Source organism: Hypanus sabinus, chromosome 26 (assembly GCF_030144855.1).
Source record: "Hypanus sabinus isolate sHypSab1 chromosome 26, sHypSab1.hap1, whole genome shotgun sequence".
Lineage (NCBI taxonomy): Eukaryota > Metazoa > Chordata > Chondrichthyes > Myliobatiformes > Dasyatidae > Hypanus > Hypanus sabinus.
The window spans coordinates 30,484,908-30,629,086 of NC_082731.1; the positions used below are offsets into that span (position 1 = coordinate 30,484,908).

At 49.3% G+C, this 144,179-nt stretch overlaps 4 protein-coding genes across 6 annotated transcripts; 3 read left to right on the top strand and 1 right to left on the bottom strand.

The window, feature by feature from the left end:
- Nucleotides 1-1,800: 1,800 nt before the first annotated feature.
- LOC132381383 (neurofilament heavy polypeptide-like) lies at nt 1,801-9,498 on the top strand. Its single transcript, XM_059950749.1, has 3 exons — nt 1,801-3,098; nt 3,400-3,591; nt 7,449-9,498. The coding sequence occupies exons 1-3, from the start codon at nt 1,856-1,858 to the stop codon at nt 7,850-7,852; spliced, it is 1,839 nt and encodes a 612-aa protein (XP_059806732.1). The 5' UTR covers nt 1,801-1,855; the 3' UTR covers nt 7,853-9,498.
- Nucleotides 9,499-14,463: 4,965 nt separating this feature from the next.
- Nucleotides 14,464-17,492, bottom strand: LOC132381385 (general transcription factor II-I repeat domain-containing protein 2A-like). The gene is made up of 2 exons (XM_059950753.1): nt 16,200-17,492; nt 14,464-16,114 (listed from the first exon to the last, which is right to left on the bottom strand). Exon 1 carries the CDS (start codon nt 17,359-17,361, stop codon nt 16,204-16,206), a length of 1,158 nt encoding a protein of 385 aa, XP_059806736.1. The 5' UTR covers nt 17,362-17,492; the 3' UTR covers nt 14,464-16,114; nt 16,200-16,203.
- A 1,346-nt stretch (nt 17,493-18,838) lies between these two features.
- Nucleotides 18,839-106,742, top strand: pnkp (polynucleotide kinase 3'-phosphatase). 3 transcript variants are annotated; one of them, XM_059950751.1, is made up of 16 exons: nt 18,839-18,884; nt 19,608-19,654; nt 21,091-21,447; nt 52,507-52,586; nt 68,773-68,830; nt 73,954-74,061; nt 74,345-74,416; nt 74,618-74,666; nt 76,908-76,978; nt 77,369-77,461; nt 79,332-79,428; nt 81,812-81,873; nt 82,048-82,157; nt 82,666-82,753; nt 101,521-101,588; nt 101,894-106,742. In XM_059950751.1, the coding sequence occupies exons 1-16, from the start codon at nt 18,854-18,856 to the stop codon at nt 102,012-102,014; spliced, it is 1,512 nt and encodes a 503-aa protein (XP_059806734.1). In that variant the 5' UTR covers nt 18,839-18,853; the 3' UTR covers nt 102,015-106,742. The 3 variants fall into 3 exon arrangements, with proteins under 3 accessions (XP_059806734.1, XP_059806735.1, XP_059806733.1); XM_059950750.1 differs by lacking the exon at nt 18,839-18,884 and adding an exon at nt 18,905-19,198 and having other exon boundaries at nt 101,894-106,740; XM_059950752.1 differs by lacking the exons at nt 18,839-18,884; nt 82,666-82,753; nt 101,521-101,588; nt 101,894-106,742 and adding exons at nt 18,900-19,198; nt 81,459-81,571 and having other exon boundaries at nt 82,048-82,161.
- Nucleotides 106,743-109,151: 2,409 nt separating this feature from the next.
- On the top strand, nt 109,152-112,497 carry LOC132381386 (interleukin-17D-like). The gene is made up of 3 exons (XM_059950754.1): nt 109,152-110,455; nt 110,777-111,003; nt 111,467-112,497. Exons 1-3 carry the CDS (start codon nt 110,441-110,443, stop codon nt 111,672-111,674), a joined length of 450 nt encoding a protein of 149 aa, XP_059806737.1. The 5' UTR covers nt 109,152-110,440; the 3' UTR covers nt 111,675-112,497.
- Nucleotides 112,498-144,179: the final 31,682 nt, after the last annotated feature.

A 144,179-nucleotide genomic window follows, 5' to 3' on the forward strand; every position in this document is an offset into this window, starting at 1 on the left:
TCTGTCTCCCCGTCTCTGTCCTCTCCCACACTCTCCCCGTCTCTGTCCTCTCCCACACTCTCCCCGTCTCTGTCCTCTCCCACACTCTCCCCATCTCTGTCTCCCCCTGCCCTCTCCCACACTCTCCCCGTCTCTGTCCTCTCCCACACTCTCCCCGTCTCTGTCCTCTCCCACACTCTCTCCGTCTCTGTCCTCTCCCCATCTCTGTCTCCCCATCTCTGTCCTCTCCCACACTCTCCCCGTCTCTGTCCTCTCCCACACTCTCCCCATCTCTGTCTCCCCCTGCCCTCTCCCACACTCTCCCCGTCTCTGTCCTCTCCCACACTCTCCCTGTCTCTGTCCTCTCCCACACTCTCTCCGTCTCTGTCCTCTCCCCATCTCTGTCTCCCTGTCTCTGTCCTCTCCCACACTCTCCCTGTCTCTGTCCTCTCCCACACTCTCCCCGTCTCTGTCCTCTCCCACACTCTCTCCGTCTCTGTCCTCTCCCCATCTCTGTCTCCCCATCTCTGTCCTCTCCTACACTCTACCCGTCTCTGTCCTCTCCCACACTCTCCCCGTCTCTGTCCTCTCCCACACTCTCCCCATCTGTCTCCCCCTCACTCCATCTCTTGCCCCTCTCAGCCCCCTCCTCCCCTTGCTTCACCACCTTCATGCCCTCCCTCCTTGCTTGCAACCCCTCCATCTCTGTCCTCGTCTCTCTTCCCCTTCCCCTCCTCTCTCTGACCCCCATCTCTTTCTCCCCCCTCTCATGGCCTCATTCCTGCAGAGCCGTCCCCATTCCCTCCCGGGACGTGGGTGTCACTGCGCTTGCCTATCCTCCACTCGAGAGGGTAGCGGGGTTTGTGGTGGGATTGCGGGGATCCCCTCAAACTCCTCACCATGTAAGGGTGGAGGATCCCACACCGCTGCTGAGGGGTGAAGAGGTTCTGGGGCTGACACTTGGGACTGGTGAAGGAAGGGATGCGGGCAACCTGTGGGCGGTGGTGTTGTTCCCTGACAGTGGGAGGGATGAGGGAAACGAGTGAGGAGTGAGAGAGTGGGGGTAGGAGAGAGAGCGAGGGAGAGGGGTAGAGTGATGGAGAAAGAGAGGGATGGAAAGTATGTGTGTGAGTGAGAAGGAGTGAGAAAGAGTAAGAGTGGATTACAGACAGTGTGGGGGAGAGAGAAAGTGGATTAAACACAGAAGGGTAGGAGTGAGAGAGGGAGAGAGTGGATTAAAGAGTGAGGGAAGAAAAGAGGGGGGCAAGTGGATTAAAGAGAGGAAAGATGAGAGAGATAAAGACAGTGAGAGAAGGGGAGAGAGAGAGAGAGAGAGAGAGAGAGAGGGACTGAGTTACTGTGACAGAGAGAGGGACAGACTAACAAGACTGAAAAAGGCAGCAACACAGCGAGAGGTGAATGAACTGGTAAAAACGTAGAGAGAGACAACAGGAAGGAAGCTAGGGGTGGGGGAAAAGAGGGGAAAGACAGAGAGGACTGAAAGAGAGAGCAGAGATGGGAAGGAGAGCCTGAGACCTCCCACCCCCCGAATCAAGGTCAGCAGCCTGGGTGGGCCGAACTGTCTACCCTGTATTCTGTCCACCCAGTGGTGGTAGGGGGGATGTAGATATCCCAGGACCCAAATATTTTTCCTCCGGATCTGAGTCAGGGCTGGGGGGTGGGGGTGGGGGGAAGGAGGAAGGCAATGTTATTGCCTGGAATGTTTGCCCGCCTGTGTGCATGTTTGTGTGTGTTTGCTCTTTCCTCGCTCCCTCCCTCCTTGGCCTGATTATTTTCTTTGGAAGGGTTGGGGTCGGGGGGCGGGGACAGCAGATATATCAGAGTGGCACAGACAGAGCCGGCAGCAGTCACAGGGATGAAGATCGACAAGCGGCTGCTGCTCTTGGCCCTGTTGGTGTCGGCCGCCCTCTCCGGGCCCGTCCGACGCCAGGACTCCGACGAGGAAGAGGAGTCCGAGGAGTCCGAGGAGGAGGAGGAGGAGGAGGAGGAGGAGGAGGAGGAGGGGGGCGAAGGCGGCGAGCAGGCGGGCGAGGGGGCAGAAGAGGGCGAGGCTGGCGAGCAGGAGGCCGAGGGGGCACAAGAGGCCGAGGGGGGACAGGAGGAGAAGGGCAACAGTACCCAGCCTTCCCCCGGTGAAAGTGAGCCTGCCGAGACCCCGGCTGCTCAACCGGAGGAGCCATCGCCACCTGTCGGCCAATCAGAAGCCTCCGCACCTGCTGCCAGCCAACCGGGGCCGTCCACCTTTGCCGTTAACCCACCAGAGATCTCAGTAGCCGTCGCCGTCCAACCAGACATCGCCGTACCTGCTGCTGCCCAATCAGGGGTCTCCGCTCCCACCGGCGTCCAACCAGAGGTCTCCGCTCCTGCTGCAGTCCATTCAGAGGTCTCCATTCCCAATGGCGTCCAATCAGAAGTCGCCGCTCCTGCCGCTGTCCGATCAGGGATCTCGAGTCCCGCTGTGCCTGCGATCAGCCAACCAGTGGTCTCTACGCCCAGAGTCAGCAAATCAGAGGTTGGGGCACCAGCGGCCAGAGAACCAGAGGTCAGTGCAGCTGCCTTTAGCCACCCAATGGCCTCCATGCCTGCAGCCAGCAAATCAGAGGATGCTGCCCCGCCAGCTGTCCAATCAAGGATCACTGCAGCAGCACCCAGCAAACCAGAGATTTCGGCACCTACAGTTGACCAATCAGAGGTTCCTGCACCTGGCACTGGCGAATCAAAAACTGCCCCACTGGCTGGCCAGTTGGCGGTCTCCATGCCAGCAACCAGCGAATCAAGAGCCGCACCATCCCCAGCCGGCCAAGCAGAGATCTCCGCTCTCACAGACGGTGAATCGAAAGCCCCAGCAGCGACGGCTGGACATCTGTCGCGACTCCTGCCGGCGGCGAGACAGCCAGACGCTGCCGGGCTCCTCGCCAGACAGCCGCTGGCCTCCGTCTCGCTAGCCAAACACGTGGATGCCGCTCCACCGCTAGCCAAGCGGTCCGACGCCCTGGAAAGCCCGGCTGGACTGCCAGCCGTCCCAGTCGCCCTGACCAGACAACCAGATGAGCCGGCCAGGCTGAGGCAGCAGGTGGAGACGGCACTGAATGAGATAGGTGTGTGGGAAGGAGAGGAAGGGAGGGTGGGAGGGCGAGGCAGGGGAGTGTGGAGGGGGAAAGAGAAGGGGAGGGGTGAGGGGAGGGAGAGGAGGGGAAGAGCAGAGAGAAGAGAGGGGTTGAGGAGAGAGGTGGAGGAGAGGCGGTGGGGGAAGAGAGGGGTTTGGGTGCAAGGGGGAGGAGAGGGGGCAGAGAGAAGGGGAGGAAGAGGGGGGTGTAGGGAGGTAACTTCCCCAGGTCCCTCGTTGCGTTGGTGACCCCCATCTCATACAGCGGTTAATGCTTCCTTCCCCCTGTGCAGAGCTGCAGGTGACCCAGGAACTGGCTATAGTCCAGCGTCTGGCCCTCCGTCTAGACACCGTGGAGGCCACCCTGTCTAGCCACACCAGTCGGTTTCAGCGTCTGGATGCCACGCTGGCTGAGTTTCAGGATGCCATCAGTAACATCTCAGACTCGACGTACACCAACCGCAAGGGCATCGGGGAGCTGAAGGGTGAGTGAACAGGAGGCCAGAGAGACGGTCCAGGGCCATCCGACCATCTCCTGTTTCAACCATAGACGTCTCTCCCCACCCCCTATCTGACACATCTCCCTTTCTCCATCTGACCCGTCTCCCACTGACCCTCATCTCCCTTTCTCCATCTGACCCATCTCCCACTGACCCTCATCTCCCTTTCTCCATCTGACCCATCTCCCACTGACCCTCATCTCCCTTTCTCCATCTGACCCATCTCCCACTGACCCTCATCTCCCTTTCTCCATCTGACCCGTCTCCCACTGACCCTCATCTCCCTTTCTCCATCTGACCCGTCTCCCACTGACCCTCATCTCCCTTTCTCCATCTGACCCATCTCCCACTGACCCTCATCTCCCTTTCTCCATCTGACCCGTCTCCCACTGACCCTCATCTCCCTTTCTCCATCTGACCCGTCTCCCTCTCCCTCCATCTGACCCATCTCCCACTGACCCTCATCTCCCTTTCTCCATCTGACCAATCTCCCACTGACCCTCATCTCCCTTTCTCCATCTGACCCATCTCCCTCTCCCTCCATCTGACCCATCTCCCACTGACCCTCATCTCCCTTTCTCCATCTGACCCATCTCCCACTGACCCTCATCTCCCTTTCTCCATCTGACCCGTCTCCCTCTCCCTCCATCTGACCCATCTCCCACTGACCCTCATCTCCCTTTCTCCATCTGACCCGTCTCCCTCTCCTGACCCATCTCCCACTGACCCTCATCTCCCTTTCTCCATCTGACCCATCTCCCACTGACCCTCATCTCCCTTTCTCCATCTGACCCATCTCCCACTGACCCTCATCTCCCTTTCTCCATCTGACCCATCTCCCACTGACCCTCATCTCCCTTTCTCCATCTGACCCATCTCCCACTGACCCTCATCTCCCTTTCTCCATCTGACCCATCTCCCACTGACCCTCATCTCCCTTTCTCCATCTGACCCATCTCCCACTGACCCTCATCTCCCTTTCTCCATCTGACCCATCTCCCAGTGACCCTCATCTCCCTTTCTCCATCTGACCCATCTCCCACTGACCCTCATCTCCCTTTCTCCATCTGACCCGTCTCCCTCTCCCTCCATCTGACCCATCTCCCACTGACCCTCATCTCCCTTTCTCCATCTGACCCGTCTCCCTCTCCCTCCATCTGACCCATCTCCCACTGACCCTCATCTCCCTTTCTCCATCTGACCCATCTCCCACTGACCCTCATCTCCCTTTCTCCATCTGACCCATCTCCCACTGACCCTCATCTCCCTTTCTCCATCTGACCCGTCTCCCACTCCCTCCATCTGACCTCATCTCCCTCTATCTCAGTTTGCCTGATCCCCTCTTCTTCTCTCCCATCTGACCTTGTCTTACTCTCTCTCTCCATATGACCCACATCTCCCTCTACCTCTGTCCATCTGACCCCTCTCCTCTTCCCTTTCCTATCTGACCCCGTCTCCTGTCTTACCCCGTCTCTCTCCATCTGAGCTGCTTCTCCCTCTATCTCTCCCCATCTGACCCTCATCTCCTTTTCCCTCTCTCCCATCTGACCTCCCTCTCTCACCCTCTGTATGAACTTTCTCACTCCCTCCATCTAATCCGATCCTTTTCTCCACCTGACCCCCATGTCCCCCTTGCTCTGATCGTCTCACCCCGTCACTATTTCCCTCTCTCCATCTGACACTCTCTCTCTGCTCCACTCATCTCACTCCCTATTTAATTCCCTCTCACTCAGACCCTCATCTCCATCTCTGTCTGCCTGGCCCCTCTCCTGTTCCTTTCTCCCTCTGATCTCATCCCTCTCTCTCACCATCTGATTCTGCCTCCCTCTCTCATCTGACCTCATCTCTCTCTAATTCTGTCTCTGACTCACCTCACTCCCTCATCTAATCCTCTCTCTCCATCTGATTCCCTCTCTCTGCTTGTGTGTGTCTCTCTCTGACCCATTCCACTCCTTCAGTCTAATCCTCTTTCTCTCTCCATCTGATTCCCTCTCTGCTTGTGTCTCTCTCTGACCCATTCCACTCCTTCATCTAATCCAGTCTCTCTCTCCGATTCCCTCTCTCTGCTTGTGTCTCTCTCTCTGACCCATTCCACTCCTTCAGTCTAATCCTCTTTCTCTCTCCATCTGATTCCCTCTCTGCTTGTGTCTCTCTCTGACCCATTCCACTCCTTCATCTAATCCAGTCTCTCTCTCCATCTGATTCCCTCTCTCTGCTCATGTCTCTCTCTGACCCATTCCACTCCCTCAGTCTAATCCTCTTTCTCCATCTGATTCCCTCTCTCTGTTTGTCTCTCTCTCTGACCCATTCCACTCCTTCAGTCTAATCCTCTTTCTCTCTCCATCTGATTCCTTCTCTCTGCTTGTGTCTCTCTCTGACCCATTCCACTCCCTCAGTCTAATCCTCTTTCTCTCCATGATTCCCTCTCTCTGCTTGTGTCTCTCTCTCTGACCCATTCCACTCCTTCATCTAATTCAGTCTCTCTCTCCATCTGATTCCCTCTCTCTGCTCATCTCTCTCTCTGACCCATTCCACTCCTCTCTCTCTCTCTCTCTCCATGATTCCCTCTCTCTGTTCATGTCTCTCTCGCTCCCTGACCCATTCCACTCCCTCAGTCTAATCTTTCTCTCTCCATCTGATTCCCTCTCTCTGTTCGTCTCTCTCTCTGACCCATTCCACTCCCTCAGTCTAATCCTCTTTCTCTCTCTCTCCATCTGAATCCCTCTCTCTGTTCATGTCTCTCTCTGACCCATTCCACTCCCTCAGTCTAATCCAGTCTCTCTCTCTGTCTGATCCCATCTTCCTCTCTCTCCACTGACCTCATCTCCCCCAATCTTCACTGACCTCAACATCTCCCCCTCTCTCTCCACTGACCTCAACATCTCCCCCTCTCTCCACTGACCTCAACATCTCCCCCTCTCTCCACTGACCTCAACATCTCCCCCTCTCTCCACTGACCTCATCTCCCCCAATCTCCACTGACCTCAACATCTCCCCCTCTCTCTCCACTGACCTCAACATCTCCCCCTCTCTCTCCACTGACCTCAACAACTGTTTCAGTCTATTCTTCATCTGATCCGGTCTCTATTTTATTCTGATCCCACCTCCCTCTCACTCTGTCTGACCCACTTCTCTCTCCCTCTCACTGCTGGCCCCACCTGTCTATCTGATCAGATTCACTTGCTCCATCCTACCCATTTCTTGCTCATTCTTTCTCCGTCTGATCTTCTCTCTCTTTCTTTCACTCTCTCTATCTGACTCTCCATCTGATCTTCTCCCTCTCTATCTGACTCTCCATTGCAATGAGCCCCCCTCTCTCTCTCTGTCCAATTTCATCTCTCTCTCTCCTGACCTATTTCTCTCCAACTGCCCTCCATTTCAGTCTGACTCGAGCACTGCCGCAGAAAAGCATTATTCACTCGTGCTCTCTTCTCACTGCTGCCATCAAGTAGAAAGTACAGGAGCCTCAGAGGTCGCTCGACCAGATTCAGGGACAGTTATTACCCCTCAACCACCAGGCTCTCTAACCACAGGGGATAACTTCACTTGTCCCATCACTGAAATGCTCCCGCAACCTATGGATTCATTTCCATGTTCTCAATATTTATTGCTTATTATTAGTAAATTTCTCAACAAAATATTTGCAGAGTTCATTGGCCTTTGCATGTCAGTTCTTCATTCACTGTTGGGTGTAATCTTTCTTGGATTTATTGAGTAAGCCCGGAGGAAATGAGCCTCGGGGTTGTATAAGGTGACATATATGTACTTTGAGAATAAACTTACTTTGAAATTTGGACCTTGATGCCTCCATCTGTCTCTCTCTCCCCGCCCTGCCCCCACAGGATGTTCCCGGGGTGTCCGCCACAACGCCAAGTGCTTCCTGGGCTTCAGATCCTTCCAGACATTCGAGGAGAGCTTGGCCCGGTGTGGTTCCAGCGGGGGACGCCTGGCCTCGCCGCACGACCGGGCCGAGAACGAGGCCCTGGCCGCCTACACCCGCCTGTTCTTCGCCCCCGGCAACTGGCCGGCCTGGATTGGGGCCACCGATGAGCGGAGCGAGGGGGTCTTTCAATACCGGGACGGGCAGCCGGCCGGGCTGTGGGACCCCTGGTATCGGGACCACCGGCTGGGTCAGCCCAATGGTGGGCGGCGGGAGAACTGCGTGGCTCTCTCCACTGACGACGGCAAGTGGTGGGACAAGGACTGTCAGAGGAGAATGTACTACATTTGCGAGTACGACTACTGAGGGGCTTCCAAACCCTGCCCCCTCATCCACGGGATGGGGCCAATAGGGAGGGGGGGAGCTGGCACGCCCAGGGAAAACGGATGGGTGTGGGGGGCTCAGAGGGAACCTACATCACCATGGGAATTCTGGGCTTTCCAATTGGCTCCTTGGCCCAACACCAACCCTCCAACTGGGCCCCTGACTCTCCTCTGGGTCTTTAACCTTGCAAATGGTTCCTCAACCTTCTGGTTGGGACTTTAACCATTCAGAGGGTCCTTCATATTCCAACTGAACCCACAAATTGGATCACAACGCTCCAACTGGACACCCCAACCCTCCAATTTGACCCCTCACCCTCCAGTTAGACACCCTAACCCTCCAATTGAATACTTTGAATTTCCAATTGGACTCCAGCCCTCCAAATGGAATTTTAACCTACCAATTGAACCCCCCCCAACCATCCAATTGGACATCCAACTCTCCAATTGGTTCTTAACCTCCCGGTTTGGTCCTCAACTCTCCAACTGGGCTCTTAACCTTCCAGCTGGGGGACTTCAACTTTCTAAGAGGATCCAAGACCTCCCAAATGGATCACACAGCAGCTCCCTGAGAGCCCCATAGGGCGAGAGCCTAGTCTGGTCCCCGAGAATCCGTTTCCCCTTCCCCCCCTTCAAGGATGGGATGTCACCTCACTGCCCCTGCCCAACTTTCCCATGTTTCCCTCAGGGTGGCCAAGATGCAACAGAGGGGTGGGGCTGTGTCAGTGTAAGGGAAGGAGAAGAGGGCCAATCACAAGTCATGATATGGAGAGGCAGGATGGGGGAATGGGGTAGAGGAAACGGGCCAATTGCAAACATGTTACTAAGGCGCTTAATGACCAGCCAACTGCCAGACCTTTTACTATGGTGCATTAGAAGTAGCAAGCCAATCAGTGACAATCATACTGAGGCACATTAGAGCTTGGTCAAGGGCCACTGTATTACCACGATCTGTTCTGGGACAGGGACCAATCAATAAAAGCGATGCTGAATCCCACGCAAGGAAGTGCCAGCTGATCACTCAGCCAGTGTCCCGATGCCAAATACATTTAGGCCAATGGGTGGCCAGGATACTGAGGCGGCCGGACAGCTGGGCCAATTGGTGGACTGCGCACTGAGATGAACTGGGTGGAAGGATCGATCAGCAATCAGGAAACTGAGGGGTCTCAGGAGGAGGCCACCGCCCTTGGACTATCTTCCATTCTATATTACCTCTTCACTGGGCTCCATTTGCCTGTACTGATCCCAGGACACCCAGAAATCCACCGGCCTTGGACTCAGGGACAGTCCATGCAGGTGTTGAGGACTGCACAGTGCGAGGGCAGCTCCCCTTGATTCCACCCCATCGCTGGGAGGCCAGGGATGCGGCAAAGTGCCCCACAGCTCGAAGAGATAAACGACCTCACAGCAAGGGGGCGCCGGGGAGGAGGGAGTGAGGGGAGGGACGCAGGGGAGGGAAAGGCTCCTGGCTGTGCTGGGTGGGGGAGTGTGAGTCGGTAACGGGACAATTACAGGAGTCCATCCTTGACTTCGGTCTCTCTCCCTCAGGATCTGCTGCCTCCGACTGATTCTGTATCTGTGGTTTCAATAAACTCAGAGCTTGCCACCCATTCCTGGTGTGAATGGTCCATTTGTCTCTCTGGTTGCGAGGGGTGGGGGTGGGAGGAAGTTTTCGAACCTCCGCCGTGGAATTCACCCCGGATTCTGCTCTCTGCTAGTGAGCCGGGGTCCAGATCCTTCTGTGAGGGAGGGAGGGAGGATGGAGCCAGGAAGAGGATGAGCCCAGGATCTGATCACAAGGATCTCGGGAAGAGCTGGGGCAAGCTGCGTCCAAGAAGGAGAGCGGGATCTCGATGCACAGAGGCTGGGCTGGGGAGGGAGCTGGAGGGGGTGTTAGTGAGAGAGTGGGGGCAAAGTGGAATGGGGATGAGGCAATGAGTGACCATAAGATATTGGAGTAGAATTAGGCCATTTGGCCCATTGAGTCTGCTCCACCAAACAAGCATCAGTGAGAGGGATGGAGGAGGGAAAGAGTGAGAAATTTTGGAGGGGAAGTGGGGAAGAATGGGTCAGGGGAATGGGAGGGGTTGAAGGGATTAATAAATGATGGGATGGAGCGGGGGAAATGGGACTAAGAATGGAAGAAGGGGGGATGGAGTAGCGGATGAGGAAACGAGAAGAGATAGAGGAGCGAGAGAATCAGAGGATGGAGAGTGTGGAGTGGAAGGAATCCTTACCCTTCATGAAGAAACCATCAAAGCTCATCACCAAGATGGTGCACCGATCCCTTACAGTTCTCTCTCTCTCTCTCTCTCTGTCTTGTTTTACGGTGGTTGGCACCCAGTTTAATGGTGCATTACTGCCTCCTTCTGCTCCGGAGTATGTGATGAACCCACATTCTAAATCCCTTCACCCAATCGCACACATACACATACCCTCACCTACACTTTATCCTCCCATCTTTGGCCATCCTAGTATCCTATTCCTGTTTATCCATCATATCCTATAAAAAACCCCTGTACCCCTTAAGAAAGCTAAAAATACCCTGACCTGTGTTCTCTCACTCATGCCCAGCAACCCTTTTAATGTGAATTCCTGCACCCCCAATTCCCTTAGATTAATTCTCATCATCTCACTCTGTATCCCATACTTTCTGCAACTCAGAACTACATGTTCTACTGACTCCTCTTCCTGACATTCCGCACACAATCCTGTCTGGTGTTTCCCTATCAATTTCAATGTTTGGTTTAGTGCACAATGCCCCAGCTTTAACCTAGTCCGCACAATTTCCTCTCTTCTGTATCTACTTCCTACCCTAGTACCTGCAACACATTTTTGTATTTGATATAAATGCCTCCCTTTCCCCTCCCTGTCCCATCTTTCTTGCCACATTTGGTTAATTTTTTCCCAGATTACACACTTAACCTCTGCTTTACTGATACTAATGTGCATTTCTATATTTTCTTTCTTTAACACCCTCTTTGCCAACTCATCCACCCTTTCATTGCCCTTCACCTCTACATGAGCTGGAACCCATAGAAATTTATCCTGACCTCCCTGATTTGCAACTCTTGTGACTGACTGAAGGACTTCACGAAGTACATCTTGCTGGCTGTTTGAGTGAGAAGACCTTAAACTTGCTAGAACTGAGGATGAATCTGAGCATATCAACACTTTGACTAGTCTAGTTTTCTCCACCCAACGCAACGCAACCAACACTGCCAGCATCTCCACTGTATACACCGCTAACTTATCAGTCGTTCTTCTGCTGATTGCAATTGCCTTTGCTGGTATAGCAAATGAGCTGTCACTCCTGTCTCAGGTTCCTTAGCACCATCTGTATAGACCTGAGCATAATCACTATACTTTTCCATCACATGACAGTTAAATGCACTTACCAAATCAGTTTTATACTTTCCTTTCCTTTTTACCTCTAACAAATGCCAGTCTATGTCAGGCCATACCAGCTTCCATGGAGCTACGACCGGATAAACTACTGAAGGACTTATCCTTAGATCAAACACTCCACATGATCTAGCAATATCATGCCCTACCCGACTAAAGTTTTCCCTCTGAAACCTCCCATTTTCCCAGGACTCCTGCAACACTCCTTTAGCAGGGTGAGAATCATTGTGTCCCTGCAAATTAGCCCAGTAGTTTGTCATCAATTGCATCTTTCTTAATTCCAAAGGCATTATTCCCATTTCTGCCAGCAGGGCTGAAACTGGTGATGTTTTAAAAGCCCCACAGCACACTCTCAAAACCTGAGCCTGAATCACATCCAGTTTCCTTATAAGAGACCTAGCTGCTGATCCATATGCTACACTTCCATGGTCCAACACAGATCTTACTAAAGCCACATACATTCTCTTTAATGCTGAACAACTTGCTCCCCATTCCCTACCAGTCAAACATCTCATCACGTTTATTACTTTTTTACATTTCTCCTCAACTTTCTTGATATGGTCTGCCCATGTTAATCGTGAATCAAATCTAACTCTCAGAAATTTAAATGATCCAACCCTTTCTAATTCAACCCCTTACATCCTTAAATTCTTCCCTACCTCAATTCTTTTCCTAGTGAAATGAGTTTTTTCTACTGAAAATCTACATCCCCAATCATAACCCCACTCCACCACTTCATCAATTGCTCCTTGTAGTTTCCTGAATATATGCTCCGTGTTCCTGCCTCTTTTCCACAAGGCCCCATCATCCGCAAACAGTGACCTACCTATATCCACTGGTACCTTTGTGAAGACATCATTGATCATGATGATGAAAAGTAACGGGCTAATCACACCACCCTGAGGTGTGCCATTTCCCACTATGTACTGTTTTGATCATTCTGATCCAATCCCAACTTGAATTTTTCTACCAAACAAAAAATCTTTAATCCAATTAAAAACTCTCCCCCCCAACCCCCATCTTGTGCAGTTTAATTAATAATCCTTCCTTCCACATCATATCATAGGCTTTTCCAATGTCAAAAAACACTGCAGCTACTGATTCTTTATTTGCCTGGGCCTTTCTTATTTCTGTCTCTAACCTTATCACTGAGTCCATGGAATTCCTTCCCTTCCTAAAACCACTCTGCTAACTTGCCAGCATTCCTCTCTTCTCAAGATCGTACGATAACCTGTCTGTTATCATCCTTTCCATTACCCTACATATATTTGATGTTAGTGCTATTGGCCTGTAGCTAGTGGGTTTTGACGGATCCTTGCCAGGTTTCCTTATTGGAATTACTACTGCTTCTTTCCATGTACTTGGTAATCTTTGCTCCTCCCACACTCTGTTATAAAGATGCAGTAACTTCAAAAGCGCTCCTTCTCCTGGATTTTTTAGCATAACATAGCATATCAGATCTTTTCCTGGGAAGGTTGGTCTCGATCTCTTTATTGCTCTCACCATTTCTGCCAAAGTAAATGGATCATCAATTATATCAACATGAGTGAATCTGCAGATGCTGGAAATGAATAAAAAACACAAAATGCTGGCAGAACTCAGCAGGCCAGACAGCATCTATGGGAGGAGGCAGTGACAACATTTCTGGCTGAAACCCTTCACCAGGAGTGAAGTTACATGGGATGGTCGAGGGGGCCGAAACGTCGTCACTACTTCCTCCCACAGATGCCGTCTGGCCTGCTGAGTTCTGCCAGCATTTTGTGTTTTTTTGTTTTTCATCAATTATATCATCTGTTTCTTCCCTCCTGTTTAACACACTTGGGTATTGACTCATTGTTCTTTCTCTTCTCCTCCCTTCTTCAAACAAATTTTCTGAGCTATGTATCTTTACAAATGACTTGGTCATGATCTCAGCCTTATCCCTGCTGGAGACTGCTGTTTCCTCCTCACATATCATTACTGCATATTCCCAATCCCTTCTATCTCCTCCCATCCTCTTAATCATTCCCCATATCTCTCCCACAGGCTTTGTTCTTCCTATTTTGTTGCAAAAACTCCTCCAACTTGCCCTTTTAGCTTGACGTATAGTTCTTCTCACCACTGCCTGTGCCTTCTTATATTGAATCAAATGCTGCATATTATGGGTTCTTTTAACTAGCCTGAATGCTCTATTTCTGTTTTTTACAGCCTGACAACATTCCTCTGTCCACCATGGCACTAGTTTTCTATTCATCCTATTTTTACTCCTGGGTATAGATCCTTCTGCTGCTATAATAATTGCTTAAGTCACCTGACTGTTCAATTCATCTATATCTCCAGAAATGTCAATCTTTGTCAATGCTTCTTCACTTAACTTCTGGAACTTATCCCAATCTGCTTTTCCAAACACCCACTTTGGGATTCCACCACCTGGTCTTACTTCAACTCTTTCACCCACTGAACATAAAACTGGGTAGTGATCACTGCCTACTGTTGAAGCAGTCCAAACTCCCCAGTTACTGATGCCAGCCAAGACATTAGACACTAACGTAATATCTAATACTGACTCAGTTCCTGTTGTTATGTTTATCCTTATTCCTCTACCATCATTCATACACACCAAATCCCTTTCTCCCATCAAATCTTCAATCACCATTCCATTTGGATCTGTAATCAGATCCCCCCATATTGTGCTGTGAGCATTGAAATCTGCACACCACACTACTTTATGTCTGTTTTGTCCTTGTATCCTTAGTAGGCTGTCCAAATCCAACCTTTTACATGGATTGTAGTAGTTAATTATAACCACTTCCTCCCCCCACTCCACATTTCCACCACTATGTATTCCTGATCGTCTCCTTTTTCCAGTACCCTATATGGTATACCATGCTTGATTAACATAGCACAACCCCTTCCTCCCCCTAGATTTCTATATTTCCTTATTATATACCCATATACCACAAAGTCTAAAGCTGGTTTCAACCAAGTTTGCTGAATACACACTACATCCAGTTTTACAACCATTTCCTTAATAAAGTCCTTAAATTCCTGGCCATTGGCCAGTAAACTCCTTGCATTCCATTGCAAAAGAATCACTATAATGAGTATTAACCAACCCATGACACTTTCTGGCTTGACTGATTAGTGAGGTTCTCCCTCACTTCTTTCCACATCAGTCCTACTAACCCTAAATGGTTTACTGCTGCTTTGACCACCAGCTGAATTTTGTCACTTTTTGTCTTTACCTCAGCTGTGCTATTAATGACTCCTGCAATGAATGTTACTAGAGCTTTTTTTTTCTACATAAATCCTGTCATTTGTTTTTTGCTGCATCTCTTGCATCCCTATTGCTCTCTGGTCATTAGGAGCATTATTCTGTTCTCTTGACATTCTTACAGCTTCTGCATAAGTGATCTTTCTTTTCACTTTATTTCTTGAATTTTATTCTCCCATCTCATAACCTCACACCCACTATACGCCACATTATGAGCTCCTCCACAATTACAGCATTTTGGTTGCACCCCTGTTCCGCACTTTCCATATTCATGATCACCCCCACATCTAGCACATCTCCTCTGCCTTTTACAGTTTTTAGCTATGTGTCCAAACCTTTGACTATTATAGCACTTCAATGGCTTTGGCACATATACCCTTACTGGGTAACTCATGAAACCCAGGAACACTTTCCTTGGCACTCTTTCTTCTTCAAATTCAATTAATACTGATTCACTTTTCTTTTTCATTCCCTTCTTTATTGTTTTCAGTCTTAGAACCTTAATTACATTTCCCCCTTTGATATTCCTCTTCAACTCCTCCATGTTTATACTCATTGGTACACCCGCAATCACTCCTTTACAACCACCATTTCGTGCTCCCACCCTCCCTGTATATTCCACCTTGCATTTTCCTATCTCTTTTAGCTTGAGTTCTTTCTCAAGTTGTTCCTCATTCGCACATCTTATCAATAGATTGCCATCATTAGGGACTTTTGCAAATACTATTTCCCCTATCTTATTTGCCAGAGTCGTTGTTCGCACAAACGGGTTAATTTTCTTCATGTGTCCTTGCGCCTTCTCATTAAACCTAATTATGACAACACCTCCTCTCTGAACTTGTTCATCTTCCTCACTTTCAGAACTCTCTCCACTGTCATTCCCTTTGTCTCAGTTTTCATTCATCCACCCCCTCACTATCTCCTCATTCCAATTATTTCTCCCTTCACAATAATCCATTTCTCCCCAGCTGCCTACCTCTGATCCCAAAACCCTATCCCGCTCCTTCTCCACTCGTTCCCTCAGCCCCTCCTCTCGCCTTGTCTGCCATTACAAGACCTGGGCAACCCCCTCCCAGCAATTCCCAATCTTTCCCCACTCTCTTTCCTTCAACAAGTTCCAAACCGCATACACCAACTCCAGCCCCGCCTCATCCGAAACCGCAGCCCACCCAAAACCCCCCAAAGACGGCAGTTGTGCCCTTAAACCAGGGGTCAGCAACCTTTACCACTGAAAGAGCCACTTGGACCCGTTTCCCACAGAAAAGAAAACACTGGGAGCCGCAAAACCCGTTTGACATTTAAAATGAAATAACACTGCATACAACGTTTTTTTTGCCTTTATGCTATGTATAAACAAACTATAATGTGTTGCATTTATGAAATTGATGAACTCCTGCAGAGAAAACGAAATTACATTTCTGCATGCAACAAAAACATTTTGAACTCCGAAAAAAAGACGTTGGGTTGAAAGTTACTTTTAAGTAAAATACTCAATGTCTATTTGAGTCCTTCTTGTATTTATGAAAAACGCCGAACTTAAATTTTCCGCCAGCAGCAAACCAAAAATATCATCAGCCAGCTGTCAGCCTGAAAAATAAAAGGACTATTTCACTGAACAATGAAAAAATATGAATATACATAAAATAATAGGCAATTAAAATATTTATCATACTTGGTTAATGGGATTTCTGGTCCTGGACCTCAGCGCACAGCGTCTGCACATCAGGGCTGTATGACGTCACCTTCATCTTTACACAGGATCGCAAGCTGTCATCTGTGAGGCGTGCGCGATGTTTGTTTTTAATAAAGTTCATGTTGGAGAACACCTGCTCACATACATATGTGGATCCAAAGATCGACAGGACTCCAAGCGCATACTTTTTCATGTTTACATAAATGTCGGGCATAGCATTCCATGTTTCGAACACAAGTTTGTCCGGTTTTGGAAGGTTTTCAATATCACTCCATTTGTGATTCTGAGCAAGAACGGCCTTCTGACGGGCAACATCTTCAAGGTCTGCTGTCAAGCGTCTAAACTTGGACACCCATATGTCTTTGTCGGCTATGTCGGCCAGTTCCATCTCAAGATCAGGTTGACTCACACCTGCCAATGCAGTCGTATTCAGTAGGGAAGGATCGATGCTTAAGGGAGTGACCGGGAAGGATAATGTGTTTTTTTCCTCTCTGAACTCACAGAAGCGTTTCCCAAACGATGTTTGCATTGCGATGATTGCAGAATGTAAATACTCCGAAATTATCATGTCGTGACCTTGTTTGAACTCTCTCAAATTGGGGAAGTGAGACAAAGTGCCTTTCTGTAAATCTCTGGCAAGCACTGTCAACTTGCGCTCGAATGCCAAAACATCCTCCAACATCTGTAGGGCTGTACGTCCTTTCCCCTGAAGAGCTGTGTTCAGCGTGTTCAGGTGCGCTGTCATGTCTACCATGAAGTGTAGCTTTTCCAGCCACTCTGGCTGTTCCAGCTCAGGAAAGGTGAGCCCTTTGCTGCCCAGGAAAGTTTTCACTTCTTCCAGACACGCGACAAAGCGTTTCAGCACCTCCCCTTTGGACAGCCACCGGACTTTGTTGTGCAGCAGGAGATCAGAATATGCGCTTTCCAGCTCGTCCAGTAACAAACGGAATTGACGGTGATTTAAACTTTTTGCCATTATTTTATTGACAATCTGAATGACAACATCCATTACTTCTGTGCATTCCGGAGGAAATGTTTGAGCGCACAGTGCCTCTTGGTGCAAGATGCAGTGAAAAGTCAGCAGCTTTCTGTCCAGCGACTTCTGCAGTAAAGCCACAAATCCCTTGTGCGTTCCCGTCATATTCGGTGCCCCATCAGTAGCTACTGACACCAGATGGGTGGTCTTTATTCCTTTGGCTCTTAAACAATTCAAGACAGCCTCACAGATGTCCTCCCCCCGTGTTTGGTCTTTTAGAGGTATCAACTCAATCAGTTCTTCCTGTGGCCCGGCAGAGTTTACATACCGGCAGAACAACGCTATTTGTTCAATATCACCTTTGTCTTTAGACTCGTCACAGGCAATCGAGTAGGCCACAGCTGAATTGATGTCTTTAATTTGCTGTCTTGTGATGTCTTCTGCCATTTTTATGGTTCTGTCTTTGACAGTCTTTGCAGAGAGGGGCATATCCCTGATTTTCTGCACAATTTCACTCTTGTTTTTAAAGTCCGTGAATAGATGTTCTGAAATCTTAATGAAAGATTCTTTTATATATTCACCATCTGTAAACTGCTTCCCGTGCCTGACTATTTCCTGAGCGGCAATATAACTGGCGTATGTCGTTGATTTTCCAGACTTCATCCATTTCTGGAAATGATTTTTGCTCAGATCAACCTTCCGCATCAGTTCCGAAACGGCTTTTTTTCTCTCATCTCCATCCGGATATTTTTGAACAAAGGCTGCGTGTTTATTCTGGAAATGCTTTGCGACATTTGACTTTTTGTTGTTTGCTAGTTTCTCATTGCATATTAAGCATACCGGTAAACCAGTCTCGTCAGCAGTGAAAGCAAATGAATCTGTCCACGTATCATTAAACGTTCTGTTTTCTTCAGTCACTTTTCTTTTTTTAGAATTCTCCATAGTTGGCTTACCTTGGATCGAAAAATTAAAGAAATCGTGCACTGGCGGGTGTCAGGTATTGGCAGTGGTGACGTATATTAATAGCGATAAAAACACGTTGTAGCGGTGTGCTCACGCAGTCAGTAAACTGCAGTCGAATAACTTTATTCGAACTAAACAGCCTTGCTTTTAAGCCTCCCTCAACCCAGCCCCCATGGGCGCGGATGCTGCAAAAGACGCGTACTCACAAACCCCCGTAGGCTATCTCCCTTAGCCGGAACGGTGGCTAATTGTGAGCCCTTTCGGATGTGCCAGGAAATGTGTCGCCACACTTAGATTGTACAAGATCACCATAATCTTCAAATTTAGAATTACATTTCAAAAGCTAACAAACTAACATAAAATACATTTTAATTAAATACTGACCAATTATTTCCCAAAGCCACAGGGAGCCGCAGCACAGAGGTGAAAGAGTCACAAATGGCTCGGGAGCCGCAGGTTGCCGACCCCCGCCTTAAACCGAAGATAAACTGCTCCCTTCTCAACATGGCGTCCCGTGCCCTCTCTAAGATGGCGGATTCCTGGGCTCAGCGAACTCCTAAAACAAGAGGCAACCTGGTTTCCTCAACAAGATGGCGGAACTCTTCCTCACCAAGATGGCGCATGGTTGACTCGAAGAACAAAACGGCGTGACCTTAACAATATGGCGCGACCCCCCCCCCCCCCCCTTACTAAGATGGCGGTGCAACAGACCCGGCGTCTGCTCAGTGAGTTCCGGTTGGACGTGCACCGGATACCGAGTGCCCGCCTGAGGGGAGGAGAGAGCGCGCTCCCGTCCCTTCAGCTCATGCCCTCTGACCCTTCGCTCCCGCCCGTCCGCGACCTGACCTTTCCGTTCGAGCACGCGCCCCCGGCTGACGCTCGGCCCGTCCTCCCGCTGCTACCGCCCCGGACATGGAGTGTCTGCTGGTGAGCGAGGCCGGAGCTCACTCTCCCCTTCCCCTACCACCGGGCACGGCGCGCACCCTGGGGCGCGGCCCCGACACCCGCATCACCGACAGGCGTTGCAGCCGCCGGCAAGGTGGGCGAGGGAGGTTTCTGCTGCAAAACGGGTGGAGGGATGAGGAGGTCGAAGGACTTGAGGGTTGGGGAAGGGAGAGAGGTGAGGGTGAGTAAAGGGAAGGCTGGGAGGGGAGTGTGAGGATCGGAGGAAGGGTGGGAAGTGAGGGTGAGTAAGGGGTGGGATGGGGTGAGGTGAAGAAGGGTGGGAGGAGGTGAGGGGTGGAGAAGGGGTGAGAGTGTGAGGTGGAGAAGGCGTGAGGGTGTGTGAGGGGTGGAGAAGGGGTTAGGGTGTGAGGAGGTAAGGGTGAGTGGGGAATGGAGAAGGGGTGAGGGGGTTGGAGATGTCTGGGCACAGAAGGGAGCGAGGTTTGATTTACTTGGGTAGATTTGGGGTTTCCCTGTGTGATCTTGCTGTGCTTTTCCCACAGTGCAACTGGTAGCCGATTACAAATCCAAGAGTGTCCTTGTCAAGCAGGTGGGCTTCAGTCATCTCCCACCTCACCCCTCCTACCATCAAACCCTTTACCCCATCACCTCACCCCTCCTACCATCAAATCCTTTACCCCATCACCTGCTCCCCTCATACCAAACCCTCTACCCATCACCTGCTCCCCTCCTACCATCAAACCCTTTACCCCATCACCTCACCCCTCCTACCATCAAACCCTTTATCCACCCATCACCTGCTCCCCTCCTACCATCAAACCCTTTACCCCATCACCTCACCCCTCCTACCATCAAACCCTTTACCCCATCACCTGCTCCCCTCCTACCATCAAACCCTTTACCCCATCACCTCACCCCTCCTACCATCAAACCCTTTATCCACCCATCACCTGCTCCCCTCCTACCATCAAACCCTTTACCCCATCACCTGCTCCCCTCATACCAAACCCTCTACCCATCACCTGCTCCCCTCCTACCATCAAACCCTTTACCCCATCACCTCATCCCTCCTACCATCAAATCCTTTACCCCATCACCTGCTCCCCTCATACCAAACCCTCTACCCATCACCTGCTCCCCTCCTACCATCAAACCCTTTACCCCATCACCTCACCCCTCCTACCATCAAACCCTTTACCTCATCACCTGCTCCCCTCCTACCATCAAACCCTTTATCCACCCATCACCTGCTCCCCTCCTACCATCAAACCCTTTACCCCATCACCTCACCCCTCCTACCACCAACCCCATTACCCCATCACCTGCTCCCCTCCTACCATCAAACCCTTTACCCCATCACCTCACCCCTCCTACCATCAAACCCTTTATCCACCCATCACCTGCTCCCCTCCTACCATCAAACCCTTTACCCCATCACCTGCTCCCCTCCTATCATCAAACCCTTTACCCCATCACCTGATCCCCTCCTACCATCAAACCCTTTACCCCATCACCTCACCCCTCCTACCATCAAACCCTTTACCCCATCACCTGCTCCCCTCCTACCATCAAACCCTTTACCCCATCACCTGCTCCCCTCCTACCATCAAACCCTTTACCCCATCACCTGCTCCCCTCCTACTGTCAAAACCTTTTGCCCATCACCTGCTCCCTTCTCGCCATCTCACACCTACTCCCCACATCTCTTCCCTATCTCCCCCGCAACTAAATGGCCTCTTTCTCTCTCCCCTTAAACACCAACTTCTACCCAGCACCTCCCTCTCTATACTCCCTACCCTCCCTCCTATCTTACTCAGTCCCCTCACTGAACTCCTTTCCCTCCCTCACCCCTCTCTCTTGCTCCACTCCCCTCTTTCCCCATTCATCAAATTCACCCATCCGTGACCTGTTCCTCTCTTCTGACCCTTCCCCTTCCACCCACCTCTCTTTCCTCCCCCCTCTCAACGACCCGCTCCCTACTCTCACCACACCCCCCCCTGACTCCTGCCTCTCTCTGTCCCACAGCTGGGTACAAACCCGACTTCGGTGAATGGCCAGGTGCTTTCCCCTGGGTCAGAGGCCGTGTGGGAGGAGGGGGCCACACTGCACCTGGTGAACGGGCAGTACCCCTACAGCTTCTGCTTCCGTCCCTCGGAGCCCGCAGTCCATCAGCCTCCCTCCCAGTCCGACTGTAAGCGAGCCCGGGGGGGAGCCGCCGAGGAACCCACAGTTCCCAGTAAGAAGGCATGCATGGAGGAGAGCCGACAGGAGGAGGTGGTGAGGGGAGGGGTCAGCAAAGCTCCCGCTTGGCCTCAGGACACCTGGATCGAGGACGAGAGCCTGCTTGTGTTTACCAAGGCGGGAGTGTGCGCAAGATCGAAGGTAAGAGGTCACAGGTCAGAGATAGGTACCCGAGAGAGGGTTACCGGCTGGGATCTGATCCAGGGGTTCAGGGGGTTTATATATAGATTAACAGATCCCCGGGAGTGGGTTACTGGCTGGGATCTGATCCCTGGGTTCAGGGGTTTTATATATAGAATAACAGATCCCCGGGAGTGGGTTACTGGCTGGGATCTGATCCCTGGGTTCAGGGTGTTTATATATAGAATAACAGATCCCCGGGAGTGGGCTACAAGCCGGGATCTGATTCAGGGGTACACAGGTTTTTTATTTGGATAACACCCCTGGGAGTGGGTTGCGGTCTGGGATTTGATTCTGGGATTCAGGCGTTTTATATATAGAATAACAGATCCCTGGGAGTGGGTCACAGGCTGGGATCTGATCCCGGGGTTCAGGGGTTTATATATAGAATAACAGATCACCGGGAGTGGATTACAAGCTGGGATCTGATCCAGGGGTTCAGGGTGTTTATATATAGAATAACAGGTCCCTGGGAGTGGGTTACTGGCTGGGATCTGATCCCTGGGTTCAGGGGTTTTATATATAGAATAACAGATCCCCGGGAGTGGGTTACTGGCTGGGATCTGATCCCTGGGTTCAGGGTGTTTATATATAGAATAACAGATCACCGGGAGTGGGTTACAGGCTGGGATCTGATCCAGGGGTTCAAATATAAAATAACGGATCCCCCGGAGTGGGTTACAGGCCGGGATCTGATCCAGGGGTTCAGGGGGTTTATATATAGAATAACAGATCCCAGGGAGTGGGTTACAGATTGGGATCTGATCCAGGGGTGAAGGGCGCTTATATATAGAATAACAGATCCTTGGGAGTGGGTTACAGATTGGGATCTGATCCAGGGGTGAAGGGCGCTTATATATAGAATAACAGATCCTTGGGAGTGGGTTACAGATTGGGATCTGATCCAGGGTTTCAGGGGGTTTATATATAGAATAACAGATCCCCGGGAGTGGATTACAGATTGGGATCTGATCCAGGGGTGAAGGGCGCTTATATATAGAATAACAGATCCCTAGGAGTGGGTTATATGCTGGGATCTGATCCTGGGGTTCAGGGTGTTTATATATAGAATAACAGATCCCTGGAGTGTGTTATAGGCCGGGATCTGATCCCGGGGTTCAGTAGTGTATATATAGAATAACAGATCCCCGGGAGTGGGTTACAGGCTGGGATCTGATCCAGGGGTTCAGGGGGTTTATATACAGAATAACAGATCCCCGGGAGTGGGTTACAGGCTGGGATCTGATCCCGGGGTTCAGGGTGTTTATATATAGAATAACAGATCCCCGGGAGTGTGTTACAGGCCGGGATCTGATCCAGGGGTTCAGGGGGTTTATATACAGAATAACAGATCCCCGGGAGTGTGTTACAGGCTGGGATCTGATCCCTGGGTTCAGGGGGTTTATATATATAATAACACATCCCCGAGAGTGGGTTAGAGGCTGGGATCTGATCCAGGGGTTCAGGGGGTTTATATACAGAATAACAGATCCCCGGGAGTGGGTTACAGGCTGGGATCTGATCCCGGGGTTCAGGGTGTTTATATATAGAATAACAGATCCCCGGGAGTGTGTTACAGGCCGGGATCTGATCCAGGGGTTCAGGGGGTTTATATACAGAATAACAGATCCCCGGGAGTGTGTTACAGGCTGGGATCTGATCCCTGGGTTCAGGGGGTTTATATATATAATAACACATCCCCGAGAGTGGGTTACAGGCTGGGATCTGATCCAGGGGTTCAGGGGGTTTATATATAGAATAACAGATCCCCGGGAGTGGGTTACAGGCTGGGATCTGATCCAGTGGTTCAGGGGGTTTATATATAGAATAACAGATCCCCGGGTGTGGGTTACAGGCTTGGATCTGATCCCGGGGATCAGGGGGTTTATAAATGGGTTAACAGATCCCTGGGAATGCGTTACCGGCTGGCATCTGTTCCCTGGTTTCAGGGGGTTTATATATATAACAGATCCCCAGGAGTGGGTTACAAGCTGGGATCTGATCCAGGGGTACACTTTTTTTAATATATGGAATAACACCCCTGGGAGTGGGATACAGTCTGGGATCTGGGGTTTATATAGAGAATAACAGATCCCCAGGACTGAGTTACAGGCTGGGATCTGATCCAGGGGCTTAGGGGATTTATATATAGAATATCAGATCCCTGGGAGTGGGTTACAGGCTGGGATCTGATCCAGGGGTTCTGGGGTTTATATACAGAATAACAGATACCCGGGAGTGGGTTATAGGCTGGGATGTGATCCTGGGATTCACGGGTTTTATATATAGAATAACAAATCCCGGGAGTGGGTTACAGGTTGGGATCTGATCCAGGGGTTCAAAGGGTTTATATATACCCGGGAGTGGGTTATAGGCTGGGATTTGATCCAGGGGTACACAGATTTTTATATGGTATAACACCCCTGGGAGTGGGTTACAGGCTGGGATCTGATCCCAGGGTTCGGGGATTTATATATAGAATAACAGATCCCCAGGAGTGGGTTACAGGCTGGGATCTGATCCAGGCGTTCAGGGGTTTATATATAGAATAACAGATCCCCGGGTGTAGGTTACAATCTGGGAATTGACCCAGGGGTTCAGGCGGTTTATATATAGGATAACACATCCCCGGGAGTGCGATACAGGTTTGGATCTAATCCAGTGGTTCAGGGGTTTATATATAGAATAACAGATCCCCGGGTGTTAGTTTCAGGCTGTGATCTGATCCAGGGGTTTGTTTATATGGAATATCAGCCCTGGGAGTGGGTTACAGGCTGGGATCTGATCCTGGGGTTCAGGGGGTTTATATATAGAATAACAGATCCCCGGGAGTGGGTTACAGGCTGGGATCTGATCCTGGGTTTCAGACGGATTATATTTAGGATAACAGATCCCCTGGCATGGGTTACAGGCTGGGATCTGATCCAGGGGTTCGGGGGGTTTATATATAGAATAACAGATCCCCGGGTGTGGGTTACAAGCTGGGATCTGATCCAGGTGTACACTTTTTTTTATATATGGAATAACACCCCTGGGAGTAGGTTACAGTCTGGGATCTGGGGTTTATATAGAGAATAACAGATCCCCAGGACTGAGTTACAGGCTGCGATCTGATCCAGGGTTTATATGTAGAAACAGGCTGTGATCTGGTCCAGCGGTTCGGGGGGGTTTATAAATAGGTTAACAGATCCCCGGGAGTGCGTAACAGGCTGGGATCTGATCCCTGGGTTCAGGGGGTTTATATATATAATAACAGATCCCCGAGAGTGGGTTACAGGCTGGGATCTGATCCAGGGGTTCAGGGGGTTTATATATAGAATAACAGATCCACGGGAGTGGGTTACATGCTGGGATCTGATCCAGGTGTTTTCGGGGGGGTTATATATAGAATAACAGATCCCTGGGAGTGGGTTACAGGCTGGGATCTGATCCTGGGGTTCAGGCGGTTTATATATAGAATAACAGATCCCTGGGAGTGGGTTACAGGCTGGGATCTGATCCCGGGGTTCAGGGGTTTATATATAGAATAACAGATCACAGGGAGTGCGTTTCAGTCTGGGGTCTGATCCAGGGGTTCAGGAGGATTATATATAGAATAACAGATCCTCGGGAGTGGGTTACAGGCTGGGTTCTGATCCCGGGGTTCAGGGTTCATATATAGAATAACAGATCCTTGGGAGTGGGTTACAGATTGGGATCTGATCCAGGGGTGAAGGGCGCTTATATATAGAATAACAGATCCCTGGGAGTGGGTTATATGCTGGGATCTGTCCCTGGGGTTCAGGGTGTTTATATATAGAATAACAGATCCCTGGGAGTGTGTTACAGGCTGGGATCTGATCCAGGGGTTCAGGGGGTTTATATATAGAATAACAGATCCCCGCGAGTGGGTTACTGGCTGGGTTCTGATCCCTGGGTTCAGGGTGTTTATATATAGAATAACAGATCCCCGGGAGTGGGTTACAGGCTGGGATCTGATCCAGGGGTTCAGGGGGTTTATATACAGAATAACAGATCCCTGAGAGTGTGTTACAGGCCGGGATCTGATCCAGGGGTTCAGGGGGTTCAGATATAAAATAACAGATCCCCGGGAGTGGGTTACATGCTGGGATCTGATCCAGGTGTATTCGGGGGGTTTATATAGAGAATAACAGATCCCTAGGAGTGGGTTACAGGCTGGGATCTGATCCAGGTGTTTTCGGGGGGTTTATATAGAGAATAACAGATCCCTGGGAGTGGGTTACAGGCTGGGATCTGATCCAGGGGTTCAGGGGGTTTGTATATAGAATAACAGATCCCTGGGAGTGTGTTCCTGGTGGGTTCTGATCCCGGGGTTCAGGGTTTATATATAGAATAACAGATCCTTGGGAGTGGGTTACAGATTGGGATCTGATCCAGGGGTGAAGGGCGCTTATATATAGAATAACAGATCCCTGGGAGTGGGTTATATGCTGGGATCTGATCCAGGGGTTCAGGCAGTTTATATATAGGATAACAGATCCCCGGGAGTGGGTTACAGGCTGGGATCTGATCCAGGGGTTCAGGGGGTTTATATATAGTATAACAGATCCCCGGGAGTGGGTTACAGGCTGGGATCTGATCCCAGGGTTCGGGGATTTATATATAGAATAACAGATTCCCAGGAGTGGGTTACAGGCTGGGATCTGATCCAGGCGTTCAGGGGTTTATATATAGAATAACAGATCCCTGGGTGTAGGTTACAATCTGGGATTTGATCCAGGGGTTCAGGCGGTTTATATATAGGATAACACATCCCCAGGAGTGCGATACAGGTTTGGATCTAATCCAGGGGTTCAGGGGTTTATATATAGAATAACAGACCCCCGGGAGTTAGTTTCAGGCTGTGATCTGATCCAGGGGTTCAGGGGGTTTATATATAGAATAACAGATCCCCGGGAGTGGGTTACAGGCTGGGATCTGATCCTGGGTTTCAGACGGATTATATTTAGGATAACAGATCCCCTGGCATGGGTTACAGGCTGGGATCTGATCCAGGGGTTCGGGGGGTTTATATATAGAATAACAGATCCCCGGGTGTGGGTTACAAGCTGGGATCTGATCCAGGGGTACACTTTTTTTTATATATGGAATAACACCCCTGGGAGTGGGTTACAGTCTGCGATCTGGGGTTTATATAGAGAATAACAGATCCCCAGGACTGAGTTACAGGCTGCGATCTGATCCAGGGTTTATATGTAGAAACAGGCTGTGATCTGGTCCAGCGGTTCGGGGGGGTTTATAAATAGGTTAACAGATCCCCGGGAGTGCGTAACAGGCTGGGATCTGATCCCTGGGTTCAGGGGGTTTATATATAGAATAACAGATCCCTGGGAGTGGGTTACAGGCTGGGATCTGATCCCGGGGTTCAGGGGTTTATATATAGAATAACAGATCACAGGGAGTGCGTTTCAGACTGGGGTCTGATCCAGGGGTTCAGGAGGATTATATATAGAATAACAGATCCTCGGGAGTGGGTTACAGGCTGGGTTCTGATCCCGGGGTTCAGGGTTTATATATAGAATAACAGATCCTTGGGAGTGGGTTACAGATTGGGATCTGATCCAGGGGTGAAGGGCGCTTATATATAGAATAACAGATCCCTGGGAGTGGGTTATATGCTGGGATCTGTCCCTGGGGTTCAGGGTGTTTATATATAGAATAACAGATCCCTGGGAGTGTGTTACAGGCTGGGATCTGATCCAGGGGTTCAGGGGGTTTATATATAGAATAACAGATCCCCGCGAGTGGGTTACTGGCTGGGTTCTGATCCCTGGGTTCAGGGTGTTTATATATAGAATAACAGATCCCCGGGAGTGGGTTACAGGCTGGGATCTGATCCAGGGGTTCAGGGGGTTTATATACAGAATAACAGATCCCCGGGAGTGGGTTACAGGCTGGGATCTGATCCCGGGGTTCAGGGTGTTTATATATGGAATAACAGATCCCTGAGAGTGTGTTACAGGCCGGGATCTGATCCAGGGGTTCAGGGGGTTCAGATATAAAATAACAGATCCCCGGGAGTGGGTTACAGGCTGGGATCTGATCCCGGGGTTCAGGGGTTTTTTATATAGAATAACAGATCCCCGGGAGTGGGTTACATGCTGGGATCTGATCTAGGTGTTTTCGGGGGGTTTATATAGAGAATAACAGATCCCTAGGAGTGGGTTACAGGCTGGGATCTGATCCAGGTGTTTTCGGGGGGTTTATATAGAGAATAACAGATCCCTGGGAGTGGGTTACAGGCTGGGATCTGATCCAGGGGTTCAGGGGGTTTGTATATAAAATAACAGATCCCTGGGAGTGTGTTCCTGGTGGGTTCTGATCCCGGGGTTCAGGGTTTATATATAGAATAACAGATCCTTGGGAGTGTGTTACAGATTGGGATCTGATCCAGGGGTGAAGGGCGCTTATATATAGAATAACAGATCCCTGGGAGTGGGTTATATGCTGGGATCTGATCCAGGGGTTCAGGCAGTTTATATATAGGATAACAGATCCCCGGGAGTGGGTTACAGGCTGGGATCTGATCCAGGGGTTCAGGGGGTTTATATATAGTATAACAGATCCCCGGGAGTGGGTTACAGGCTGGGATCTGATCCCAGGGTTCGGGGATTTATATATAGAATAACAGATTCCCAGGAGTGGGTTACAGGCTGGGATCTGATGCAGGGGTTCCGGGTTTATATATAGAATAACAGATCTCCGGGTGTGGGTTACAGGCTGGGATCTGATACCGGGTTTCAGGGGGTTTATATATAGAATAACAGATCCCGGTGAGTGCGTTACAGGCTGGCATCTGATCCCGGGGATCAGGGGGTTTATAAATAAGTTAACATCCCTGGGAGTGGGTTACAAGCTGGGATTTGATCCAGGGGTTCAGGGGGTACATATAGTATAATTGATCCCTGGATGTGGGTTACAGTCTGGGATCTGATCCAGAGTGTATGGGTTTATATATAGAATAACAGATCCCCGGGAGTGGGTTACAGGCTGGGATCTGATCCAGGGGTTCAGGGTGTTTATATATAGAATAACAGATCCCCGGGAGTGGGTTACAGGCTGGGATCTGATCCAGGGGTTCAGGGTGTTTATATATAGAATAACAGATCCCCGGGAGTGGGTTACAGGCTGGGATCTGATCCAGGGGTTCAGGGTTTTTTTTATATGGAATATCAGCCCTGGGAGTGGGTTACAGGCTGGGATCTGATCCTGGGTTTCAGACGGATTATATTTAGGATAACAGATCCCCGGGAGTGGGTTACAGGCTGGGATCTGATCCCGGGGATCAGGGGGTTTATATATAGAATAACAGATCCCCGGGAGTGGGTTACAGGCTGGGATCTGATCCTGGGGATCAGGGGGTTTATATATAGAATAACAGATCCCCGGGAGTGGGTTACAGGCTGGGATCTGATCCAGGGTTTCAGGGGGTTTATATATAGACTAACAGATCCCCGGGAGTGGGAAACAGGCTGGGATCTGATGCAGGGGTTCCGGGTTTATATATAGAATAACAGATCTCCGGGTGTGGGTTACAGGCTGGGATCTGATACCGGGTTTCAGGGGGTTTATATATAGAATAACAGATCCCGGTGAGTGCGTTACAGGCTGGCATCTGATCCCGGGGATCAGGGGGTTTATAAATAAGTTAACAGATCCCTGGGAGTGGGTTACAAGCTGGGATTTGATCCAGGGGTTTCAGGGGGTATATATAGTATAATTGATCCCTGGAAGTGGGTTACAGGCTGGGATCTAATCCAGGAGTTCTGGGGTTTATATATAGAATATCAGATCCCTGGGAGTGGGTTACAGGCTGGGATCTGATCCAAGGGTTCAGGGTGTTTATATATAGAATAACAGATCCCCGGGAGTGGGTTACAGGCTGGGATCTGATCCAGGGGTTCAGGGTTTTTTTTATATGGAATATCAGCCCTGGGAGTGGGTTACAGGCTGGGATCTGATCCTGGGTTTCAGACGGATTATATTTAGGATAACAGATCCCCGGGAGTGGGTTACAGGCTGGGATCTGATCCCGGGGATCAGGGGGTTTATATATAGAATAACAGATCCCCGGGAGTGGGTTACAGGCTGGGATCTGATCCTGGGGATCAGGGGGTTTATATATAGAATAACAGATCCCCGGGAGTGGGTTACAGGCTGGGATCTGATCCCGGGGATCAGGGGGTTTATATATAGAATAACAGATCCCCGGGAGTGGGTTACAGGCTGGGATCTGATCCTGGGGATCAGGGGGTTTATAAATGGGTTAACAGATCCCTGGGAATGCGTTACCGGCTGGCATCTGTTCCCTGGTTTCAGGGGGTTTATATATATAACAGATCCCCAGGAGTGGGTTACATGCTGGGATCTGATCCAGGGGTACACTTTTTTTTATATATGGAATAACACCCCAGGGAGTGGGTTACAGTCTGGGATCTGGGGTTTATATAGAGAATAACAGATCCCCAGGACTGAGTTACAGGCTGGGATCTGATCCAGGGGTTCGGGGGGTTTATATATAGAATAACAGATCCCCGGGAGTGGGTTACAAGCTGGGATCTGATCCAGGGGTACACTTTTTTTTATATATGGAATAACACCCCTGGGAGTGGGTTACAGTCTGCGATCTGGGGTTTATATAGAGAATAACTGATCCCCAGGACTGAGTTACAGGCTGGGATCTGATCCAGGGTTTATATGTAGAAACAGGCTGTGATCTGGTCCAGCGGTTCGGGGGGGTTTATAAATAGGTTAACAGATCCCCGGGAGTGTGTAACAGGCTGGGATCTGATCCCTGGGATCAGGGGGTTTATAAATGGGTTATCAGATCCCTGGGAATGCGTTACCGGCTGGCATCTGTTCCCTGGTTTCCGGGGGTTTATATATATAACAGATCCCCAGGAGTGGGTTACAGGCTGGGATCTGATCCCTGGGTTCAGGGGGTTTATATACAGAATAACAGATCCCTGGGAGTGGGTTACAGGCTGGGATCTGATCCAGGGGTTCAGGGGGTTTATATATAGAATAACAGAACCCCGGGAGTGGATTACAAGCTGGGATCTGATCCAGGGGTTCAGGGTGTTTATATATAGAATAACAGATCCCCGGGAGTGGGTTACAGGCTGGGATCTGATCCAGGGGTTCAGGGGGTTTATATACAGAATAACAGATCCCCGGGAGTGGGTTACAGGCTGGGATCTGATCCCGGGGTTCAGGGTGTTTATATATGGAATAACAGATTCCTGAGAGTGTGTTACAGGCCGGGATCTGATCCAGGGGTTCAGGGGGTTCAGATATAAAATAACAGATCCCCGGGAGTGGGTTACAGGCTGGGATCTGATCCCGGGGTTCAGGGGTTTTTTATATAGAATAACAGATCCCCGGGAGTGGGTTACATGCTGGGATCTGATCCAGGTGTTTTCGGGGGGTTTATATAGAGAATAACAGATCCCTAGGAGTGGGTTACAGGCTGGGATCTGATCCAGGTGTTTTCGGGGGGTTTATATAGAGAATAACAGATCCCTGGGAGTGGGTTACAGGCTGGGATCTGATCCAGGGGTTCAGGGGGTTTGTATATAAAATAACAGATCCCTGGGAGTGTGTTCCTGGTGGGTTCTGATCCCGGGGTTCAGGGTTTATATATAGAATAACAGATCCTTGGGAGTGTGTTACAGATTGGGATCTGATCCAGGGGTGAAGGGCGCTTATATATAGAATAACAGATCCCTGGGAGTGGGTTATATGCTGGGATCTGATCCAGGGGTTCAGGCAGTTTATATATAGGATAACAGATCCCCGGGAGTGGGTTACAGGCTGGGATCTGATCCAGGGGTTCAGGGGGTTTATATATAGTATAACAGATCCCCGGGAGTGGGTTACAGGCTGGGATCTGATCCCAGGGTTCGGGGATTTATATATAGAATAACAGATTCCCAGGAGTGGGTTACAGGCTGGGATCTGATGCAGGGGTTCCGGGTTTATATATAGAATAACAGATCTCCGGGTGTGGGTTACAGGCTGGGATCTGATACCGGGTTTCAGGGGGTTTATATATAGAATAACAGATCCCGGTGAGTGCGTTACAGGCTGGCATCTGATCCCGGGGATCAGGGGGTTTATAAATAAGTTAACATCCCTGGGAGTGGGTTACAAGCTGGGATTTGATCCAGGGGTTCAGGGGGTACATATAGTATAATTGATCCCTGGATGTGGGTTACAGTCTGGGATCTGATCCAGAGTGTATGGGTTTATATATAGAATAACAGATCCCCGGGAGTGGGTTACAGGCTGGGATCTGATCCAGGGGTTCAGGGTGTTTATATATAGAATAACAGATCCCCGGGAGTGGGTTACAGGCTGGGATCTGATCCAGGGGTTCAGGGTGTTTATATATAGAATAACAGATCCCCGGGAGTGGGTTACAGGCTGGGATCTGATCCAGGGGTTCAGGGTTTTTTTTATATGGAATATCAGCCCTGGGAGTGGGTTACAGGCTGGGATCTGATCCTGGGTTTCAGACGGATTATATTTAGGATAACAGATCCCCGGGAGTGGGTTACAGGCTGGGATCTGATCCCGGGGATCAGGGGGTTTATATATAGAATAACAGATCCCCGGGAGTGGGTTACAGGCTGGGATCTGATCCTGGGGATCAGGGGGTTTATATATAGAATAACAGATCCCCGGGAGTGGGTTACAGGCTGGGATCTGATCCAGGGTTTCAGGGGGTTTATATATAGACTAACAGATCCCCGGGAGTGGGAAACAGGCTGGGATCTGATGCAGGGGTTCCGGGTTTATATATAGAATAACAGATCTCCGGGTGTGGGTTACAGGCTGGGATCTGATACCGGGTTTCAGGGGGTTTATATATAGAATAACAGATCCCGGTGAGTGCGTTACAGGCTGGCATCTGATCCCGGGGATCAGGGGGTTTATAAATAAGTTAACAGATCCCTGGGAGTGGGTTACAAGCTGGGATTTGATCCAGGGGTTTCAGGGGGTATATATAGTATAATTGATCCCTGGAAGTGGGTTACAGGCTGGGATCTAATCCAGGAGTTCTGGGGTTTATATATAGAATATCAGATCCCTGGGAGTGGGTTACAGGCTGGGATCTGATCCAAGGGTTCAGGGTGTTTATATATAGAATAACAGATCCCCGGGAGTGGGTTACAGGCTGGGATCTGATCCAGGGGTTCAGGGTTTTTTTTATATGGAATATCAGCCCTGGGAGTGGGTTACAGGCTGGGATCTGATCCTGGGTTTCAGACGGATTATATTTAGGATAACAGATCCCCGGGAGTGGGTTACAGGCTGGGATCTGATCCCGGGGATCAGGGGGTTTATATATAGAATAACAGATCCCCGGGAGTGGGTTACAGGCTGGGATCTGATCCTGGGGATCAGGGGGTTTATATATAGAATAACAGATCCCCGGGAGTGGGTTACAGGCTGGGATCTGATCCCGGGGATCAGGGGGTTTATATATAGAATAACAGATCCCCGGGAGTGGGTTACAGGCTGGGATCTGATCCTGGGGATCAGGGGGTTTATAAATGGGTTAACAGATCCCTGGGAATGCGTTACCGGCTGGCATCTGTTCCCTGGTTTCAGGGGGTTTATATATATAACAGATCCCCAGGAGTGGGTTACATGCTGGGATCTGATCCAGGGGTACACTTTTTTTTATATATGGAATAACACCCCAGGGAGTGGGTTACAGTCTGGGATCTGGGGTTTATATAGAGAATAACAGATCCCCAGGACTGAGTTACAGGCTGGGATCTGATCCAGGGGTTCGGGGGGTTTATATATAGAATAACAGATCCCCGGGAGTGGGTTACAAGCTGGGATCTGATCCAGGGGTACACTTTTTTTTATATATGGAATAACACCCCTGGGAGTGGGTTACAGTCTGCGATCTGGGGTTTATATAGAGAATAACTGATCCCCAGGACTGAGTTACAGGCTGGGATCTGATCCAGGGTTTATATGTAGAAACAGGCTGTGATCTGGTCCAGCGGTTCGGGGGGGTTTATAAATAGGTTAACAGATCCCCGGGAGTGTGTAACAGGCTGGGATCTGATCCCTGGGATCAGGGGGTTTATAAATGGGTTATCAGATCCCTGGGAATGCGTTACCGGCTGGCATCTGTTCCCTGGTTTCCGGGGGTTTATATATATAACAGATCCCCAGGAGTGGGTTACAGGCTGGGATCTGATCCCTGGGTTCAGGGGGTTTATATACAGAATAACAGATCCCTGGGAGTGGGTTACAGGCTGGGATCTGATCCAGGGGTTCAGGGGGTTTATATATAGAATAACAGAACCCCGGGAGTGGATTACAAGCTGGGATCTGATCCAGGGGTTCAGGCGGTTTATATATAGGATAACACATCCCCGGGAGTGCGATACAGGTTTGGATCTAATCCAGTGGTTCAGGGGTTTATATATAGAATAACAGATCCCCGGGAGTTAGTTTCAGGCTGTGATCTGATCCAGGGGTTCAGGGGTTTGTTTATATGGAATATCAGCCCTGTGAGTGGGTTACAGGCTGGGATCTGATCCAGGGGTTCAGGGGGTTTATATATAGGATAACAGATCCCCTGGGAGTGGGTTACAGGCTGGGATCTGACCATGGGGATCAGGGTGTTTATAAATGGGTTAACAGATCCCTGGGAATGCGTTACCGGCTGGCATCTGTTCCTTGGTTTCCGGGGGTTTATATATATAACAGATCCCCAGGAGTGGGTTACAAGCTGGGATCTGATCCAGGGGTACACTTTTTTTTATATATGGAATAACACCCCTGGGAGTGGGATACAGTCTGGGATCTGGGGTTTATATAGAGAATAACAGATCCCCAGGACTGAGTTACAGGCTGGGATCTGATCCAGGGGTTTAGAGGGTTTATATAAAGAATATCAGATCCCTGGGAGTGGGTTACAGGCTGGGATCTGATCCAGGGGTTCAGGGGGTTTGTATATAGAATAACAGATCCTTGGGAGTGGGTTATATGCTGGGATCTGATCCTGGGGTTCAGGCGGTTTATATATAGAATAACAGATCCCTGGGAGTGGGATACAGGCTGGGATCTGATCCCCGGGTTCAGGGGTTTATATATAGAATAACAGATCACAGGGAGTGCTTTTCAGACTGGGGTCTGATCCAGGGGTTCAGGGGGTTTATATATAGAATAACAGATCCCCGGGAGTGGGTTACAGGCTGGGTTCTGATCCCGGGGTTCAGGGTTTATATATAGAATAACAGATCCTTGGGAGTGGGTTACAGGCTGGGATCTGATCCAGGGGTTCAGGGGGTTTATATATAGAATAACAGAACCCCGGGAGTGGATTACAAGCTGGGATCTGATCCAGGGGTTCAGGCGGTTTATATATAGGATAACACATCCCCGGGAGTGCGATACAGGTTTGGATCTAATCCAGTGGTTCAGGGGTTTATATATAGAATAACAGATCCCCGGGAGTTAGTTTCAGGCTGTGATCTGATCCAGGGGTTCAGGGGTTTGTTTATATGGAATATCAGCCCTGTGAGTGGGTTACAGGCTGGGATCTGATCCAGGGATTCAGGGGGTTTATATATAGGATAACAGATCCCCTGGGAGTGGGTTACAGGCTGGGATCTGACCATGGGGATCAGGGTGTTTATAAATGGGTTAACAGATCCCTGGGAATGCGTTACCGGCTGGCATCTGTTCCTTGGTTTCCGGGGGTTTATATATATAACAGATCCCCAGGAGTGGGTTACAAGCTGGGATCTGATCCAGGGGTTCGGGGGGTTTATATATAGAATAACAGATCCCCGGGAGTGGGTTACATGCTGGGATCTGATCCAGGGGTACACTTTTTTTTATATATGGAATAACACCCCTGGGAGTGGGTTACAGTCTGGGATCTGGGGTTTATATAGAGAATAACAGATCCCCAGGACTGAGTTACAGGCTGCGATCTGATCCAGGGTTTATATGTAGAAACAGGCTGTGATCTGGTCCAGCGGTTCGGGGGGGTTTATAAATATAATATCAGATCCCCGAGAGTGGGTTACAGGCTGGGATCTGATCCAGGGGTTCAGGGGGTTTATATATAGAATAACAGATACCCGGGAGTGGGTTATAGGCTGGGATGTGATCCTGGGATTCACGGGTTTTATATATAGAATAACAAATCCCGGGAGTGGGTTACAGGTTGGGATCTGATCCAGGGGTTCAAAGGGTTTATATATAGAGTAACAGATCCTTGGGAGTGAGTTACAAGCTGGGATTTGATCCAGGGGTACACAGATTTTTATATGGTATAACACCCCTGGGAGTGGGTTACAGGCTGGGATCTGATCCCAGGGTTCGGGGATTTATATATAGAATAACAGATCCCCAGGAGTGGGTTACAGGCTGGGATCTGATCCAGGCGTTCAGGGGTTTATATATAGAATAACAGATCCCCGGGTGTAGGTTACAATCTGGGATTTGACCCAGGGGTTCAGGCGGTTTATATATAGGATAACACATCCCCGGGAGTGCGATACAGGTTTGGATCTAATCCAGTGGTTCAGGGGTTTATATATAGAATAACAGATCCCCGGGTGTTAGTTTCAGGCTGTGATCTGATCCAGGGGTTTGTTTATATGGAATATCAGCCCTGGGAGTGGGTTACAGGCTGGGATCTGATCCTGGGGTTCAGGGGGTTTATATATAGAATAACAGATCCCCGGGAGTGGGTTACAGGCTGGGATCTGATCCAGGGGATCAGGGGGTTTATAAATGGGTTAACAGATTCCTGGGAATGCGATACCGGCAGACATCTGTTCCCTGGTTTCCGGGGGTTTATATATATAACAGATCCCCAGGAGTGGGTTACAAGCTGGGATCTGATCCAGGGGTACACTTTTTTTTATATATGGAATAACACCCCTGGGAGTGGGTTACAGTCTGGGATCTGGGGTTCATATAGAGAATAACAGATCCCCAGGACTGAGTTACAGGCTGCGATCTGATCCAGGGTTTTTATGCAGAAACAGGCTGTGATCTGGTCCAGCGGTTCGGGGGGGTTCATAAATAGGTTAACAGATCCCCGGGAGTGCGTAACAGGCTGGGATCTGATCCCTGGGTTCAGGGGGTTTATATATATAATAACAGATCCCCGAGAGTGGGTTAGAGGCTGGGATCTGATCCAGGGGTTCAGGGGGTTTATATATAGAATAACAGATCCACGGGAGTGGGTTACATGCTGGGATCTGATCCAGGTGTTTTCGGGGGGTTTATATAGAGAATAACAGATCCCTGGGAGTGGGTTACAGGCTGGGATCTGATCCAGGTGTTTTCGGGGGGTTTATATAGAGAATAACAGATCCCTGGGAGTGGGTTACAGGCTGGGATCTGATCCAGGGGTTCAGGGGGTTTGTATATAGAATAACAGATCCTTGGGAGTGGGTTACAGGCTGGGTTCTGATCCCGGGGTTCAGGGTTTATATATAGAATAACAGATCCTTGGGAGTGGGTTACAGATTGGGATCTGATCCAGGGGTGAAGGGCGCTTTTATATAGAATAACAGATCCCTGGGAGTGGGTTACAGGCTGTGATCTGATCCTGGGGTTCAGGGTGTTTATAAATAGAATAACAGATCCCCGGGAGTGGGTTACAGGCTGGGATCTGATCCCGGGGTTCAGGGTGTTTATATATGGAATAACAGATCCCTGAGAGTGTGTTACAGGCCGGGATGTGGTCCAGGGGTTCAGGGGGTTTATATATAGAATAACAGATCCCCGGGAGTGGGTTACAGGCCGGGTTCTGATCCTGGGGTTCAGGGAGTTTATATATAGAATAACAGATCCCCGGGAGTGGGTTACAGGCTGGGATCTGATCCAGGGGTTCAGGGGTTTATATATAGAATAACAGATCCCTGGGAGTGGGTTATATGCTGGGATCTGATCCAGGGGTTCAGGCAGTTTATATATAGGATAACTGATCCCCGGGAGTGGGTTACAGGCTGGGATCTGATCCAGGGGTTCAGGGGGTTTATATATAGTATAACAGATCCCCGGGAGTGGATTACAGGCTGGGATCTGATCCCAGGGTTCGGGGATTTATATATAGAATAACAGATTCCCAGGAGTGGGTTACAGGCTGGGATCTGATCCAGGCGTTCAGGGGTTTATATATAGAATAACAGATCCCCGGGTGTAGGTTACAATCTGGGATTTGATCCAGGGGTTCAGGCGGTTTATATGTAGGATAACACATCCCCGGGAGTGCGATACAGGTTTGGATCTAATCCAGGGGTTCAGGGGTTTATATATAGAATAACAGACCCCCGGGAGTTAGTTTCAGGCTGTGATCTGATCCAGGGGTTCAGGGGGTTTATATATAGAATAACAGATCCCCGGGAGTGGGTTACAGGCTGGGATCTGATCCTGGGTTTCAGACGGATTATATTTAGGATAACAGATCCCCTGGCATGGGTTACAGGCTGGGATCTGATCCAGGGGTTCGGGGGGTTTATATATAGAATAACAGATCCCCGGGTGTGGGTTACAAGCTGGGAACTGATCCAGGGGTTCAGGGGGTTTATATATAGAATAACAGAACCCCGGGAGTGGATTACAAGCTGGGATCTGATCCAGGGGTACACAGGATTTTTTTATATAGAATATCAACCCTGGGAGTGGGTTACAGGCTGGGATCTGATCCCGGGGATCAGGGGGTTTATATATAGAATAACAGATCCCTGGGAATGCGTTACCGGCTGGCATCTGTTCCCTGGTTTCAGGGGGTTTATATATATAACAGATCCCCAGGAGTGGGTTACAGGCTGGGATCTGATCCAGGGGTTCTGGGGTTTATATACAGAATAACAGATACCCGGGAGTGGGTTATAGGCTGGGATGTGATCCTGGGATTCACGGGTTTTATATATAGAATAACAAATCCCGGGAGTGGGTTACAGGTTGGGATCTGATCCAGGGGTTCAAAGGGTTTATATATAGAGTAACAGATCCTCGGGAGTGGGTTACAAGCTGGGATTTGATCCAGGGGTACACAGATTTTTATATGGTATAACACCCCTGGGAGTGGGTTACAGGCTGGGATCTGATCCCAGGGTTCGGGGATTTATATATAGAATAACAGATCCCCAGGAGTGGGTTACAGGCTGGGATCTGATCCAGGCGTTCAGGGGTTTATATATAGAATAACAGATCCCCGGGTGTAGGTTACAATCTGGGATTTGACCCAGGGGTTCAGGCGGTTTATATATAGGATAACACATCCCCGGGAGTGCGATACAGGTTTGGATCTAATCCAGTGGTTCAGGGGTTTATATATAGAATAACAGATCCCCGGGTGTTAGTTTCAGGCTGTGATCTGATCCAGGGGTTTGTTTATATGGAATATCAGCCCTGGGAGTGGGTTACAGGCTGGGATCTGATCCTGGGTTTCAGACGGATTATATTTAGGATAACAGATCCCCGGGAGTGGGTTACAGGCTGGGATCTGATCCCGGGGATCAGGGGGTTTATAAATGGGTTAACAGATCCCTGGGAATGCGTTAGCGGCTGACATCTGTTCCCTGGTTTCCGGGGGTTTATATATATAACAGATCCCCAGGAGTGGGTTACAGGCTGGGATCTGATCCAGGGGTTCGGGGGGTTTATATATAGAATAACAGATCCCCGGGAGTGGGTTACATGCTGGGATCTGATCCAGGGGTACACTTTTTTTTATATATGGAATAACACCCCTGGGAGTGGGTTACAGTCTGGGATCTGGGGTTTATATAGAGAATAACAGATCCCCAGGACTGAGTTACAGGCTGCGATCTGATCCAGGGTTTATATGTAGAAACAGGCTGTGATCTGGTCCAGCGGTTCGGGGGGGTTTATAAATAGGTTAACAGATCCCCGGGAGTGCGTAACAGGCTGGGATCTGATCCCTGGGTTCAGGGGGTTTATATTTAGAATAACAGATCCACGGGAGTGGGTTACATGCTGGGATCTGATCCAGGTGTTTTCGGGGGGTTTATATAGAGAATAACAGATCCCTGGGAGTGGGTTACAGGCTGGGATCTGATCCAGGGGTTCGGGGGGTTTATATATAGAATAACAGATCCCCGGGTGTGGGTTACAGGCTGGGATCTGATCCAGGGGTTCAGGGGGTTTGTATATAGAATAACAGATCCCTGGGAGTGTGTTCCTGGTGGGTTCTGATCCCGGGGTTCAGGGTTTATATATAGAATAACAGATCCCTGGGAGTGGGTTATATGCTGGGATCTGATCCTGGGGTTCAGGAGGTTTATATATAGAATAACAGATCCCTGGGAGTGGGTTACAGGCTGGGATCTGATCCCGGGGTTCAGGGGTTTATATATAGAATAACAGATCACAGGGAGTGCGTTTCAGACTGGGGTCTGATCCAGGGGTTCAGGGGGATTATATATAGAATAACAGATCCCCGGGAGTGGGTTACAGGCTGGGTTCTGATCCCGGGGTTCAGGGTTTATATATAGAATAACAGATCCTTGGGAGTGGGTTACAGATTGGGATCTGTTCCAGGGGTTCAGGGGGTTTATATATAGAATAACAGATCCCCGGGAGTGGGTTACAGGCCGGGTTCTGATCCTGGGGTTCAGGGAGTTTATATATAGAATAACAGATCCCCGGGAGTGGGTTACATGCTGGGATCTGATCCAGGTTTTTTTCGGGGGGTTTATATAGAGAATAACAGATCCCTGGGAGTGGGTTACAGGCTGGGATCTGATCCAGGTGTTTTCGGGGGGTTTATATAGAGAATAACAGATCCCTGGGAGTGGGTTACAGGCTGGGATCTGATCCAGGGGTTCAGGGGGTTTGTATATAGAATAACAGATCCTTGGGAGTGGGTTACAGGCTGGGTTCTGATCCCGGGGTTCAGGGTTTATATATAGAATAACAGATCCTTGGGAGTGGGTTACAGATTGGGATCTGATCCAGGGGTGAAGGGCGCTTTTATATAGAATAACAGATCCCTGGGAGTGGGTTACAGGCTGTGATCTGATCCTGGGGTTCAGGGTGTTTATAAATAGAATAACAGATCCCCGGGAGTGGGTTACAGGCTGGGATCTGATCCCGGGGTTCAGGGTGTTTATATATGGAATAACAGATCCCTGAGAGTGTGTTACAGGCCGGGATCTGGTCCAGGGGTTCAGGGGGTTTATATATAGAATAACAGATCCCCGGGAGTGGGTTACAGGCCGGGTTCTGATCCAGGGGTTCAGGGGTTTATATATAGAATAACAGATCCCTGGGAGTGTGTAACAGGCTGGGATCTGATCCAGGGGTTCAGGCAGTTTATATATAGGATAACTGATCCCCGGGAGTGGGTTACAGGCTGGGATCTGATCCAGGGGTTCAGGGGGTTTATATATAGTATAACAGATCCCCGGGAGTGGATTACAGGCTGGGATCTGATCCCAGGGTTCGGGGATTTATATATAGAATAACAGATTCCCAGGAGTGGGTTACAGGCTGGGATCTGATCCAGGCGTTCAGGGGTTTATATATAGAATAACAGATCCCCGGGTGTAGGTTACAATCTGGGATTTGATCCAGGGGTTCAGGCGGTTTATATGTAGGATAACACATCCCCGGGAGTGCGATACAGGTTTGGATCTAATCCAGGGGTTCAGGGGTTTATATATAGAATAACAGACCCCCGGGAGTTAGTTTCAGGCTGTGATCTGATCCAGGGGTTCAGGGGGTTTATATATAGAATAACAGATCCCCGGGAGTGGGTTACATGCTGGGATCTGATCCTGGGTTTCAGACGGATTATATTTAGGATAACAGATCCCTTGGCATGGGTTACAGGCTGGGATCTGATCCAGGGGTTCGGGGGGTTTATATATAGAATATCAGATCCCCGGGAGTGGGTTACAGGCTGGGATCTGATCCTGGGTTTCAGACGGATTATATTTAGGATAACAGATCCCCTGGCATGGGTTACAGGCTGGGATCTGATCCAGGGGTTCGGGGGGTTTATATATAGAATAACAGATCCCCGGGTGTGGGTTACAAGCTGGGAACTGATCCAGGGGTTCAGGGGGTTTATATATAGAATAACAGAACCCCGGGAGTGGATTACAAGCTGGGATCTGATCCAGGGGTTCAGGGGGTTTATATATAGAATAACAGAACCCCGGGAGTGGATTACAAGCTGGGATCTGATCCAGGGGTACACAGGATTTTTTTATATAGAATATCAACCCTGGGAGTGGGTTACAGGCTGGGATCTGATCCCGGGGATCAGGGGGTTTATATATAGAATAACAGATCCCCGGGAGTGGGTTACAGGCTGGGATCTGATCCCGGGGATCAGGGGGTTTATATATAGAATAACAGATCCCCGGGAGTGGGTTACAGGCTGGGATCTGATCCTGGGTTTCAGACGGATTATATTTAGGATAACAGATCCCCTGGCATGGGTTACAGGCTGGGATCTGATCCAGGGGTTCGGGGGGTTTATATATAGAATAACAGATCCCCGGGTGTGGGTCACAAGCTGGGAACTGATCCAGGGGTTCAGGGGGTTTATATATAGAATAACAGAACCCCGGGAGTGGATTACAAGCTGGGATCTGATCCAGGGGTTCAGGGGGTTTATATATAGAATAACAGAACCCCGGGAGTGGATTACAAGCTGGGATCTGATCCAGGGGTACACAGGATTTTTTTATATAGAATATCAACCCTGGGAGTGGGTTACAGGCTGGGATCTGATCCCGGGGATCAGGGGGTTTATATATAGAATAACAGATCCCCGGGAGTGGGTTACAGGCTGGGATCTGATCCCGGGGATCAGGGGGTTTATAAATAGGTTAACAGATCCCTGGGAATGCGTTACCGGCTGGCATCTGTTCCCTGGTTTCAGGGGGTTTATATATATAACAGATCCCCAGGAGTGGGTTACAGGCTGGGATCTGATCCAGGGGTTCTGGGGTTTATATACAGAATAACAGATACCCGGGAGTGGGTTATAGGCTGGGATGTGATCCTGGGATTCACGGGTTTTATATATAGAATAACAAATCCCGGGAGTGGGTTACAGGTTGGGATCTGATCCAGGGGTTCAAAGGGTTTATATATAGAGTAACAGATCCTCGGGAGTGGGTTACAAGCTGGGATTTGATCCAGGGGTACACAGATTTTTATATGGTATAACACCCCTGGGAGTGGGTTACAGGCTGGGATCTGATCCCAGGGTTCGGGGATTTATATATAGAATAACAGATCCCCAGGAGTGGGTTACAGGCTGGGATCTGATCCAGGCGTTCAGGGGTTTATATATAGAATAACAGATCCCCGGGTGTAGGTTACAATCTGGGATCTGACCCAGGGGTTCAGGCGGTTTATATATAGGATAACACATCCCCGGGAGTGCGATACAGGTTTGGATCTAATCCAGTGGTTCAGGGGTTTATATATAGAATAACAGATCCCCGGGTGTTAGTTTCAGGCTGTGATTTGATCCAGGGGTTTGTTTATATGGAATATCAGCCCTGGGAGTGGGTTACAGGCTGGGATCTGATCCTGGGTTTCAGACGGATTATATTTAGGATAACAGATCCCCGGGAGTGGGTTACAGGCTGGGATCTGATCCCGGGGATCAGGGGGTTTATAAATGGGTTAACAGATCCCTGGGAATGCGTTAGCGGCTGACATCTGTTCCCTGGTTTCCGGGGGTTTATATATATAACAGATCCCCAGGAGTGGGTTACAGGCTGGGATCTGATCCAGGGGTTCGGGGGGTTTATATATAGAATAACAGATCCCCGGGAGTGGGTTACATGCTGGGATCTGATCCAGGGGTACACTTTTTTTTATATATGGAATAACACCCCTGGGAGTGGGTTACAGTCTGGGATCTGGGGTTTATATAGAGAATAACAGATCCCCAGGACTGAGTTACAGGCTGCGATCTGATCCAGGGTTTATATGTAGAAACAGGCTGTGATCTGGTCCAGCGGTTCGGGGGGGTTTATAAATAGGTTAACAGATCCCCGGGAGTGCGTAACAGGCTGGGATCTGATCCCTGGGTTCAGGGGGTTTATATTTAGAATAACAGATCCACGGGAGTGGGTTACAGGCTGGGATCTGATCCTGGGTTTCAGACGGATTATATTTAGGATAACAGATCCCCTGGCATGGGTTACAGGCTGGGATCTGATCCAGGGGTTCGGGGGGTTTATATATAGAATAACAGATCCCCGGGTGTGGGTCACAAGCTGGGAACTGATCCAGGGGTTCAGGGGGTTTATATATAGAATAACAGAACCCCGGGAGTGGATTACAAGCTGGGATCTGATCCAGGGGTTCAGGGGGTTTATATATAGAATAACAGAACCCCGGGAGTGGATTACAAGCTGGGATCTGATCCAGGGGTACACAGGATTTTTTTATATAGAATATCAACCCTGGGAGTGGGTTACAGGCTGGGATCTGATCCCGGGGATCAGGGGGTTTATATATAGAATAACAGATCCCCGGGAGTGGGTTACAGGCTGGGATCTGATCCCGGGGATCAGGGGGTTTATAAATAGGTTAACAGATCCCTGGGAATGCGTTACCGGCTGGCATCTGTTCCCTGGTTTCAGGGGGTTTATATATATAACAGATCCCCAGGAGTGGGTTACAGGCTGGGATCTGATCCAGGGGTTCTGGGGTTTATATACAGAATAACAGATACCCGGGAGTGGGTTATAGGCTGGGATGTGATCCTGGGATTCACGGGTTTTATATATAGAATAACAAATCCCGGGAGTGGGTTACAGGTTGGGATCTGATCCAGGGGTTCAAAGGGTTTATATATAGAGTAACAGATCCTCGGGAGTGGGTTACAAGCTGGGATTTGATCCAGGGGTACACAGATTTTTATATGGTATAACACCCCTGGGAGTGGGTTACAGGCTGGGATCTGATCCCAGGGTTCGGGGATTTATATATAGAATAACAGATCCCCAGGAGTGGGTTACAGGCTGGGATCTGATCCAGGCGTTCAGGGGTTTATATATAGAATAACAGATCCCCGGGTGTAGGTTACAATCTGGGATCTGACCCAGGGGTTCAGGCGGTTTATATATAGGATAACACATCCCCGGGAGTGCGATACAGGTTTGGATCTAATCCAGTGGTTCAGGGGTTTATATATAGAATAACAGATCCCCGGGTGTTAGTTTCAGGCTGTGATTTGATCCAGGGGTTTGTTTATATGGAATATCAGCCCTGGGAGTGGGTTACAGGCTGGGATCTGATCCTGGGTTTCAGACGGATTATATTTAGGATAACAGATCCCCGGGAGTGGGTTACAGGCTGGGATCTGATCCCGGGGATCAGGGGGTTTATAAATGGGTTAACAGATCCCTGGGAATGCGTTAGCGGCTGACATCTGTTCCCTGGTTTCCGGGGGTTTATATATATAACAGATCCCCAGGAGTGGGTTACAGGCTGGGATCTGATCCAGGGGTTCGGGGGGTTTATATATAGAATAACAGATCCCCGGGAGTGGGTTACATGCTGGGATCTGATCCAGGGGTACACTTTTTTTTATATATGGAATAACACCCCTGGGAGTGGGTTACAGTCTGGGATCTGGGGTTTATATAGAGAATAACAGATCCCCAGGACTGAGTTACAGGCTGCGATCTGATCCAGGGTTTATATGTAGAAACAGGCTGTGATCTGGTCCAGCGGTTCGGGGGGGTTTATAAATAGGTTAACAGATCCCCGGGAGTGCGTAACAGGCTGGGATCTGATCCCTGGGTTCAGGGGGTTTATATATAGAATAACAGATCCACGGGAGTGGGTTACATGCTGGGATCTGATCCAGGTGTTTTCGGGGGGTTTATATAGAGAATAACAAATCCCTGGGAGTGGGTTACAGGCTGGGATCTGATCCAGGGGTTCGGGGGGTTTATATATAGAATAACAGATCCCCGGGTGTGGGTTACAGGCTGGGATCTGATCCAGGGGTTCAGGGGGTTTGTATATAGAATAACAGATCCCTGGGAGTGGGTTCCTGGTGGGTTCTGATCCCGGGGTTCAGTGTTTATATATAGAATAACAGATCCCTGGGAGTGGGTTATATGCTGGGATCTGATCCTGGGGTTCAGGAGGTTTATATATAGAATAACAGATCCCTGGGAGTGGGTTACAGGCTGGGATCTGATCCCGGGGTTCAGGGGTTTATATATAGAATAACAGATCACAGGGAGTGCGTTTCAGACTGGGGTCTGATCCAGGGGTTCAGGGGGATTATATATAGAATAACAGATCCCCGGGAGTGGGTTACAGGCTGGGTTCTGATCCCGGGGTTCAGGGTTTATATATAGAATAACAGATCCTTGGGAGTGGGTTACAGATTGGGATCTGATCCAGGGGTGAAGGGCGCTTATATATAGAATAACAGATCCCTGGGAGTGGGTTATATGCTGGGATCTGATCCTGGGGTTCATGGTGTTTATATATAGAATAACAGATCCCCGGGAGTGTGTTACAGGCTGGGATCTGATCCAGGGGTTCAGGGGGTTTATATATAGAATAACAGATCCCCGGGAGTGGGTTACTGGCTGGGTTCTGATCCCTGGGTTCAGGGTGTTTATATATAGAATAACAGATCCCCGGGAGTGGGTTACAGGCCGGGTTCTGATCCAGGGGTTCAGGGGTTTATATATAGAATAACAGATCCCCGGGAGTGGGTTACAGGCCGGGTTCTGATCTGGTGTTCAGGGAGTTTATATATAGAATAACAGATCCACGGGAGTGGGTTACATGCTGGGATCTGATCCAGGTGTTTTCGGGGGGTTTATATAGAGAATAACAGATCCCTGGGAGTGGGTTACAGTCTGGGATCTGGGGTTTATATAGAGAATAACAGATCCCCAGGACTGAGTTACAGGCTGCGATCTGATCCAGGGTTTATATGTAGAAACAGGCTGTGATCTGGTCCAGCGGTTCAGGGGGGTTTATAAATAGGTTAACAGATCCCCGGGAGTGCTTAACAGGCTGGGATCTGATCCCGGGGATCAGGGGGTTTATAAATGGGTTAAAAGATCCCTGGGAATGCGTTACCGGCTGGCATCTGTTCCCTGGTTTCCGGGGGTTTATATATATAACAGATCCCCAGGAGTGGGTTACAGGCTGTGATCTGATCCCTGGGTTCAGGGGGTTTATATATATAATAACACATCCCCGAGAGTGGGTTACAGGCTGGGATCTGATCCAGGGGTTCAGGGGGTTTATATATAGAATAACAGAACCCCGGGAGTGGATTACAAGCTGGGATCTGATCCATGGGTTCAGGGGGTATATATAGTATAATTGATCCCTGGAAGTGGGTTACAGTCTGGGATCTGATCCAGAGTGTATGGGTTTATATATAGAATAACAGATCCCCGCGAGTGGGTTACAGGCTGGGATCTGATCCTGGGTTTCAGATGGATTATATTTAGGATAACAGATCCCCGGGAGTGGGTTACAGGCTGGGATCTGATCCCGGGGATCAGGGGGTTCATATATAGAATGACAGATCCCCAGGAGTGGGTTACAGGCTGGGATCTGATCCTGGGGATCAGGGGGTTTATATATAGAATAACAGATCCCCGGGAGTGGGTTACAGGCTGGGATCTGATCCTGGGGATCAGGGGGTTTATATATAGAATAACAGATCCCCGGGAGTGGGTTACAGGCTGGGATCTGATCCTGGGGATCAGGGGGTTTATAAATGGGTTAACAGATCCCTGGGAATGCGTTACCGGCTGGCATCTGTTCCCTGGTTTCCGGGGGTTTATATATATAACAGATCCCCAGGAGTGGGTTACAGGCTGGGATCTGATCCAGGGGTACACTTTTTTTTATATATGGAATAACACCCCTGGGAGTGGGATACAGTCTGGGATCTGGGGTTTATATAGAGAATAACAGATCCCCAGGACTGAGTTACAGGCTGGGATCTGATCCAGGGGTTCGGGGGGTTTATATATAGAATAACAGATCCCCGGGAGTGGGTTACAAGCTGGGATCTGATCCAGGGGTACACTTTTTTTTATATATGGAATAACACCCCTGGGAGTGGGATACAGTCTGGGATCTGGGGTTTATATAGAGAATAACAGATCCCCAGGACTGAGTTACAGGCTGCGATCTGATCCAGGGTTTATATGTAGAAACAGGCTGTGATCTGGTCCAGCAGTTCAGGGGGGTTGATAAATAGGTTAACAGATCCCCCGGGAGTGTGTAACAGGCTGGGATCTGATCCCGGGGATCAGGGGGTTTATAAATGGGTTAAAAGATCCCTGGGAATGCGTTACCGGCTGGCATCTGTTCCCTGGTTTCCGGGGGTTTATATATATAACAGATCCCCAGGAGTGGGTTACAAGCTGGGATCTGATCCAGGGGTTCAGGGGGTTTATATACAGAATAACTGATCCCCAGGAGTGGGTTACAGGCTGGGATCTGATCCAGGCGTTCAGGGGTTTATATATAGGATAACACATCCTCGGGAGTGCGATACAGGTTTGGATCTAATCCAGTGGTTCAGGGGTTTATATATAGAATAACAGATCCCCGGGAGTGGGTTACAGGCTTGGATCTGATCCTGGGGATCAGGGGGTTTATAAATGGGTTAACAGATCTCTGGGAATGCGTTACCGGCTGGCATCTGTTCCCTGGTTTCCGGGGGTTTATATATATAACAGATCCCCGGGTGTGGGTTACAGGCTGGGATCTGATCCAGGGGTACACTTTTTTTTATATATGGAATAACACCCCTGGGAGTGGGATACAGTCTGGGATCTGGGGTTTATATAGAGAATAACAGATCCCTGGGAGTGGGTTACAGGCTGGGATCTGATCCAGGGGTTCAGGGGGTTTATATATAGAATAACAGATCCCCGGGAGTGGGTTACAGGCTGGGATCTGATCCTGGGTTTCAGACGGATTGTATTTAGGATAACAGATCCCCGGGAGTGGGTTACAGGCTGGGATCTGATCCCTGGTTTCAGGGGGTTTATATATATAACAGATCCCCAGGAGTGGGTTACAAGCTGGGATCTGATCCAGGGGTTCAGGGGGTTTATATATAGAATAACAGATCCCTGGGAGTGGGTTATATGCTGGGATCTGTCCCTGGGGTTCAGGGGGTTTATATATAGAATAACAGATCCCCAGGAGTGGGTTACAGGCTGGGATTTGATCCCGGGGATCAGGGGGTTTATATATAGAATAACAGATCCCCAGGAGTGGGTTACAGGCTGGGATCTGATCCAGGGGTTCGGGGATTTATATATAGAATAACAGATCCCCGGGTGTAGGTTACCATCTGGGATTTGATCCAGGGGTTCAGGCGGTTTATATATAGGATAACACATCCCCGGGAGTGTGATACAGGTTTGGATCTAATCCAGTGTTTCAGGGGTTTATATATAGAATAACAGATCCCCGGGAGTTAGTTTCAGGCTGTGATCTGATCCAGGGGTTCAGGGGGGTTTATATATAGAATAACAGTTCCCCGGGAGTGGGTTACAGGCTGGGATCTGATCCTGGGTTTCAGACGGATTATATTTAGGATAACAGATCCCCTGGCATGGGTTACAGGCTGGGATCTGATCCAGGGGTTCGGGGGGTTTATATATAGAATAACAGATCCCCAGGACTGAGTTACAGGCTGCGATCTGATCCATGATTTATATGTAGAAACAGGCTGTGATCTGGTCCAGCGGTTCGGGGGGGTTTATAAATAGGTTAACAGATCCCCGGGAGTGTGTAACAGGCTGGGATCTGATCCAGGAGTTCAAAGGGTTTATATATAGAATATCAGATCCCTGGGAGTGGGTTACAGGCTGGGATCTGATCCAGGAGTTCTGGGGTTTATATATAGAATATCAGATCCCTGGGAGTGGGTTACAGGCTGGGATCTGATCCAGGAGTTCTGGGGTTTATATATAGAATATCAGATCCCTGGGAGTGGGTTACAGGCTGGGATCTGATCCAGGAGTTCTGTGGTTTATATATAGAATATCAGATCCCTGGGAGTGGGTTACAGGCTGGGATGTGATCCTGGGATTCACGGGTTTTATATATAGAATAACAAATCCCGGGAGTGGGTTGCAGGTTGGGATCTGATCCAGGGGTTCAGGGGGTTTATATACAGAATAACTGATCCCCAGGAGTGGGTTACAGGCTGGGATCTGATCCAGGCGTTCAGGGGTTTATATATAGAATAACAGATCCCCGGGTGTACGTTACAATCTGGGATTTGATCCAGGGGTTCAGGCGGTTTATATATAGGATAACACATCCCCGGGAGTGCGATACAGGTTTGGATCTAATCCAGTGGTTCTGGGGTTTATATATAGAATAACAGATCCCCCGGGAGTTAGTTTCAGGCTGGGATCTGATCCAGGGGTTCAGGGGTTTGTTTATATGGAATATCAGCCCTGGGAGTGGGTTACAGGCTGGGATCTGATCCTGGGTTTCAGACGGATTATATTTAGGATAACAGATCCCCTGGCATGGGTTACAGGCTGGGATCTGATCCAGGGGTTCGGGGGATTTATATATAGAATAACAGATCCCCGGGTGTGGGTTACAGGCTTGGATCTGATCCTAGGGATCAGGGGGTTTATAAATGGGTTAACAGATCCCTGGGAATGCGTTACCGGCTGGCATCTGTTCCCTGGTTTCCGGGGGTTTATATATATAACAGATCCCCAGGAGTGGGTTACATGCTGGGATCTGATCCAGGGGTACACTTTTTTTTATATATGGAATAACACCCCAGGGAGTGGGTTACAGGCTGGGATCTGATCCAGGATTTAGGGGATTTATATATAGAATATCAGATCCCTGGGAGTGGGTTACAGGCTGGGATCTGATCCAGGGGTTCAAAGAGTTTGTATATAGAATATCAGATCCCTGGGAGTGGGTTACAGGCTGGGATCTGATCCAGGAGTTCTGGGGTTTATATATAGAATATCAGATCCCTGGGAGTGGGTTACAGGCTGGGATGTGATCCTGGGATTCACGGGTTTTATATATAGAATAACAAATCCCGGGAGTGGGTTACAGGTTGGGATCTGATCCAGGGGTTCAGGGGGTTTATATACAGAATAACTGATCCCCAGGAGTGGGTTACAGGCTGGGATCTGATCCAGGCGTTCAGGGGTTTATATATAGAATAACAGATCCCCGGGTGTAGGTTACAATCTGGGATTTGATCCAGAGGTTCAGGCGGTTTATATATAGAATAACACATCCCCGGGTGTAGGTTACAATCTGGGATTTGATCCAGTGGTTCAGGCGGTTTATATATAGGATAACACATCCCCGGGAGTGCGATACAGGTTTGGATCTAATCCAGTGGTTCAGGGGTTTATATATAGAATAACAGATCCCCGGGAGTTAGTTTCAGGCTGTGATCTGATCCAGGGGTTCAGGGGTTTTATATATAGAATAACAGATCTCCGGGAGTGGGTTACAGGCTGGGATCTGATCCAGGGTTTCAGGGGGTTTATATATAGACTAACAGATCCCCGGGAGTGGGTAACAGGCTGGGATCTGATGCAGGGGTTCCGGGTTTATATATAGAATAACAGATCCCGGTAAGTGGGTTACAGGCTGGCATCTGATCCAGGGGTTCGGGGGGTATATATAGTATAATTGATCCCTGGAAGTGGGTTACAGTCTGGGATCTGATCCAGAGTGTATGGGTTTATATATAGAATAACAGATCCCCGGAAGTGGGTTACAGGCTGGGATCTGATCCAGGGGTTCAGGGTGTTTATATATAGAATAACAGATCCCCAGGAATGGGTTACCGGTTGGGATCTGATACAGGGGTTCAGGGGATTTATATATAGAATAACAGTTCCCCGGGAGCGGGTTATAGGTTGGGACCTGATCCAGGGGTTCTCGGGGGTTTAAATTTAGAATAACAGATCCCCAGGAGTGGGTTACAGGCTGGGATCTGATCCAGGGTTTATGAGTTTATATATAGAATAACAGATTCCCGGGAGTGGTTTACAGGGTGGGATCTGATCCCGTGTTTCAGGGGGTTTATATATTGAATAACAGATCTCTGGGTGTGGTTTACAGTCTGGGATCTGATCCAGTGGTTGGTGGGGTTTATACATAGAATAACAGATCCCCGGAGTGGGTTACAGGCTGGGATCTGATCCCGGGGTTCATTGGGTTTATATATAGAATAACAGATCCTAGGGAGTGGGTTGCAGGCTGGGATCTGATCCAGGGGTTCTCGGGGGTTTATATATAGAATAACAGATCCCCGGGAGTGGGTTACAGGCTGGGATCTGATCCAGGGGTTCTCGGGGGTTTATATTTAGAATAACAGATCCCCGGGAGTGGGTTACTGGCTGGGATCTGATCCAGGGGGTTTATATATAGAATAACAGGTCCGTGGGAGTGTGTTACAGGCTGGGATCTGATCCAGGGGTTCAGGGGGTTTATATATAGAATAACAGATCCCCGGGTGTGGTTGACAGGCTGGGATCTGATCCAGTGGTTCAGGGGGTCTATATATTGAATAACAGATCCCTGGGAGTGGGTCACAGACTGGGTCCTGATACAGGGGTTCAGGGGATTTATATATAGAATAACAGATCCCCGGGAGTGGGTTACAGGCTGGGATCTGATCCCGGGGTTCAGGGGTTTATATATAGAATGACAGATCCCCGGGAGTGGGATACAGGCTGGGATCTGATCCAGGGGTTCAGGGGTTGATATATAGGATAACAGATCCCTGGGAGTGGGTTACAGGCTGGGATCTGATCCAGGGGTTCAGGGGTTGATATATAGGATAACAGATCCCTGGGAGTGGGTTACAGGCTGGGATATAACAAAGGCATTTGGGTGGGGAGGGAATTTATCCGTAGAATAGCTATTAACTATTACACACTGGGGTCTAATGAAAATAATCGCATCCCATTTCTGTCTGTCTAGTTTGCAGGGTTTGATATTGATGGGACAATAATCACAACAAAATCAGGAAAAGTTTTTCCCACTGGAGTGGATGACTGGAGGTACACGGCGCTGGGGAGCGGGGTCACTGCTGGAGGGGGAGGGGTCGCTGAGGGAGGGGGAGGGATCACTGAGGGAGGGGAGCGGGGTCACTGAGGGAGTGGAGTGGGGTCACTGAGGGAGGGGAGCATGGTCACAGGGTGGGGGAGGGGTCACTGAGGGAGCGGAGCTGGATCACTGAGGGAGGGGAGCAGTATCACTGAGGGAGGGGAGCGTGGTCACAGGGTGGGGGAGGGGTCACTGAGGGAGCGGAGCGGGATCACTGAGGGAGGGGAGCAGGATCACTGAAGGAGGGGAGCGTGGTCACAGGGTGGGGGAGGGGTCACTGAGGGAGCGGAGCGGCATCACTGAGGGAGGGGAGCAGGATCACTGAGGGAGGGGAGCGTGGTCACTGAGGGAGGGGAGCGTGGTCACTGAGGGAGGGGAGCAGGATCACTGAGGGAGGGGAGCAGGATCACTGAGGGAGGGGAGCATGGTCACAGGGTGGGGGAGGGGTCACTGAGGGAGCGGAGCTGGATCACTGAGGGAGGGGAGCAGTATCACTGAGGGAGGGGAGCGTGGTCACAGGGTGGGGGAGGGGTCACTGAGGGAGCGGAGCGGGATCACTGAGGGAGGGGAGCAGGATCACTGAAGGAGGGGAGCGTGGTCACAGGGTGGGGGAGGGGTCACTGAGGGAGCGGAGTGGGATCACTGAGGGAGGGGAGCAGGATCACTGAGGGAGGGGAGCGTGGTCACTGAGGGAGGGGAGCGTGGTCACTGAGGGAGGGGAGCAGGATCACTGAGGGAGGGGAGCAGGATCACTGAGGGAGGGGAGCGTGGTCACTGAGGGAGGGGAGCAGGATCACTGAGGGAGGGGAGCGTGGTCACTGAGGGAGGGGAGCAGGATCACTGAGGGAGGGGAGCGTGGTCACTGAGGGAGGTGGAGCGTAGTCACTGAGGGAGGGGAGCAGGATCACTGAGGGAGGGGAGCAGGATCACTGAGGGAGGGGAGCGGGATCACTGAGGGAGGGGAGCAGGATCACTGAGGGAGGGGGAGCGGGGATCACTGAGGGAGGGGAGCAGGATCACTGAGGGAGGGGAGCGGGATCACTGAGGGAGGGGAGCAGGATCACTGAGGGAGGGGAGCGTGATCACTGAGGGAGGGGAGCGTGGTCACTGAGGGAGGTGGAGCGTGATCACTGAGGGAGGGGGAGCGTGATCACTGAGGGAGGGGAGCAGGATCACTGAGGGAGGGGAGCGTGATCACTGAGGGAGGTGGAGCGTGATCACTGAGGGAGGGGGAGCGGGATCACTGAGGGAGGGGAGCGTGGTCACTGAGGGAAGGGGAGCGGGATCACTGAGGGAGGGGAGCGGGATCACTGAGGGAGGGTAGCGTGGTCTCTGAGGGAGTGGAGCGTGGTCACTGAGGGAGGGGGAGCGGGATCACTGAGGGAGGGGGAGCGGGTTCACTGAGGGAGGGGAGCGTGGTCACTGGGGGTGGGGTCACTGAGGGAGGGGAGCGTGGTCACTGAGGGAGGTGGAGCGGGATCACTGAGGGAGGGGAGCGTGGTCACTGAGGGAGTGGGAGTGGGATCACTGAGGGAGGGGAGCGGGATCACTGAGGGAGGGGAGCGTGGTCACTGAGGGTGGGGGAGGGGTCACTGAGGGAGGGGAGTGTGGTCACTGAGGGAGTGGGAGTGGGATCACTGAGGGAGGGGAGCGGGATCACTGAGGGAGGGGAGCGTGGTCACTGAGGGTGGGGGAGGGGTCACTGAGGGAGGGGAGTGTGGTCACTGAGGGTGGGGGAGGGGTCACTGGGAGGGGAGCGGGGTCACTGAGGGTGGGGGAGTGGTCTGAGGGAGGGGAGTGTGGTCACTGTGGGTGGGGGAGGGGTCACTGAGGGAGGGGGAGGGCTCCTTCGGGAGGGGAGAGGGGTCACTGCAGGAGGGGAGTGTGGTCTCTGAGGGAGGGGAGAGGGGTCAGTGAGGGAGGGGAGCGTGGTCTGAGAGGGGGAGGGGTCTGAGTGAGGGCAGAGGGATCACTGAGGGAGGGGAGCGTGGTCTGAGGGAGGGGGAGGGGTCTCTGAGGGAGGGGGAGAGGGGTCACTAAGGGAGGGGGAGGGGTGAGCGGTCACTGAGGGAGGGGGAGCATGGTCACTGATGGAGGGGGAGAGGGGTCACTGAGGGAGGGGGAGCGGGGTCTGAGGGAGTGGAGCGTGGTCACTGAGGGAGGGGAGTGGGGTCACTGAGGGAGGGGGAGCGTGGTCACTGAGAGAGGGGGAAGGGTCTCTGAAGGAGGGGAGCGTAGTCTGAGGGAGGGGGAGGGGTCTCTGAGGGAAGGGAGTGGGGTCACTGAGGGAGGGGAGCGTGGTCACTGAGAGAGGGGGAGGGGTCTCTGAGGGAGGGGAGCGTGGTCACTGAGAGAGGGGGGAGGGGTCTGAGGGAGGGGAGCGTGGTCTGAGGGAGGGGGAGAGGTCTGAGTGAGGGCAGAGGGATCACTGAGGGAGGGGAGCGTGGTCTGAGGGAGGGGGGAGGGGTCTCAGAGAGGGGGAGGGGTCTCTGAGGGAGTGGAGCGTGATCACTGAGGGAGTGGAGCGGGGTCACTGATGGAGGGGGAGAGGGGTCTGAGGGAGGGGGAGCGTGGTCTGAGGGAGTGGAGCGTGGTCACTGAGGGAGGGGAGTGGGGTCACTGAGAGAGGGGAGAGGGGTCACTGAGGGAGGGGGAGCGTGGTCACTGAGAGAGGGGGAAGGGTCTCTGAAGGAGGGGAGTGGGGTCACTGAGGGAGGGGAGCGTGGTCACTGAGAGAGGGGGAGGGGTCTCTGAGGGAGGGGAGCGTGGTCACTGAGAGAGGGGGAGGGGTCTCTGAGGGAGGGGAGCGTGGTCACTGAGGGAGGGGGAGGGGTCTCTGAGAGAGGGGGAGGTGTCTCTGAGGGAGGGGGAGGGGTCTCAGAGAGGGGAGGTGTCTCTGAGGGAGGGGGGAGGGGTCTCTGAGGGAAGGGAGTGGGGTCACTGAGGGAGGGAGCTGGATTAATGTCAGTGGGGATGCAGTCAGTGGCACTGGGGGAGAGGGGTCGCTGAGAGAGGGGAGAGGGGTTACTGAGGGAGTGAGCTGGATTAATGTCAGTGGGGATGCCGTCAGTGACACTGGGGGAGAGGGGCCACTAAGGGAGTGAGCTGGATTAATGTTAGTGGGGATACAGTCAATGACACAGGACACTGGGGGAGAGGGGCCACTAAGGGAGTGAGCTGGATTAATGTTAGTGGGGATACAGTCAATGACACAGGACACTGGGGGAGAGGGGTCGCTGAGAGAGGGGAGAAGGGTTACTGAGGGAGTGAGCTGGATTAATGTCAGTGGGGATGCCGTCAGTGACACTGGGGGAGAGGGGTCACTAAGGGAGTGAGCTGGATTAATGTTAGTGGGGATACAGTCAATGACACAGGACACTGGGGGAGAGGGGTCTCTGAAGGATGGGGAGAGGAGTCACTGAGGGACAAGGAGAGTGGTCACTGAGGGACTGGGGGAGAGGAGTCGCTGAGGGACTGGGGGAGAGGAGTCGCTGAGGGACTGGGGGAGAGGAGTCACTGAGGGACTGGGGGAGTGGGGTCACTGATGGTCTGGGGATTGGGGTCACTGAGGGACGTGGAGAGGAGTCGCTGAGGGACTGGGGGAGAGGAGTCACTGAGGGACTGAGGAGTGGGGTCACTGAGGGATGGGGGAGTGGGGTCATAGGAACTGGGGAGTGGGGTCACTGATGTACAAGGAGAGGGGTCACTGAGGGACGGGGAGAGGAGTTGCTGAGGGACTGGGGGAGAGGAGTTGTTGAGGGACTGGGGGAGAGGAGTCACTGAGGGACTGGGGGAGTGGGGTCACTGATGGTCTGGGGATTGGGGTCACTGAGGGACGTGGAGAGGAGTCGCTGAGGGACTGGGGGAGAGGAGTCACTGAGGGACTGAGGAGTGGGGTCACTGAGGGATGGGGGAGCGGGGTCACAGGAACTGGGGAGGGGGGTCACTGATGTACAAGGAGAGGGGTCACTGAGGGACAGGGAGAGGAGTCGCTGAGGGACTGGGGGAGAGGAGTCATTGAGGGACTGGGGAGAGGGGTCACTGAGGGTCAGGGAGAGGGATCACTGGGAGGGGAGAGGGGTCACTGAGGGAGGGAGCTGGATTAATGTCAGTGGGGATACATTCAGTGATTCAGGCACTGGGGGAGAGGGGTAACAGCGACTGGGGAGAGGGGTAACTGAGGGACAGGGGAGGGGTCAATGAGGGACGAGGGGAGGGGTCAGTGAGGGACAGTGGGAGTGAGAGGGATTAATAATGTAAGTGGGGGTTCAGTCAGTGACACTGTGGGAGAGGGGTCACTGAGGGAGGGAGCTGGATTGATGTCAGTGGGGATACAGTCAGTGTCCTGGGGGAGGTCACTGAGGGAGGGGGAGAGAGGTAACTAAGGGATTGGGGAGGGGATCAATGAGGGATGAGGAGAGGGGTCAGTGAGGGACAGTGGGAATGAGAGGGATTAATAATGTAAGTGGGGATGCATTCAGTGGCAATGGGGGAGAGGAGTCACTGAGATAGGGAGCTGGGTTATCGTCATTAGGGATACAGTCAGTGACACAGTGTTGGGGAAGAGGGATCACTGAGGGACGGTGTGAGGGAGCTGGAGTAACATCAGTGGGGATACAATCAGTGACAGAGAGCCCTGGGGGAGAGGGGTCACTGAGGGAGGGAGCTGGATTAATGTTAGTGGGGATACAGTCAGTGACACTGGGGGAGAGGGGTCACTGAGAGAGGGAGCTGGATTAATGTTAAGTGGGGATACAGTTAGTGGCACAGTGTCCTGGGGGAGAGGGATCACTGAGGGAGGGAGCTGGGTTATCGTCATTAGGGATACAGTCAGTGACACAGCGTTGGGGAAGATGAGTCACTTCTGGACGGTGTGAGGAAGCTAGATTAACGTCAGTGGAGATACAGTCAGTGAAACATTGTCCTGGGGTAGAGGGGTTACTGAGGGAGGGAGCTGGATTAATGTCAGTGGGGATACAGTCAGTGACACAGGGGGAGAGGGGGGAGGTGACTGAGGGAGGGGAGAGGGTTGACTGAGGGAGGGAGCTGGATTAACATCAGTAGCGAAACAGTCAGTGACACAGGACACTGGGGGAGAAGGGTCACTGAGGGAGGGAGCTGGATTAATGTCAGTGGGGATATAGTCAGTGACAGTGCCCTGGGGGAGTGGGGTCACTGTGGGAGGGAGCTGGATTAATGTCAGTGGGGATACAGTCAGTGACTCAGGCACTGGGCGAGAGGGGTCACTGAGGGATAGTTGGAGGGCGCTGGATTCATGTGAGTGGGGATACAGTCAGTGTCCTGGGGGAGAAGGGTCACTGAGGGAGGGAGCTGGATTAACGTCAGTGGGGATATAGTCAGTGACAGTGCCCTGGGGGAGTGGGGTCACTGAGGGAGGGAGCTGGATTAACGTCAGCGGGGATATAGTCAGTGACACTGGGGGAGAGGGGTCACTGAGGGACGGTGTGAGAGAGCTGGATTAACGTCAGTGGGGATACAGTCAGTGACGCAGTGTCCTGGGGGAGAGGGGTCACTGAGGGACAGTGAGAGGGGTCACTGAGGGACTGGGGGAGTGGAGTCATTGAGGGATGAGGGGAGGGGTCAGTGAGGGACAGTGGGAGTGAGAGGGATTAATAATGTAAGTGGGGATTCAGTCAGTGACACTGCGGGAGAGGGGTCACTGAGGGACGGGAGTGGGGTCACTGAGGGAGGGAGCTGGGTTATCGTCAGTGGGGATATAGTCAGTGACACAGTGTCCTGGGGTAGAGGGTTCACTGAGGGAGGGGGCTGGATTAATGTCTGTGGGGATACGGTCAGTGACACTGGGGGAGAGGGGTCACTGAAGGAGGGAGCTGGGTTATCGTCATTAGGGATACAGTCAGTGATAGGACGCTGGAGAGAGTGGTCTCTGAGGGACGGTGTCAGGGAGCTGGAGTAACATCAGTGGGGATACTGTCAGTGACACAGTGTCCTGGGGGAGAGGGGTCACTGAGGGAGGGAGCTGGATTAATGTCTGTGGGGATAGAGTCAGTGACACTGGGGGAGAGGGGTCACTGAGGGAGGGAGCTGGATTATCGTCAGTGGCGATACAGTCAGTGACACTGGGGAGAGGGGTCACTGAGGGAGGGAGCTGGATTAATGTCAGAGGGAATACTGTCAGTGACACAGTTTCCTGGGGGAGAGGGGTCACTGAGGGAGGGAGCTGGATTAATGTTAGAGGGAATACAGTCAGTGACACAGTTTCCTGGGGGAGAGGGGTCACTGAGGGAAGGATCTGGATTAATATCAGTGGGGATACAGTCAGTGACACTGGACACTGGGGGAGAGGGGTCACTGAGGGACGGTGGGAGGGAGCTGGATTAATGTCATTGGGGATACGGTCAGTGACACAGTACACTGGGGGAGAGGGGTCACTGAGGGACGGTGGGAGGGAGCTGGATTAAAATTCATTCACGAAACAGTCAGTGACACAGGACACTGGGGGAGAGGGGTCACCGAGGGAGGGAGCTGGATTAACATCAGTAGCGAAACAGTCAGTGACACAGGACACTGGGGGAGAGGGGTCACCGAGGGAGGGAGCTGGTTTAACATCAGTAGGGAAACAGTCAGTGACACAGGACACTGGGGGAGAAGGGTCACTGAGGGAGGGAGCTGGATTAATGTCAGTGGGGATATAGTCAGTGACAGTGCCCTGGGGGAGTGGGGTCACTGTGGGAGGGAGCTGGATTAATGTCAGTGGGGATACAGTCACTGACTCAAGCACTGGGGGAGAGGGGTCACTGAGGGATAGTTGGAGGGCGCTGGATTCATGTGAGTGGGGATACAGTCAGTGTCCTGGGGGAGAGGGGTCACTGAGGGAGGGAGCTGGATTAACGTCAGTAGGGAAACAGTCAGTGACACAGGACACTGGGGGAGAAGGGTCACTGAGGGAGAGAGCTGGATTAATGTCAGAGGGAATACTGTCAGTGACACAGTTTCCTGGGGGAGAGGGGTCACTGAGGGAGAGAGCTGGATTAATGTCAGAGGGAATACTGTCAGTGACACAGTTTCCTGGGGGAGAGGGGTCACTGAGGGAGGAAGCTGGATTAATGTTAGAGGGAATTCAGTCAGTGACACAGTTTCCTGGGGGAGAGGGGTCACTGAGGGAGGGAGCTGGATTAATGTTAGAGGGAATACAGTCAGTGACACAGTTTCCTGGGGGAGAGGGGTCACTGAGGGAGGGAGCTGGATTAATGTTAGAGGGAATACAGTCAGTGACACAGGACACTGGGGGAGAGGGGTCACTGAGGGACGGTGGGAGGGAGCTGGATTAATGTCAGTGGGGATACATTCAGTGATTCAGGCACTGGGGGAGAGGTGTAACAGCGACTGGGGAGAGGGGTAACTGAGGGACTGGGGAGAGGTCAATGAGGGACAAGGGGAGGGGTCAGTGAGGGACAGTGGGAGTGAGGGATTAATAATGTAAGTGGGGGTTCAGTCAGTGACACTGCGGGAGAGGGGTCACTGAGGGATGGAGAGGGGTCACTGAGGGAGTGAGCTGGGTTATCGTCAGTGGCGATACAGTCAGTGACACTGCGGGAGAGGGGTCACTGAGGGAGGGAGCTGGATTAATGTCAGAGGGAATACTGTCAGTGACACAGTTTCCTGGGGGAGAGGGGTCACTGAGGGAGGGAGCTGGATTAATGTTAGAGGGAATACAGTCAGTGACATAGTTTCCTGGGGGAGAGGGGTCACTGAGGGAAGGATCTGGATTAATATCAGTGGGGATACAGTCAGTGACACTGGGGGAGAGGGGCCTGTGAGGGAGGGGGCTGGATCAATGTCACTGTGGATTCAGTCAGTGACACAGGACACTGGGGGAGAGGGGTCACTGAGGGACGGTGGGAGGGAGCTGGATTAATGTCATTGGGGATACGGTCAGTGACACAATTTCTTGGGGGAGTGGGGTCACTGAGGGAGGAAGCTGGATTAATGTCAGAGGGAATACTGTCAGTGACACAGTTTCCTGGGGGAGAGTGGTCACTGAGGGAGGGAGCTGGATTAATGTTAGAGGGAATACAGTCAGTGACACAGTTTCCTGGGGGAGAGGGGTCACTGAGGGAGGAAGCTGGATTAATGTCAGAGGGAATACTGTCAGTGACACAGTTTCCTGGGGGAGAGGGGTCACTGAGGGAGGGAGCTGGATTAATGTTAGAGGGAATACAGTCAGTGACACAGTTTCCTGGGGGAGAGGGGTCACTGAGGGAAGGATCTGGATTAATATCAGTGGGGATACAGCCAGTGACACTGGGGGAGAGGGGCCTGTGAGGGAGGGGGCTGGATCAATGTCACTGTGGATTCAGTCAGTGACACAGGACACTGGGGGAGAGGGGTCACTGAGGGACGGTGGGAGGGAGCTGGATTAATGTCAGTGGGGATACATTCAGTGATTCAGGCACTGGGGGAGAGGTGTAACAGCGACTGGGGAGAGGGGTAACTGAGGGACTGGGGAGGGGTCAATGAGGGACAAGGGGAGGGGTCAGTGAGGGACAGTGGGAGTGAGGGATTAATAATGTAAGTGGGGGTTCAGTCAGTGACACTGCGGGAGAGGGGTCACTGAGGGATGGAGAGGGGTCACTGAGGGAGTGAGCTGGGTTATCGTCAGTGGCGATACAGTCAGTGACACTGCGGGAGAGGGGTCACTGAGGGAGGGAGCTGGATTAATGTCAGAGGGAATACTGTCAGTGACACAGTTTCCTGGGGGAGAGGGGTCACTGAGGGAGGGAGCTGGATTAATGTTAGAGGGAATACAGTCAGTGACACAGTTTCCTGGGGGAGAGGGGTCACTGAGGGAAGGATCTGGATTAATATCAGTGGGGATACAGTCAGTGACACAGTTTCCTGGGGGAGAGGGGCCTGTGAGGGAGGGGGCTGGATCAATGTCACTGTGGATTCAGTCAGTGACACAGGACACTGGGGGAGAGGGGTCACTGAGGGACGGTGGGAGGGAGCTGGATTAATGTCTGTGGGGATACAGTCAGTGACACTGGGGGAGAGGGGTCACTGAGGGAGGGAGCTGGGTTATCGTCATTAGGGATACAGTCAGTGATAGGACGCTGGAGAGAGTGGTCTCTGAGGGACGGTGTCAGGGAGCTGGAGTAACATCAGTGGGGATACTGTCAGTGACAGTGTCCTGGGGGAGAGGGGTCACTGAGGGAGGGAGCTGGATTAATGTCTGTGGGGATACAGTCAGTGACACTGGGGCAGAGGGGTCACTGAGGGAGGGAGCTGGATTGATGTCAGTGGGGATACAGTCAGTGTCCTGGGGGAGAAGGGTCACTGAGGGACGGGAGAGGGGTCACTGTGGGAGGGAGCTGGATTAATGTCTGTGGGGATACGGTCAGTGACACTGGGGGAGAGGGGTCACTGAAGGAGGGAGCTGGGTTATCGTCATTAGGGATACAGTCAGTGATAGGACGCTGGAGAGCGTGGTCTCTGAGGGATAGTGTCAGGGAGCTGGAGTAACATCAGTGGGGATACTGTCAGTGACACAGTGTCCTGGGGGAGAGGGGTCACTGAGGGAGGGAGCTGGATTAATGTCAGTGGGGATACAGTCAGTGACACAGGGGGAGAGGGGGGAGGTGACTGAGGGAGGGGAGAGGGTTGACTGAGGGAGGGAGCTGGATTAATGTCTGTGGGGATACAGTCAGTGACACTGGGGGAGAGGAGTCACTGAGGGAGGGAGCTGGGTTATCGTCATTAGGGATACAGTCAGTGACACAGCGTTGGGGAAGACGAGTCACTTCGGGACGGTGTGAGGGAGCTAGATTAACGTCAATGGAGATACAGTCAGTGAAACATTGTCCTGGGGTAGAGGGGTTACTAAGGGAGGGAGCTGGATTAATGTCTGTGGGTACACAGACAGTGACAGTGGGGGAGAGGAGTCACTGAGGGATGGGGAGAGGGGTAACTGAGCGACTGAGGAGAGGGGTAACTAAGGGATTGGGGAGGGGATCAATGAGGGATGAGGAGAGGGGTCAGTGAGGGACAGTGGGAGTGAGAGGGATTAATAATGTAAGTGGGGATACATTCAGTGACACTGGGGGAGAGGGGTCACTGAGGGAGGGAGCTGGATTAATGTCATTGGGGATACAGTCAGTGTCCTGGGGGAGAGGGGTCACTGAGGGTGGGAGCTGGGTTATCGTCAGTAGCGATACAGTCAGTGAGACAGTGTCCTGGGGTAGATGGGTCACTGAGGGAGGGAGCTGGATTAATGTGAGTGGTGATACAGTCAGTGACATAGTTTCCTGGGGGAGAGGGGTCACTGAGGGAAGGATCTGGATTAATATCAGTGGGGATACAGTCAGTGACACTGGGGGAGAGGGGCCTGTGAGGGAGGGGGCTGGATCAATGTCACTGTGGATTCAGTCAGTGACACAGGACACTGGGGGAGAGGGGTCACTGAGGGACGGTGGGAGGGAGCTGGATTAATGTCATTGGGGATACGGTCAGTGATACAATTTCCTGGGGGAGTGGGGTCACTGAGGGAGGAAGCTGGATTAATGTCAGAGGGAATACTGTCAGTGACACAGTTTCCTGGGGGAGAGGGGTCACTGAGGGAGGGAGCTGGATTAATGTTAGAGGGAATACAGTCAGTGACACAGTTTCCTGGGGGAGAGGGGTCACTGAGGGAGGGATCTGGATTAATGTTAGAGGGAATACAGTCAGTGACACAGGACACTGGGGGAGAGGGGTCACTGAGGGACGGTGGGAGGGAGCTGGATTATTGTCATTGGGGATACGGTCAGTGACACAATTTCCTGGGGGAGTGGGGTCACTGAGGGAGGAAGCTGGATTAATGTCAGAGGGAATACAGTCAGTGACACAGTTTCCTGGGGGAGAGGGGTCACTGAGGGAAGGATCTGGATTAATATCAGTGGGGATACAGTCAGTGACACTGGGGGAGAGGGGCCTGTGTGGGAGGGGGCTGGATCAATGTCACTGTGGATTCAGTCAGTGACACAGGACACTGGGGGAGAGGGGTCACTGAGGGACGGTGGGAGGGAGCTGGATTAATGTCAGTGGGGATACATTCAGTGATTCAGGCACTGGGGGAGAGGTGTAACAGCGACTGGGGAGAGGGGTAACTGAGGGACTGGGGAGGGGTCAATGAGGGACAAGGGGAGGGGTCAGTGAGGGACAGTGGGAGTGAGGGATTAATAATGTAAGTGGGGGTTCAGTCAGTGACACTGCGGGAGAGGGGTCACTGAGGGATGGAGAGGGGTCACTGAGGGAGTGAGCTGGGTTATCGTCAGTGGCGATACAGTCAGTGACACTGCGGGAGAGGGGTCACTGAGGGAGGGAGCTGGATTGATGTCAGTGGGGATACAGTCAGTGTCCTGGGGGAGAAGGGTCACTGTGGGAGGGAGCTGGATTAATGTCTGTGGGGATACGGTCAGTGACACTGGGGGAGAGGGGTCACTGAGGGAGGGAGCTGGGTTATCGTCATTAGGGATGCCATCAGTGACACAGGGGGAGAGGGGGGAGGTGACTGAGGGAGGGGAGAGGGTTGACTGAGGGAGGGAGCTGGATTAATGTCTGTGGGGATACAGTCAGTGACACTGGGGGAGAGGGGTCACTGAGGGAGGGAGCTGGGTTATCATCATTAGGGATACAGTCAGTGATAGGACGCTGGAGAGAGTGGTCTCTGAGGGACGGTGTCAGGGAGCTGGAGTAACATCAGTGGGGATACTGTCAGTGACACAGTGTCCTGGGGGAGAGGGGTCACTGAGGGAGGGAGCTGGATTAATTTCTGTGGGGATACAGTCAGTGACACTGGGGGAGAGGGGTCACTGAAGGAGGGAGCTGGGTTATCGTCATTAGGGATACAGTCAGTGATAGGACGCTGGAGAGCGTGGTCTCTGAGGGATAGTGTCAGGGAGCTGGAGTAACATCAGTGGGGATACTGTCAGTGACACAGTGTCCTGGGGGAGAGGGGTCACTGAGGGAGGGAGCTGGATTGATGTCAGTGGGGATACAGTCAGTGTCCTGGGGGAGAAGGGTCACTGAGGGACGGGAGAGGGGTCACTGTGGGAGGGAGCTGGATTAATGTCTGTGGGGATACGGTCAGTGACACTGGGGGAGAGGGGTCACTGAAGGAGGGAGCTGGGTTATCGTCATTAGGGATACAGTCAGTGATAGGACGCTGGAGAGCGTGGTCTCTGAGGGATAGTGTCAGGGAGCTGGAGTAACATCAGTGGGGATACTGTCAGTGACACAGTGTCCTGGGGGAGAGGGGTCACTGAGGGAGGGAGCTGGATTAATGTCAGTGGGGATACAGTCAGTGACACAGGGGGAGAGGGGGGAGGTGACTGAGGGAGGGGAGAGGGTTGACTGAGGGAGGGAGCTGGATTAATGTCTGTGGGGATACAGTCAGTGACACTGGGGGAGAGGAGTCACTGAGGGAGGGAGCTGTGTTATCGTCATTAGGGATACAGTCAGTGACACAGCGTTGGGGAAGACGAGTCACTTCGGGACGGTGTGAGGGAGCTAGATTAACGTCAGTGGAGATACAGTCAGTGAAACATTGTCCTGGGGTAGAGGGGTTACTAAGGGAGGGAGCTGGATTTATGTCTGTGGGTACACAGACAGTGACAGTGGGGGAGAGGAGTCACTGAGGGATGGGGAGAGGGGTAACTGAGCGACTGAGGAGAGGGGTAACTAAGGGATTGGGGAGGGGATCAATGAGGGATGAGGAGAGGGGTCAGTGAGGGACAGTGGGAGTGAGAGGGATTAATAATGTAAGTGGGGATACATTCAGTGACACTGGGGGAGAGGGGTCACTGAGGGAGGGAGCTGGATTGATGTCAGTGGGGATACAGTCAGTGTCCTGGGGGAGAAGGGTCACTGAGGGAGGGAGCTGGATTAATGTCTGTGGGGATACGGTCAGTGTCCTGGGGGAGAAGGGTCACTGAGGGAGGGAGCTGGATTAATGTCTGTGGGGATACGGTCAGTGACACTGGGGGAGAGGGGTCACTGAGGGAGGGAGCTGGGTTATCGTCATTAGGGATGCCATCAGTGACACAGGGGGAGAGGGGGGAGGTGACTGAGCGAGGGGAGAGGGTTGACTGAGGGAGGGAGCTGGATTAATGTCTGTGGGGATACAGTCAGTGACACTGGGGGAGAGGGGTCACTGAGGGAGGGAGCTGGGTTATCGTCATTAGGGATACAGTCAGTGATAGGACGCTGGAGAGAGTGGTCTCTGAGGGACGGTGTCAGGGAGCTGGAGTAACATCAGTGGGGATACTGTCAGTGACACAGTGTCCTGGGGGAGAGGGGTCACTGAGGGAGGGAGCTGGATTAATTTCTGTGGGGATACAGTCAGTGACACTGGGGGAGAGGGGTCACTGAGGGAGGGAGCTGGATTGATGTCAGTGGGGATACAGTCAGTGTCCTGGGGGAGAAGGGTCACTGAGGGACGGGAGAGGGGTCACTGTGGGAGGGAGCTGGATTAATGTCTGTGGGGATACGGTCAGTGACACTGGGGGAGAGGGGTCACTGAAGGAGGGAGCTGGGTTATCGTCATTAGGGATACAGTCAGTGATAGGACGCTGGAGAGCGTGGTCTCTGAGGGATAGTGTCAGGGAGCTGGAGTAACATCAGTGGGGATACTGTCAGTGACACAGTGTCCTGGGGGAGAGGGGTCACTGAGGGAGGGAGCTGGATTAATGTCAGTGGGGATACAGTCAGTGACACAGGGGGAGAGGGGGGAGGTGACTGAGGGAGGGGAGAGGGTTGACTGAGGGAGGGAGCTGGATTAATGTCTGTGGGGATACAGTCAGTGACACTGGGGGAGAGGAGTCACTGAGGGAGGGAGCTGGGTTATCGTCATTAGGGATACAGTCAGTGACACAGCGTTGGGGAAGACGAGTCACTTCGGGACGGTGTGAGGGAGCTAGATTAACGTCAGTGGAGATACAGTCAGTGAAACATTGTCCTGGGGTAGAGGGGTTACTAAGGGAGGGAGCTGGATTTATGTCTGTGGGTACACAGACAGTGACAGTGGGGGAGAGGAGTCACTGAGGGATGGGGAGAGGGGTAACTGAGCGACTGAGGAGAGGGGTAACTAAGGGATTGGGGAGGGGATCAATGAGGGATGAGGAGAGGGGTCAGTGAGGGACAGTGGGAGTGAGAGGGATTAATAATGTAAGTGGGGATACATTCAGTGACACTGGGGGAGAGGGGTCACTGAGGGAGGGAGCTGGATTGATGTCAGTGGGGATACAGTCAGTGTCCTGGGGGAGAAGGGTCACTGAGGGAGAGAGCTGGATTAATGTCTGTGGGGATACGGTCAGTGTCCTGGGGGAGAAGGGTCACTGAGGGAGGGAGCTGGATTAATGTCTGTGGGGATACGGTCAGTGACACTGGGGGAGAGGGGTCACTGAGGGATAGTTGGAGGGCGCTGGATTCATGTGAGTGGGGATACAGTCAGTGTCCTGGGGGAGAGGGGTCACTGAGGGAGGGGGCTGGATTAATGTCATTGGGGATACAGTCAGTGTCCTGGGGGAGAGGGGTCACTGAGGGAGGGGGCTGGATTAATGTCAGTGGGGATAGAGTTAGTGACACAGTGTCCTGGGGGAGAGGGGTCACTGAGGGAGGGGGCTGGATTAATGTCAGTGGGGATAGAGTTAGTGACACAGTGTCCTGGGGTAGAGGGTTCACTGAGGGAGGGGGCTGGTTTAACGTCAGTGGGGATACAGTCAGTGACACTGAGGGAGAGTGGTCACTGAGGGAGGGAGCTGGATTAATGTCAGTGGGGATACAGTCAGTGACACAGTGTCCTGGGGGAGAGGGGTCACTGAGGGACTGGGGAGAAGGGTCACTGTGGGACGGGGAGAGAGGAGTCACTGAGGGACTGGGGAGAGGGGTCACTGAGGGACGGGGGAGGAAGCTGGAATAATGTCAGTGGGGATACAGTCAGTGACAGTGTCCTGGGGGAGAGGGGTCACTGAGGGACGGTGTGAGGGAGCTGGATTAATGTCAATGGGGATACAGTCAGTGACATGGCACTGCGGGAGAGGAGTCAGTGAGGGACGGGGAGAGGAGTCACTGAGGGACGGGGAGGAAGCTGGAATAATGTCAGTGGGGATACAGTCAGTGACAGTGTCCTGGAGGAGAGGGGTCACTGAGGGACGGTGTGAGGAAGCTGGATTAATGTCAGTGGGGATACAGTCAGTGACACATTGTCCTGGGGGTGGGAGCTGGATTAATGTCAGTGGGGATCCAGTCAGTGACACAGTGTCCTGGGGGAGAGGGGTCACTGTGGGACGGTGTCAGGCAGCTGGATTTCCATCAGTGGGGATATAGTCAGTGACACAGTGTCCTGGGGGAGAGGGGTCACTGAGGGACGGTGTGAGGGAGCTGGATTAATGTCAATGGGGATACAGTCAGTGACATGGCACTGCGGGAGAGGAGTCAGTGAGGGACGGGGAGAGGAGTCACTGAGGGACGGGGAGGAAGCTGGAATAATGTCAGTGGGGATTTAGTCAGTGACACTGGGGGAGAGGGGTCACTGAGGGACGAGGAGAGGGGTCACAGAGGGACGGTGTAAGGGAGCTGGATTAATGTCAGTGGGGATACAGTGAGTGACACAGTGTCTTGGGGGAGAGGGGTCACTGAGGGACGGTGTGGGGGAGCTGGATTAATGTCAGTGGGGATACAGTCAGTGACACAGTGTCCTGAGGAAGCGGGATCACTGTGGGACGGGGAGAGAGGAGTCACTGAGGTACAGGCAGAACAGAGTCACTGAGGGGTGGGGAGAGGGAGCTGGATTAATGTCAATGGGAATACAGTCAGTTTCATGGCACTGGGGGAGAGGGGTCACTGAGGCACTGTGGGAGAGGAGTCACTGAGGGATTGGGGAGAGGGGTCACTGAGGGACTGGGGGAGAGGGGCCTGAGGGATTGGGGAGAGGGTTCACTGAGGGACTGGGGAGAAGGGTCATTGAGGGACTGGGGGAGAGGGGTCACTGAGGGATTGGGGAGAGGGGTCACTGTGGGAGGGAGCTGGATTAATGTCAATGGGGATACAATCAGTGACATGGCACTGCGGGAGAGGAATCACTGAGGGAGTTGGACTAATCTGTAAATTGTATGGTTTCAGAATTCTTTATCCGGAAATTCCCAAGAGACTCAAGCAGTTATTCCAGGATGGATATAAGGTGAGGCGTGTGGGAGAGGGCACGTCTGGTCACAGTACACTGAACACCCCCGATGCCCAGTTAAACTTAATCCCTTCTGCGTGCACACGGTCCCTCTCACACCTTTCACGGTCTTGTGAAATTCTCCCAAAAGGCACTGTTATACTCTGCCCCCGCCACCATTCCTGGCACCACCAATCTGTAGTATTGGAGCCCTGCGCATCTCAACCCAATTCAAGTTGAATTGTCATTGAACCGTCCATGAATACCCAGGAATACTGTCAAACGAAACATCGTTACTGTGGAGACACCGAATCGACAGTCGCACACAAGATCAGAGCAGGACTGGCCTCACAGCCGCACGATAAGAGTCCAAACTCCAGCAATCGATCTACAGGTGACCACTAAAATGCAACAGCACAAAATATATTTTATTGCACATCCTCCAGTCGATGGGCAGCAGTGGAGCTTGCCTTCTGCTGAGTGAACAACGGGGGGCAGCACTGATCCAGGCTGAGCCACGCCGCCCCGCTGGAGTGTGCTGGTTTCGAAGCCTCTCTCCTGGTGGCTGTATGTAGGCGACACTGCGGCTCGAGGCCTAGTCATTGCTATGACAGAGACCTCCCAACTCCCTCCCGCCAGCCACCCCCGATCTCAAAGATCAAATTAAATTTATTATCTGAGTTCATGCATGGCACCGCATTCAACCCTGAGATTCTTTTTCAGCAGGCGCACTCAGCAAATCCATAGAACAGTAACTGTAAACAGGATCTGTCAACAAGCTGCAAATGCAGGTATAAATAAATAGTAATAAACAACGAGCGTGAAATAATGTAAAGGAGTCTTTAAATGAGTGTAGCTGTCCCCTTTTGTTCAAGAGCCTGATGGTTGAGAGGTAATGACTGTTCCTGAACCGGTGGTACGAGTCCTGAGGCTCCTGTACCTTCTGCCTGATGGTAGCAGTGAGAAAAGAGCACGGCCTGAGTGGTGGGGATCTTTGAATACGGTTGCTGCTTTTCTACAGTATTGTTTCATGTAGATGTGCTCAGTGGTTGCATTTTGGAAGGGAAAACCAGGGTAGAACATACAAGGTAAATGGTAGGACACTGAGGAGTGCAGTAGAACAGAGGGATCTGGGAATACAGATACAAAATTCCCTAAAAGAGGCATCACAGGTAGGTAGGGTAGTAAGGAGAGCTTTTGTCACATTAGCCTTTATAAATCAAAGTATTGAGTATAAGAGTTGGAATGTTATGGTGAGATTGTATAAGGCATTGGTGAGACCAAATTTGAAGTATTGTCTGTAGTTTTGGTCACCGAATTACAGGAAGGATATTAATCAGGTTGAAAGAGTGCAGAGAAGGTTTACAAGGATGTTGCCAGGACTTGAGAAACTGAGTTACAGAGAAAGGTTGAACAGGTTAGGACTTTATTTGGAGCGTAGGAGAATGAGGGGAGATTTTATAGAAGTATATAAAATTATGATGGGTATAGATAGAGTGAACGCAAGCAGGCTTTTTCCACTGAGGCCAGGGGAGAAAAAAACCTGAGGATGTGGGTTAAGGGTGAAGGGGGAAAAGTTTAATGGGAACATTAGGGGGAACAGAGATTGGTTGGAGTGTGGAATGAGCTGCCAGATGAAGTGGTAAATGCGGGCTCACCTTTAATATTTAAGAAAAACTTGGACAGGTTCATGGATGAGAGGTGTATGGAGGGATCAGGGCCGGGTGCAGGTCAGTGGGACTGGGCAGAAAAATGGATCGGCACAGCCAAGGAGGGCCAAAAGGCCTGTTTCTGTGCTGTTAATGTTCTATGGTTTGGGAGGGTTTTACCTGTGATGTACTGGGCAGAATCCACAACTTTTTGTAGGCTCTTCTGCTCAAAAGCATTGGTGTTCCCATACCAGTCTGCAATGGAGCCAGTCAGCACACTTTCCACCACACAGCTATAAAAGTTTGCCAAGGCTTTTGATGGCATGCCGAGCCTCTGCAGAATCCTCCAAGTAGAGACGCTGTTGTGCTTTCTTTGCACTGATGGGTGCAGGACAGGCCCTTTGAGATAGGGATTTAAAATTACCAACCCTCTGACCCTCCAAAGATTGCTGGCTGATGGACTCCTGGAGTCTACAATCAGTTCCTTGGTCTTATCGAGAGTGAGTGAGGGGTTGTTGCTATGACACCACTCAGCCAAATCTCCCTCCTGTAGGCTGATTAATTGCCGCCTTTGATACAGTCATCAGCAAACTTGTATGTAGGCTTGGAGCTGTGCTTTGTCATGGGCATAAAGCGAGTAGAGCAGGGGGCTAAGTACACGTCCCCTGGTGTTTGTGACCACAGCAAAGCTGTCTGGGATCTTGGTGAGAGGGCATGTTTGGACCAGGTGGAGGGCATCCTGGGTTGAGGCACCACAGGGGCAAACTGGGTTTATCGGGCACCCCGTCAATGTGTTTGCACATGTCGACTGCTGAGTCTGTTTGTAGCTATCGGAAAGCCTAGGAGGAGTGAGGTGGGGTCATCGATCATATCTCCGCCGGAGGTCATGTTGGTGTGCCAGTACTGACATCGTGCAGTGTGTTCATCGTAGGAGACAAGGTTTCTCAAGCTGTAGAAACGTTTTCGGGATTTGAGTCGGGAAGCTGGAGGAGCATTTTTGATGAGTTTGCGAACTGGAGTGTTGTAGGGCATATTTTGGATATGCAGGTAGTATTTTGCGGAAGCCGTTGTCTTACGGTACTCCAGGAGTGCTTCTCCACTCATTGACGGGAGCCATTGGTCAGATGTCAATTTTCGGGCTCCTGAGATAATTCTCAGAGAAGCTTGGAGCTGTGGATTGATGTTTGTGTGAGTATTCCTCTCCCACGTGGGTGACTTGAGAAACAACGCTAAGTTAGCTGTTCATAAGACTGACTGTTTAGCACCCCATTTGGTTTTCTATCTTCCCGATCACAGCTGTTCTGGATTTTGGTTTCTTTGCTACATTTAGAAGATGGATCCTGTATGGGAGTTAGATTTTGTGTGACCGACTCCTCAGTGCTTTGGGTGTGGATTGTTGGGTACCTGTTTGTCATGTCGTTTGATATTAAGCTTAGGTTTGGTGGTCGATTGTCTAGGTGAAATATGGACGTTACCGGCACCACTTTGAGAAGTAGTTGGGTACGGAGTAGATATCTTGGGTGAGGATTTTTTAAATGGATTTGGCGTCGTTGGATCTGAAGACTATGTCCATCAGTGTATCCAAATTTAGCAGATGTGCTTTCAACAACGTGCGGAGGTTTGTGTGCTTTGAGGACTCCATCAGGCGACGTCAACTCGGGGCTACCTGTCCAATGTTGGAGTGGTTGTGGACGAGATGTCAGATGAAGATCGATCCTACCCCAGCCTTGCATCTGCCCCTCCTGGGCCGCACTTCACCATCAACACCTTTCCTGTATTGGGCAACCAGAAGTCCACACAATAGTTCAGATACTGCTGAAGCAGAACCTAATATCAACTTAGAATTCTTATACTCAACGCCCTGACTCATGGATAGGCTACCTTTTCCACCCTGCCGCCACTGAGCACGTCTACTTGAAATGCTGTCGTGGGAAAGCAGCACCCATCATCAGGGCCCCCACCTGGTCAGGCTCCCTTCTCACTGCTGCCATCAGGAAGAAGATTCAGGAGCCCCAGAACTCGCACCACCAGGTTCAGGAACAGTTACTACCCCTCAACCATCAGGCTCTTGAACCAAAGGGGGTCATTTCAACCTCACATGCCCCATCATTGAATGTCCCCACAACCTCCGGACTCACTTTCCAGGACTCTCGACTGTGTTCTGGACATTTATTATTTATTTATTATTATTAAGTTTCTCTCTCTCTGTATTTGCACTATTTCTTGTCTTTTGCACACTGGTTGAATGCCCAAGTTGGTGCGGTCTTTCATTGATTCTGTTGTGGTTATTCCATAGATTTATTGAGTCTGCCCATAAGGAAACGAATCTCAGGGTTGTATTTGGTGACATAGATGTACTTTGATAATGAATTTACATTGAATTTTGAGTCATCAATGTTTGCAGCCACTTTCAGGGAGCCGTGTGGACTTGGACTCCAAGACTCCTCTGTACATCAGCACTGTCATTAACTGTGTACTGTCACTTTACATTTCATTTCCCAAAGAGAAACTCCTCACATTAATCACCGTCTTCCACTTCTCCGTCCATACCCGCAGCTGACCTATACCCCACAGTATTCCTTGGCAATATTCCGCATTATTTAAAGCATCTCCAACTTATGTGTCGTCTGCTAACCCACCCATGTACATTTTAATCTAAGTCTCACAAACAGCAGAAGGGACTTATTCTGGCTGGAGATCCACGAGCTGTGATCCACGATCAGTGCTGGGATCTCTGTTTGTGAGATCGATTGATGATGAAAATGTACCGTTGATGGGTGAGCTTGCTGACGACAGAAGGATTGGTGGAATTGTGGACAGCGTAGAAGACTGTGGGATATGGGTCAGTTCAGTTATGGGCAGGGAAATGGCGGGTGGAACTGAATTGGGGCTCTTTGGGGGATTGGGTGTCCTCTGTGGGTCTAAGCTACCAATTCACAGTGGATGCATCTCAAGTCTTCCAGATCAGCCTACCTTGAGGGGCCTTGTCAAGTGCCTCGCAAAAGTCTGAGCACTTACCCCATCTTCGCCACCTCCTCCAAAAACTCGTGAGTTAGTAAGTCACAACTCCCCCACCACCCCACCAAAGGTGTGCTGACTGTCCCTAATCAGCTTTTCTTCCTGTAGATGATCAAAAATCCTTTCCCGAAGAATCCCCTCTAGGAGCTTTCCTCGAGACATGCAGTTTCCAGGTTACCTCCTTTGGAACAATGGGAAGAGTGTTAGCTGCTGTCCAGTCCTCCAGGATGTGGAGATCCCAGGAATCTCATCTCTCACCCCCCACCCCACCTTGATAACCTGATATATATCTCATCTGGTCCTGGGCACCCAGCCACCTTAATGGTTGTCGTCAAGTAAAGATCATCACCATAGCCATAGGTCCATGGTGGTTATTGTGGGCCCATCCCTCTGGCTGGGAAGGATGCTTCCCTGGTGGGACCCCCCCCCCCCCCAACCCCACCTCGAGCTGACTTCCTCCTCTCACTCCTCCAGCTCGTCTTCTTCACCAATCAGAGGGGCATCAGCCGAGGGAAACTCCATCCTCAGGACTTCCAGAGGAAGGTGGAGGCAGTGATCAGCAAACTGGGAGTCCCAGTCCAGGTGAGGGAGTGCAGGAGGGAGGAGGGACAGTGTGAGGGCAAGGAGGAGGGAGGGTGTGAGAAGTGAGGGGCAAGGAAGAGGGAGGGTGTGAGAAGGGAGGGATGAGGCAGGGAGGAGGGAAGGAGTGAGGTGAGAGGAGGGGTGGGGGGCAAGGAGGAGGGAGGGGGTGGGAACAAACTCTCATGGAACAGGATTTCTGTCACACAGTGTTGGGTCTGCGTGGTTGATGCAGAATTTATCAGATTAGTTATTTCTCATTCTGACCCCCCCCCCCCCCCCGCAGGTTTATGTGTCGACTGGGCTGGGGTTCTACCGGAAGCCATTATTGGGAATGCTGGATCACCTTCGGAAACAGGTACCCAATCACTCCCACATGCTCCACCGTGCAGGGTGGAGCAGGGGATGTGGCTGATTCGCCCGCAGAAGCTCCCCGAGGTGGCGGGAGGGAGGGGGGCCACTGGTCTTCTCACGGTCCTGGGACCCGAGCGCTGCGGGGGGTCGGAATTGCCCCCCCCCCGTCCGTGTCTGATCCCGTCTGTGTTCCTCTTTCCCCCAGGGGAACGACAGAGTGGAGATCGACCTGGACAAGTGCCTCTATGTTGGAGGTGGGTGTGTCTGAGGGGCAGAGGGATGTCCTGGTACGTAGATGTCAAAGCATACTGTACTGTGCAAAGTCTCAGCCACATACATTCAGCCAGGGAGCCAAACGTTTGCACAGTACCGTAGTCATTTTATGTATCGCACTGTACTGTACCACAAAAAAAACTAATTTCATGTCACACGTGAGTGATGATAAACCTGATTCTGATCTGGGTCTCTGTTGTGGACTGAGAGTGGGAAGGGGGCAGGGATGGGGGTATCATGGTTGGGGAAAAGGGGAGGGAGTGGGAAGCACCAGAGAGACATTCTGTAATGATCAATAAACCATTTAGAACATAGAACATATTGTACAGCAAATTACAGGCCCTTCGGCCCACAATGTTGTGCCGACCCTTAAACCCGGCCTCCCATACAACCCCCCACCTTAAATTCCTCCATATACCTGTCTAGTAGTCTCTTAAACTTCACTAGTGTATCTGCCTCCACCACTGACTCAGGCAGTGCATTCCACGCACCAACCACTCTCTGAGTGAAAACCTTCCCCGAATATCCCCCTTGAACTTCCCTCCCCTCACCTTAAAGCCATGTCCTCTTGTACTGAGCAGTGGTGCCCTGGGGAAGAAGTGCTGGCTGTCCACTCTGTCTATTCCTCTTACTATCTTGTACACCTCTATCATGTCTCCTCTTATCCTCCTTCTCTTCAAAGAGTAAGTCCTTAGCTCCCTTAATCTCTGATCATAATCCATACTCTCTAAACCAGGCAGCATCTGGTAAATCTCCTCTGTATCCTTTCCAATGCTTCCACATCCTTCCTATAAGTGAGGCGACCAGAACTGGACACAGTACTCCAAGGGTGGCTTAACTAGAGTTTTATAGAGCTGTATCATTACATTGCATCTCTTAAACTCTATCCCTCGACTTATGAAAGCTAACACCCCATAAGCTTTCTTAACTACCCTATCTACCTGTGAGGTAACTTTCAAGGATCTGTGGACATGTACCCCCAGATCCCTCTGCTCCTCCACACTACCATGTATCCTGCCATTTACTTTGTACTCTGCCTTGGAACACAATTGTTTGGAATCAAGTGACCGAGCCTAGAGTTTCAGGATTGGGTGTGTCTACACGCGTCAACCATCACCCCACCACAGCTCCTGCCCCACACCCCTCCTGCAGTGCTCCACCCTCGCCATTCCCAACATGCTTTGCTCCTCACACCAAATGCTGGTGGAACACAGCAGGCCAGGCAGCATCTATAGGGAGAAGCACTGTCGATGTTTCGGGCCGAGACCCTTCGTCAGGATTAACTGAAAGGAAAGATAGTTTTTCTTTCTATCTTTCCTTTCAGTTAGTCCTGACAAAGGGTCTCGGCCTTGAATTTCCAGCATCTGCAGGTTTCCTCGTGTCTGCTTTGCTCCTGCCAGGTTAACAAACTCACTCTCCGCTTTATGTTGTCAAATACAGAGCTGTGCAAAAGTCTAGGGAACCCAAGCTATGTATCTGCCTAAGACGTGCACGGTTCCGTCGAGCTTACACTTCGAACAGACACAGGAACAGGATCTTTACTCTGTCACGTTCATGATTAATTAAACTACTAACTAATTACTCTGTTAATTTCATGGCCTCTGGATAGCTGTCGCATCTACCACCACCAGCCTTGCAGCTCATTCCAGACACCTACTGCACTCTGTGTGGAAAAAAAACCTTGCTCCCGTTGTTCCCTCTCACTTTAAATGCATTCCCTCTGATACTAAACATTTCCTCTGGGGGGGGGGGGGAGATATCGACTGTCTATCTGTGCCTCTCATCATCTTATAAACCTCGATCAGGTCTTCCCTCAGGCTCTGCCACTACAGAGAAAACAACCCATGTTTGTTCAGCCTCACCTTGTAGTTCCTGCCCTCCAATCCAGGCAGATCCCGGTGAGCCTCTTCCCCACCCTCTCCAAAGCCCCCACACCCTTCCTGTAATGGGGCGACTGGAACTGTCACAATACTCTGCGTACGGTGTCGCCAAAGTTTCATACAGCTGCCACGTAGCTTCCCGATTCAGTGTCTCGGCTGAAACCCTCCGATGATTTCTGCTTCATAACACAATACTTGCATCAAATCTCTTGTAATGTCTTTGTTGCCCTTCATCCATCCTTACCTCACCATTCCCCTCCCTCCATTCCTCCTCACCCCCCTTCCCCCTCACTCCCCTGCCTCAGTGGCTTGGATTGATGCCTCTCTCCCCCTCGCCCACAGATGCTGCAGGGAGACCTCCGGACTGGGCTCCGGGCCGGAAGAAGAAGGATTTCTCCTGCAGTGATCGCCTGGTAACCGATGTATTGTCCTCAGGACCTTCTCCTGACCCCTGGACCTCAGGATCCATTCTGGACCCTCCCTATCCTCTCTCCCAACCTCAGACATCACTGTCTCCTGGAATCTCCTCCATGCCCCTTGCTCAGGGTCCATCCCTGGGACCCTTCCTTCCCTCTTGTCCATCCTGGGATCCTTGCTCCTGATCCCTCACCTCAGGGTCTGTCTATCCCTTTGCCCCAGATCAGAGGGGCTGTTTGTCCCCAAACCTCCTTCCCTAGTCCGTCACAAAGTCCTTCCCCCCTTGCCACACGGACAGTGCGTCACTAAGATTCTTCCCCTCCTCTGCAGGCGGTTCGTCATTCAGAAGTTTCCCCCCCACTTACCCTCCTGCTCTGTTCTCGCAGTTTGCTCTGAATGCCGGGATCCCATTCAACACTCCCGAAGAGTTTTTCCTGGGCTGGAAGCCGGCCACCTTCCGTCTCCCAGAGTTCGACCCGGTGAGTGTGCATGTGTTTTTCCTCGGGCTCCCTGCCTGTGTGCTGGATTGCAGAGCATACCAAGATGGGCAGAGGGACAGGGAGTCTACATGAAGGACTTGGATAGGTTGGGAGGGTGGCCAAAGGGGTGGCAGATAGAGTACGGTGTAGGGGAGCGCATGGTCATGCATTTTGGTAGAAGGAATAAAGTTAGGAAACTGTTTTCTAAATGGGGAAGGAAATTGGAAAGGCATAGGGACTTGGAAGTCCTAGTGCAGGATTCCCTGAAGGTTAACTTGCGGGTTGAAGTTCAAAGTTGAGTCAGTGAAGAGAAAAGATTATTTGTCACATGTACGATACAGCAAAATGTGTTAGTGACTGTCGAAGTCCAAGGTTGTGCTTTTTGGCAGCCCACAAGTGTCCACAGCTCACCAATCCTAACTCACTTGGCTTTGGAGTGCGGGAGGAAAGCAGGGCACCCAGTGAAAGCCCACACGTCCATGGGGAGACCGTGTCGGGAATTGAACCCCGATTGCTGGTTCGGAAATTGCTGGTTGCACTAACCAGCGGTGAGGAAGGCAAATGCAATATCTGCATTCATTTTGTGAGGCCTAGAGTAGAAGAGCGGGGATGTAGTGCTGAGGCACTGGTCAGAACACATTTGGAGTAACATGAGCAGCTTTGGGCTCCATACCTGGCATTCTCAAAGACTGTGCTGGGAATTAAGGGGTTAACATCTGAGGAGCATTTGATATCTCTTGGCATGCACTAGATGGAATGCAGGCAGATGATTGAAACCTACTCGATACTGTAAGGCCAGGATAGAGTGGCTGTGGAGAGGATGATTCCAGGAGCAGCCCTCGGAGGTTTTGATAATAAACGGACGTCCCTTTAGAACAGAGATGAGGAGGAATTTCTTCAGCCAGGGGACAGTGAATATAGTGGAGACCAGGTCATTCGGCATGTTCGATGCAGAGATTGGTGAGGTGGTTAAGGGTTACCGGAAGAAGGTGGGAGGAAGGGGTAGGAAAAAAAAATCAGCATGAATGACGAGTGGGGCAGACTTTATGGGCCGAACGGCCTCATTCTGCTGCCTTGTGGTACGGTCTGATACGACAGTGGTCAGGATAACAATCAGTTACAGAGAGGGGCAGAGCAATGACATGAAGGTTAATCCAGGCACGTGTGAGGGAAATGAAGACCAAATGTAAGGGGACGGGACACGACCCTGAGCGGAGTTGATGCACGGAGGGACCTTGAGGTCCCTGAAAGTGACCACATGGGCTGATGGAGCGGTAAGGGAAGGCCGAAAGAATTCTTGTCTTTGTCAGAGTGTGTGTTCGGTATCAGAGTCAGGGAGCCATATAGCAGCCGTATAAAACTTCGGTGAGTATTGGGTGCAGTTGTGGCCGCCCCATTACAGGGAAGGTGTGGGGGCTTTGGAGAGGGCAGGAGGTATGAGGAGGGGTTGTTTTCTCTGCAGCAGTGGAGACCTGATCAAGGAGAGGCACGGACAGAGCAGGCAGCTGGTGTGGTGTTTCCAAGGGGAATGCATCTAAGGTGAGGGGGGTAAATTCAAGAGATGGGAGAGTGCTGTGGCTGCCAGGGTTGGTGCTGGAGATAGATGTGGTGTGTTGGAGAGGCTGTTGGACAGATAGACACTTGGTGTGCAGGAAATGAGCAAAAAACCATTCAAGCCATCCAGTCCACTCCGGCATCTAACCATGGCTGACTGACTATCCCGGGACGTATGGAGGGATATGGACGTTGTGAAGGCGGAAGGGATTCGTCTGGATAGGATTTAATTACTAGTTTAATTAATGCTGTGGCTGAAAGGCCTGTTCCTGCTTCCCTCTCCCCCCACTGACCACCTCTCTGTGCACCCTGACAGAGGAAGATGCAGACAGGTCTTCCACAGTACGAGCCACCCTCTGCCCCCCTGACCGTTCCTGGATCGGAGCTGATTGTGGCTGTCGGATTCCCCGGCTGTGAGTGTTCTTCATCCCCCTTTCCTCTTCTCTCCCCTCCCCTACCTTTCCCCCCAATCATCTCCTCCCCCTCCCTACCTGAGCACTCCCTCCCTTCTCCCACCTTCCCATTTCCCCGTTCCCTCCACCTAATCTCCCTCTCCGGCTACTCAACCTCTCGAAAAGCTCGGTCCCTCAAGTCCCCGCAACATCCTCATTAATCCCCTCTGCACTCCTCGTAGCTTAATGGCATCTTTCCTGTAGCAGGGCGACCAAAACTGAATACAATACTCCCAAGTGTGGCTGCACCGATGTTCTGTACAACTGCAACATATCGTCCCAACTTCTGTACCCAGTGCCAGCTCACATTCTGTAACCCCCCCCCACCTACCTGTGACCCCTGTATATAGGGAGCCATGTACCTGTACCCCGGGGTGCCTCTGCTCTACATTGTCCCCGGGTCCCTGCCGTTCACTGTGAAAGTCCTGCCCCCATTTGTCTGCCTAAAGTGCATCACCTCATACTTTTGAATTAAACTCCATTTGCCTTTCCCCAGCCACTGACGCAGCTGATCAACATCCCTCTGTAAATCCTGATAACCATCTTCACTGTCAATGACACCACCTATTGTAGTGTCGTCTGCAGGCTTACTAACCCTGCCTTGTAGCTGCTCATTCAAATTGTTGATACAGAAGACAAGCATAATAATTTGGTTTGTGATGGTATTGGGTTCTCTGACGGCAAAGCCCTGTCCGATTATAGATAATTACGGGAACCCTCACTATAGGAAAATTATGAGGATTGACAAGGATTAGCTTCCCTGTCTGGTCTCTGCTGCAAAGATTGAGTGATGGCCCCACTCCCTACCGAGGAGATAGTCCAGCTGACAAAGTAGTGTAAACACTATAAATTTTTAATCACCTACATTTAAATGCAGATAAATAGTTAACACACATCTAACACTTGCAGGGGATTTTTATTTTATAAATGGTTTCCCAATTATAATAGTTTTAACAACTACTAAGTAGTTCCAAAAACAGTTATGGTTCTTACAAACGAAAATAATGCACCAAGTTGTAGATAAATGAGTCGTCAGTCACAGAAATCAAAGGTTGAGGAATAAACTCTTGTTCTTCCTTCTGTCAGTCTCCTTGTCATTCCTAACAATCCCCAATGCTTCTGATATTTATAGCATGGCAGACAGCATCTGCCTGTGTTATTTTCCAGATACTTTTCCTAGGACAAAGTAACTCGTGCAGATGGTCAAAAGCTCCTGGCAACAGAGATCCCAGACGTCCACAATTAATGCTGTCAAGGCTGACCCTCTGAGTAAACAAACATCCCAACTTGTAACTATGTTTGATGTGCTAAGTGGCATAACATGCCTTGTGTTTCGCTAGTGGAGACCAGTCTTCTCCTGGTTACTTCACTTTGCAAAGGTGCGCTTCCAGTTGCAAGCTGATTACTGTTTGCAGTGTCTATTAAGAACTGAAGACTGGTTCCGGTGCGCAACAAAAAGCTGAGCCAGGAGCCAGCACTATCTGTTAAAAGTTTAACTTCATCACCGACAGCTCTGACCCCTTGGAAAGGTCATACTGCTGTGTTAGAAAGCTGAGGCTGGCAATAAGCCCCTGGTGCCCAGGAAGGTTAAACCCGAGCCCTGGGGAGCACCACTATTCTCAGAAGCCATGTTCCGCCCTCTCTGTCTGCTGCCTACCGCCAAGTCAGTTGTGTGTACAGCACAATCAAAGACCCCACACACCCTAGAAATTCTTTCTTTTCCCCTCTCCTGTCAAGCAGAAGATACAAAAGCCTGAAAGCACAAACTACCAGGCTCAAGGACAGCTACTATCCCACTGATATCAGAACTTGAATGGACCTCTTGTACGATAAGACGCTCTCTTGACATGACAGTCCATCTTGTTATGAACGTGCACTCAATTGCTTACCTGCACCGCACTTCTGTAGCTGTGGCACTTTATTCTGCATTGTCACTGTTTTTCCTTCTTCTTCCTTAATGCACGGTGCAAATATTTGATCGGTATGGACAGCATGCAAGACGCTGCATCTTGGTACATGTGACAACAATGAAATCCCTGGATCCCATGCAATTGAACCTTCCAGGAGCAGCCTACCGCGTGGAACTTCTCGAAGTCCTTACCGCGTAGGTGACATCTACCACCCTGCCCTTCTCGAGCTTCTTGGCCATTTTAACAAACCTTTTAGACGTTGTCTCCCACACATACAAAACCACGTTGGTCATCCCCATCCCTCCGAGTGCACATTATCCCTCAGAACTCCGGAAACCCCTCCACCACAGGCATTAGGTACTTCGGCCGATAGTTCCCGGGGTTCTCTTTGCCGCCCTTCGATCTTATTTTAATTTCTCTCCTCCCATTCCCAGCGGGAAAATCCACCTTCATCCGGGATTTCCTGGTGACTGAAGGATATGTGTACGCGAACAGGGTGAGTGGGTCTATTGTGGGTGAGGTTGGAGGGAGCCGGGTACGGGGTTAGGGAAGGTGAGGGAGGGGCTGGTGGAGTGACCCCTAACCTGACATGGACCCCAGTGGCTGATTGATGCGGGGGAGGATACTCACCCTGCTCTCTAACCGCAGAGCTGTTCCCTTCCTGCTGTAGGACACGCTGGGCTCGTGGCAGAAGTGTGTGTCAGTGTGTGAGGCAGCGCTGGGCAAGGGCAAGAGGGCCGTTGTGGACAACACCAACTTGGACCTGGAGTCCCGCAGCAGGTAGGGGTAGTGGGCAGAGGAGACGGGGTTGGACCAGGCGAATTACAGGTGAGGGAGAGGGGGCAGGGCAGGGGTGAGAAGGAGGGGGAGGGAGAGGGTGCAGCAGACGGAGAAAGTAAGGGAGCAGGAAGGAGAGTGAGGGGAGGAGGTGAGAGGAAAGCAGGAAAGGAGAATGGGGTAGAAAGGGAAAGGGGAGGGGGAGGACAGTAGGGGCCAGAACCAACCTTAAACCTGAGTCTTGCAGCACTGCAGTCTGGGGTGAGAAAGACAGGGGAGGGGGTCAGGGGGCAATAATGGGCAATCCAAGTTGAGGCAGTTTAGGGGAATGAGGATGGGATGGGGCAAGGGGAGACAAAGCTTCCCAGGGGAGGGGGATTCTATATGAGAGAGAAGGGGAGGGGTGGAAAGAGGATCTGGGGGAGTGGTGATCTGTTGTCAGGTAATCTCAATCTGGCTTGATTGACCCTAAACCCCTGTTGCTACCTCTACCAACCCTCCCCACTCACAGGTACACTGAATGTGCTCGGAAAGCCGGGGTCCCCTGTCGCTGCTTCCTCTTCACAACAAGTTTCGAACACTCGAAGCACAACATTCGGGTGAGTGAGTAGACCCGGGACACACGGCGAAGCCACCCCCTCCCTACCGTCCCGTCACGTACTCCACAGGTCAGACACAGAGTGAAACTCCCTCCCCACCGTCCCATCACACACTCCCGGGGTCAGACACAGAGTGAAACTCCCTCCCCACCGTCCCATCACGTACTCCACAGGTTAGACACAGAGTGAAACTCCCTCCACACCGTCCCATCACACACTCCCGGGGTCAGACACAGAGTGAAACCCCCTCCCCTCCGTCCCGTCACGTGCTCCACAGGTCAGACACAGAGTGAAACTCCCTCCCCACCGTCCCGTCACGTACTCCACGTACTCTATTCTTTTTTTAACATTAGGAGATTATTGAATATTGTTTATACTCCCTCACATGACACTTCAGAATGCGTGATTTCATTAGATGCAGAGAAAGCATTTGATAGAGTTGAATGGCCTTACTTATTTAATGTGTTGGAGAAGTTTAATTTTAGTCCGATATTCATATCATGGATTAAATTGATTTATCATACTCCAGTAGCCTCAGTGTTTACCAATAATCAAAGATCTCCCTTTTTTCGCCTATTTCGGGGCACTAGACAGGGATGTCCTCTTAGTCCATTACTATTTAACATTGCCTTAGAACCTTTGGCAATTGCCATCAGACAATCACAGGATATTTTGGGTATTAATCATGGGACAGATATTCATAAGTTATCTTTGTATGCAGATGATTTATTACTATTCATTTCTAACCCGGAGAAATCTATCCCAGCAGTTTTATCATTATTGGCTCAATTTAGTGAGTTTTCTGGGTATGTTAAATCTTAATAAAAGTGAATTGTTTCCTTTGAATAGACAGGTCCTAATTTATGGAAATTTACCTTTTAAATTAGTTAATGATTCTTTTATTTATTTAGGGATCAAAATCTCAAAAAACCATAAAGATTTATTTAGATTTAATTTTTTACCCTTAATTGATCAGATTAAAGGTTTGTTTACTAAGTGGTCACCATTATCTTTATCCCTAATAGGTAGGATGAATGCTATTAAGATGGTTATTTTACCTAAGTTTTTATATATTTTTCAAGCGATACCAATTTTCATTCCGAAATCTTTTTTTACTAATGTTGATTCAAAAATTTCTTCATATATATGGCAGAATAAAAATCCCAGGTTAGGTAAAATATATTTACAGAAGACAAAAAAGGAAGGCAGGTTAGCATTACCTAATTTCAGATTTTATTATTGGGCAGTTAATATTAGATACTTGTTATGCTGTTTGAAAGATTGGGGTGGATCTTTCGGCCCTCGTTGGGTGAGTTTAGAAATTAAATCTGTATCAGCTTATGCTCTGGGTTCTATTTTAGGGACTTCTCTCCCTTTTGCTCTTTCTAAATTGCCGAAACGAATTGACAACCCGATAGTTAAACATACTTTACGTATATGGTTTCAATTTCGGAGATTTTTTGGGTTGACTCAATTCGTTTTAAATAGTCCTATTGTAACTAATTGTTTTTTCCACCCTTCCATTATAGATCAAGCTTATTCGGCTTGGAAAACTAAGGGATTACTAAGATTTTCTGATTTATTTTTGGACAATTGTTTTATGTCTTTTGAGCAATTATCCAACAAATATAACTTGCCTAGATTTCAGTTTTTTAGATATTTACAGATTAGACATTTTTTAAGTTCTGTACTCCCTACGTTTCCAAATTTTGTGCCTTCAGATATTTTGGAGAGTTTATTTGAATTAGACCCTTTTCAAAAAGGGCTTATTTCAAAACTTTATAATATAATTATGAAGATACGTTCAGAGCCCCTTTATAAGACCAAAAAGGATTGGGAAAGAGAGCTTAACCTTATTATTTCTAGTGAGAATTGGGACAGAATTCTTCAATTAGTTAATACATCATCGATATGTGCCAAACATTCATTAATACAATTTAAGGTCGTACGTAGGGCCCATATGTCCAAGGATAAATTAGCTAATTTTTACTCTTATATTAATCCTATCTGATAGATGTCATTCTGAAATTGTGTCTTTAACTCGTATGTTTTGGTCTTGTTCATTTTTGGAAAAATATTGGAAAGATATTTTGATATTATTTCTGCGGTTTTGAATATTGATTTACAACCTCATCCTATTACCTCAATTTTTGGTTTACCAATGTCAGACTCACTGCATTTATCTTCTTCTGCCCGTCGAATGATTGTATTTCTAACCCTGATGGCTAGAAGATCTATATTGTTGAATTGGAAGGAAATTAATCCTCCCACTGTATTTAATTGGTTCTTTCAAACTATGTTATGTTTAAATTTAGATAAAATTAGAAGTGGTGTTTTTGAGACTTCTATTAAATTTGAAAAGTTATGGAGACCATTTATTCAACATTTTCATATGATGTAATATGACCCTGTTCCAAGTTCATTTGATTTCCCAGCTTTTAGCTTATGTATGTTGAGAGGACCTGAAGTGACGGAATTGATAAATATTTATTCTTGTGAGATATTATAAACAGCCCGCTTTTTTTCTCTCTTTTTTTTTTGCTTCTTTTTTTCTTCTATATTAGTTATTAGTTAGTAGATTAGTAGATTAGCTAATTTTGCATTATATATTTTTTTTCTTTCTTTTTTCTGTTTTTTTATATATATTATGAAATATTTAGACTTACCATGTTCATACATATGATGTATGGTTTATATCTTGATAAACTCATTTATATTGTAACTATTGTTTATTTTTTTCATCTGTAATGGAATTTGTATGTTTGTAATTTCTTTATTGATAAATCATTTGTATTCTGTCCATATTACTAATAATAATAAAAAGATTTAGAAAGAAAGAAAGAAAGAAAGAAAAGAAAAGAAAGAAACTCCCTCCCCACTGTCCCGTCACGTACTCCACAGGTCAGACACAGAGTGAATCTCCCCCCACACCGTCCCATCACACACTCCCGGGGTCAGACACAGAGTGAAACTCCCTCCACACCTTCCCATCACACACTCCCGGGGTCAGACACAGAGTGAATCTCCCCCCACACCGTCCCATCACACACTCCCGGGGTCAGACACACAGTGAATCTCCCTCCACACCGTCCCATCACACACTCCCGGGGTCAGACACAGAGTGAAACTCCCTCCACACCGTCCCATCACACACTCCCGGGGTCAGAAACAGAGTGAATCTCCCCCCACACTGTCCCATCACACACCCCCGGGTCAAACACAGAATGAATCTCCCTCCACACCGTCCCATCACACACTCCTGGGGTCAGACACAGAGTGAATCTCCCTACACACCGTCCCCTCACACACTCCCGGGGTCAGACACAGAGTGAAACTCCCTCCACACCGTCCCATCACACACTCCCAGGGTCAGACACAGAGTGAATCTCCCTCCACACCGTCCCATCACACACTCCCGGGGTCAGACACACAGTGAATCTCCCTCCGCACCGTCACATCACACACTCCCGGGGTCAGACACAGAGTGAAACTCCCTCCACACCGTCCCATCGCACACTCTCAGGGTCAGACACAGAGAATCTCCCTCCACACCGTCCCATCACACACTCCCGGGGTCAGACACAGAGTGAAACTCCCTCCACACCGTCCCATCACACACTCCCGGGGTCAGGCACAGAGTGAAACTCCCTCCACACCGTCCCATCACACACTCCCGGGGTCAGGCACAGAGTGAATCTCCCTCCACACCGTCCCATCACACACTCCCGGGGTCAGACACAGAGTGAAATTCCCTCCACACCGTCCCATCACACACTCCCGGGGTCAGGCACAGAGTGAAACTCCCTCCACACCGTCCCATCACACACCCCCGGGGTCAGACACAGAGTTAATCTCCCTCCACACCGTCCCATCACACACTCCCGGGGTCAGACACAGAGTGAATCTCCCTCCACACCGTCCCATCACACACTCCCGGGGTCAGACACAGAGTGAAACTCCCTCCACACCGTCCCATCACACACTCCCGGGGTCAGACACAGAGTGAATCTCCCTCCACACCGTCGCATCACACACTCCTGGGGTCAGACACAGAGTGAAACTCCCTCCTCACCGTTCTGTCACACACTTCCGGGGTCAGACACAGAGTGAAACTCCATCCACACCGTCCCATCTCACACTCCCGGGGTCAGAAACAGAGTGAATCTCCCTCCACACCGTCCCATCACACACTCCCGGGGTCAGACACAGAGTGAAACTCCCTCCACACCGTCCCATCACACACTCCCGGGGTCAGAAACAGAGTGAATCCCCCCACACTGTCCCATCACACACCCCCGGGTCAAACACAGAATGAATCTCCCTCCACACCGTCCCATCACACACTCCTGGGGTCAGACACAGAGTGAATCTCCCTACACACCGTCCCCTCACACACTCCCGGGGTCAGACACAGAGTGAAACTCCCTCCACACCGTCCCATCACACACTCCCAGGGTCAGACACAGAGTGAATCTCCCTCCACACCGTCCCATCACACACTCCCGGGGTCAGACACACAGTGAATCTCCCTCCGCACCGTCACATCACACACTCCCGGGGTCAGACACAGAGTGAAACTCCCTCCACACCGTCCCATCGCACACTCTCAGGGTCAGACACAGAGAATCTCCCTCCACACCGTCCCATCACACACTCCCGGGGTCAGACACAGAGTGAAACTCCCTCCACACCGTCCCATCACACACTCCCGGGGTCAGACACAGAGTGAAACTCCCTCCACACCGTCCCATCACACACTCCCGGGGTCAGGCACAGAGTGAAACTCCCTCCACACCGTCCCATCACACACTCCCGGGGTCAGGCACAGAGTGAATCTCCCTCCACACCGTCCCATCACACACTCCCGGGGTCAGACACAGAGTGAAATTCCCTCCACACCGTCCCATCACACACTCCCGGGGTCAGGCACAGAGTGAAACTCCCTCCACACCGTCCCATCACACACCCCCGGGGTCAGACACAGAGTTAATCTCCCTCCACACCGTCCCATCACACACTCCCGGGGTCAGACACAGAGTGAATCTCCCTCCACACCGTCCCATCACACACTCCCGGGGTCAGACACAGAGTGAAACTCCCTCCACACCGTCCCATCACACACTCCCGGGGTCAGACACAGAGTGAATCTCCCTCCACACCGTCGCATCACACACTCCTGGGGTCAGACACAGAGTGAAACTCCCTCCTCACCGTCCCATCACACACTCCCGGGGTCAGACACAGAGTGAAACTCCCTCCTCACCGTTCTGTCACACACTTCCGGGGTCAGACACAGAGGGAAACTCAGAGTCAGAATCAGGTTTGTTATCAACGGCATGTGACATGAAATTTGATAACTTAACTTAGCAGCAGCAGTTCAATATTGTACATAATCTTACAGAGAGAGAAAAGATAAATAAAATAAAACATAATAAACAAGTAAATTAATAATATGTATTGAATAGATTATTAAAAATGTGAAAAAACAGAAAAACTGTACATTAAAAAAGTGAGGTAGTGTCCAAAACTTCAAAGTCCATCTAGGAGTCAGATGGCAGAGGGAAGAAGCTGTTCCTGAATCTCTGAGTGTGTGTCTTAAGGCTTCTGTATCTCCTGTCTGATGGAAACAGTGCGAAAAGGGCCTGCCCTGGGTGCTGGGGGTCCTTAATAATGGACGTTGCCTTTCTGAGACACCGCTCCCTAAAGATGTCCTGGGTACTTTGTAGGCTAGTACCCAAGATGGAGCTGACTAGATTTACAACCTTCTGCAGCTTCTCTCGGTCCTGTGCAGTAACCCCTCTATACCAGATAGTAATGCTGCCTGTCAGAATGTTCTCCACGATACAACTATAGAGCTTTTTCAGTGTATTTATTGACATGCCAAATCACTTCAAACTCCTAATAAAGCGTAGCTGCTGTCTTGCCTTCTTTATGACTACATCGATATGTTGGGACCAGGTTAGATCCTCAGCAACCTTAAGACCCAGGAACTTGAAGCTGCTCACTCTCTCCACTTCTGATTCCTCTGTGATATGTGTTTCTTTGTCTTACCCTTCCTGAAGTACACAATCAGCTCTTTCGCCTTCTTGATGTTGAGTGCCAGTTTGTTACTGTGGCATCACTCCACTAGTTGACATATTTCGCTCCCATACGCCCTCTTGTCACAACCTCAGATTCTACCAACAACGGTTGTATCATCTGCAAATTCGTAGTTGATATTTGAGCTATGCCTAGCCACACGGTTGTGTATACAGAGAGTAGAGTAGTGGGCTAAGCACACCCCCCCGAGGTACGCCAGTGTTGATCGTCAGCGAAGAGGATATGTTCTCACCAATCCACACCGGTTAGGAAGCTGAGGATCCAATTGCAGAGGGATGTACAGAGGCCCATGTTCTACAACTTCTCAGTCAGGATTGTGGGAATGATGGTATTTAAAGCTGAGCTATAGTTGATGAACAGCATCCTGACGTAGATGTTTGTGTTGTCCAGGTGGTCTAAAGCCATGTGAAGAGCCAGGGAGATTGCATCTGCCGTTGACCTATTATTGATGATATTATGATCTGTTGATGGTAGTTGCTTAGTGATTTTTCTCAGACTGGCCTTGTTAAAATCTCCCAAAACCATAGTGAAGGCGTTACGGTGGCTGTTTTGTGCATGTTGATCCCATTGCTCAGATCATCTGAAGCCTGCTTGACGTTGGCCTGAAGTGGAATGTAAACTGCTACCAGAATGACCCCGGAGAACTCCCGTGGTAGGTAAAAAGGACGGAACTTTACCGCTGGATATTCCAGGTCTGGTGAGCAGAACTGGGACCGAACTGATACATTTGTGCACCAAGAAGAGTTGATCATAAGGCATACTCCTCCACCTCTGCTTTTGAGAGACTCCATAGATCTATCCTAACAGTGTACAGTGAACCCGTCGATATGGATTGCCTCATCTGGTACTGAAGGAGTTAACCAGGATTCTGTGAAACAAAGGACTCTCACGGTCCTAATGAGCCTCTGCTTCTGAGATCATCTATTTTATTCATCACAGTCTGCATGTTCGGCAGCAAGATAGTTGGTACAGGGAGTATAAAGCCCCATTTCCTTAAATGCACATAATGCTGATCTTCGCCCACACTTCTTCTGAGGTTTACTCCGTGGGCCCTCCCGACCACAGACTGTGTTGTTTCCGTCAGTTTTAAGCAGCAGTAGTTCGTTTCAACGCCTTAAGACATCCTTATTGACTATTGGCCTTGGTAGTAGTTGTGCTTTTTAGCGCTAAAAAGGCTGAAACAGGAATATTTAATCATACCCATTGAGAGTACTGCTGCTACACGAGATGCACCTAGGAGTCCCGGAAGTAGGCAGTAACTACCTGCACACCGTCCCATCACACACTCCCGGGGTCAGACACAGAGTGAAACTCCCTCCACACCATCCCATCACAAATTCCCGGGGTCAGACACTGAGTGAAACTCCCTCCACACCGTCCCATCACACCGTCCCATCACACACTCCCGGGGTCAGGCACAGAGTGAAACTCCCTCCACACCGTCCCATCACACACTCCCGGGGTCAGGCACAGAGTGAAACTCCCTCCACACCGTCCCATCACACACTCCCGGGGTCAGACACAGAGTGAAACTCCCTCCACATCGTCCCATCACACACTCCCGGGGTCAGACACAGAGTGAAACTCCCTCCCCACCGTCCCATCACGTACTCCACAGGTTAGACACAGAGTGAAACTCCCTCCACACCGTCCCATCACACACTCCCGGGGTCAGACACAGAGTGAAACTCCCTCCACACCGTCCCATCACACCCTCCCGGGGTCAGACACAGAGTGAAACTCCCTCCACACCGTCCCATCACACACTCCCGGGGTCAGGCACAGAGTGAAACTCCCTCCACACCGTCCCATCACACACTCCCGGGGTCAGGCACAGAGTGAAACTCCCTCCACACCGTCCCATCACACACTCCCGGGGTCAGACACAGAGTGAAACTCCCTCCACATCGTCCCATCACACACTCCCGGGGTCAGACACAGAGTGAAACTCCCTGCACACCGTCCCATCACACACTCCCGGGGTCAGACACAGAGTGAACTTCCCTCCAGACCGTCCCATCACACACACCCGCGGTCAGACACAGAGTGAAACTCCCTCCACACCTTCCCATCACACACACCCAGGGTCAGACAGAGTGAAACTCCCTCCCCACTGTCCCATCACACACTCCCAGGGTCAGACAGAGTGAAACTCCCTCCCCACTGTCCCATCACACACTCCCGGGGTCAGACACAGAGTGAAACTCCCTCCACACTGTCCCATCACACACTCCCGGGGTCAGGCACAGAGTGAATCTCCCTCCACACCGTCCCATCACACACTCCCGGGGTCAGGCACAGAGTGAAACTCCCTCCACAACGTCCCATCACACACTCCCGGGGTCAGACACAGAGTGAATCTCCCTCCGCACCGTCCCGTCACACACTCCCGGGGTCAGACACAGAGTGAAACTCCCTCCACACCGTCCCGTCACACACTCCCGGGGTCAGACACAGAGAATCTCCCTCCTCACCGTCCCGTCACACACTTCCGGGGTCAGACACAGAGGGAAACTCAGAGTCAGAATCAGGTTTGTTATCACCGGCATGTGACATGAAATTTGATAACTTAACTTAGCAGCAGCAGTTCAATATTGTACATAATCTTACAGAGAGAGAAAAGATAAATAAAATAAAACATAATAAACAAGTAAATTAATAATATGTATTGAATAGATTATTAAAAATGTGAAAAAACAGAAAAACTGTATATTAAAAAAGTGAGGTAGTGTCCAAAACTTCAAAGTCCATCTAGGAGTCAGATGGCAGAGGGAAGAAGCTGTTCCTGAATCTCTGAGTGTGTGTCTTAAGGCTTCTGTATCTCCTGTCTGATGGAAACAGTGCGAAAAGGGCCTGCCCTGGGTGCTGGGGGTCCTTAATAATGGACGTTGCCTTTCTGAGACACCGCTCCCTAAAGATGTCCTGGGTACTTTGTAGGCTAGTACCCAAGATGGAGCTGACTAGATTTACAACCTTCTGCAGCTTCTCTCGGTCCTGTGCAGTAACCCCTCTATACCAGATAGTAATGCTGCCTGTCAGAATGTTCTCCACGATACAACTATAGAGCTTTTTCAGTGTATTTATTGACATGCCAAATCACTTCAAACTCCTAATAAAGCGTAGCTGCTGTCTTGCCTTCTTTATGACTACATCGATATGTTGGGACCAGGTTAGATCCTCAGCAACCTTAAGACCCAGGAACTTGAAGCTGCTCACTCTCTCCACTTCTGATCCCTCTGTGATATGTGTTTCTTTGTCTTACCCTTCCTGAAGTACACAATCAGCTCTTTTGTCTTCTTGATGTTGAGTGCCAGTTTGTTACTGTGGCATCACTCCACTAGTTGACATATTTCGCTCCCATACGCCCTCTTGTCACAACCTCAGATTCTACCAACAACGGTTGTATCATCTGCAAATTCGTAGTTGATATTTGAGCTATGCCTAGCCACACAGTTGTGTATACAGAGAGTAGAGTAGTGGGCTAAGCACACCCCCCCGAGGTACGCCAGTGTTGATCGTCAGCGAAGAGGATATGTTCTCACCAATCCACACCGGTTAGGAAGCTGAGGATCCAATTGCAGAGGGATGTACAGAGGCCCATGTTCTACAACTTCTCAGTCAGGATTGTGGGAATGATGGTATTTAAAGCTGAGCTATAGTTGATGAACAGCATCCTGACGTAGATGTTTGTGTTGTCCAGGTGGTCTAAAGCCATGTGAAGAGCCAGGGAGATTGCATCTGCCGTTGACCTATTATTGATGATATTATGATCTGTTGATGGTAGTTGCTTAGTGATTTTTCTCAGACTGGCCTTGTTAAAATCTCCCAAAACCATAGTGAAGGCGTTACGGTGGCTGTTTTGTGCATGTTGATCCCATTGCTCAGATCATCTGAAGCCTGCTTGACGTTGGCCTGAAGTGGAATGTAAACTGCTACCAGAATGACCCCGGAGAACTCCCGTGGTAGGTAAAAAGGACGGAACTTTACCGCTGGATATTCCAGGTCTGGTGAGCAGAACTGGGACCGAACTGATACATTTGTGCACCAAGAAGAGTTGATCATAAGGCATACTCCTCCACCTCTGCTTTTGAGAGACTCCATAGATCTATCCTAACAGTGTACAGTGAACCCGTCGATATGGATTGCCTCATCTGGTACTGAAGGAGTTAACCAGGATTCTGTGAAACAAAGGACTCTCACGGTCCTAATGAGCCTCTGCTTCTGAGATCATCTATTTTATTCATCACAGTCTGCATGTTCGGCAGCAAGATAGTTGGTACAGGGAGTATAAAGCCCCATTTCCTTAAATGCACATAATGCTGATCTTCGCCCACACTTCTTCTGAGGTTTACTCCGTGGGCCCTCCCGACCACAGACTGTGTTGTTTCCGTCAGTTTTAAGCAGCAGTAGTTCGTTTCAACGCCTTAAGACATCCTTATTGACTATTGGCCTTGGTAGTAGTTGTGCTTTTTAGCGCTAAAAAGGCTGAAACAGGAATATTTAATCATATCCATTGAGAGTACTGCTGCTACACGAGATGCACCTAGGAGTCCCGGAAGTAGGCAGTAACTACCTGCACACCGTCCCATCACACACTCCCGGGGTCAGACACAGAGTGAAACTCCCTCCACACCGTCCCATCTCACACTCCCGGGGTCAGACACAGAGTGAATCTCCCTCCATACCGTCCCATCACACACTCCCGGGGGTCAGTCACAGAGTGAAACTCCCTCCACACCGTCCCATCACACACTCCCGGGGTCAGTCACAGAGTGAAACTCCCTCCACACCGTCCCATCACACACTCCCGGGGTCCCACACAGAGTGAAACTCCCTCCACACCGTCCCATCACACACTCCCGGGGTCAGACACAGAGTGAAACTCCCTCCACACCGTCCCATCACACACTCCCGGGGTCAGACACAGAGTGAAACTCCCTCCACACCGTCCCATCACACCCTCCCGGGGTCAGACACAGAGTGAAACTCCCTCCACACCGTCCCATCACACACTCCCGGGGTCAGGCACAGAGTGAATCTCCCTCCACACCGTCCCATCACACACTCCTGGGGTCAGGCACAGAGTGAATCTCCCTCCACACCGTCCCATCACACACTCCCGGGGTCAGGCACAGAGTGAATCTCCCTCCACACCGTCCCATCACACACTCCCGGGGTCAGGCACAGAGTGAATCTCCCTCCACACCGTCCCATCACACACTCCTGGGGTCAGACACAGAGTGAAACTCCCTCCACACCGTCCCATCACACACTCCCAGGGTCAGACACAGAGTGAATCTCCCTCCACACCGTCCCATCACACACTCCCGGGGACAGACACAGAGTGAATCTCCCTCCACACCGTCCCATCACACACTCCCGGGGTCAGACACAGAGTGAAACTCCCTCCACACCGTCCCATCACACACTCCCGGGGTCAGACACAGAGTGAATCTCCCTCCACACCGTCCCATCACACACTCCCGGGGTCAGACACAGAGTGAATATCCCTCCACACCGTCCATCACACACTCCTGGGGTCAGACACAGAGTGAATCTCCCTCCACACCGTCCCATCACACACTCCCGGGGTCAGAGATAGAGTGAAACTCCCTGCACACTGTCCCAGGGATCTCCCAGCTGCCTGTTCCTTCTGTGAGCTAGAAGAGATGGTGGACCTGGTTTGTGTGAGCATGCAGTCCCTACTCACACCTGCCTGAACTGCTCGTCATATCTGGTTGCTCTCTAGACCCATCTGCTTTATATTTGGCCATCCATTACAGAGGAGTGGGAGGACGTCCGAGTAAACCTGCTCCTAAAGCTGGCCAACTATCTTTCCGCGAGTCATCATAGGGCTCTGCCTAGAGAGACCGTTTGGCAATTTTCCAAGGTTATATCTGTGCCTGGGTAACCATGGGGATAGAACAGAGAGTGTCCCTGGGCACCATGGAGGTGTTGTGGGATGGTTGGGGGTAAAAGGCAATTCCCCTCAGTAACAAATATACCACTCTGGGTATCTGCTACTGCTGAAGAGAGGATGCCTGGGAAATTTAATAGTTCGGGGTGTAAACAAAGGATTCTCTGGTCATGAAGGTAGCTCCTGGAGTGTATGTTGCTTCCCAGGTTCCCGGGACAGGGACTTCTCAGACTGGGCTCTCAGCAGTTAGTAGGGGAAGGTGCATATTGTGGGGAGGCGGGTGAGGTCCTGGTAGGCAGCTGAAAAGATCCTCTGGATTCGTGTCTGTCCCATGTGCCAGAGAGGGCAAGAATAGGATGGTTTGGCAGATGAATGCGTGGCTGGAGAATTGGTGCATAGGGAAGAGTTTCACATTTTCGAGTCTTTGGGATCTCTTCTGGGGAAGTTATGACCTGTACTAAAGGGACGGGTTACACCTGAACTCCAGGAGGCCTCATGCCCCTCTGGGGAAGGTATGACCTGTACTAAAGGGACGGGTTACACCTGAACTCGAGGAGGCCTCATGCCCCTCTGGGGAAGGTATGACCTGTACTAAAGGGACGGGTTACACCTGAACTCGAGGAGGCCTCATGCCCCTCTGGGGAAGGTATGACCTGTACTAAAGGGACGGGTTACACCTGAACTCGAGGAGGCCTCATGCCCCTCTGGGGAAGGTATGACCTGTACTAAAGGGACGGGTTACACCTGAACTCGAGGAGGCCTCATGCCCCTCTGGGCAGGTTTGCTAGAGCTTTTTGGAAGGATTTAGAACAAGGTTGGCAAGGACTTAGGAACCAGGGCGGAGGGTCACACAGAGACCGTGAGGAAGGATAGGCAGTCGATAGGGTATAACTGCAGTGAGCTGGATGGGTCGAGATGTAAATATTTCAATGCAAGAAGTCTCCGGAACAAGAGTGGTTGGCTTTGAGCACGGATCAGTACGTGGAGCAATGATGTGGTCAGTGTCGAGACTCAGCTCTTACAGGGGCAGGAATGGCTGCCGAATATTGTGGGGTTTTGATGTTTCAGAACGGGTGGGATGGGGGTTAAGAGAGGCCAGGGTGTGGCATTGCTAATCGGGCAGTATCACAGCCACAGAAAGGAGTGACATCATGGAGGGCTTGTCTTCCGAGTCACTGCGAGTGGAAATCAGAAATGGGAAGGAACCAATCGCTGTGTTTAGAAATACTCTCCAGATAATCCAACAGTAATGGAGAGTATGAAGAGCAAATTGGGAAAAGTGATGATGTCATGGGCGACTTCAACTTCCCTGATGCTAATTAGCACTTCCTTAGTGCAGAAGTTGTAGGTGGGGCAGAACTCGTTACATGTGTGACCAGGAGGATTCCTGGCACCGTACTTAGACTGGCCGAGTCGAGGACAGGGCAGACTGGGTCAGGAATGAGGCAATGAGTCTAACCATAACATTCTCCATAGCCTTGGAGGTGGAGTGGAGCAGACTATGGAGAAGTGTTTAGTTGGGGGCGGGGATGAGCGAATTGTGATGCCATTGTAGTAAATTGGAAATGGTTTTACTCAGGGCAAAGCACACTGGAAATGTGGAAGTTGCTAATGGACCAACCAATTGCGTGAGATCATTGGTAGCTTTGACCTACTGAGGCAGGGAAAGAATGGGAGGGCAAGTTGACAGGCATTGTGGAACATCTCATCGAGAGGAAGAGCAAAACTTACTTAAGGTTCTGAGTTGAATGAGGAAGTGGGAGGCTGGGTTAGTAAGTTTGCTGATGACCACACTTGGTGTTGGTCGGCTACGGCAGGATGTGAATATGAGGCAGAGTTGAGCGAAGAAGTGACAGATGGAAACGTGTGACGTGGAAGATCAAACTCCAAGGCAGATTAATGCCAGGAGCTGGGGGGTTGTGGCGGTGCAGACGTGTGCAAGCTGATGGGGTGATTGGCCTTCATTAGTTGGGGGTGGGGTGGTTTGAGTTGAGGAACCACAAGGTAATGTTGCAACCCTATAAGCCTCCAGTTAGACCGGGCTTGGAAAATCGTGGCCTGTTCTGGTCACCTCATTGTAAGAAGGATGTGTGGAGATTAACAGGGTGCTGCCTGGATTAGAGAATGTGCCTTAGAAAGGTTGAGTGAGGTGGGGCTTTTTTCTGAGGAGCAGAGGAGGGTGAAAGATAACTTGATAGGGGTGTATAGAGTTGATAGCCAGCATCTTTCTCCCAGGGTGGAAGTAATACAAGAGGGGTGTAATTTTAAGGCGATTGGAGGAAAGTATCAGAGTGATGTCAGAGGTGGTATTAGACGCAGAATGCTGGAGGAACTCAGTGGGCCAGGCAGCCCGAAACATCGGCTGGTTATTCTTTGCCATAGAGGCTGCCTGACCTGCTCCGTTCCTCCAGCATTTTGTGTGTGTTACTTTGACTTCCAGCAACTGCATATTTTCTCTTGTTTACACAGAATAGTGGGTGCGTAGAGCAAAAGGTCAGCACAACATTGTGGGCTGAATGGCCTCTACTGCTCCGTGTAATTATTGGTGTATGCTACAGCAATGTGGACAAAATGCTGGAAGAACTCTGCAGGTCAGTCAGCATCTGTGGAAATGAACAAAGAGTCAAAGTTCCGTTCAGAGAGGATGCCGGTGGGCGGAGGGGAAGGCGGGTGGATGGGAAAGGTCAAGGGCTGGAGAAGAAGGAATCTGATAGGAGAGGAGAGGACCCAGAGGGAGGTGATAGGCAGGTGAGAGGGGGTAAAAGGCCAGAGTGGGGAATAGAAGAGGAGGGGGGAGGGAGAATTTTTTACCAGAAGTTTTGGAACACTATTTATTCCATCAGGTTGGTAGGCTAGCTGGAGGGAATATAAGGTGTTACTCCTCCACCCTGAGGGTGACCTCACCTTGGCACAAGAGGGGGCCTGTATTCCATACACTGAATAGGATTGGATAGTCTTGAGTTCAGTTTGTGAACAGTTTCACTGTTTCCGTCTCTTTGCTTCCATTGTAGAATTGTAAAATTGCAATAAACAAATCTTTGTAAAAAGGGGTCAGACACAGCAAAGCTCTTTGCGACCTGCTTTATTTGTTACGTGAACATCGAAAAACACGGTCAATTGTGTCGTTTGCTTCAAATGGAATCGGCGAGGCTTCCTACGCCAACGTGGCACGCCCACAGGTCACTCACCGTAACTCTATGGCAGTCACACGGTCACGGGGAAAACTAACTCCTTACTGGCAGCGGCAGGAGGGGGAATTGAACCGTGACTTACTGCTAGCGCTGTAAAATCGTACGCGACTGTGCCACCTCAACACTACACACTGTCTGACAGGGAATCGCTCTGCTCTTTCTATCGCAACACCACACTGTCAGGTTGTAATGGTAAAAATCTAAAGTTTCACCCTGGGGCATGAGTGTGGACGCGCCTGTAGCTTTGCTGGAGAAGGAGTTTATCCCTCTGGTTTTCTGGGCCCTCTGTGCCCATCGAATCGCTGCGGACACCTTGAATCTGAAAGAAAAGCAGAGAAGGAACTGATCAGTGTTTTGGCTCCAATCCTGGGAGTAGCGAGAGATATTAAACTGATTTGGCAGGGGGGTGGGAACCAGAGTAAGAGGGCTGAGGATGGGGTAGTTAGTTCACAATCAGAGGCAGTGAGACTCCTAGCAAGGAGAGGCTGACGATGGGGCAAAATTGCAGTCGACAGGATGAGCTGCAGTGCCAAAGGTGGACAAAATCGAAAAGGGTGAATACAGGACTGAAGGTTTGTATTTGAATGCGTGCAGTGTATGGAATAAGGTCAATGAACTTGCAGCTCAGTTACAGGTTGGTAGGTGTGATGTTGTTGGCATCATGGAATCGTGGCTGGAAGATGATTATATCCAACGATACACACCGCATCGAAAGGTGAGGCAGGAAGACAGAGGGGGCAGCGTTCTCTGTTGGTAAAAATTGAAGCAAATTATTAGAGGTGACATAGGGTCGGAAGGCGTTGAATTGTGGATAGAGCTAAGGAATTGCAAGGGTCAAAAGACCCTGACGGGAGTTGTTTACAGACCCCCAAACAGTAGTAAGGATGTGGCCCACAGATTACAATAGGAGATAGTAAATACATGCCAAAAGGGGAACTTCAATGCGCAGGTAGATTGGGAAAATCAGGATGGTGCTGGATCCCAGGCGGGGAGATTTGTAGAATGCCTATGAATTGATTTTTTCAAGTTGGCCATGGTTGAGCTCATTAGGGGATCAGCTATTCTGGATTGGGTGTTGTGCAATGAAACAGAATTGATTAGAGAGTTCAAGTGGGGACAAGTGACCGTAATGTGATAGAATTCACCCTGAGCTTTGAGATGCTGAAGTCAGATGTATCAGTGTTACAGTGGGGTAAAGGGAATTACAGGATCATGAGAGAGGAGTTAGTCAGAAATGACTGGAAAAGAACACCGGCAGGGATGATGGCAGAGCGGCAATGCCTGGAGTTTCTGGGAGTAATTCGGAAGGCACAGGGTATATACACCCAAAAGGAAGAAGTATTCTAAAGGCAAGATGACACAACTGTGGCTAATGAGAAGTCAAAGCCAACACTGAAGCCTGTAATAGAGCAAAAACTAGTGGGAAGTTAGAGGATTGGGAAGCTTTTAAAAACCAACAGAAGGTACTAAAAAGGTCATTAAGAAGGAAAAGATGAAATACAAAAGTAAGCTGCCAAATAATATTAAAGAGGATAGAAAAAGTTTCTTCAGATACATGAAATGTAAAAGAGGGGTGAGAGTGGGTATCAGACTCCTGGAAAACGATGCTGGAGAGATAGTAATAGGTGACAAGGAACTGGCAGATGAACTGAGGAAGTGTTTTACATCAGTCTTCACTGTGGAAGACACTAGCAGTATGACGGAAGTTCCAAATGACAGGGGTCACGAAGTGCGTGAAGTTATCATTACTGGAGAGAAGGTTCTTGGTGAACTGAAATGTATAAATGTAGATAAGTCACTTGGACCAGATGGTGTTCACACCAGGGTTGTGAAAGAGGTGGCTGAAGAGATTGTGGGGGCATTAGTAGTGATCTTTTCAAGAATCACTAGATTCTGGCATGGTTCTAGGGGACTGGAAAGTTGCAAATGCCAGTCCACTCTTCAAGAAGGGAGAGAGGCAGAAGAAAGGAAACTATGGCCACGTTAGTCTGACGTCAGTGGTTGAGATGTTGCAAAGACATGGTTTTGGGTTACTTGTAGGCACATGATAAAGTGGGGCAGAAGTCAGCATGGTTTCAACAAAGGAAAATCTTTCCTGACAAATCTGCTGGAATTCTTTGAAGAAATAACAAGCAGGATAGACAAAGGCTATCCTTGTAACAAAGGAACAAAGGTTGATATTGTGTACTTGGACTTTCAGAAGGTCTGTGACAAACACATGAGGCTGCTTAAGGGGTAAGAGCCCATGGTATTAGAGGAAAGATTCTAGCATGGATGAAGTGGCTGATTGACAGGAGGCAATGAGTGGGAAGAAAGGGAGCTGTTTCGGGTTGGCTGCTGGTGACTCATGGTGTTCCACTGGGTTCAGACCGCTTCAATGACTTGGATGATGGAATTAATGCCTTTGTTGCAAAGTTTGTGGACAATACAAAGATAGTTGGAGGGACAGGAAGTTTTGAGGAAGCAGAAACCTACTGGAGGATGTAGATTAGGGGAATGGGCAATGGAGTGGATTGAATACAGTGTTGGGAAATGTCTGGTCATGCACTTTGGTAGAAGAAATAAAAGGATAGAATATTTTCTAAATGGAGAGAAAATACAAAAATCTGAGGCACAAAGGGACTTGGGAATCTTTGTGCAGGATTCCCTAAAGGTTAATTTGCAGTTTGAGTCTGTGGTGAGAGAGGCAAATGTGATGTTGGCATTCATTGCAAGAGGAGTAAAATACAAAAGCAAGGATGTAATGTTGAGAGTTTCTTGAGCCCTGATGATGAGGCCTCAGGGCCCCATTTCTTAGAGAGGATGTGCTGAAACGAGATGGTTCAAAGGAGGTTCACGAAAATGACCCCAGGATTGAACGACTTGTCATATGAAGAATGAGGGGTGACCTAATTGAAACCTATCTAATGGTGAAAGGCCTCGATATAGTGGATGTTTCCTGTGGTGGGAGAGTCTAAGACTAGCGGACACACCCTCAGAACAGAAGGGGGTCCCTTTAAAACAAAGATGAAGAAGAATTTATTTAGCCAAAGAGTGGTGAATCTGTGGAATTCTTTACCACAGGCAGCTGTGGAGGCTAAGTCCTTATGAATATTTAAGGCAGAGGTTGGTAGATTTGTGATTGGACGAAGAATGAAAGGATATGGGGAGAAGGCAGGAGACTGGGGCTGAGAGGGAAACTGGATCGGCCATGATGAAATGGTGGAGCAGGCTCGATGGGCCAAATGGCCTAATTCTGCTCCTAGATCTTACAAGTCAGTTCTAAGTAGCAGTAGAGAGGCATGGCTGAGGCAGGGAGTAAGTCATTGAGGCTCAGGAGGAGGGGGGAAAGAGAGGTATAAACATACCCCGAAAAGGAGTTGTCAGTGTGTAACGGGAAGGAGGGGTGCGTCTGCTGGCTGCTGAATCTGTCCAGATAATTGGGTTGGGGGGGGGGGGGGGTGAGATTGTGGTGGTTGATGGGAAAGAACAGCAGAGGGAGTCACAGAAGGTGTGATGGGTGAACTTACATGGCGTTTTCTCCCCCTCCACACCCCAACTCTACCCCCACCCCACCACAGTTCCGAGAGATGACCTACACCGGAGATGGTCACGCTCCCGTCAACGAGGTGGTGATGAACAGCAGTCGGTGAGTACTTGGTGGTCCCCTTTCTCCTCTCGCCACACCCCTCTCTCCCCCAACCTCCTGCTGCTCACCCCAACCCACCTTCCCTAACACGCATCATCTCCCAGCTCTGAGAGCGTTACCTCTGTCTGCCCCACCCCTCCTCACCGACCAACGTTCATTTCTCTCCCCGGCTCCCCCCACACAGCCGACATTATCCGCTCCGTCAGTGAACTCAGGGTTGGGCCTGGTATTGGGGGAGCTCAACTGCAGCCCCCCCCCAAACATCAGCTGTCAACATCTCTATCCCCTTCTCCATCTCCCAACAGGAAGCGGTACGCAGAACCCACCCTGAGCGAGGGTTTCTCCGCCATCCTCCGCATTAACTTCCTGCCCCGGTTCCGGGATGCCAAGCTGCAGGAACACTATCACCTCTTCTCCGAGGGCTGAGATCCTGCGGAGCGCAGAGAGGACCAGGCCCGGCACACGGCGTGGTCTCACTCACTCAGGGGAAGTCCTGGACTCTGTCTGTCTGCGCCCCGCAATAAAATGTAGCCGTAATCCAGTTGGTGTGAGTGTCCCTCTGGGCAGAGAGGGACAGGGTGTGACCACCCTGTGTCCAGTGTTTCCACGGGTCAATAGTTTATCCGAGCTACAGTGACCATCTGATTTGTGTACAGTCCTTATGAATCAAGGGTAAATGAAACTCGCCACATACACTGACACATTTTAGGAAACTACAAAGGTGTGTTAGCGCTGCAGAAAGCAGCATCCGACAGTTATACAGAATAAAATATTGTGTAAAAACAAATTTAGAAGTGTGAATTTGAAATAAAATGTGCATACATATCTAAATACCACATCATAAAAGGTGGTTTTAAGTGTTTACAGTCCAGTGTGGTGACTGAATGGTTGGGAATCCAATTAGAATGGTTGATCAGATTAACAGCCCGGGGAATAAACTGTTAGGATGGCATAAAGTTTTTGTTTTGATGGCACAAACACAAGAGATTCTGGAGATCTTGAGCAGAGCACCCAGAACGGGCTGGAGGATCTCAGCAGGTCGGGCAGCATCTACAGAGGGGAATACAGTCGATGTTTTGGGCTGAGACCCTTCAGCGGGCCCAAATGTTTGACTGTTTATTTCCCTTTCGTAGACGTCGCCTGCGGTTTCTTGCAGCCATGAGCAGGGCAGTTGCCTGCCCACCTTTGGTGCATTCTGAGTGGATGCTTTCTATGGTGCATTGATTAAAAATAGGTGAGGGCTGGGGGGGACTTGCCAAATTTCTTCAGCTTTCTGAGGAAGTGGCGACACTGCTGAGTGCTCTTTGACATGGGTGGCGCCCCACGTCCCCCCGCAAGGCCAGAATTTGGTCTGAGAATTGTTCACAGTGCCCCCTTATGGCCGGAGGGACTGCATTGCACTGTGAACGTTTACATAGGAAAATTGGCTGACGAGGCTGGGATATTTCAAGTTTATTGTCAACCTGGGCATGTGTGCCCTGGGGATAAATACCAGAGAAATGAGCATCAGGGTATGTCACGGCCAGAGAACGTATCACAGACACAGGACACTTGCACCATCCAGTCCAGTCAACCTGATCTGCCTGGTCCCATCTACTTGCAACCAGACCATATCCCACCAAGCACCTCCTATATTTTGCATCTGAACACACATCCACTACTTGCACTGGCAGCTCATTCCAAAACCTCATTTTCTCTGAGTGAAGAAGCTCCCCCTTAAATATTTCACCTTTCGCCCTAAACCTATGACCTGTAGTTCTACTCAAACCCAGCTTGGGTGACTGGAAAAGAAAGCCTATGTCAATTTGTCTCTTACTATTATGACCTCTGTAAGATTTCCACTTCCCTGCCCTCCGGGGAAACTATACAGGAAACTATGTATCCTGTAACTCAGGCCCTTGAATTCTGATGACATCCTTGTAAATTTTCCCCACACTCTCTCAAGCTTATTGGTATCTTTCCTGTAGGTAGGTGACCAGAACTGTACATAATGCTCCAAATTCACCTCACCAGCGTCTCGTACAACTTCTACATAACGTGCCAACGCCCGATCGTGCAGTAGGTTTAAAGGTCAAAATGACACAACTCTGTACTGTTCTCTACATAACCTTTCCTCATTTGTCACGTTCCACAAAAGCTTTATAAGTGCTCTTTCCAGTATAATAACATCTCTCCTACAGCAGGGTGATCAAAACTGACCACAGTACTCCTCATCTACGTAATGTCCCAACTCCTGTACGCAGTGCCCTGACTGACGGGGGCTGGCATGCCAAGCAGCTTCTTCACCACCCTCTCTGCAAGAACCACATACCCGCCCGCACCCCTGGGTGCCTCTGTGGGACACTTGCCCAGGGACCTGCCGTTTACCATCCCCACTTCTCTTCCCTGAAATGTGAGTACCTGCACGTGGGTACGGGTGTAGGGAAGGGCACGGTCCTCAGACCAGTGGGTAGAGAGCACTGCAGGAGGAGTGGGGGGAAGGAGGGAGCACCATATGAGGGACAGGGAGGAGAGAGAGAGAGAGCTGTGCTGTGGGAGGGAGCGCTATCAGGAGTGGAAGACCACGGTGAAGAAGAGGGAGCGCCACACTTCGAGAAGGATGGCAAGGAGAGAGCGTTTTAGAGGGGTGGGCACACTGGCTGTTCAGAGGGGTGGCGAGCAGGAAGCACGGCACCGCGAGAGGGAGACGGACCCTTGTGAGTATTCCCTCCTCCCCAGCCGGGCCAGGGTGTCGAATGACACCATACACACACGGAAACATTCCTCCCACACCTTGGGCCACATGCAAATCGCTTCGCTGTCAGTGAAGGCATTAACAACTGGGAAGGAAATGATGAGGTGAGGCACGATTCCAACTCCTCTCTGTGGCTACTCACCAATACCAGGCACTGTAAACAACCGCTTTCCCCTGCAGTAAACAGTCAGGCTTGTAAATGACACAAGAGTTGTCCGCATTGGCCAGATGTCCTCACTGGACACTGGCTAGCTGTTTTTGTAGCAGCCGCACAGTGCAAAGACATACAACTGACGACAAACTACAAAGTAAACAGTTTGAAACAAAAGGAATATCAGGTTAGCGTTTATGCGAGGCTGGGAAATCTGATGGCACTGGGGAAGAAGCTGTCCGGGGCCTCCAAGACCCCAGTACCTCCCCCCTGACGGTACCAACGAGAAGTGAGAGCCCTTCAGGGACGGGTGCTGCCTCTCGAAAATGTCCACATTCAAAAGTCCAAATTACGTTTATTGTCCAAGTATGTGTACCATATACAACCCAGGAGATTGGTTTTCTCGCAGGCAGCCAAAGACGGTAGAAACCCAGTAAAACAGCCCACACCGCAAAGACCGTCAAACACCCAATGGGCAGAAAAAAAAGAGCAAGTGGTGCAGGCAATACAAGAGTTCCGGAACGTGAGGCTGCCGCCATGGAGCCAGGGGCAGGGACATTGATGCATCCCAGCCCCTGAGGCTCCAGGAGGGAGATGCCAGCGAGCAACAGGCGTGAAACACACCCCTGCCTGATGGACGCGCCTTCCTGAGGCGCCGTGTACTCGACGGAGCTGGCTGATCCCACGGCCTTCCCCGATCCTGTTCAGCGGAGCTCCCCACACCAGAGGGTAACACTGTCCACTGTGAGGCCTCTGTCAGTCGGGCTCGACTGCGCACGTTGCATCCCAGCATCATATCCAGCTTGGATACACAAGCCAGGGCAGTACGATATGCAGCGCAAACTGCTGTCCATGTAGCCAGCTCCCCCGTGAACGGCACAGACCGATACAGGTTGGCACCAGCAGCATTGCAGGAGTTGCCAGTCAGTGCTGAACTCCATGTAGGGCTGCCTTAGGGACTCCAGCTTTGGATTTTTCCCTCAGGGTTTACCCCCAAAGCCTTCCATGTGAGTGGGTATAGCCACAAGGCAGCAGAAGTTTGAGATCAAAGTTTTCCTGCTCCTAGGTGAGCTGCCAACTACGGCTGACGAGTCCCATCTGCCCAAAGCGACTGGTTTTAAGGAGCCAGTAACCCACCTTTGCCCCCCCTCCTGTCAGTAGAAACGATTCAGCCGGGTTTAGTAGCTAAGCCCCACGTGAAGGCCAGGAGCTGGAGTTGGTTGTCAGAGGCTGTTTGAATCACACGCCATTGGGAGCATTTAATAGGCAATGTGAGCTTGTCCCCATCACCACCACCACCCCGGCTGTATCTGCTAATGAAATAGATCAGCCTGCATGCCTTCTTTGTGACTATGTTGACGTGTTTGACCCAGGACAGCACATAGGCACAGCGTTGTGTTTACACCCGCCAGCCCATCTCCCAGCGCTCGGCTCCTGCCAGGGACCATTCCAGTCCTTCACTATCTTTGCATCTGCTCCTGAGGGCCAGGCCCTCTCTGCCCTCTGGGGTGACGAGGTTCCACCTCAGGCTCCCCTCCTAACCTCTGCTCCCTTTCTCCAGTTCTACCTACTGCTGATATCTACCGTACCCGGAAGACTTTTGAGCCAGAGACTCTACCAGGTATTGATCCCTTATCTAAAAGAAAAATGGACTGGCATTGGAGAAGGTTCGGGAGAATGGTGCAAGATGTGATGGGTTAATGTCTGAATAGCAGCTGGCCCTGTACTTGCAGCAAGTTTGAAATATTGAAAAGTTACAAATACTGGAAGACCTAGATAGAGCGGACAGGGACAGGATGTTTCCAGTAGAGGGGAGAGTCTCAGAATAGAGGGACATTCTTTAGAACAGCGCAGAGGAAGAAATTCCTTAGCCGGAGTAGTGAATCTGTGGGACTCATTGCCACAGCCCCTGTAGAGATCAAGTCATTGGGTACATTTAATCAGCTGGTTGATGGATTTCTGACTAGTCAAGGTGTCACAGGTTACACGGAGAAGGCAGGAGAATGGGGTAAGAGGAAAATTAAAGCAGTCATGATCACTCGGAGGAGCAGACCCGATGGGCCGAATGGCCTATTTCAACACTCACTGTGCAGAAGTCTTGGGCACAAATACTGTATATAACTAGGGTGTGTAAGACCTTTGTACAGTACTGCATTGTCGATGTGGGGCGGAGAGTCAGTTTGCAAATCTGGCAGGAACAAAGGATATACAAAATGCTGGTGGAACACAGCAGGCCAAGCAGCATCTATAAGGAGAAGCACTGTCGATGTTTCAGGCCGAGACCCTTCGTCAGGACTAACCGAAAGGAGAGATAGTAAGGGATTTGAAAGTAGTGGGGGGAGAGGGGAAATGCAAAATGATAGGAGAAGACCACAGGGGGTGGGATGAAGCTAAGAGCTGGAAAGGTGATTGGTGAAAGTGATACAGAGCTGGAGAAGGGAAAGGATCATGGGACGGGAGGCCTCAGGAGAAAGAAAGTGGGGGAAGCACCAGAGGGAGATGGAGAACAGGCAAACAACTAAATATGTCGGATGGGGTAAGAAGGGGAGGAGGGGCATTAACAGAAGTTAGAGAAGTCAATGTTCATGCCATCAGGTTGGAGGCTACCCAGCCGGTATATAAGGTGTTGATCCTCCAACCTGAGTGTGGCTTCATCTTGATAGAAGAGGAGGCCATGGATAGACATATCCTTTTATATATTGGCGAGACCCGACGCAGACTGGGAGACCGTTTCGCTGAACACTTACGCTCGGTCCACCAGAGAAAGCAGGATCTCCCAGTGGCCACACATTTTAATTCCACGTCCCATTCCCATTCTGATATGTCTATCCATGGACTCCTCTACTGCCAAGATGAAGCCACACTCAGGTTGGAAGAACAACACCTTATATACTGGCTGGGTAGCCTCCAACCTGATGGCATGAACATTGACCTCTCTAACTTCCGTTAATGCCCCTCCTCCCCTTCTTACCCCATCCCTGACATATTTAGTTGTTTGCCTGTTCTCCATCTCCCTCTGGTGCTTCCCCCCACTTTCTTTCTCCCGAGGCCTCCCGTCCCATGATCCTTTCCCTTCTCCAGCTCTGTATCACTTTCACCAATCACCTTTCCAGCTCTTGGCTTATTCCCACCCCCTCCGGTCTCCTATCAGTTTGCATTTCCCCCTGCCCCCACTACTTGCAAATCTCTTACTATCTTTCCTTTCAGTTAGTCCTGATGAAGGGTCTCGGCCCAAAACGTCGACAGCGCTTCTCCTTATAGATGCTGCCTGGCCTGCTGTGTTCCACTAGCATTTTGTGTGTGTTGTTTGAATTTCCAGCATCTGCTGATTTCCTCGTGTTTAAGGAACAAAGGATGTTGGGAATGGCGAGGGTGGAGCGCTGCGGGAGGGGTGTGGGACAGGGGGCAGGGAGGAGCGCCAGGGACACAGATTGCAGACACACCCCCACCCTGAGACACCAGGCAAGGTAATTTGATTGTAAACAATTGGTTTATTGATCTTTACAGAATGTATCTCTGGGGCTTCCCACTCCCCCCTCCTTCTCCCCCAACCATGATTCCTCTTTCCCCGTCCCCCTTCCCACTCTCCGTCCACAATAGCAACCCAGATCAGAATCAGGTTTACCATCCTAGAGTCACAGAAAAGTACAGCGCAGAAACAGGCCATTCGGCCCATCTAGTCCATGCTGAAACCATGTAAACTGCCTACTCCAATCGACCTGCACTGGGACCGTAGCCCTACATATCCCTACCGTCCGCGAACCTACCCAAACTTCACTTAAAAGTTGAAACCAAGCTCGCATGCGTCACTTGTGCTGGCGGCTCCTTCCACACTCTCACGTCCCTCTGAGTGAAGAAGTTTCCCCTCATGTTGCCTTAAACTGTTCACCTTTCACCCTTAACCCATGACCTCTGGTTGTAGTCCCACCCAACCTCAGTGGAAAAAGCCTGCTTGCATTTACCTTTTCTATACCCCTCACAATTTTGTATACCTCTATCAAATCTCCTCTCAATTTTCAACATTCTAAGGAATAGAGTCCTAACCTATTCAATCTTTCCTTATAACTCAGGTCCTCCCCACCCAGCAACATTCTTGTAAATTTCCCCTGTACTCTTTCAACCTTATTTACATCTTTCCTGTAGCCAAAACAGCACACAATACTCACCCACATATGTCAAGAAATTTGTTTTTTTTTGTGTGGCAGCAGTACACAAAATTACTACGGTACTGTGCAAAAGTCAAGTCACTTTTTTATTGTCATTTTGACCATAACTGCTGGTACAGTAAACAGTGAAAATGAGACAATGTTTTTCAGGACCATGGTGTTACATGACACAGTACAAAAACTAGACTGAACTACGTAAAAAAAACAGAGAAAGCTACACTAGACTACAGACCTACACTGGACTGCATAAAGTGCACAAAACAGTGCAGGTATTACAATAAATAATAAACAGGACAATAGGGCAGTAAGGTGTCAGTCCAGGCTCTGGGTATTGAGGAGTCTGATAGCTTGGGAGAAGAAACTGTTACATAGTCTGGTCGTGAGAGCCCAAATGCTTCGATGCCTTTTCCCAGTCGACAGGGGGGAGAAGAGTTTGTATGAGGGGTGCGTGGGGTCCTTCATAATGCCTCCCTAGTGTGTGTGTGTGTGTGTGTGAGTGTGAGTGTGCGCACCTAAGACTCTTGCAGAGTTCTGCATGTGTCCGAGAGGACACCCCTCCACCTTCCCCTCGGACACATCCACCTCCAATGTAGAGGCGTCTGTCCAGGTCGATCTCCACACCATCGTATCCCTTGGGATTTTCTACGGCACTGTATCTCCACTCTGCCACAAGACACAGGAGTTGCATCAGGCCAGTCGTTCTGTTCCTGGTTGTATAAACCGTGGCCACCTCCTCCACCCCAGTTTATCCTGGTCACGGAGAGAGGCTCCAATCCAGTTAACGCTCACCCGGGAAATCTGCTCCGCACCCTCTTACTAAAGTAAGGTTGTGAATTATTAAAGAAATCGCTGCTCCAAAGGTACCGTTCAGAAATCTGATGGCGGAGGGGAAGAGGCCGCTCCTAAAACTGTTAAGTTTGGCTCTTCAGGCCCCTGTAAGTCCACCCCAATGGGGGTCACAAGAAGAGGGCATGTCCCGGAGAGGGCGGGGCCTGATTAATGATAAATATCTCGTACCTTGTACCTTGTACACTCCCCTTTCCCACCTTGTGTCACTACCTTTGAGGGTCTTCAGAACTCCAGCCAACACCTCCCGTTCGTTGGTACTCCTCAGGGACCCTCCGTTGTGGGAGGTCCAAGTGTTGTCAGGGCTGGAGGATTGTCACGGAGATGGTGAGAAGCAAAGGGGCAGAAGGAGGTCACAGGAAAAGGAGGAGGTGTGGGGCTAGGCGGGAGGGAAAGCCTCCGCCCCCGCAGGGCTTCTCCAGGTGTTTGGTAAACAGGGACAGCTTCTCTGTCGTCTCCACACCGTGTCTCCCTCAACTGCTTCCTTATTTGGAGATGAGTCAGCGTGACCGAGGGGGCTCCCTCGTTCAGTTTACCTGGTTACCGTTGCCAGGGTGGAAGGAGGAACAGGGAAACTGAGAAAGCTGACGGGGAAGGGAGGTGGGAGGGAGGGAGGGAGTGAGGGAAAGGAAGGAAGAGGATGGTGGGGAGAGAGAGGTGGGGCAGGCCATGGAAAGGTGGCTGAAGGCCCACCTCTGCACACCCTCTTCCACCCCTCACCTCCTCAGACCATTTACTTTCTCTCCTCCCTCCTCCCCACACCCCCTCCAACTCCCTTCCTGATTCATGCTTCCTGGCAACGGTTGCTGGGAAGGCAAATGAGGGAAACCCTTGCCTGTATTTTCCAGCCTCCTCCGCAGAGCATGGGGAAGGAACCGAGGGAGGGAGGAGCTGTACAATATAAAGGGGGAAGCCTGGAGTCTCCACACTCCAGTATTGAGAAAGACTCAGAAAGATGTCCATCCCAGTGGTAAGTCCTGGGGGTGAGAGGGCATGGGGCCAGCAGGAAGGGCTGGGAGCTGTTTGGAGTGAGGTCAAGGAGGGAGAGGGGGGGGAGAGGGAGGGAGAGAGAGGGGGAGGGAGAGAGGGAGGGGGAGAGGAGAGGGAGAGAGGGGAGTGAGAGAGGGAGAGGGGAGGGGGGGAGAGAGAGGGAGAGGGAGGGGGAGAGGAGAGGGAGAGAGGGGAGTGAGAGAGGGAGAGGCTCATCTCACCCAGATGAGCGTGTCACTCGTTGGATGAGACAAACGCCTCCCACCCACCTCACAAACCCCTGTTCCCCCCCCCCCCCCAGGTGATTCTGTTCATGATGCTGATGACCGGCCCACAAGGAGCGGAGGCACGGCTTCGGAATGCGAGGCAGCTGAGGACTCGGAGGGAGGCTAGCTGTAATGAAACGAGTCCATGCAGCCTCATGGGGCACAGACCCGCCCAGACCTTGAATCTGGACAAATGCACAGCAGACGACTACACCCGCCCAGACCAACTCAATGAGCTCGCCCTCTCCCCATGGACCTACAAGTAAGTGGAGTGATGCAGTGGGGAAAAATGCTAAAAGAGGGGCTGGGGGCAGAGGGAAGGTGGTGAGGCAGAGTGTGGGAGGCAGCTGGGGCCGGAGGGAGAGGTAGAGGAGAGGCTAGGGGATAGAGAGTGTAGGATGGTGAGAGGGAAGGAAATATGAGAGAAAAGAGGGATAGAAAGAGCAGGGAGGGAGAGACAGACAGAAAGGTGTGGAATGAGAGCGCATGGTGGTGAGAAGTGGGTGTGAAGGGGAGGGTGAGGAAAACTGAGAGAGAAATAGGAAAAGAGAAACAGCGAGGAGGGAGAAAGATGGGGAACAGGACTATGGGGGGGGGAGAAGCTGGGAGGGGTGTGGAGAGGCAGCAGGTGGCAAGGAGCTGGGTGGCGGTGGGTGGCTGAGGTTGAGAAATGTCCTGGCAGGCAGGTGCAGTAACCGAGCCCCCGCCCCTCTCTCTGTCCACAGGAACTGCTACGATGAGAACCGTTACCCGGAGAACATCCTGGTGGCGGTATGCAAGGGGAGGTTCTGTGAGCAGCCGCTGGCGGAGATGCGCTCTGTCCCTATCCACCACGTCATGGAGGTGACTTACCGCTTCTTGGAGCAGGGCGAGCAGAAAAACTGCATCGATCACCTGGAAGTGCCCATCGGGTGCACCTGCATCCCGGACTAGACCGGCAACTCAAGAGCCCTTTGCCCTTCTGCCCCGTGCCGACCCAGACCACCGCCTGAGCCAGCCCCATTTCCCCGTCTGTGGTCAATAACCCTGTGAACCGTTCCTGTCCGAGCACCTTTTAAATACCGTTAATATATCTGCCTCAACCACTTCACCTGGCAGCTAGTTCCATGTACGGACTGCCCTCTGGGTAAAAAGATTGCCCCTCAGGTTTTCTCCCTATTAAACCTCTCCCCTCCCACCTTAAACCTGTGACAGGCTGTTCCTTGACTCCCTAACTGCGGAGGAAAAGACTGTGCGGGTACGAACACGACGAGACCCCGGCAACAACCGGCCAATGCCTTTCAGTTAATAAGCACTGACTTCAGTTTCTTGCCAGTACTCGGTCCCTCGGGCTCTAGCAATATCCTCGTTAGCCTCCTCGGCCCTCTTTCTAGTTTAATTACATCCGTCCCATAGCTGGGTGACCAAAACTGTACACAACGTCTTGTGTAACTGCAAAATGACATCCCAGACTGACAAAGGCCAGCGTGCCAAACGCCTTATCTACCTGTAAGCCTACTTTCAGGGAACCGTGCACCTGTACCCCTGGATGCCTCTGTTCTGCAACACTCCCCAGGGTCCTGATGTTCACTGTGAAAAATCCTTCCTCCAGTTCTCGTCCCAAAGTGTGACGCCTCACACCTGCTTTCACTCCACCTCTCCCTCCCCTCCAGTCGACTGCCTCACACCTGCTTTCACTCCACCTCTCCCTCCCCTCCAGTCGACTGCCTCACACCTGCTTTCACTCCACCTCTCCCTCCCCTCCAGTCGACTGCCTCACACCTGCTTTCACTCCACCTCTCCCTCCCCTCCAGTCGACTGCCTCACACCTGCTTTCACTCCACCTCTCCCTCCCCTCCAGTCGACTGCCTCACACCTGCTTTCACTCCACCTCTCCCTCCCCTCCAGTCGACTGCCTCACACCTGCTTTCACTCCACCCTCCCCTCCAGTCGACTGAAAAACAGATCTTTAAAAACGTATTAATCTAGGTAGAGTAAATGTAGAGTAACTTTGGGGAACTTGTTTGTGTTGGGGTATTATTTAAGCATGTAGAATTGTGAATATAAATAAATGACTTTTTTCAAATATATTACTGTCTTGGAACGTAATTCAAAGCTCTGAATTGGGTTTATTATCACCGGCACGTCGTGAAATTTGTTAACTGTGCAGCAGTTCAGTGCAATATGCGATAATAGAACTGAAGCTGTGAATTACAGTAAGTATCTACAGATTAAGTAGTGCAAAAATAGAAATAAAAAAAATAGTGAGGTATTGTCCACGGGTTCAATGTCTATTTAGGAATGGGATGGCAGAGGGGCAGAAGCAGTTCCTGAATCACTGAGTGTGTGCCTTCAGGCTTCTGTACCTCCTGCCCAATGGTAAGAGTGAAAACAGGGCACAGCATGGGGTAACGGATGCTTCCTTTTCGAGCCACCGCTCCTTGAAGATGCCCTGGGTACTATGGAACAGGAGATGGGGCCCCTGTGGGTTTAAGGGGAGCAGTTGATGGGGGGGGGGGGGGGGGTATTGTTTTAAAGAGAGTGGGAGGAGACCCAGTGGGGCAAATGGGGTCCCTGGTGGCCTTAAAGGGAATGGGAAACAGTGTCCTGTCCCCGGTGGGATTAAAGGGAATGGGAAACAGTGTCCTGTCCCCGGTGGGATTAAAGGGAATGGGAAACAGTGTCCTGTCCCCGGTGGGATTAAAGGAAGGAGTACTCCAAAGAAATTAAAGGAACCGGGAAATGGTCTCCCAGTGCTTCAGGTCCCCAGTGGGATTAAAGGTAACGGGAAATAGGACCCCAGAGGATTTAAGGGGAGTGGAAAATGGTGTCTAGTGGGTTTAAAGAAAGCGGGTAACTGGGCCATGGTAAGCTTAAGGGAAATGACAAAAACTGTCATATTATGATCACTCTTTCCCCAACGCTCAGGGAAAAGAGCCCCAGTCTCTCATTATAATGCAAACCCTCCAGGCCCAGTGAATCTTTTTTGCTGTCCTCTCCAAATTCATTGCACCGTTCCCTGATGCCACTCGCTTGCTGGGACCGACTCGCCCGGAGCGAAGGGGGCTGAGGGATGAGCTGATAGCGCCAGGAGGGGCACAGATAACATGGGTGGATGGTCCCAGTCCTTCTCCCCGCCGTGGGAACAGGTTGAAGGCGGGAGGGGAAACACTTAAAAGAAGCGCAAGAGGCAGGTTCATCCCCACTCAGAGGGTGTGGAGCGAGCCGCCAGCACTTCCGTTTGAGGCAGGTAGACCAACAATGTTTACAAAACACAGAGAGCTGAAGCAGAATTGTTTACTGGCACTTCCTCTTCACAACGGAGAACAAAACAATAGTTACTCCAGATCTGATACACAAAAAACATCACAATAAAATAAAGAACACCTTAATTAAAAAATACACAATAAATATGAATACATAAATAACTTATATCCGTAGATTGATGCCTATGGAGTGAAGCTGGGCCCAGGAATCTCTATATAAGGTAAGTCTGATAAAGTAGTGGGGGGGATTGATCAGCCTTATTGCTTGGGGAAAGTAACCACTTTTGAATCTGATGCTACCTAGCCTCCTCCCCGATGGGAGTGCAGGCGCAGGGATGGGGAGGGGGGTTCCCAACCTGGGGTCCACAGACCCCCTTGCTTAAGGGTGTTGCTCCACGGCATGAAGCAGGTTGGGAGCCCCTGCTCGAGGGCAATGCGGGACACGGGAATCAGCTCAGGAAGCCAGGCTGGACCGGTTTCCAGAAGGGCCCATCATCCCTTCTGCCCAGTAAACAGCCATGCACAAGGTCGTGCTGATTGGCAGCTGGACGCCCAGGTGCGAATGACCCCCGATTGTGACCGGACCACTTCCGGACACTGCAGCCCGACAGTTTACAGTACAGGTGACTCGTGTTCTATTCCCGCCGCGGCCCCCAAGGAGTTTGTACGCTCTCCCCGTGACCGTGTGGGTTTCCTCCAGGTGCTCCCATTTCCTCCCACAGTCCGAAGAGGTAGGGACTAGTAGATGAATTGGTCATTGTAAACTGTCCCATGGTTCGGCCAGGTTGCTAGGGGGCCCGACGAGTCTGTTCCACACTGTTGGTCAATAAATAAAACCCACCGGCACCTCAGCTTCACGAAGAGTGTCAGCACCTCCCAATGACCCTCGCCAATATTCAGCAGTCGGGTGCTGTCGATCCCAGGGATCACGGGCTTGTGGCTCCGCTGGACCGTGTCCTCTCCAGGGTACAAGCCTGGGCGGGAGGATATGAAGAACCGGCTGTTGCCCACGCAGCGGGTCCCCCTCTCTACGTCACCGATGTGTCTGGGGAAGGGCCAGCCCCGATACAGCCTGGCACCAGAGTTGTTGCAGAGGTTGCCAGAGTGAAGTTGTCAACAACATCAAACTACCTTAGGGACCCCGGCTCCGGATTTCTTCCTCGGGGTTCACTCCTGAGGCTGCAAGGCAGTGGAGGTTTAAAATCAGAGTTTTCCCTCTCCTGGACGGGCTGCCGTCCAAGGCTGACGAGCCCCACCTGCCTGAAGCAACTGGTTTTGAGGCGCCAGTGGTCCGCCTTTGCCCCTCCTCGTCAGTGGAAACTGTTCCACCGGGCCTAGTAGCTGAGCCACACATGACGGGCAAGAGTTGGACTTGTTTTGTCAGAGGCTGCACGCCATTCGGAGCACTTTGCAGGTAGTGGGAGCTTATCCCCACTCCCACCCTGGCTATGACAACCTTAGGAACGTACCAATCTTAACAGATGCAAAAAACATCAAAACTGGGTCTATAACCACTAGCTAATTTGACAAGAAATCTGTTAATTTGCAAGCACATAAAATTACTTTAAATCACAATTTAAAAATAAAAATGCAAAAAACAATAGTAAGGTAGTATTTGTGAGTTCTCGGACTGTTCAGAAATGTTATTTACACCTTCAGCCTGAAGGAACGGCATCTGATTTGGCTGTGTTTGTGCACGGTTGAATGGCAATTAAACTGAATTCTATTTACTGAGCAGCACAGCGGGCTCTCCCGGCCTGACGAGCTCACACTGCCCAACTGACCTACGAACCCGCACGTCCCCAGGACTGTGGTCAACCTTGGGCAGCGGGGGGAGTTGAGCCCGGGTCACTGATGCTGTGATAGCGTTACGCTGCTGTGGTGGGCAGGGTCGAGTCGGCAGCCCTTGTGTATGAGCTTGCACACTCTGCACAAATCCGCTGGAGCTCGGAAACCGGAGGGTGCAGTTGCCGGGGCTGAGCAGTCTCGGGCCGAGAGAGACGCCGGCATTTTGTGTGCGAGTGCTGAATGGACAGCAGCGGGGCCTGGGCGCCGCCTGGAAACCGTCTCCCGGTCTCCGCACGCAGGACATACAAAGACCGAGATTACCTGCCTGCAGACTCCCGAACGACGTCCGACCTATGACCCTTGCACCTTGTGGTCACCCCGGGGCGGCTGGCTGCGCTTACGGGCTCCCGCCGCCGCCTCGGTCCTCCAGACGCCGCGGGCCCGCCGGCCCGATCACGTGGCCCGAGAGCCAATCAGAGGCGGGTCGTGAGCGCGAGCGCGCTGCGCGGCGGCCCGGGCGTCACGTGGTACGCCGAAAGGAGGCGCCAGACAGCGGACCCCGGGGTTCTGTGGCCTTCAGCTGTCGACAAGCGGGCTTCAACTCGCCCGGTTCGTCCTCGGCGCAGCCGGCACACCGGGCAACCGAGCGGACTCGAAAGCCCACGCAGCGGCGATGCGCAGGCGCGGGACCGGCATCACCGGGGGGGGGGGGGGAGAGGGAGAGTCCGCTGGCCGCGCCTGCGCGGGACCGGCATCACCGGGAGAGGGGGAGAGTCCGCCGGCCGCGCCTGCGCGGTGCCGGCTGCCGGCTGCCTGGGTGATGGGGGATCCGGGAAGCGGGTGGGACGTGCAAACTGCTCATTGCACCGGCTGCGGGAAGGAACCAGGGACCCACCCTCTCCTGCCCTCCTTTCCCTCACCACCTGCTGCTTTCCTCCCCTTTCACCCGACTCGCTCTTTTTTCCACACCCTTCCCTCCCTCTTTCTATTCTTCCCATCCCATTCCACACATCCTTTCCTCCACTTCGTCCCCTCCCCTCCCCTCCCCTCCCGTTCCCAGACACAGGGGCAACAAGCTGCAGTATTCTCCATGCATCCAGCGATCCGCCGTACTGGTCCATTATTCTGGTTTGTTAATTATCTCAGTCTCCGACAAAAACCGCCCTGAATTGCCACGATTTGTAGTTTCGGATCAGTAATTAGACCAAGTTCAGGACCTGTGGGAGAACTCCTCTGCGCTGACAGGTTCTTAAGCTGCCTGACAGAGGCCAGTGACCTGGCAGTGCTCCCCACTCACAGGCTACCAATCCCTCAATAGAGCTGGGGGAGTGATGACAAACTGGAGAGGTTGTATGTGTCATCTGAGGGAGAGTAATTTTGAAATGTTCTCCTTTACAGGGAACAAACTGCCCCCACTGAGGTCGATCCACCACACCCACCCACCCCCTCAACAAGAGGAGTCCCAGTCCGATTCAACTTACCTAGCAGGCATTCTCCCCAGGTCCTGGATCTTGCAGCCAGAAGCCCGTCAAGAGCAGGGCGGTTGGTGGCCATGAGAGGGGCAGTCGGTGAGCTTATTCGGAGGAGGGTTTTCTGGAATGCGGGAAACATTGTGTAACCCTCAGGTTCGGCGAGTGGCATAATCTAGGGGAAGACAGCCTCTGGGCCGGCCAAACTTCAGAAATCTTGTTTGGGTGGGAGCTGCGTGATGTGTTCCCCTGTTCCAAATCAGAACCACAAAATAACAGACAGTACACAATATGCAACTAAATAATTGAGCCTTTAATTTGACTAGGTTAGTAAAGGAACAGAAGAAGAAAAAAATGCCATTCTCCTGGTACAGTCCTATTTTTGTAATTTATTTTTTATTGAAATTCATCAAACAAATTTCCATAAGATGTATTTCAGATACTATACATATATAGCACATATTCATATTTGCCACAGATCACATAAAATTTATCTGAGGTACACACTCATGAACTAGTCTAATCAGCAACACTGGAGCTCCTCGTTGTGTCCATTCGCTCCCCAACACCTCCTCCGAGCATCAGGGACCCTCGCTCCAGCTCCCTCCACCCGCCTCTCCTGTCTTCATCTCTCCACGACAAAAGGCGAAATCCCTTCTCTCAGTCACACAAGAAAGAACAACATTCTTCCCACTGGATAATGCCCCCATTCCAAAGCCCCCATTATCTGTAGTCATAACCCAAACATTGCTGCTACAGATGAACAATTACATTAGGAGTGGAACATTACAGAGAAGCCATTAACATACAGTGAAACATTACAGAGAGGCCATTACCTTAGGAGTGAAACATTACAGAGAGGCCATTACCTTAGGAGTGGAACATGACAGAGAGGCCATTACCTTAGGAGTGGAACATGACAGAGAGGCCATTACCCTAGGAGTGAAACATTACAGAGAGGCCATTACCTTAGGAGTGAAACATTACAGAGAGGCCATTACCTTAGGAGTGTAACATTACAGAGAGGCCATTACCTTACAGTGGAACATTACAGAGAGGCCATTACCTTACAGTGGAACATTACAGAGAGGCCATTACCTTACAGTGAAACATTACAAAGAGGCCATTACCTGAGGATTGAAACATGACAGAGAGGCCATTACCTTAGGAATGAATCAATACAGAGAGGCCATTACCTTACAGTGGAACATTACAGAGAGGCCATTACATTACGAGTGGAACATTAGAGATAGCCAATTACCTTACAATGAAACATTTGACAGAGGCCATTACCTTTTTGAGTGAAACATTACAGAGAGGCCATTACCTTTGGAGTGAAACATTACAGTGAGGCCAGTATCTTAGGACTGGGACATTACAGAGAGGCCATTACCTTAGGAGTGCAACATTACAGAGACGCCATTACGTTAGGAGTGGAACATTACAGACAGGCCATTACCTTACAGAGAAACATTACAGAGAGGCCATTACCTTAGGAGTGGAACAATACAGAGAGGCCATTAAATTAGGAGTGGAACATGACAGAGAAGTCATTACCTAAGGAGTGAAACATTACAGAGAGGCCATTACCTTGGGAGTGAAACATTTCAAAGAGGCCATTAACTTAGGAGTGAAACATTACAGAGAGGCCATTACCTTAGGAGTGTAACATTACAGGGAGGCCATTCCATTACAGTGAAACATTACAGAGAGGCCATTACGTTAGGAGTGAAACCTTAGAGCGAGGCCTTAACCTTTGGAGTGAATCATTACAGAGAGGCCATTACCATAGCAGTGGAACATTACAGAGAGGCCATTAAATTAGGAGTGGAACATGACAGAGAAGTCATTACCTAAGGAGTGAAACATTACAGAGAGGCCATTACCTTAGGAGTGTAACATTACAGGGAGGCCATTCCATTACAGTGAAACATTACAGAGAGGCCATTACGTTAGGAGTGAAACCTAGGAGAGAGGCCTTAACCTTTGGAGTGAATCATTACAGAGAGGCCATTACCATAGCAGTGGAACATTACAGAGAGGCCATTACCTTAGGAGTGAAACATTAGATAGAGGCCATTACCTTACAGTGAAACATTACAGAGAGGCCATTACCTTAGGAGTGGAACAATACAGAGAGGCCATTACCTAAGGAGTGGAACATTACAGAGAGGCAATTACCTTACAGTGAAACAATACAGAGAGGCTATTACCTTAGGGTTGAAACAATACAGAGAGGCCATTACCATAGTAGTGGAACATTACAGAGAGGACATTACCTTACAGTGAAACATTGCAGAGAGGCCATTACCTTAGGATTGAAACAATACACAGAGGCCATTACCTTAGGAGTGGAACATGACAGAGAGGCCATTACCTGAGGAGTGAAACACTGCAGAGAGGCCATTACCTTAGGAGTGGAACATTACAGAGAGGCCATTACCTTAGGAGTGGAACATTACAGAGAGGCCATTACCTTACAGTGAAACAATACAGAGAGGCTATTACCTTAGGGTTGAAACAATACAGAGAGGCCATTACCATAGTAGTGGAACATTACAGAGAGGCCATTACCTTACAGTGAAACATTACAGAGAGGCCATTACCTTAGGATTGAAACAATACACAGAGGCCATTACCTTAGGAGTGGAACATGACAGAGAGGCCATTACCCTAGGAGTGAAACATTACAGAGAGGCCATTACCTTACAGTGGGCCATTACAGATAGCCCATTACCTTACAGTGAAACATTTCAGAGAGGCCATTACCTTAGGAGTGAAACATTACAGAGAGGCCATTACCTCACAGTGAAACATTGCAGAGACGACATTACCTTAGGATTAAATCAATACAGAGAGGCCATTACCTTAGGAGTGGAACATTACCGAGTCGCCATTACGTTAGGAGTGGAACATTACAGAGAGGCCATTACCTTAGCAGTGAAACATTACAGAGAGGCCATTACCTTAGGAGTGGAACAGTACAGAGAGGCCATTACCTTAGGAATGGAACATTACAGAGAGGCCATTACCAGATAGTGAAACATTAGAGAGAGGCCATTACCATACAGTGAAACATTTCAGAGAGGCCATTGAATTTGGAGTGGAACATTACAGAGAAGCCATTACCTTAGGAGTGAAACATTTGACAGAGGCCATTACCTTTTTGAGTGAATCATTACAGAGAGGCCATTACCTTTGGAGTGAAAGATTACAGAGAGGCCATTACCTTTGGAGGGAAACATTACAGAGAGGCCATTACCTTAGGAGTGGAACATTACAGAGAGGCCATTACCTTACAGTGAAACAGTACAGAGAGGCCATTAAATTAGAAGTGGAACATGACAGAGAAGTCATTACCTCAGGAGTGAAACATTACAGAGAGGCCATTACCTTAGGAGTGAAACATTTCAAAGAGGCCATTAAATTAGGAGAAAAACATTACAGAGAGGCCATTCCATTACAGTGAAACAATACAGAGAGGCCATTACCTTACAGTGGAACATTACAGAGAGGCCATTACCTTACGAGTGGAACATTAGAGAGAGGCCATTACCTTACAGTGAAACATTTCAGATAAGCCATTACGTTTCAGTGAAACTTTAGAGAGAGTCCATTACCTCACAGTGAAACATTGCAGAGACGCAATTACCTTAGGATTAAATCAATACAGAGAGGCCATTACCTTAGGAGTGGAACATTACCGAGACACCATTACGTTAGGAGTGGAACATTACAGAGAGGCCATTACCTTAGGAGTCGAACATTACAGAGAGGCCATTACCTTACAGTGAAACAATACAGAGAGGCCATTAAATTAGAAGTGGAACATGACAGAGAAGTCATTACCTAAGGAGTGAAACATTACAGAGAGGCCATTACGTTAGGAGTGAAACATTAGAGAGAGGCCTTTACCTTTGGAGTGAATCATTACAGAGAGGCCATTACCTTAGCAGTGGAACATTACAGAGAGGCCATTACCTTAGGAGTGGAACATTACAGAGAGGCCATTACCTTAGCAGTGGAACATTACAGAGAGGCCATTACCTTAGCAGTGGAACATTACAGAGAGGCCATTACCATAGGAGTGAAACATTAGAGAGAGGCCATTACCTTAGGAGTGGAACATTAGAGAGAGGCCATTATCTTACAGTGAAACATTACAGAGAGGCCATTACCTTAGGAGTGGATCAATACAGAGAGGCCATTACCTTAGGAGTGGAACATTACAGAGAGGCCATTACCTTAGGAGTGGAACATTACAGAGAGGCCATTACCTTAGGAGTGGAACATTACAGAGAGGCCATTACCTTACAGTGAAACAATACAGAGAGGCCATTACCTTAGGAGTGAAACATTACAGAGAGGCCATTACCTTATAGTGAAACATTACAGAGAGGCCATTACCTTAGGATTGAAACAATACCCAGAGGCCAATAAATTACAGTGGAACATTACAGAGTGGTCATTACCTTTCAGTGAAACAGTTAGAGAGCGGCCATTACCTTAGGAGTGGAAAATCAGAGAGAGGCCATTAACTTAGGAGTGGAACAATACAGAGAGGAAATTACCGTTGGAGTGGAACATTACAGAGAGGCCATTACCTTAGGAGCGAAACATTACAGAAAGGACATTAGGTTACTTGCGGAACATTACAGAGAGGTCATTACCTTAGGAGTGAAACATTACAGAGAGGCCATTACCGTAGGAGTGGAATATTACACAGAGGCCATTACCTTAGGCGTGAAACATTACAGAGAGGCCATTACCTTACAGTGGGCCATTACAGATAGCCCATTACCTTACAGTGAAACATTTCAGAGAGGCCATTACCTTAGGAGTGAAACATTACAGAGAGGCCATTACCTCACAGTGAAACATTGCAGAGACGACATTACCTTAGGATTAAATCAATACAGAGAGGCCATTACCTTAGGAGTGGAACATTACCGAGTCGCCATTACGTTAGGAGTGGAACATTACAGAGAGGCCATTACCTTAGCAGTGAAACATTACAGAGAGGCCATTACCTTAGGAGTGGAACAGTACAGAGAGGCCATTACCTTAGGAATGGAACATTACAGAGAGGCCATTACCAGATAGTGAAACATTAGAGAGAGGCCATTACCATACAGTGAAACATTTCAGAGAGGCCATTGAATTTGGAGTGGAACATTACAGAGAAGCCATTACCTTAGGAGTGAAACATTTGACAGAGGCCATTACCTTTTTGAGTGAATCATTACAGAGAGGCCATTACCTTTGGAGTGAAAGATTACAGAGAGGCCATTACCTTTGGAGGGAAACATTACAGAGAGGCCATTACCTTAGGAGTGGAACATTACAGAGAGGCCATTACCTTACAGTGAAACAGTACAGAGAGGCCATTAAATTAGAAGTGGAACATGACAGAGAAGTCATTACCTCAGGAGTGAAACATTACAGAGAGGCCATTACCTTAGGAGTGAAACATTTCAAAGAGGCCATTAAATTAGGAGAAAAACATTACAGAGAGGCCATTCCATTACAGTGAAACAATACAGAGAGGCCATTACCTTACAGTGGAACATTACAGAGAGGCCATTACCTTACGAGTGGAACATTAGAGAGAGGCCATTACCTTACAGTGAAACATTTCAGATAAGCCATTACGTTTCAGTGAAACTTTAGAGAGAGTCCATTACCTCACAGTGAAACATTGCAGAGACGCAATTACCTTAGGATTAAATCAATACAGAGAGGCCATTACCTTAGGAGTGGAACATTACCGAGACACCATTACGTTAGGAGTGGAACATTACAGAGAGGCCATTACCTTAGGAGTCGAACATTACAGAGAGGCCATTACCTTACAGTGAAACAATACAGAGAGGCCATTAAATTAGAAGTGGAACATGACAGAGAAGTCATTACCTAAGGAGTGAAACATTACAGAGAGGCCATTACGTTAGGAGTGAAACATTAGAGAGAGGCCTTTACCTTTGGAGTGAATCATTACAGAGAGGCCATTACCTTAGCAGTGGAACATTACAGAGAGGCCATTACCTTAGGAGTGGAACATTACAGAGAGGCCATTACCTTAGCAGTGGAACATTACAGAGAGGCCATTACCTTAGCAGTGGAACATTACAGAGAGGCCATTACCATAGGAGTGAAACATTAGAGAGAGGCCATTACCTTAGGAGTGGAACATTAGAGAGAGGCCATTATCTTACAGTGAAACATTACAGAGAGGCCATTACCTTAGGAGTGGATCAATACAGAGAGGCCATTACCTTAGGAGTGGAACATTACAGAGAGGCCATTACCTTAGGAGTGGAACATTACAGAGAGGCCATTACCTTAGGAGTGGAACATTACAGAGAGGCCATTACCTTACAGTGAAACAATACAGAGAGGCCATTACCTTAGGAGTGAAACATTACAGAGAGGCCATTACCTTATAGTGAAACATTACAGAGAGGCCATTACCTTAGGATTGAAACAATACCCAGAGGCCAATAAATTACAGTGGAACATTACAGAGTGGTCATTACCTTTCAGTGAAACAGTTAGAGAGCGGCCATTACCTTAGGAGTGGAAAATCAGAGAGAGGCCATTAACTTAGGAGTGGAACAATACAGAGAGGAAATTACCGTTGGAGTGGAACATTACAGAGAGGCCATTACCTTAGGAGCGAAACATTACAGAAAGGACATTAGGTTACTTGCGGAACATTACAGAGAGGTCATTACCTTAGGAGTGAAACATTACAGAGAGGCCATTACCGTAGGAGTGGAATATTACACAGAGGCCATTACCTTAGGCGTGAAACATTACAGAGAGAGCATTACGTTAGTTGTGAAACATTACAGAGAGGTCATTACCTTAGGAGTGAAACATTACAGAGAGGCTATTACCTTAGGAGTGAAACATTACAGAGAGGCCATTACCTTAGGAGTGGAACAATACAGAGAGGCCATTACCTTAGGAGTGGAACATGACAGAGAGGCCTTTACCCTAGGAGTGAAACATTACAGAGAGGCCATTACCTTATAGTGGACCATTACAGAGAGGCCATTACCTTAGGAGTGAAACATTACAGAGAGGCCATTACCATAGGAGAGGAACATTACAGAGAGGCCATTACCTTAGGAGTGAAACATTAGAGAGAGGACATTACGTTAGTTGCGGAACATTACAGAGAGACCATTACCTTAGGAGTGGAACATGACAGAGAGGCCATTACCTTAGGAGTGAAACATTACAGAGAGGCCATTACCTTAGGATTGAAACAATACCCAGAGGCCATTAAATTACAGTGGAACATTACAGAGAGGTCATTACCTTTCAGTGAAACAGTTAGAGAGAGGCCATTACCTTAGGAGTGGAACATTACAGACAGTCCATTACCTTACAGTGAAACGTTACAGAGAGGCCATTACCTTAGCAGTGAAAGATTACAGAGAGGCCATTACCTTAGGAGTGGAACAATACAGAGAGGCCATTACCTTAGGAATGGAACATTACAGAGAGGCCAGTACCTTACGAGTGGAACATTAGAGATAGCCCATTACCTTACAGTGAAACATTTCAGAGAGGCCATGACCTTTCAGTGAAACTTTAGAGAGAGGCCATTACCCTACAGTGAAACATTACAGAGAGGCCATTACCTTAGGATTGAAACAATACAGAGAGGCCATTACCTTACAGTGAAACATTACAGAGAGGCCATTACCTGACAGTGAAACATTACAGTGAGGCCAGTATCTTAGGAGTGCAACATTACAGAGAGGCCCATACCTTAGGAGTGGGACATTACAGAGAGGCCATTACCTTAGGAGTGCAACATTACAGAGACGCCATTACGTTAGGAGTGGAACATTACAGTCAGGCCATTACCTTACAGAGAAACATTACAGAGAGGCCATTACCTTAGGAGTCGAACATTACAGAGAGGCCATTACCTTACAGTGAAACAATACAGAGAGGCCATTAAATTAGAAGTGGAACATGACAGAGAAGTCATTACCTAAGGAGTGAAACATTACAGAGAGGCCATTACCTTAGGAGTGTAACATTACAGGGAGGCCATTCCATTACAGTGAAACATTACAGAGAGGCCATTACGTTAGGAGTGAAACATTAGAGAGAGGCCTTTACCTTTGGAGTGAATCATTACAGAGAGGCCATTACCTTAGCAGTGGAACATTACAGAGAGGCCATTACCTTAGGAGTGGAACATTACAGAGAGGCCATTACCTTAGCAGTGGAACATTACAGAGAGGCCATTACCTTAGCAGTGGAACATTACAGAGAGGCCATTACCTTAGGAGTGGATCGATACAGAGAGGCCATTACCTTAGGAGTGGAACATTACAGAGAGGCCATTACCTTAGGAGTGGAACATTACAGAGAGGCCATTACCTTACAGTGAAACAATACAGAGAGGCTATTACTTTAGGAGGGGAAAATTACAGAGAGGCCATTACTTTATAATGAAACATTACAGAGAGGCTATTACCTTAGGGTTGAAACAATACAGAGAGGCCATTACCTTAGGAGTGAAACATTACAGAGAGGCCATTACCTTATAGTGAAACATTACAGAGAGGCCATTACCTTAGGATTGAAACAATACCCAGAGGCCAATAAATTACAGTGGAACATTACAGAGAGGTCATTACCTTTCAGTGAAACAGAGAGAGGCCATTACCTTAGGAGTGGAAAATCAGAGAGAGGCCATTAACTTAGGAGTGGAACAATACAGAGAGGAAATTACCGTTGGAGTGGAACATTACAGAGAGGCCATTACCTTAGGAGCGAAACATTACAGAAAGGAGATTAGGTTACTTGCGGAACATTACAGAGAGGTCATTACCTTAGGAGTGAAACATTACAGAGAGGCCATTACCGTAGGAGTGGAATATTACACAGAGGCCATTACCTTAGGGGTGAAACATTACAGAGAGAGCATTACGTTAGTTGTGAAACATTACAGAGAGGTCATTACCTTAGGAGTGAAACATTACAGAGAGGCTATTACCTTAGGAGTGAAACATTACAGAGAGGCCATTACCTTAGGAGTGGAACAATACAGAGAGGCCATTACCTTAGGAGTGGAACATGACAGAGAGGCCTTTACCCTAGGAGTGAAACATTACAGAGAGGCCATTACCTTACAGTGGACCATTACAGAGAGGCCATTACCTTAGGAGTGAAACATTACAGAGAGGCCATTACCATAGGAGAGGAACATTACAGAGAGGCCATTACCTTAGGAGTGAAACATTAGAGAGAGGACATTACGATAGTTGCGGAACATTACAGAGAGACCATTACCTTAGGAGTGGAACATGACAGAGAGGCCATTACCTTAGGAGTGAAACATTACAGAGAGGCCATTACCTTACAGTGAAACATTACAGAGAGGCTATTACCTTAGGAGTGGAACACTACAGAAATGCCATTACCTTATAGTGAAACATTACGGAGAGGACATTACCTTAGGGTTGAAACAATACAGAGAGGCCATTACCTTAGGAGTGAAACATTACAGAGAGGCCATTACCTTATAGTGAAACATTACAGAGAGGCCATTACCTTAGGATTGAAACAATACCCAGAGGCCATTAAATTACAGTGGAACATTACAGAGAGGTCATTACCTTTCAGTGAAACAGTTAGAGAGAGGCCATTACCTTAGGAGTGGAACATTACAGACAGTCCATTACCTTACAGTGAAACGTTACAGAGAGGCCATTACCTTAGGAGTGGAACATTACAGAGAGTCCATTACCTTACAGTGAAACATTACAGAGAGGCCATTACCTTACAGTGGAACATTAGAGATAGCCCATTACCTTACAGTGAAACATTTCAGAGAAGCCATTACGTTTCAGTGAAACTTTAGAGAGAGTCCGTTACCCCACAGTGAAACATTGCACAGACGCCATTACCTTAGGATTAAATCAATACAGATAGGCCATTACCTTAGGAGTGGAACATTACAGAGACGCCATTACGTTAGGAGTGGAACATTACAGAGAGGCCATTACCTTAGCAGTGAAAAATTACAGAGAGGCCATTACCTTAGGAGTGGAACAATACAGAGAGGCCATTACCTTAGGAATGGAACATTACAGAGAGGCCAGTACCTTACGAGTGGAACATTAGAGATAGCCCATTACCTTACAGTGAAACATTTCAGAGAGGCCTTTACCTGTCAGTGAAACTTTAGATAGAGGCCATTACCGTACAGTGAAACATTACAGAGAGGCCATTACGTTAGGAGTGAAACATTAGAGAGAGGCCTTTACCTTTGGAGTGAATCATTACAGAGAGGCCATTACCTTAGCAGTGGAACATTACAGAGAGGCCATTACCTTAGGAGTGGAACATTACAGAGAGGCCATTACCTTAGCAGTGGAACATTACAGAGACGCCATTACCTTAGCAGTGGAACATTACAGAGAGGCCATTACCATAGGAGTGAAACATTAGAGAGAGACCATTACCTTAGGAGTGGAACATTACAGAGAGTCCATTACCTTACAGTGAAACATTACAGAGAGGCCATTACCTTACAGTGGAACATTAGAGATAGCCCATTACCTTACAGTGAAACATTTCAGAGAAGCCATTACGTTTCAGTGAAACTTTAGAGAGAGTCCGTTACCCCACAGTGAAACATTGCACAGACGCCATTACCTTAGGATTAAATCAATACAGATAGGCCATTACCTTAGGAGTGGAACATTACAGAGACGCCATTACGTTAGGAGTGGAACATTACAGAGAGGCCATTACCTTAGCAGTGAAAAATTACAGAGAGGCCATTACCTTAGGAGTGGAACAATACAGAGAGGCCATTACCTTAGGAATGGAACATTACAGAGAGGCCAGTACCTTACGAGTGGAACATTAGAGATAGCCCATTACCTTACAGTGAAACATTTCAGAGAGGCCTTTACCTGTCAGTGAAACTTTAGATAGAGGCCATTACCGTACAGTGAAACATTACAGAGAGGCCATTACGTTAGGAGTGAAACATTAGAGAGAGGCCTTTACCTTTGGAGTGAATCATTACAGAGAGGCCATTACCTTAGCAGTGGAACATTACAGAGAGGCCATTACCTTAGGAGTGGAACATTACAGAGAGGCCATTACCTTAGCAGTGGAACATTACAGAGACGCCATTACCTTAGCAGTGGAACATTACAGAGACGCCATTACCTTAGCAGTGGAACATTACAGAGAGGCCATTACCATAGGAGTGGAACATTACAGAGAGGCCATTACCTTAGGAGTGGAACATTACAGAGAGGCCATTACCTTAGGAGTGGAACATTACAGAGAGGCCATTACCTTACAGTGAAACAATACAGAGAGGCTATTACTTTAGGAGGGGAAAATTACAGAGAGGCCATTACTTTATAGTGAAACATTACAGAGAGGCTATTACCTTAGGGTTGAAACAATACAGAGAGGCCATTACCTTAGGAGTGAAACATTACAGAGAGGCCATTACCTTATAGTGAAACATTACAGAGAGGCCATTACCATAGGATTGAAACAATACCCAGAGGCCATTAAATTACAGTGGAACATTACAGAGAGGTCATTACCTTTCAGTGAAACAGTTAGAGAGAGGCCATTACCTTAGGAGTGGAAAATTAGAGAGAGGCCATTAACTTAGGAGTGGAACAATACAGAGAGGAAATTACCGTCGGAGTGGAACATTACAGAGAGGCCATTACCTTAGGAGCGAAACATTACAGAAAGGACATTAGGTTACTTGCGGAACATTACAGAGAGGTCATTACCTTAGGAGTGAAACATTACAGAGAGGCCATTACCGTAGGAGTGGAATATTACACAGAGGCCATTACCTTAGGGGTGAAACATTACAGAGTGGCTATTACCTTAGGAGTGAAACATTACAGAGAGGCCATTACCTTAGGAGTGGAACATGACAGAGAGGCCTTTACCCTAGGAGTGAAACATTACAGAGAGACCATTACCTTACAGTGGACCATTACAGAGAGGCCATGACCTTAGGAGTGAAACATTACAGAGAGGCCATTACCATAGGAGAGGAACATTACAGAGAGGCCATTACCTTAGGAGTGAAACATTAGAGAGAGGACATTACGTTAGTTGCGGAACATTACAGAGAGACCATTACTTTAGGAGTGGAACATGACAGAGAGGCCATTACCTTAGGAGTGAAACATTACAGAGAGGCTATTACCTTAGGAGTGAAACATTACAGAGAGGCCATTACCTTAGGAGTGGAACAATACAGAGAGGCCATTACCTTAGGAGTGGAACATGACAGAGAGGCCTTTACCCTAGGAGTGGAACATTACAGAGAGGCCATTACCTTACAGTGGACCATTACAGAGAGGCCATTACCTTAGGAGTGAAACATTACAGAGAGGCCATTACCATAGGAGAGGAACATTACAGAGAGGCCATTACCTTAGGAGTGAAACATTAGAGACAGGACATTACGTTAGTTGCGGAACATTACAGAGAGACCATTACCTTAGGAGTGGAACATGACAGAGAGGCCATTACCTTAGGAGTGAAACATTACAGAGAGGCCATTACCTTACAGTGAAACATTACAGAGAGGCTATTACCTTAGGAGTGGAACACTACAGAAATGCCATTACCTTATAGTGAAACATTACGGAGAGGACATTACCTTAGGGTTGAAACAATACAGAGAGGCCATTACCTTAGGAGTGAAACATTACAGAGAGGCCATTACCTTATAGTGAAACATTACAGAGAGGCCATTACCTTAGGATTGAAACAATACCCAGAGGCCATTAAATTACAGTGGAACATTACAGAGAGGTCATTACCTTTCAGTGAAACAGTTAGAGAGAGGCCATTACCTTAGGAGTGGAACATTACAGACAGTCCATTACCTTACAGTGAAACGTTACAGAGAGGCCATTACCTTAGCAGTGAAAGATTACAGAGAGGCCATTACCTTAGGAGTGGAACAATACAGAGAGGCCATTACCTTAGGAATGGAACATTACAGAGAGGCCAGTACCTTACGAGTGGAACATTAGAGATAGCCCATTACCTTACAGTGAAACATTTCAGAGAGGCCATGACCTTTCAGTGAAACTTTAGAGAGAGGCCATTACCCTACAGTGAAACATTACAGAGAGGCCATTACCTTAGGATTGAAACAATACAGAGAGGCCATTACCTTACAGTGAAACATTACAGAGAGGCCATTACCTGACAGTGAAACATTACAGTGAGGCCAGTATCTTAGGAGTGCAACATTACAGAGAGGCCCATACCTTAGGAGTGGGACATTACAGAGAGGCCATTACCTTAGGAGTGCAACATTACAGAGACGCCATTACGTTAGGAGTGGAACATTACAGTCAGGCCATTACCTTACAGAGAAACATTACAGAGAGGCCATTACCTTAGGAGTCGAACATTACAGAGAGGCCATTACCTTACAGTGAAACAATACAGAGAGGCCATTAAATTAGAAGTGGAACATGACAGAGAAGTCATTACCTAAGGAGTGAAACATTACAGAGAGGCCATTACCTTAGGAGTGTAACATTACAGGGAGGCCATTCCATTACAGTGAAACATTACAGAGAGGCCATTACGTTAGGAGTGAAACATTAGAGAGAGGCCTTTACCTTTGGAGTGAATCATTACAGAGAGGCCATTACCTTAGCAGTGGAACATTACAGAGAGGCCATTACCTTAGGAGTGGAACATTACAGAGAGGCCATTACCTTAGCAGTGGAACATTACAGAGAGGCCATTACCTTAGCAGTGGAACATTACAGAGAGGCCATTACCTTAGGAGTGGATCGATACAGAGAGGCCATTACCTTAGGAGTGGAACATTACAGAGAGGCCATTACCTTAGGAGTGGAACATTACAGAGAGGCCATTACCTTACAGTGAAACAATACAGAGAGGCTATTACTTTAGGAGGGGAAAATTACAGAGAGGCCATTACTTTATAATGAAACATTACAGAGAGGCTATTACCTTAGGGTTGAAACAATACAGAGAGGCCATTACCTTAGGAGTGAAACATTACAGAGAGGCCATTACCTTATAGTGAAACATTACAGAGAGGCCATTACCTTAGGATTGAAACAATACCCAGAGGCCAATAAATTACAGTGGAACATTACAGAGAGGTCATTACCTTTCAGTGAAACAGAGAGAGGCCATTACCTTAGGAGTGGAAAATCAGAGAGAGGCCATTAACTTAGGAGTGGAACAATACAGAGAGGAAATTACCGTTGGAGTGGAACATTACAGAGAGGCCATTACCTTAGGAGCGAAACATTACAGAAAGGAGATTAGGTTACTTGCGGAACATTACAGAGAGGTCATTACCTTAGGAGTGAAACATTACAGAGAGGCCATTACCGTAGGAGTGGAATATTACACAGAGGCCATTACCTTAGGGGTGAAACATTACAGAGAGAGCATTACGTTAGTTGTGAAACATTACAGAGAGGTCATTACCTTAGGAGTGAAACATTACAGAGAGGCTATTACCTTAGGAGTGAAACATTACAGAGAGGCCATTACCTTAGGAGTGGAACAATACAGAGAGGCCATTACCTTAGGAGTGGAACATGACAGAGAGGCCTTTACCCTAGGAGTGAAACATTACAGAGAGGCCATTACCTTACAGTGGACCATTACAGAGAGGCCATTACCTTAGGAGTGAAACATTACAGAGAGGCCATTACCATAGGAGAGGAACATTACAGAGAGGCCATTACCTTAGGAGTGAAACATTAGAGAGAGGACATTACGATAGTTGCGGAACATTACAGAGAGACCATTACCTTAGGAGTGGAACATGACAGAGAGGCCATTACCTTAGGAGTGAAACATTACAGAGAGGCCATTACCTTACAGTGAAACATTACAGAGAGGCTATTACCTTAGGAGTGGAACACTACAGAAATGCCATTACCTTATAGTGAAACATTACGGAGAGGACATTACCTTAGGGTTGAAACAATACAGAGAGGCCATTACCTTAGGAGTGAAACATTACAGAGAGCCCATTACCTTATAGTGAAACATTACAGAGAGGCCATTACCTTAGGATTGAAACAATACCCAGAGGCCATTAAATTACAGTGGAACATTACAGAGAGGTCATTACCTTTCAGTGAAACAGTTAGAGAGAGGCCATTACCTTAGGAGTGGAACATTACAGACAGTCCATTACCTTACAGTGAAACGTTACAGAGAGGCCATTACCTTAGGAGTGGAACATTACAGAGAGTCCATTACCTTACAGTGAAACATTACAGAGAGGCCATTACCTTACAGTGGAACATTAGAGATAGCCCATTACCTTACAGTGAAACATTTCAGAGAAGCCATTACGTTTCAGTGAAACTTTAGAGAGAGTCCGTTACCCCACAGTGAAACATTGCACAGACGCCATTACCTTAGGATTAAATCAATACAGATAGGCCATTACCTTAGGAGTGGAACATTACAGAGACGCCATTACGTTAGGAGTGGAACATTACAGAGAGGCCATTACCTTAGCAGTGAAAAATTACAGAGAGGCCATTACCTTAGGAGTGGAACAATACAGAGAGGCCATTACCTTAGGAATGGAACATTACAGAGAGGCCAGTACCTTACGAGTGGAACATTAGAGATAGCCCATTACCTTACAGTGAAACATTTCAGAGAGGCCTTTACCTGTCAGTGAAACTTTAGATAGAGGCCATTACCGTACAGTGAAACATTACAGAGAGGCCATTACGTTAGGAGTGAAACATTAGAGAGAGGCCTTTACCTTTGGAGTGAATCATTACAGAGAGGCCATTACCTTAGCAGTGGAACATTACAGAGAGGCCATTACCTTAGGAGTGGAACATTACAGAGAGGCCATTACCTTAGCAGTGGAACATTACAGAGACGCCATTACCTTAGCAGTGGAACATTACAGAGAGGCCATTACCATAGGAGTGAAACATTAGAGAGAGACCATTACCTTAGGAGTGGAACATTACAGAGAGTCCATTACCTTACAGTGAAACATTACAGAGAGGCCATTACCTTACAGTGGAACATTAGAGATAGCCCATTACCTTACAGTGAAACATTTCAGAGAAGCCATTACGTTTCAGTGAAACTTTAGAGAGAGTCCGTTACCCCACAGTGAAACATTGCACAGACGCCATTACCTTAGGATTAAATCAATACAGATAGGCCATTACCTTAGGAGTGGAACATTACAGAGACGCCATTACGTTAGGAGTGGAACATTACAGAGAGGCCATTACCTTAGCAGTGAAAAATTACAGAGAGGCCATTACCTTAGGAGTGGAACAATACAGAGAGGCCATTACCTTAGGAATGGAACATTACAGAGAGGCCAGTACCTTACGAGTGGAACATTAGAGATAGCCCATTACCTTACAGTGAAACATTTCAGAGAGGCCTTTACCTGTCAGTGAAACTTTAGATAGAGGCCATTACCGTACAGTGAAACATTACAGAGAGGCCATTACGTTAGGAGTGAAACATTAGAGAGAGGCCTTTACCTTTGGAGTGAATCATTACAGAGAGGCCATTACCTTAGCAGTGGAACATTACAGAGAGGCCATTACCTTAGGAGTGGAACATTACAGAGAGGCCATTACCTTAGCAGTGGAACATTACAGAGACGCCATTACCTTAGCAGTGGAACATTACAGAGACGCCATTACCTTAGCAGTGGAACATTACAGAGAGGCCATTACCATAGGAGTGGAACATTACAGAGAGGCCATTACCTTAGGAGTGGAACATTACAGAGAGGCCATTACCTTAGGAGTGGAACATTACAGAGAGGCCATTACCTTACAGTGAAACAATACAGAGAGGCTATTACTTTAGGAGGGGAAAATTACAGAGAGGCCATTACTTTATAGTGAAACATTACAGAGAGGCTATTACCTTAGGGTTGAAACAATACAGAGAGGCCATTACCTTAGGAGTGAAACATTACAGAGAGGCCATTACCTTATAGTGAAACATTACAGAGAGGCCATTACCATAGGATTGAAACAATACCCAGAGGCCATTAAATTACAGTGGAACATTACAGAGAGGTCATTACCTTTCAGTGAAACAGTTAGAGAGAGGCCATTACCTTAGGAGTGGAAAATTAGAGAGAGGCCATTAACTTAGGAGTGGAACAATACAGAGAGGAAATTACCGTCGGAGTGGAACATTACAGAGAGGCCATTACCTTAGGAGCGAAACATTACAGAAAGGACATTAGGTTACTTGCGGAACATTACAGAGAGGTCATTACCTTAGGAGTGAAACATTACAGAGAGGCCATTACCGTAGGAGTGGAATATTACACAGAGGCCATTACCTTAGGGGTGAAACATTACAGAGTGGCTATTACCTTAGGAGTGAAACATTACAGAGAGGCCATTACCTTAGGAGTGGAACATGACAGAGAGGCCTTTACCCTAGGAGTGAAACATTACAGAGAGACCATTACCTTACAGTGGACCATTACAGAGAGGCCATGACCTTAGGAGTGAAACATTACAGAGAGGCCATTACCATAGGAGAGGAACATTACAGAGAGGCCATTACCTTAGGAGTGAAACATTAGAGAGAGGACATTACGTTAGTTGCGGAACATTACAGAGAGACCATTACTTTAGGAGTGGAACATGACAGAGAGGCCATTACCTTAGGAGTGAAACATTACAGAGAGGCTATTACCTTAGGAGTGAAACATTACAGAGAGGCCATTACCTTAGGAGTGGAACAATACAGAGAGGCCATTACCTTAGGAGTGGAACATGACAGAGAGGCCTTTACCCTAGGAGTGGAACATTACAGAGAGGCCATTACCTTACAGTGGACCATTACAGAGAGGCCATTACCTTAGGAGTGAAACATTACAGAGAGGCCATTACCATAGGAGAGGAACATTACAGAGAGGCCATTACCTTAGGAGTGAAACATTAGAGACAGGACATTACGTTAGTTGCGGAACATTACAGAGAGACCATTACCTTAGGAGTGGAACATGACAGAGAGGCCATTACCTTAGGAGTGAAACATTACAGAGAGGCCATTACCTTACAGTGAAACATTACAGAGAGGCTATTACCTTAGGAGTGGAACACTACAGAAATGCCATTACCTTATAGTGAAACATTACGGAGAGGACATTACCTTAGGGTTGAAACAATACAGAGAGGCCATTACCTTAGGAGTGAAACATTACAGAGAGGCCATTACCTTATAGTGAAACATTACAGAGAGGCCATTACCTTAGGATTGAAACAATACCCAGAGGCCATTAAATTACAGTGGAACATTACAGAGAGGTCATTACCTTTCAGTGAAACAGTTAGAGAGAGGCCATTACCTTAGGAGTGGAACATTACAGACAGTCCATTACCTTACAGTGAAACGTTACAGAGAGGCCATTACCTTAGGAGTGGAACATTACAGAGAGTCCATTACCTTACAGTGAAACATTACAGCGAGGCCATTACCTTACAGTGGAACATTAGAGATAGCCCATTACCTTACAGTGAAACATTTCAGAGAAGCCATTACGTTTCAGTGAAACTTTAGAGAGAGTCCGTTACCCCACAGTGAAACATTGCACAGACGCCATTACCTTAGGATTAAATCAATACAGATAGGCCATTACCTTAGGAGTGGAACATTACAGAGACGCCATTACGTTAGGAGTGGAACATTACAGAGAGGCCATTACCTTAGCAGTGAAAAATTACAGAGAGGCCATTACCTTAGGAGTGGAACAATACAGAGAGGCCATTACCTTAGGAATGGAACATTACAGAGAGGCCAGTACCTGTCAGTGAAACTTTAGATAGAGGCCATTACCGTACAGTGAAACATTACAGAGAGGCCATTACGTTAGGAGTGAAACATTAGAGAGAGGCCTTTACCTTTGGAGTGAATCATTACAGAGAGGCCATTACCTTAGCAGTGGAACATTACAGAGAGGCCATTACCTTAGGAGTGGAACATTACAGAGAGGCCATTACCTTAGCAGTGGAACATTACAGAGACGCCATTACCTTAGCAGTGGAACATTACAGAGAGGCCATTACCATAGGAGTGAAACATTAGAGAGAGGCCATTACCTTAGGAGTGGAACATTACAGAGAGGCCATTACCTTAGGAGTGGAACATTACAGAGAGGCCATTACCTTACAGTGAAACAATACAGAGAGGCTATTACTTTAGGAGGGGAAAATTACAGAGAGGCCATTACTTTATAGTGAAACATTACAGAGAGGCTATTACCTTAGGGTTGAAACAATACAGAGAGGCCATTACCTTAGGAGTGAAACATTACAGAGAGGCCATTACCGTACAGTGAAACATTACAGAGAGGCCATTACGTTAGGAGTGAAACATTAGAGAGAGGCCTTTACCTTTGGAGTGAATCATTACAGAGAGGCCATTACCTTAGCAGTGGAACATTACAGAGAGGCCATTACCTTAGGAGTGGAACATTACAGAGAGGCCATTACCTTAGCAGTGGAACATTACAGAGAGGCCATTACCTTAGCAGTGGAACATTATAGAGAGGCCATTACCATAGGAGTGAAACATTAGAGAGAGGCCATTACCTTAGGAGTGGAACATTACAGAGAGGCCATTACCTTAGGAGTGGAACATTACAGAGAGGCCATTACCTTACAGTGAAACAATACAGAGAGGCTATTACTTTAGGAGGGGAAAATTACAGAGAGGCCATTACTTTATAGTGAAACATTACAGAGAGGCTATTACCTTAGGGTTGAAACAATACAGAGAGGCCATTACCTTAGGAGTGAAACATTACAGAGAGGCCATTACCTTATAGTGAAACATTACAGAGAGGCCATTACCATAGGATTGAAACAATACCCAGAGGCCATTAAATTACAGTGGAACATTACAGAGAGGTCATTACCTTTCAGTGAAACAGTTAGAGAGAGGCCATTACCTTAGGAGTGGAAAATTAGAGAGAGGCCATTAACTTAGGAGTGGAACAATACAGAGAGGAAATTACCGTCGGAGTGGAACATTACAGAGAGGCCATTACCTTAGGAGCGAAACATTACAGAAAGGACATTAGGTTACTTGCGGAACATTACAGAGAGGTCATTACCTTAGGAGTGAAACATTACAGAGAGGCCATTACCGTAGGAGTGGAATATTACACAGAGGCCATTACCTTAGGCGTGAAACATTACAGAGAGGCTATTACCTTAGGAGTGAAACATTACAGAGAGGCCATTACCTTAGGAGTGGAACATGACAGAGAGGACTTTACCCTAGGAGTGAAACATTACAGAGAGACCATTACCTTACAGTGGACCATTACAGAGAGGCCATGACCTTAGGAGTGAAACATTACAGAGAGGCCATTACCATAGGAGAGGAACATTACAGAGAGGCCATTACCTTAGGAGTGAAACAATAGAGAGAGGACATTACGTTAGTTGCGGAACATTACAGAGAGACCATTACTTTAGGAGTGGAACATGACAGAGAGGCCATTACCTTAGGAGTGAAACATTACAGAGAGGCCATTACCTTACAGTGAAACATTACAGAGAGGCTATTACCTTAGGAGTGGAACACTACAGAAATGCCATTACCTTATAGTGAAACATTACGGAGAGGACATTACCTTAGGGTTTAAACAATACAGAGAGGCCATTACCTTACAGTGGAACATTACAGAGAGGCCACTACCTTAGGAGTGGAACATTACCGAGACGCCATTACGTTAGGAGTGGAACATTACAGAGAGGCCATTACCTTAGCAGTGAAACATTACAGGGAGGCCATTACCTTAGGAGTGGAACAACACAGAGAGGCCATTACCTTAGGAGTGAAACATTACAGAGAGGCTATTACCTTAGGAGTGAAACATTACAGAGAGGACATTACCTTAGGAGTGGAACAATACAGAGAGGCCATTACCTTAGGAGTGGAACATGACAGAGAGGCCTTTACCCTAGGAGTGAAACATTACAGAGAGGCCATTACCTTACAGTGGACCATTACAGAGAGGCCATTACCTTAGGAGTGAAACATTACAGAGAGGCCATTACCATAGGAGAGGAACATTACAGAGAGGCCATTACCTTAGGAGTGAAACATTAGAGAGAGGACATTACGTTAGTTGCGGAACATTACAGAGAGACCATTACCTTAGGAGTGGAACATGACAGAGAGGCCATTACCTTAGGAGTGAAACATTACAGAGAGGCCATTACCTTACAGTGAAACATTACAGAGAGGCTATTACCTTAGGAGTGGAACACTACAGAAATGCCATTACCTTATAGTGAAACATTACGGAGAGGACATTACCTTAGGGTTGAAACAATACAGAGAGGCCATTACCTTAGGAGTGAAACATTACAGAGAGGCCATTACCTTATAGTGAAACATTACAGAGAGGCCATTACCTTAGGATTGAAACAATACCCAGAGGCCATTAAATTACAGTGGAACATTACAGAGAGGTCATTACCTTTCAGTGAAACAGTTAGAGAGAGGCCATTACCTTAGGAGTGGAACATTACAGACAGTCCATTACCTTACAGTGAAACGTTACAGAGAGGCCATTACCTTAGGAGTGGAACATTACAGAGAGTCCATTACCTTACAGTGAAACATTACAGCGAGGCCATTACCTTACAGTGGAACATTAGAGATAGCCCATTACCTTACAGTGAAACATTTCAGAGAAGCCATTACGTTTCAGTGAAACTTTAGAGAGAGTCCGTTACCCCACAGTGAAACATTGCACAGACGCCATTACCTTAGGATTAAATCAATACAGATAGGCCATTACCTTAGGAGTGGAACATTACAGAGACGCCATTACGTTAGGAGTGGAACATTACAGAGAGGCCATTACCTTAGCAGTGAAAAATTACAGAGAGGCCATTACCTTAGGAGTGGAACAATACAGAGAGGCCATTACCTTAGGAATGGAACATTACAGAGAGGCCAGTACCTGTCAGTGAAACTTTAGATAGAGGCCATTACCGTACAGTGAAACATTACAGAGAGGCCATTACGTTAGGAGTGAAACATTAGAGAGAGGCCTTTACCTTTGGAGTGAATCATTACAGAGAGGCCATTACCTTAGCAGTGGAACATTACAGAGAGGCCATTACCTTAGGAGTGGAACATTACAGAGAGGCCATTACCTTAGCAGTGGAACATTACAGAGACGCCATTACCTTAGCAGTGGAACATTACAGAGAGGCCATTACCATAGGAGTGAAACATTAGAGAGAGGCCATTACCTCAGGAGTGGAACATTACAGAGAGGCCATTACCTTAGGAGTGGAACATTACAGAGAGGCCATTACCTTACAGTGAAACAATACAGAGAGGCTATTACTTTAGGAGGGGAAAATTACAGAGAGGCCATTACTTTATAGTGAAACATTACAGAGAGGCTATTACCTTAGGGTTGAAACAATACAGAGAGGCCATTACCTTAGGAGTGAAACATTACAGAGAGGCCATTACCGTACAGTGAAACATTACAGAGAGGCCATTACGTTAGGAGTGAAACATTAGAGAGAGGCCTTTACCTTTGGAGTGAATCATTACAGAGAGGCCATTACCTTAGGAGTGGAACATTACAGAGAGGCCATTACCTTAGGAGTGGAACATTACAGAGAGGCCATTACCTTAGGAGTGGAACATTACAGAGAGGCCATTACCTTAGGAGTGGAACATTACAGAGAGGCCATTACCTTACAGTGAAACAATACAGAGAGGCTATTACTTTAGGAGGGGAAAATTACAGAGAGGCCATTACTTTATAGTGAAACATTACAGAGAGGCTATTACCTTAGGGTTGAAACAATACAGAGAGGCCATTACCTTAGGAGTGAAACATTACAGAGAGGCCATTACCTTATAGTGAAACATTACAGAGAGGCCATTACCATAGGATTGAAACAATACCCAGAGGCCATTAAATTACAGTGGAACATTACAGAGAGGTCATTACCTTTCAGTGAAACAGTTAGAGAGTGGCCATTACCTTAGGAGTGGAAAATTAGAGAGAGGCCATTAACTTAGGAGTGGAACAATACAGAGAGGAAATTACCGTCGGAGTGGAACATTACAGAGAGGCCATTACCTTAGGAGCGAAACATTACAGAAAGGACATTAGGTTACTTGCGGAACATTACAGAGAGGTCATTACCTTAGGAGTGAAACATTACAGAGAGGCCATTACCGTAGGAGTGGAATATTACACAGAGGCCATTACCTTAGGCGTGAAACATTACAGAGAGGCTATTACCTTAGGAGTGAAACATTACAGAGAGGCCATTACCTTAGGAGTGGAACATGACAGAGAGGACTTTACCCTAGGAGTGAAACATTACAGAGAGACCATTACCTTACAGTGGACCATTACAGAGAGGCCATGACCTTAGGAGTGAAACATTACAGAGAGGCCATTACCATAGGAGAGGAACATTACAGAGAGGCCATTACCTTAGGAGTGAAACAATAGAGAGAGGACATTACGTTAGTTGCGGAACATTACAGAGAGACCATTACTTTAGGAGTGGAACATGACAGAGAGGCCATTACCTTAGGAGTGAAACATTACAGAGAGGCCATTACCTTATAGTGAAACATTACGGAGAGGACATTACCTTAGGGTTTAAACAATACAGAGAGGCCATTACCTTACAGTGGAACATTACAGAGAGGCCACTACCTTAGGAGTGGAACATTACCGAGACGCCATTACGTTAGGAGTGGAACATTACAGAGAGGCCATTACCTTAGCAGTGAAACATTACAGGGAGGCCATTACCTTAGGAGTGGAACAACACAGAGAGGCCATTACCTTAGGAATGGAACATTACAGAGAGGCCAGTACCTTACGAGTGGAACATTAGAGATAGCCCATTACCTTACAGTGAAACATTTCAGAGAGGCCTTTACCTTTCAGTGAAACTTTAGATAGAGGCCATTACCGTACAGTGAAACATTACAGAGAGACCATTACCTTAAGATTGAAACAATACAGAGAGGCCATTACCTTACAGTGAAACATTACAGAGAGGCCATTACCTTACAGTGAAACATTACAGACAGGCCATTACCGTAGGAGTGGAACATTACAGAAAGGACATTACGTTAGTTGCGGAACATTACAGAGAGGTCATTACCTTAGGAGTGACACATTACAGAGAGAGCATTACGTTAGTTGTGAAACATTACAGAGAGGTCATTACCTTACGAGTGAAACATTACAGAGAGGCCATTACCTTAGGAGTGAAACATTACAGAGAGGCCATTACCTTAGGAGTGGAACAATACAGAGAGGCCATTACCTTAGGAGTGGAACATGACAGAGAGGCCATTACCTTAGGAGTGGAACATGACAGAGAGGCCATTACCTTAGGAGTGAAACATTGCAGAGAGGCCATTACCATAGGAGAGGAACATTACAGAGAGGCCATTACCTAAGGAGTGAAACATTAGAGAGAGGACATTACGTTAGTTGCGGAACATTACAGAGAGACCATTACCTTAGGAGTGGAACATGACAGAGAGGCCATTACGTTAGGAGTGAAACATTACAGAGAGGCCATTAACGTACAGTGAAACATTACAGAGAGGCTATTACCTCAGGAGTGGAACACTACAGAGAGGCCATTACCTTACAGTGGAACATTACAGAGAGGCCATTACCTTAGGAGTGGAACATTACAGAGAGGCCATTGCCTTACAGCGGACCATTACAGAGAGGCCATTACCTTAGGAGTGAAACATTGCAGAGAGGCCATTACGTTAGGAGTGGAACAATACAGAGAGGCCATTACCTTAGGAGTGAAACATTACAGAGAGGCCATTACCTTACAGTGGACAATTACAGAGAGGCCATTTCCTTAGGAGTGAAACATTAGAGAGAGGCCATTACCTTACAGTGAAATATTACAGAGAGGCCATTACCTTATGAGTGGAACAATACAGAGAGGCCATTACCTTCCAGTGAAAGATTACAGAGAGGCCATTACGGTAGTAGTGGAACATTACAGAGAGGCCACCACCTTACAGTGAAACATTACAGAGAGGCCATTAAATTAGGAGTGGAACATTACAGAGAAGTCAATACCTAAGGAGTGAAACATTACAGAGAGGCCGTTACCTTAGGAGTGAAACATTACAGAGAGGCCATTACCTTAGGAGTGTAACATTACAGGGAGGCCATTACCTTACAGTGAAACATTACAGAGAGGCCATTAAATTAGGAGTGGAACATTACAGAGAGGCCATTACCTTAGCAGTGGAACATTACAGAGAGGCCATTACCTTAGGAGTGAAACATTACAGAGAGGCCATTACCTTAGGAGTGTAACATTACAGGGAGGCCATTACCTTACAGTGAAACATTACAGAGAGGCCATTAAATTAGAAGTGGAACAATACAGAGAGGCCATTACCTTACAGTGAAACATTACAGAGAGGCCATTAAATTAGGAGTGGAACAATACAGAGAGGCCATTCCCTTAGGAGTGAAACAATACAGAGAGGGCATAACCTTAGGAGTGAAACATTACAGAGAGGCCATTACATTAGGAGTGTAACATTACAGGGAGGCCATTACCTTACACTGAAACATTACAGAGAGGCCATGAAATTAGGAGTGGACATTACAGAGAAGCCATTACCTTAGGAGTGAAACATTACAGAGAGGCCATTACCTTTGGAGTGAATCATTACAGAGAGGCCATTACCGTAGCAGTGGAACATTACAGAGAGGCCATTACCTTAGGAGTGAAACTTTACAGAGAGGCCATTACCTTACAGTGAAACATTAGAGAGAGGCCATTACCTTAAGAGTAGAACATTACAGAGAGTCCATTACCTTACAGTGAAACATTACAGAGAGGCCATTACCTTCGGATTGTAACAATACAGAGAGGCCGTTAAATTATAGTGGAACATTACAGAGAGGCCTTTACCTTTCAGTGAAACATTAGAGAGAGGCCATTACCCTCGGAGTGAAACATTACAGAGAGGCCATTACCTTACAGTGAAACATTACAGAGAGGCCATTACCTTACACTGAAACATTACAGAGAGGCCATTACCTTAGGAGTGAAACATTGCAGAGAGGCCATTACATTAGGAGTGGAACAATACAGAGAGGCCATTACCTTAGGAGTGGATCAATACAGAGAGGCCATTACCTTAGGAGTGGAACATTACAGAGAAGCCATTACCTTACAGTGAAACAATAGAGAGTGGCTATTACCTTAGGAGTGGAACAATACAGAGAGGCCATTACCTTACAGTGGAACATTACAGAGAGGCCATTACCTTAGGAGTGAAACAATACAGAGAGGCCATTACCTTACAGTGGAACATTACAGAGAGGCCATTACCTTAGGAGTGGAACATTACAGAGAGGCCATTACCTTATAGTGACACATTTCAAAGAGGCCATTACATTTCAGTGAAACTTTAGAGAGAGGCCATTACCTTAAGAGTAGAACATTACAGAGAGTCCATTACCTTACAGTGAAACATTACAGAGAGGACATTACCTTAGGATTGAATCAATACAGAGAGGCCATTAACTTCGGAATGGAACATTAGAGAGAGGCCATTACCATAGGAGTGAAACATTAGAGAGAGGACATTACGTTAGGAGTGGAACTTTACAGAGAGGCCATTACCTTACAGAGAAACATTACAGAGAGGCCATTACCTTACAGTGAAATATTACAGAGATGCCATTACCTTAGGAGTGTAACATTACAGAGAGGCCTTTACCTTTCAGTGAAACATTAGAGAGAGGCCATTACCCTCGGAGTGAAACATTGCAGAGAGCCCATTACGTTCGGAGTGGAACA

What these genes read in the sequence shown, in the direction of transcription:
- LOC132381385 (XM_059950753.1), bottom strand. Translation starts at nt 17,361, where the DNA reads ATGACGGGAACGCACAAGGGATTTGTGGCTTTACTGCAGAAGTCGCTG.
- pnkp (XM_059950750.1), top strand. Translation starts at nt 19,072, where the DNA reads ATGGAGTGTCTGCTGGTGAGCGAGGCCGGAGCTCACTCTCCCCTTCCC. An exon ending in ACTGGAGTGGATGACTGGAG is followed by an intron (nt 52,587 to 68,772) that starts GTACACGGCGCT and finishes GTATGGTTTCAG; the next exon opens with AATTCTTTATCCGGAAATTC. An exon ending in ACTCGAAGCACAACATTCGG is followed by an intron (nt 82,754 to 101,520) that starts GTGAGTGAGTAG and finishes ACCCCACCACAG; the next exon opens with TTCCGAGAGATGACCTACAC.
- LOC132381383 (XM_059950749.1), top strand. Translation starts at nt 1,856, where the DNA reads ATGAAGATCGACAAGCGGCTGCTGCTCTTGGCCCTGTTGGTGTCGGCC. An exon ending in GACGGCACTGAATGAGATAG is followed by an intron (nt 3,099 to 3,399) that starts GTGTGTGGGAAG and finishes CCCCCTGTGCAG; the next exon opens with AGCTGCAGGTGACCCAGGAA. An exon ending in GGGCATCGGGGAGCTGAAGG is followed by an intron (nt 3,592 to 7,448) that starts GTGAGTGAACAG and finishes CTGCCCCCACAG; the next exon opens with GATGTTCCCGGGGTGTCCGC.
- LOC132381386 (XM_059950754.1), top strand. An exon ending in CTCTCCCCATGGACCTACAA is followed by an intron (nt 111,004 to 111,466) that starts GTAAGTGGAGTG and finishes CTCTGTCCACAG; the next exon opens with GAACTGCTACGATGAGAACC.